At 41.7% G+C, this 144,179-nt stretch overlaps 1 protein-coding gene across 2 annotated transcripts; it reads right to left on the reverse strand.

The window, feature by feature from the left end:
- Nucleotides 1–40,671: 40,671 nt before the first annotated feature.
- Nucleotides 40,672–119,976, reverse strand: PDE5A (phosphodiesterase 5A). Of its 2 annotated transcripts, none has more exons than XM_056855884.1 (21): nucleotides 119,898–119,976; nucleotides 100,798–101,386; nucleotides 97,242–97,331; nucleotides 83,057–83,128; nucleotides 79,743–79,832; nucleotides 76,112–76,249; nucleotides 75,185–75,252; nucleotides 72,323–72,431; nucleotides 70,550–70,634; nucleotides 63,406–63,581; nucleotides 60,844–60,903; nucleotides 55,581–55,727; nucleotides 53,396–53,521; nucleotides 52,630–52,724; nucleotides 46,760–46,847; nucleotides 45,358–45,458; nucleotides 45,184–45,261; nucleotides 43,822–43,885; nucleotides 42,995–43,069; nucleotides 42,283–42,366; nucleotides 40,672–41,404 (listed from the first exon to the last, which is right to left on the reverse strand). In XM_056855884.1, exons 2-21 carry the CDS (start codon nucleotides 101,380–101,382, stop codon nucleotides 41,267–41,269), a joined length of 2,469 nt encoding a protein of 822 aa, XP_056711862.1. In that variant the 5' UTR covers nucleotides 101,383–101,386; nucleotides 119,898–119,976; the 3' UTR covers nucleotides 40,672–41,266. The 2 variants fall into 2 exon arrangements, with proteins under 2 accessions (XP_056711862.1, XP_056711861.1); XM_056855883.1 differs by lacking the exon at nucleotides 119,898–119,976 and adding an exon at nucleotides 117,048–117,109.
- Nucleotides 119,977–144,179: the final 24,203 nt, after the last annotated feature.

Genomic DNA, 144,179 nt, shown 5'->3' on the forward strand with positions numbered 1-144,179 from the left:
AGGCAGACTTTGTTTGCGGGATGGTTTGCCAGTGCCTTCCCCAGTCATCTACTTAATTTCCCAAAGGCGGACAAATGCTTCCATGCTTCTAAGTAAACAATGTCTTTATAAGCAATGTAATAAATCCATCCTGAATATATACAGCATTCAAAACATTCTCCTTATGTAGTAAACCAGTCTACTAACCTCATTCAAGAGACTCTATAAAATGGAAAAAAAATCATTAAAAAAATCTTTAAATATTTACTTTTCTTTCTGCCAATAGACAAAAATAACATAATCATGCCATACAGACTTACTCAGGTTTCTCTTGTATCTTTCTTTGCTTGGTTGTAGACAAAGCAAATTCTTTTTGTGATATTAGAGATACTGTCTTCAATAAACTTTAAGGGAAATGATGTATAAATAATACATTCATGTCAGTTTATTTGATAGTTTTGTCAAGCAGCTTGTCTGAACTCATTTTCTATGCATGTAATATGGATAAAATCAATTAGTAGCTTCCTGAATAACCAATGGTATGCCATGTTACAGATTTTTAAAAACCATATATCTAATTCTGAACAGTGCCCCAAGATATAGCTCAAAAAACCTGCCAAAGAAGGTCATATCCTGAAAGGCAAGATATTTCTGGGAACACCCCAGGAGTATAGAAAAATCTTTTGAAAAATCTTTTAAAAATCTAAGAATGAGGGGAGGGAAGCAATAGGGATTTCAAAATCCCAAAATCCCCAGTGTACCATTGCAAGATCTCAGCAGCTATGGGAGTTGACAAGCCACCTCCAAGATTTTTTGGGCTGGGGGGGAAGACTGCTGGAATGGAAAACACAAAGGTGGTCAAGAATTCAGGTACTGAGTGCTGGCAATGGTAGATCTGTCACAACAGCCCTGCCTTTCCTCTGCTCCTTTTCCTGCCAACATCACCACCTTTTCCTTGCACCTAGAAGGGATAGAAGGTGGCAGCCAGAGAAGGTGGTCATTCAGCACCAGCAATGTTTGGGCTGGCTGCTGCTGCTGTCCTCTTCTTCCTCCTTTTAGTGCCATGAGGGAAAGAATAAGATGACCAGAGATGGCAGGCACTAACCAGAAGTGGTGTTTGGCTGCAAAGGGCCTGCATTTTTGCTCCATTTTTGGGCTCATAAAATTGGACCCCTAACCCAATCTTCACCAAACTTGGGGATTCATGTAAGGAGAGTCATCAGAAGCTATGCAGCAAATTTGGTGCCTCTCTCTTGAACAACACCCCCCCACACACACACACACAGTCCCTCAAACATCCCCCATTGACATAACATTGAGCTATGTCAGAGCTGAGAATCACAGAGAAACACCCCCCACCCCAACATAAGGAAACTACTGGGAAATCTTTGCAGGGCTCTGGGAGGGGAAGGTTGAGGTAGAGGCACCAAATTTGCAGCATAGCTGTTGGTGACTCTCCTTGCAAGAACCCCCGTTTGGTGAAGATTGTGTCAGGGGGTCCAATTTATGGGGCCCTATTGGAAACAATGGAGAATGGATGGGGGCACCTTCTTTGGGGGCTCATAAAATTGGACCGCTGACCCAATCTTTACCAAACTTAGGGGTTATTCTAAGGAGAAGCTATGCTGGAAATTTGGTGGCTCTACCTTAAAAAAACCTCCCCCCCCCTCAAGCCCCACAAAGATTTCCCATAGGGTTTAATAGATCTGAAAATTTTCGGATATTCGAAAAAGCAGGGAAAACCCCATATCAGTATGGGAATTTGGCTTTTTTCAGATTTTCCAAAAAAATTCCAAAAATTAAACCCATATCTGAAACATACTGGAAAAAATTGCTGCACACCCCTAATCAGAAGCACTCTGATAAACTTTGATATCAAGCAGATAAAGTCAACTTTTTTCTATAGATAATAGGCATTTGTTTATAGTGGTGTCTTATGATCCTACTATACCAGCTGGAAAATCATAGGATGCTAAGGCAAGATAAGCATATCTTGAAAATAACCTTATGGTGAGGACTCTGGGACAACATAAGCTTGTTATGATGCTGCCACTATGGTGCAACTAGTACAGGACTCAATTGGCATAGAAGTAGAGATTGGTCAACATCAAGAGCATGTTTGCAAGGAGGGGCTTTGTCAGTGTTCTAAGCCTCCACAGACCTTGATCCTGCCTCAATAAGAGCTGAATGTTATCCCGTTAAAATCGATGGTGTAATTTAAGCTAATCACATTCAACTCAAAGAAGAGACAAAAATGACTGTTCCTGCTGCTCGGCAAACAACTTTTCTTTACACAGCTGGCACAGTACATAGAATCATAGAATTGGAAGGGACCACCAGGGTCATCTAGTCCAACCCCCTGCACAATGCAGCAAACTCACAACTACCTCTCCCCCCCACACCCCCAGTGACGAGAAGATGGCCAAGATGCCTTCCCTTCCCATATGCATATGCTTGTAACCTTCCCCCCAGACACCAGTGAAGGCAACAGGGAGCACAGCCACATCTGAGTGAGCATCAGGTGGTCCACTCTCATAGTTGCTACTGCTGACCAGAGACACATCACCACTTCGCCTTGCATGGTCACTGCCTGTTCCACCCAGAGAAGTACAAACAGAAACTACAGAGCAAGTTCTACTGTATCTCTTTACAGGACAAGGACGGAAACCTATCGATATGCCTGAGGAGGTTTATTAGCTAGATATAAGACAGCCAGTCGTGGGACCAGCAGGCCAATGAAGATTTTATAGCATTCAACTTTGAAGCTTTCTGGATGGAATCTTTTACAAGGTTCGAGAGCTTTGGTTGTATTTCTTATTTCCTCTACTTGCAGTGTCTTCTGTAGCTTCTGTGCTTGTGCCTCTGGCAGCTGAGAGAGTTAATCTAAATGCAGGAAACATCAGTTGCGTCTTGTGTTGATTCTCCCCCAGGATTGCATAATTTTGCAAACTCTTGGCCATTTTATTATAAATTTCATTCTTGTTGCTCCCCCCCTCCCAGTGAAAGTATATAATTTGAGACTTAATATGCCTTCATTTGCGATCTATTATTTTACCAGCCCAGTCTTCCTCTTCCCAGGGTGTTTCCAAGCCAAACTGGTGCACACATGGATTTATTTATTTTTACCCCACCTTTATTTAAGAAATGGGTTTATTTATTTTTTACCCATCTTTATACTCCACTTGTCCTTTGTGGCTCAGGGCCACCTTAAGACCCAAATATATTAGTCAAAATTATATTAGTCAAAATTAGTCAAAATCCCATTAATCCTTCCTTCACAAGAAAATGCTTGTAGCTTACATTCCTGCAGCCATTAAAAACCGTAGCAAATAAAACAGCTTTACAGGATCTCCTAAGATTTTCTAAGGATGGCACCCCCCCAATCCTTCAGGGGGCCCATTCCATAAGGCGAAGAGGCCTGGGTTCTGGTAAGCTGTGGGTTCTGGTTACCGTGTGGGTAACCTTAAGCAAGGGAACAACCAGAGGGTGGCAGCTACGGGAGCATGATTGGCACATGGGGAAATATAGAGGAAGACGGTTGGCAAGCCCCTGATAATAATTGGGCTTTCACACTCTGAACTAGTTGCAGTTTCTGGGTTATCTTTAAGGGCAGCTCCCTATCCAGAGCATTACAGTAATTCAACCATGAGTTCGTAGAAGCATGGATTAGCACCGCCAGAAAGGAAAGGCTAATTAGAATCTAAGAAAGGAAAGTCTTGGAGAACGAAATGTAGCTAATGGAAGATACTCTTGACCATGGCACTAATTCGCTTTTCAAACCACAATGCTGGGTTCATGAGCACCCCCCTCAAACTGTTAACCTGCTCTGCAAATGCCATCTAGTCCCTCCAGAACATCTGTCTTCCTGAACACATTATCTCCCTCTTGCTTGGATTTAGCTTTAGTTTCTTTTGCCCCCGCCACTGGTACCAAGTTTTTTAAATGGAATCTGACTTGTCACAAATTCAGTGCCAGCTTTTCAAAAGGTAGGGCAAAACAGGATTTCCAATGGGGCAGTGCCCCCTCACCCTGGCTATAACCATCTGTCTGATGCCTATCTTATGCCTATCACAATTTGTTATTCAGTGGGCTTTATTCACTGGAGAGCCAAACCAGACTAAACATGAAAGATCTGTTATAATTTTTTCTTAAAAACCTTTAGCAGGTCCAGGTGGCTGCATTGCTGAGTGAGGTGGTGTTGAGTCCTCTCCTCCTATGCTTCTATGTGTGTGTGTGTGTGTGTGTGTGTTAAGTGCCATCAAGTCGCTTCCAACTCATGGCGACCCTATGAATGAAAGTCCTCCAAAATGTCCTATCTTTGACAGCCTTGCTCAGGTCTTGCAAATTGAGGGCTGTGGCTTCCTTTATTGAGTCAATCCATCTCTTGTTGGGTCTTCCTCTTTTCCTGCTGCCTTCAACATTTTCTAGCATGATTGTCTTTTCCAGTGACTCTTGCCTTCTCATAATGTGACCAAAATACGATAGCCTCAGTTTAGTTATTTTAGCTTTTAGGGTCAGTTCAGGCTTGATTTGATCTATAACCCACTGATAGATAGATGCTTCTATAGTGATTTAAATTTCTAAGGGAGAAAATGTGTATTTTGTATCATGCAGTACAAATGTGTATTTTGTATCATGCAGTACAAATTACAGTTTTGGAAGGTTTAAAATTGCACCGGAGGCATGGGAGAACATCTGCACCCACAGCAACCTTTCCTGTATCTTTACAGCAGCCACCTGGATTTGCTAATTAGCTGATTAAAATATCCTGCATGCATCTTTCATGCTGGTCCCTAAAGTGATGAAAGGAACTCCTAGATACCACTGCATCTAAGCATCCATGTAGCCAAAGATCCAAAAATATCCTCCTCCCCCGCCAAAGCTACAAGAGCCCCGTGGCGCAGAATGGTAAGCTGCAGTGAAAGCTCTGCTCACAACCTAAATTTGACCCCGATGGAAGTCGGTTTCAGGTAGCCAGTTCAAGGTTGACTCAGCCTTCTGTCCTTTCGAGTTTGTTAAAATGAGTACCCAGGATTAAGCCACAGTCCAAAAGGCCTACTATAGAGCAACAGAGATCCAGACACGATGAGGCTGGAGTTTCTCACTGGGATTCTCCTATTATGGCTTCTGGGCCTGGAAGAGTCCAGAGGAATCCCATTACCTACAGAAGAGGAGACTGAAAATGTGGACAAAATGCGTGGAAACACTTGGAGAGAGTGAGGCAACCTCTGATGGTTGGAAAAGGCATGCATAATCAAAGCAAAGCCCCAAAGGAGCCAGGGGGGTGACCATGAGGGAAACAGCCATGCATAAAAGGCCAGTATCTCATGATGACTTCCCCACAGTGTACCATTATTCCCATGCCATTTCTGGCTATGGAACTGGTTTCCTGCCTTGTGCTATTTCTTTTGTCAAGCAAGTCCCTGATGAATAATCTTCTATTCTTTCTGTTGTGTAAATAGATCAAAATTCCATAAAAGGTTATATGATTGATATAGGATTGCCCCTTCTCAAATATATTGTATAACTGTTTGTGTCTGCCAAAAAAGATAAGAAAAATAAACAAGAAAGGGTGCAGATGAAGAGAACAAGGAAGAAAGGAGCATCAAGGGACAGATAATAGGCAGGGAAGAGACCGTCAGAGTATAAGAAGGAAGTATCTGGTGGCTTCTAAAGTTTTTATGGCTCTACCTCTGATATAAATAAGAGGTATCCAGTAATTCTGGATAACTCTCCAAAAGGCCTACTATAGAGCAACAGAGATCCGGACACGATGAGGCTGGAGTTTCTCACTGGGATTCTCCTATTATGGCTTCTGGGCCTGGAAGAGTCCAGAGGAATCCCATTACCTACAGAAGAGGAGACTGAACTGGTAAAAAAATTATATTGTAATAGGACAATCTACTTTGAAACACAGATTTATATACGACAAAAGTGAATGGTGATTTTAGATGGAAATTGTACGGTCGTAACTTCCGGAAAGAGCGCTGCTCCTGGTTCTGGCGGAAAGGTGATTGGGGATGGGCCTGCCATGTATAGGGTGAGAAAGCGCGTGACTTTTTTTCTTTTAGGTGAGTGTTAGGGCAGGGGCGGGAGAAGGGAAACGATTAGCAGTTGAAGAAAACGGCTAAACGTCTGCCATTTTGAAGTTTGATAAGAGCATCAGAATCCAGATATACAGATTTCTAAGAAACCATGCATTTGGTCCTCTGATTTATGCTACTCCTCATTTCGCTTTCATATGCAGGAGTTTAGAAGTAACCGTCTCTTTTCTTCTACAGGAAACTGGACTAGAAGGCAACAAGAATGAGGTAAATTTAAGTTTAAAAATGGTATTTCCCCCAAATGTTTCTCAAGTGAAGTGCAGGGTGTGTTTATTCTCTTTCTGTTTCATGAGGTAACATGGGAAGCTTTTGCCCATTACTGTGATCACCTGTGCAAATGTTACTCCAGCAGCATTGTCCCCACCACAACAAAATCATACATCTCTGACAGTTTGACATTTATGTGTTTCTCTCTTGTCATGCTACCAGATAAGATGTAGAGCAGAGTTAGTCTCCCTAACATGTACTGTACAATTTTTCATTTCTGCTTTTAAATAAATGGGAGCCTCATATTAAGTTTTCTTGTGGGCCTCCATCTTTCAGACCCGTAGATATTGTATCAACCTGTAGTCACAAAAGCTCAAAAAAAACAAAACCCTTCTTCCACTTTTCTCCCATCAATTACACACTTCAAATCAGTTATAATATGGAGATTATAGCCATTCTCTTCCTCCCAATGGGATTGATGAAAATCATCCCCCTTTGTGCTCATGGAAATCTAGGATGGATCCAAACCTGAGAAAGAAACTGGGCCACTAATGCCTTGATAGATACTCCTCTAAACATCATTAGGAGGGTAAAAAAACTTTGCAAAGCTGTATATGGCCTTTTTGGGGTGCATGCTGGGAATTAATGTAATAAATGAACAAACTTTCCTTTGCTCTTACAACTGTTAAAGCACTCAATTAAAAAAAATTCCCCTGGAATTCAGTGTGCATTTCTCTAACCAGCTGTTTGATATGATGTTCTTGTGCATTCCTTCTGCCCATTTTATTCTGAAAGAAAAATGCAGACTAAACATATCAGGGTCCCTGCAGCTCCTTTAAAGGGATGCTTAAATTGGGCAATAAAACATGGAAGTTAGTTTTACACAAGCCTCTTTTCATAAAGGTATAATCCAAATTCATAACATAAATGCTGGTAGTATTTAGAGGTAATGTTCAACCAGTACCCATAGCTTTGCCACCTATCCCTAGATCATTTTCTATACCAAAGAAAATACCTAATAAAAATGCCTACCAATAAGAATGATTGTAAGTTTTAAACAGCACTGCAAATGTGGTTGCCAACCTCCAGGTGAGGCCTGGAGATCTGGAATTACAACTGATCTCCATACTACACAGATCAGTTGCCCTGGAGAAAATGCCAGCTTTGGAGGGCAAACTCTGTGGCAATCACATCCCTCCCTCCCCAGGCTCTGCCCCAAATCTCCAGAAATTTCCCAATTCAGAGATGGCAACTCTAACTGCATTTGGTCTAGGAATTTGTAGTGCAGTATGGGTGTTCAGAATCAACAAGTTCTGATATTAGGCTGGTCATAATTGGCACTTGAAATAACAAGTTCGAATGATTAACTTACTTTGACCTGTTAGTGGATCCCTTTTTGAAAAATAACACAAAGGGAGACTGAAGGCATGACAATGGTGTACCTTGTGGAATCTTCCACCTGACACAGTTGCTTTACAAATGGCATATTGATGGCATGGACTGCCCTTGGGAGTTTCCTACTTCTTGGTTTAAAACAGGCCTTTGCCATTTGTGACCCACCAACCCAAAGGCAATCAGGGAGCCAATGAACGTTACTATGACCTTCCAGGGGCTTGATAATTTCCTTCTCTCTCTCTCTTTGCATTCCTAGGAAATCACAGAGAACCATGAGGTCCTTTCTGAGGTGAACTACGTTCATTCTGATGTATCACAAGCAACTATAGCTGTAGTTTTAGAAAGTGCTCCTGTTTCTCTCAATACTGTAATTTCTGGTATTTTTGTCTGTTTCTATGAGGACCTTAGAGCACAATATAGCTCTCCTCTTTTAATATATAAATGCAATGCCTCAGTGTCTGATATAATGCCTTTTTTATTGATAGGGATCCCAAGGCTACATTGGCAGTGGCAAAATTTATCTCAGTTCTTATATCCCTCAGATATTAGATTCAAAACTATGCTGCTCAAGATCAGTGGATCAAGGAGCTTCTAAGGGATAAAGGAAGTAAAGAAAGGTATTTTTGTCTTTCTAGTGAGGTGACCATTTGCCCTGACAGTTTCTTATGTATCCCACTCATACTCAGCACTGGTGGCAGGACAGATTGGTGGACTGATTTTCGTGCCATGTCATTTGCTTCAAGCCAGGATATCTTCATAGAACATTGTGCTGCGGTGAATCTGAGGCTCCTGTTAGCAGTGCTCAGCAGTCCAAACTGATTAAGGAGTGAAGAAAGCCTTTTTGAGGAAACAACATACCTGATAAAAAGGGAAAAGATAGAGATAGAGTCCTTGCTACATTGCTAGCAGAGAGAGAGAGAGAGAGAGAGAGAGAGAATTCTGCTCTGCGGCACTTCATGCTACTACATTTGATATGGTCAAGGCTGATCCAGGCTTATTACAAATGGAAGAGAAGGCACCATGGTAGGGTTGACAGTTGTGTGGCTTGAAAAAAGCCTAGATCAGCCTTGACCATATTAGATGAAGTAGTGCTACGGGGCCCTATCTTTAGGGTTGCCAACCTCCAGGTAGTTAGCAGGAGATCTCCTGCTATAACAACTGTTCTCCACCCAATAGAGATCAGTTCACCTGGAGAAAATGGCCACTTGGCCAACTGGACTCTATGGCATTGAAGTCCCTCCTCTCCCCAAACCCCACTCTCCTCAGCCTCCGCCCCAAAACCTCCCATCGGTGGTGAAGAGGGACCTGGCAAACCCATGCCATGGTAACCACTGCACTCATAGGCTAAGTTGCAATGAATAATTGACGTGGAGTGCCCTGGGAGTTCCCCTGCTTCTCAGACTAAAACAGAATTTGTAATTTGTGACAGACTAACCAAAATGCAGTCAGAGTGAAGAATTGGGACCTTCTGGATGCTTGACAATCTTCTTTCTTTCTTAATTTTCATTCCTAGGACAACAAAGATAACATTCTCTTCCATCGCCAGGTGAGATACATTCATTCTGGTGTATCACAAGCAACTATAGCTGTGATAATGTGGCAGGTTAATTTCTCCAGATCAGTTTGAGAAGGAATGGGGGTTGCTACTTTCACACCTGAAATAATACAACAGATATGCCAATTTAGAAGATCCTATTCATTTTTTTTAAAGGAATGTAGTGTCATTAGGAAGCAAAAGTGCTAACTATTGTGGGTTTTCCCTCCCCAGAAACGTAATTTGAAAATAGTAAGTATCACTGTCTTTCTCCTGTTTTCAGTTACTTTTTCCATATGTGCCTGTCATCTTTGAAAAGATTAAGATGTGGACTTCTTTCCCTGGAGCACCAAATTCAACACTGCAGATATTCCTGATATTATCTCCTTTTTCATTTCAGGTTTAAGAAAATAGCACAGAGTTTGTAATGCTTTTCCTAAGAAACTGTGGTTGCTTCCATTTGGAGCTCTTGATCCATGCCTCCCTGAAACAGGAGTGGTTTTTATTTGGGTTTTCACATGAGACTGGGTGGCGACGAGAGCAAAATGGGGAATTGCCACCTATGTAATTGGTGTATCTGTGCTCCTTTCACATCTCTTAGCTGACCATTAGATAGAACACTATGAATCCAATCAGACATCAGTCAAGCCACATTGTGATTGGAATTGCACACCTGAAACATGAAAACTCAACCTTTTCGAGGAAATTGGTGCTTTCTTCCAGCGAAGTTGGAATGCACGTTAGTGGAATAGAGATGCTTATTGGTGTGGACTGCACCGAGAGCTCCCCTACTTCTCAAACTAAAACAGGCATTAGCAATTTGTGACACACCAATCCACATGCAGTCGCGGAGTCAGTAATTGTGACTCTCCGGTTGCTTGGTAATCTTTCTTTCCGCCAAAAACTCATAGCTGAAACCAGTTAAAAGAAGAAGAAGGGAAGTAGACTAATTCTGGTATTTCTTTTTTCTAGCGTGCAAAACTAATACAGGTAAGGTCCTTATTGACAGATTATTTCTTTAATTCTGTGGTCAGGTGTTGTAAGAGAGCCAAGAATGAAGTAGAGCCGACAATTAGATAGAATGCTTTGAGTCCAGTCAGACACCATTCAAGCCACGTTGTGATTGGAACGGCACACCTGAAATATGAGGACTCAGTCTTGTCAAGGAAACTGGTGCTTTATTCCAGCTAATTTGGAATGAATGTTACTCAATTGAATGTAGATGCTTATTGACGTGGACTATTCTGGGATCTCCCCTGCTTCTCAGACTAAAACAGGATTTAGCAATTTGTGACACACCAATCCAAATGCAGCCGGGGAGTCAAGAATCATGTCCTTCCAGACACTGAAAACTCACAATTCAAAACAATTAGAAGAACAAGTGAAGTGGACTAATTCTGGTTTTATCTTTTTTCTAGGTTAGAAGAAAAAAATGGGTAAGGTCTTTATTCACCGATTATTTATTTCCTTCTGTAATCAGGTGTCCTTGTGAGAGAGCCAAGAATGAAGTAGCCCTCTAGAGATCATACTGGAATCTTGTTTCCATGGCAGAATAAGAGGGAAGCGTCAACAATCTTGCTCACCATTGCTGTAATATCAAACGCACCTCTCCTTGAAAGCACTTTTAAAAGTTTTTTTTTAACATTATTGAAATCACTGTGCCTTATGCAGAATTATAATTCCCATTATTCCCTGCCTGGGAGCCATGATCACCAAAAAGATTCAAAAGCTCTTCAGGTATGCTGTGTAAATAATATAGAAGTCGTTTTAACGGTAGTGTGGTTGCCAGTAACAGCACATGGTATGGGTCTACAAACCAGGTTTTTGCCAACGTGGCAGGTTAATTTATCCAGATCAATTGAGAAGGAAAGGGGGTTGCTATTGCCACACCTGAAATAATGCAGCAGATATGCTGTATGATCCTATTCTTTTTTTTTTAAGGAATGTAGTGTCATTAGGAAGCAAAAGTGTTAACCATTGTGGGTTTTGTTTCTTTAGAAACCTCATCAGAGAAGAGTAAATATCTCTGCATTTCTCCTGTTTTCAGTTACTTTATCCATGTGTGCCTGTCACAGTCAAAGTTATGTTTCAAAAGATTAAGATGTGGACTTTTTCTCTGGAGTTGAGTGCCAAACTCAACAACTCTTTCTAATACTTATAATTTTAATTGCTTTTTAATTTCAGGTGTAGGAAAATGGTGCATAGTTTGCAATAGATGCTTTTCTGAGGAAACTGTGTTTGCCTGCCTCCATTCGGAGCTCTGGCACCACACCTCCCTGAAACATGAGTGGTTTTTATTTGGGTTTGCACATGACATTGGGAGGTGATGAGAGCAAAATGGGGAATTGCCACCTATATAGTTGGTGTTTCTTTGCTCCTTTCACATCTCTTAGCCAATGCTTTGAGTCCAGTCAGACACCATTCAAGCCACGTTGTGATTGGAACGGCACACCTGAAATATGAGGACTCAGTCTTGTCAAGGAAATTGGTGCTTTATTCCAGCTAATTTGGAATGAACGTTACTCAATTGAATGAGGATGCTTATTGACTTGGACTATTCTGGGATCTCCCCTGCTTCTCAGACTAAAACAGGACTTAGCAATTCGTGACACACCAATCCAAAGGCAGCCGGGGAGTCAAGAATCATGTCCTTCCAGACACCGAAAACTCACAATTCAAAACAATTAGAAGAAGAAGGGAAGTGGACTAATTCTGGTTTTATCTTTTTTTCTAGGATAGAAGAAAAAAATGGGTAAGGTCTTTATTCACCGATTATTTATTTCCTTCTGTAATCAGGTGTCCTTGTGAGAGAGCCAAGAATGAAGTAGCCCTCTAGAGATCATACTGGAATCTTTTTTCCATGGCAGAATAAGAGGGAAGCGTCAACAGTCTTGCTCTCCATTGCTATAATGTCAAACACACATCTCCTTGAAACCATTTTTCCCCAAAGTTTTTAAAAAAACATTCACAGTTTCTCCAAACCATTCAATCAGGGAGTCAATAACTGTTACCTTCCAGATGCTTGACTTTCTTTCTTTCTTTCTTTCTTTCTTTCTTTCTTTCTTTCTTTCTTTCTTTCTTTCTTTCTTTCTTTCTTTCTTTCTTTCTTTCTTTCTCTCTCTCTCTCTCTCTCTCTCTCTCTTCTTTCCTTCCTTCCTTCCTTTCTTCCTTCCGTTCCTTCCGTTCCTTCCTTCCCTCCCTCCCTCCTTCCTTCCTTCCTTCCTTCCTTCCTTCCTTCCTTCCTTCCTTCCTTCCTTCCTTCCTTCCTTCCTTCCTTCCTTCCCTTCCCTTCCCTTCCCTTCCCTTCCCTTCCCTTCCTTCCTTCCTTCCTTCCTTCCTTCCTTCCTTCCTTCCTTCCTTCCTTCCTTCCTTCCTTCCTTCCTTTCAAAAACGCACAGCTAAAACCAGTTAAAAGACCAGTGCTTTCCTCCAGCTGCTGCAATACTATATCTCAGATTTACAATGAATTATATTTGTGAAGAATAGTGTATGGGATAAATCCATATTTCTTTTTGTCTTCCAGGGTGCCAAAAGAGAAAGGGTAAGTTTTATTTATTTTCCCTTGCTTTCAAATGTGTCCAACTAGTGGCATAATGCAGGTACTTAAAGAGCAGGTTGGAATATCTTTTTCTCCGTAATGGAATGAAGGGACAAGAATCTTGTTCTGCTGTGCAGTAATACAGAAGGCACATCACTACAAAATGAAACCAAAAGTTTTTTTAAAAACCCTCTCAAATTGAAGGTGAAGAGGAAGTTTTGGTAGGATCGCTGACCCCTGCACTGTTGGCAGGAACTGTTGGCAGGAAAGATTAATTTTTATGCCATTTCATTTTCTTTATGTTACACTGTCTTCTAGTAAAGATACGTACAGGTCTGGAAGAGAAGCAGGCTGATCATACACGCAGACCATTTGAGGGCTTTGCAGATAGGTAGGGTTGCCAGGTCCCTCTTCACCATCGGCGGGAGATTTTTTGGGTGGAGCTTGAGGAGGGTGGGGTTTGGGTAGGGGAGGGACTTCAATGCCATCGAGTCCAATTGCCAAAGTGGCGTTTTCCTCCAGGTGAACTGATCTCTATCTGCTGGAGATTAGTTGTAATAGCAGAAGATCTGGTACCTGGAGGTTGACAACCCTACAGATAGGGCCCCGTAGCACTACTTCATCTAATATGGTCAAGGCTGATCCAGGCATATCGCAAGCCACACAACTGGCACCTCACCCATTGGTTAAATTGGAATGAACACTGGCCAGTTCTGATCATTGCAAAGTGCATACTAAGAATGGAGAATGATTTCTGAAAAGAGTTGCTTACTATCACACCCCGGGAATTTCCTGCTCCTCAGATTAAATAGGTCTTTGCACTTTGTCACCCACCAACTAGGGTTGCCAAGTCCCTCTTTGCCATCGGCGGGAGGTTTTTAGGGTGGAGTCTGAGGAGGGTGGGGTTCGAGGAGGGGAGGGACTTCAATGCCATAGAGTCCAATTGCCAAAGCAGCCATTTTCTCCAGGTGAACTGATCTCTAACGGCTGGAGATCAGTTGTAATAGCAGGAGATCTTCTGCTATTATCTGGAGGTTGGCAACCCTACCACTGACCAAATTGTCAGAAGCCAAGGACCTTTCAGATGATTAATCTTTTTTCCCCGCATTCCTAGAGCAGAAAAACTGATCACCGCAGGAACCAAAACATATTACCGGTAAGCAACATTCATTCTAGGGCATTACAAACAACCAGAGCCCTAGTTCAGAATCTACTCTTGCTGATATTTTTGTCAAGTTATATTCCCCATTTTGCATTGAATTTGTAGTGAGAAAGGGAAGGATGTGTCAAAGACTATTTTTTTTTATTTCAACCAGTGTGGGAAATGAAAAGGGGGTTTATTCACCAATTATTTCTTTTCTCAAATGGCCCGATTTACACGTGACGCTGATGAAGCAAAAGAATCTGCTCATTTGTACTCATGCAGCATCATGTTTGAACTTGACTGTCCTTCATGAAAAGCAGCTACGAGTGCCTCATTAGAAGAGGATGAGGAGGAAGAGGAAGACGACAAAGAAGAAGAAGAGTTGGTTTTTAGACCCTGCTTCTTCTCTATCTTTAAGGAGTCTCAAAGCTGCTTACAATCACCTAGAATCATAGAATCATAGAGTTGGAAGGGGCCATACAGGCCATCTAGTCCAACCCCCTGCTTAATGAAGAATCATCCTAGAGCATCCCTGACAAGTGCTTGTCCAGGAAAAATATGGGAGAAAATGGGAAGGCAGCATAGGGAGAAAGGTAGTCCTGCAAATAAGAGGGGCCAAGGCCATGGACAGCTTTGTATGTGATAGCCAATACCTTAAACTGAGCCTGGTAACAGATGGGCAGCCAATGGAATGTCTGCAGAATGGGAGTATGCATGCTGGGGGGGTGGGGTGGAAAGTGCCATCAAGTCACTGTCATCTTATGGAGACCCCATAGGGTTTTCAAGGCAAGAGACTGTCAGAGGTGGTTTGCCACTGGCTGCCTCTACACAGTAACCTTGGCATCCTTAGTGGTCTCCCATCCAAGTACTAATCAGGGCCAACTCTGCTTAGTTTCTGAGATCTGACGAGATCAGGATTGCCTGGACTATCCTGGTCAAGGAATGCGCCATCAAGCTCTTGTTAATAGCCAAGCTGCAGCATTCTGCACCAGATGGATTTTCTGAGTGGATTTTGAGGGAGGACCAATATACAGTACATTTCAGTAATTTAGTCTCAGTGTTATTGTGGCATGGATCTAAGTGGCCAGGTCAGCAGTAACAAGGAAAGGGGCCGCCTTATGAGCTAGATTCCGTTGGTAGAAAGCTTTTTTTTGCAGCTGCATTAACTTGCCTCTCCAATAATAAAGCTGCTTCCATCATGACCCCAAGGCATTTAATTGAGTCAGCACTGAACTTCATCAAAAGTGGGAGAAAACTGCCCTCCAAGACCTCCTTCCTAACCAGCATTATCTCTGTCTTTTCAGGGTTCAGTTTCAATTTGTTCACTTTTAGCCAGTTAACCACCACAGCCTGACAGCAGTTCAGGACTTCTACCACATCACCAGGAATCCCTCTTTCTCAGCCATTCCCCAACCTACCTTTTATCCACCTTCCATCTTCAGCTATATTTATTATTTATTTATTTCATTTCTACCCCGCCTTTTTCCAAAGTCAGGATCAAAGCAGCTTACATTATTCTCTTCCTTTTTATCCTCACAACATCCCTGTGAGGTAGGTTAGGCAGAAAGTATGTGACTGGTCCATAATCACTCAGTGAGCTTCCACTGCAAGTTGGGAATTTGAACCTGGGTCTCCCAGAGTCCCTACTTTGAACCCCTAACTGCTACACCACACTAGATTTAATAGGGTGGTTACCGTTGAACAGTAGCAAGTAGCTGGGCCTAGTTGAGTCAAGTTGGGTAGTATCAAGTCACCCAGAGGTTGCTGCCAGGCCTAGTGTTGCCAGCCCCCAGGAGGAACCTAGAGATTTCCCAGAAATGCAGCTGAACTCCAGATGACAGAGATCTACCCCCCTGGAGAAAATGGCTGCTTTGGAAGTAACTAGGCTATGGGCATTGTAACCTTAATATTAAAAGAAGATGAAAAATGTATGAAGAAAACTTTTGAGTGCTGACATTATAGTGTCTTGGAGAATGGGGAGACTGAGAGCATTCAATAAGCTTCAAAGATGGCTAAACTGATTTCAGGAACAAAGAGGACTAAGGGATAGCAGAGTAATTCAGTGTTTCTTCCATAAGTAACAGCTAGTGAAGGAACAACGGTGAGTCTCTATCATTCAGGATGCTGTATGTTAAAAGAATATGGTTCTAGGTTTGACTGGATGAATATCAGTATCTCTGTGGGAACAGAATAGTTATCACAAGTGATTTGAGACTAATATAGAAAAAGCTAATTGCCAGTGAAGAAAGTTTGTGGAACCCTGCAGTGAGTCAGTTACCTTGTGTTGCTTTGCGATTCTCTTTGCAATGGAAACTGAAGACATCATTCACTGTTTTGTTCAAGAGGCACCAAAAAGCCAAGAACTTGGGGTGAGTCTCTGAGATTAGTTCAGCTGTATGGTATAAAAATGCCTCTGGGTTTTAAAATACCGTTATGCATATGTGTATCTTTGTAAAAACCTAATGAACCCAGGCTGTCACTAGAACGTAATGGTATCTCATGAAAATATTGCAAGACGTAACTAGGTCATGGGCATTGTTATCTTAGTATTAAGGGATGAATATATGAAGAAATGTTTGACCTGTACACGTTCTAACGCCTTGGTGAATGAGGAGGCCTTGAGCTTTCAAGAAGCTTCAAAGATGGCAAAAATATTGGGAAAACCCAAGCTGATTAAGGACTAGTGGATTAATGCCTTGTGTTTCTTCCATAGGTAACAGCTAGCAAAGGAACAAAGGTGAGTCTCTGTCATTCAGGTTGTTTTATGGTAAAAGAAAGTGGTTCTAGGTTTGACCGGATGAACATCAGTAACTTTGAGCAAACGAAATAATTACTGCAAGTGACCAGGATTTGATAGTCTAGTAGAAGACAACCCGAAGAAAGAAAAGGGGGTTGGTTGTGACGAATCAACAGATGGTGAAAGTTCTCATCTTAAGAGAAGGTCTGAGTAACTCAAATAAAGCTATCTATGAGGAGACTTTAGCACTATCCGTTGGGCATTTCACTGATTAAAGAAGGATCTGTGTGTTTTTTGTCATTCGAATAACTGAATGAGCAGCTCTACAGAATGACTGTGAAAGCATGCATTTAGTCTGATGCGTTCTGCTGTTGAAGCTACATCTGCAATAAGGTCTGACCACAGGGAATGCCTCAATAAATGAGGCAAGAGTTCTTATTTGAGACTCCTATTAAAAAAACCTAATTACCAGTGAAGAAAATCTGTGGAACCCTGCAGTGGATCAGTTATCTTGTGGAGCTTTGCAATTCTCTTTGCAATGGAAACTGAAGAAGTCATTCACTGTGTTTCTTCAACAGGCTCCAGAAAACGAACAACTGGGGGTGAGTCTCTGTGACTGGTGAAGACGTATGGTGTAAGAAAAGCACTCTGTGTTTGAAAGTATGCATATGCGTATTTTTGTCAAACCCAAATGAATCCAGGCTGCAATGTGATGAACTGTAAAAATATAGCAAGAAGTAACTAGGTGATTGGCATTGAAACCTTATTATTAAAAGGAGATGAAAAATGTATGAAATTTTTTTTTGGAGTGCTGACATTATGATGTCTTGGAGAATGGGGAGACTGTGAGCATTTAATAATCTTCAAAGATGCCTAAACTGATTTGGGGAAAGAAGAGGACCAAGGTGTTGTAGAGTAATTCACTCTGTTTCTTCCATAGGTAACAGATAGCGAAGGAACAGAGGTGAGTCTCTGTCATTCAGAATGCTGTATTGTAAAAGAAAACGGTTCTAGGTTTGACAGGATGAACAGCAGTATCTTTGTGCGAACAGAATCATTACGGCTAGTTACTTGGGTTTGATAGTCTAGCAGAAAAGTGCTATTCCTTGGTGGTATTCCTTGGTGGAGTATTCCTTGGTGGTCTCCTATCCAACTACTAACCAGGGCTGATCCTGCTTAGCTTCTGAGATCTGATGAGATCAGGTTACCCTGGGCTATCCAGGTCAGGGTGCTCTTTGATATACAAGAACTATTTTTTTCATTTTCATCTTTGTAGTGCTTTGTTGAATTTGCACTTGTCACAGAGATGGAAAGATAACATTTCTTTGACCAGTGCAGTGGTGGACTTTTCATGAAAATCACACTTGCTGTCTCTCTTTGTTACAGAATCAGTGTGAAAACTCAGAAATAGTAAGTATCCGTGGGCTTCTCTTGTTTTAGGTAGAAAATGTTTAGAGAGATAAATACCAATGAGAACATCCCCATAACTACAGTTGCCATCCTCTGGATGAAGCTAGAGATCTCATGGAATTACAACTGATCTTCAAACTACAGAGATCAATTCTCATAAAGAACATGGCAAGTTTGAAGGGTAAATGGGAGTGTAATGGAAGGCCTTCATATTAAATGAAGACCAAAATAGATTAGGAACATTTTTGACCTGCTGACATTAAGAAGAATCAGATAATAGGGTGATTTAGAAGACATCTGAAATAGCAGAATTATTGAGAACAACCAAGATTATTAAGCAGTTGGAAAGTAAATCACCGTGTTTCTTTCCAGGAAACAGATAGCGAAGGAACACAGGTATGTCTCTGTTATTTGGGATGTGGTATGAAAATATAAAATGGTTCCAGCTTTGAAAGGATGGACATTGTTATCTTTCTGGAAATGGAATCATGACCAAAACTGACTTGGAAGTGATAGTCTATCAAAAAACTTCCCCGAGAAAAAAATGGGGGGTTGGGTGCAACAAATTAATGAATGGTGAAAGTTCTCATCTTAAGAGAAGGTGTGAGAAATTGTCTAAAAGATAAACATGAGTAGAAGTGAGCACTGTCCATTGGGGCACTTTAAGGATTAAGGAAGTATTCATGTAGATGTTTCCATTCAAATAACTGAACAGACAGCTCTATAAAACAATTGTGGAAGCATGCATTTAGTCAGATACCTTGTGTTGGAGGCAACATCCGCAATGAGTTCTGACCACAGGGGATGCTTCAAGAAATGAGTCAAGAGTTCTCATTTGTGATTTCTATACAAAAACCTAATTGCCAGTGAAGAAAGTTTGTGAAACCCTGTAGTGAGTCAATTATCTTGTGGTGCTTTGTGACTCTTTGGAATAGAAACTAAAGAAGTCATTCACTGTTTTTGTTTGACAGGCACCAGAAAACCAAGAACCGTGGGTAAGTCTCTGTGATTGGTGAAGCTGTATGGTATACAGTGTACCTTGATAAAGTCCCCCATGATCTTTTTTTTCTTCCCAAGATATTTTATTAATTTTTTAACAAGAAAACAACAACACATATGTACATTTACAATCACACAGATTCTATTCCTTCACACAGATTCTATTTCTAAAATGTGGGCTGCTACTGTCAGGTGGATTGGTAATTGGTAATTGGCACAACGTCATCCTGGAGAGGAGTGACCAGTGGAGTGCCACCGGGTCTGTCCTGGGACCGGTGCTATTTAACATTTTTATAAATTACTTGGAGGATGGAATAGAGGACATGACAATTAAATTTGCAGATGACACCAAGTTGGGAGGGATTTTCAATACCTCAGAGGACAGGGTCAGAGTTCAAAATGACCTTGATAGACTGGAGAGCTGGGCCACAAACAATAAAATGGATTTCAATAGGGAGAAGTGTAAGGTACTTCACCTAGGCAGAAACAGCTTAAGGCACAGGTACAGGATGGGAGATAGTTAGCTTGACAACAGTACATGTGAAAGAGATCTGGGAGACTTAGTGGACCACAAACTGAATATGAGTCAACAGTGTGATATGGTGGCTAAGAAGGCCAATGCAATTCTGGGCTGCATCAAAAAAGGTATTGTGTCTAGATCAGGGGAAGTAATACTACCACTGTATTCTGCACTGGTCAGACCTCACTTGGAATTCTGTGTCCAGTTTTGGGCTCCACAATTTAAAAAAGATGTTGACAAGTTGGAGCGTGTCCAGAGGACAGCGACCAGAATGGTCAAAGTTCTGGAATCTATGCCCTATGAGGAGAGACTTAAGGAGTTGGGTTTGTTTAGAAGAGAAGAGAAGGTTAAGGGGTGACATGATAGCCATATTTTTGTAGAAACCAAAAGAATCTGGGCTGCAATGGTATGTGTTGGTCTCCCGTGAAATATTGTAAGAAGTAATTAGGCAATTGGCATTGTAACCTTATTATTAAAAGGAGATGAAAAATGTATGAAGAAAATTTTTGAGTGCTGACATTATAAAGTCTTAGAGAACAGGGAGACTGTGGGCATTTAATAAGCTTCAAAGATGCCTAAACTGATCTGGAGAACGACGAGGACCAAAGTGTTGTAGAGTAATTCACTATGTTTCTTCTGTAGGTAACAGATAGCGAAGGAACAAAGGTGAGTCTCTGTCATTCAGAATGCTGTATGGTAAAAGAAAATGGTTCTAGGTTTGATAGGATGAACATCAGTATCTTTGTGTGAACAGAATCATTACGGCTAGTTACTTGGGTTTGATAGTCTAGCAGAAAAGGACCCCAAGAAAGAAAAGGGGCTTGGTTGCTACGAATTAACGAGTGGTGTCCATTGAGCATTTCAGGGATTAGGGAAGGATTTGTGTATCATTCGAATAACCCAATAGGCTGCAGTATACAGCAATTGTGATATCTTGTGGTGCTAGGATGCACCATCCTCAATGGGTTTTACCATTGGGGATGCTTCAAGAAATGAGACAAGAGTTCTCCTTTGAGACACCTATGAAAAAGCCTAATTGCCAGTGAAGAAAGTTGTGGAACCCAGCAGTGGGGCAATTTTCTTGTGGTGCTTTTCAATTCTCTTTGCAATGGAAACTGAAGAAGTCATTTTCTATGTTTGTTCAATAGGCACCAGAAAGCCAAGAACCGAGCGTGAGTGTCATTGGTGAAGCTGTATGGTATAAGAAAATGACTCTGAGGATGAAAGTATGCATATGTATATCTTTGTAGAAACCTAACGAACCCAGGCTGTCACTGGAATGTGATGGACTCCCATGAAAATGTTGCAAGAATAGGCCATGGGTATTCTTACCTTAATATCAAGAGAGGATGATGTTTGTATGAAATTTTTGTTGAGCTGCTGAGACATTATAATGTCTTGGTGAATGGTGAGACTGTGAGCACTGAAGAAGCTTCAAAGATATAAAAACTGATTTTTTTGGGGGGGGGTCCAAGGTGCATATGTGTATCTTAGTCGAAACCAAATGAATCCAGGCTGCAATGGGATGCACTGGTCTCTTGAAAATATAGCAAGAAGTAACTAGGTGATTGGCGTTGTAACCTTATTAATAAAAGGAGATGAAAAATGTATGAAGAAAATTTTTGAGTGCTGACATTATGATGTCTTGCTGAATGGGGGGACTGTGAGCATTTAAGATGCCTAAACAGATTTGGGGAAAGAAGAGGACCAAGGTGTTGTAAGTAATTCACTCTGTTTCTTCCGTAGGTAACAGATAGCGAAGGAACAGAGGTGAGTCTCTGTCATTCAGAATGCTGTATGGTAAAACAAAATGGTTCTAGGTTTGACAGGATGATCATCATCAGTATCTTTGTGCGAACCGAATCATTACGGCTAGTTACTTGGGTTTGATAGTCTAGCAGAAAAGGACCCCAAGAAAGAAAAGAGGCTTGGTTGCTACGAATTAACGAGTGGTGTCCATTGAGCATTTCAGGGATTAGGGAAGGATTTGTGTATCATTCGAATAACCCAACAGGCTGCAGTATACAGCAATTGTGATATCTTGTGGTGCTAGGATGCACCATCCTCAATGGGTTTTACCATTGGGGATGCTTCAAGAAATGAGACAAGAGTTCTCATTTGAGACACCTATGAAAAAGCCTAATTGCCAGTGAAGAAAGTTGTGGAACCCAGCAGTGAGGCAATTTTCTTGTGGTGCTTTTCAATTCTCTTTGCAATGGAAACTGAAGAAGTCATTTTCTATGTTTGTTCAATAGGCACCAGAAAGCCAAGAACCGAGCGTGAGTGTCATTGGTGAAGCTGTATGGTATAAGAAAATGACTCTGAGGATGAAAGTATGCATATGTATATCTTTGTAGAAACCTAACGAACCCAGGCTGTGACTGGAATGTGATGGACTCCCATGAAAATGTTGCAAGAATAGGCCATGGGTATTCTTACCTTAATATCAAGAGAGGATGATGTTTGTATGAAATTTTTGTTGAGCTGCTGAGACATTATAATGTCTTGGTGAATGGTGAGACTGTGAGCACTGAAGAAGCTTCAAAGATATAAAAACTGATTTTTTTTGGGGGGGGGGTCCAAGGTGCATATGTGTATCTTTGTTGAAACCAAATGAATCCAGGCTGCAATGGGATGCACTGGTCTCTTGAAAATATAGCAAGAAGTAACTAGGTGATTGGCGTTGTAACCTTATTATTAAAAGGAGATGAAAAATGTATGAAGAAAATTTTTGAGTGCTGACATTATGATGTCTTGCTGAATGGGGGGACTGTGAGCATTTAAGATGCCTAAACAGATTTGGGGAAAGAAGAGGACCAAGGTGTTGTAAGTAATTCACTCTGTTTCTTCCGTAGGTAACAGATAGCGAAGGAACAGAGGTGAGTCTCTGTCATTCAGAATGCTGTATGGTAAAAGAAAATGGTTCTAGGTTTGACAGGATGAACATCAGTATCTTTGTGCGAACAGAATCATTACGGCTAGTTACTTGGGTTTGATAGTCTAGCAGAAAAGGACGCCAAGAAAGAAAAAGGAGTTGGTTGCAACAAATTAACGAATGGTGAAGTTTTCATCTTAAGAGGTCTGAGCAATTCAAACAAGCTATCCGTGAGGAGACTTGAGCACTGTCCGTTGGACATTTCAGGAATTAAGGAAGGATTTGTGTACATTTTGTCATTCGAATAACCCAACAGACTGCTGTATACAACCATTGTGATACCTTGTGGTGCTAGGATGCACCATCCTCAATGAGTTTTACCACTGGGGATGCTTCAAGAAATGAGACAAGCGTTCTCCTTTGAGACACCTATGAAAAAACCTAATTGCCAGTGAAGAAAGTTTGTGGAACCCTGCAGTGGGGCAATTTTCTTGTGTTGCTTTTCAATTCTCTTTGCAATGGAAACTGAAGAAGTCATTTTCTATGTTTGTTCAATAGGCACCAGAAAGCCAAGAACCGAGCGTGAGTGTCATTGGTGAAGCTGTATGGTATAAGAAAATGACTCTGGGGACGAAAGTATGCATATGTATATCTTTGTAGAAACCTAACGAACCCAGGCTGTCACTGGAATGTGATGGACTCCCATGAAAATGTTGCAAGAAGTAACTAGGCCATAGGTATTCTTACCTTAATATCAAGAGAGGATGATGTTTGTATGACATTTTTTTTTGAGCTGCTGACATTATAATGTCTTTGTGACTGGTAAGACTGTGAGCACTGAAGAAGCTTCAAAGACATAAAAACTGATTTGGGGGTGTGTCCAAGGTGCATATGTGTATCTTTGTCGGAACCAAATGAATCCAGGCTGCAATGGAATGCACTGGTCTCTCGTAAAAATATAGCAAGAAGTAACTAGGTGATTGGCGTTGTAACCTTATTATTAAAAGGAGATGAAAAATGTATGAAGAAAATTTTTGAGTGCTGACATTATAAAGTCTTAGAGAACAGGGAGACTGTGGGCATTTAATAAGCTTCAAAGATGCCTAAACTGATCTGGAGAACGACGAGGACCAAGGTGTTGTAGAGTAATTCACTATGTTTCTTCTGTAGGTAACTGATAGCGAAGGAACAAAGGTGAGTCTCTGTCATTCAGAATGCTGTATGGTAAAAGAAAATGGTTCTAGGTTTGATAGGATGAACATCAGTATCTTTGTGCGAACAGAATCATTACGGCTAGTTACTCGGGTTTGATAGTCTAGCAGAAAAGGACCCCAAGAAAGAAAAGGGGCTTGGTTGCTACGAATGAACGAATGGTGTCCATTGAGCATTTCAGGGATTAGGGAAGGATTTGTGTATCATTCGAATAACCCAACAGGCTGCTTTATACAGCAATTGTGATATCTTGTGGTGCTAGGATGCACCATCCTCAATGGGTTTTACCATTGGGGATGCTTCAAGAAATGAGACAAGAGTTCTCCTTTGAGACACCTATAAAAAAACCTAATTGCCAGTGAAGAAAGTTGTGGAACCCAGCAGTGGGGCAATTTTCTTGTGGTGCTTTTCAATTCTCTTTGCAATGGAAACTGAAGAAGTCATTTTCTATGTTTGTTCAATAGGCACCAGAAAGCCAAGAACCGAGCGTGAGTGTCATTGGTGAAGCTGTATGGTATAAGAAAATGACTCTGAGGATGAAAGTATGCATATGTATATATTTGTAGAAACTTAACGAACCCAGGCTGTCACTGGAATGTGATGGACTCCCATGAAAATGTTGCAAGAATAGGCCATGGGTATTCTTACCTTAATATCAAGAGAGGATGATGTTTGTATGAAATTTTTGTTGAGCTGCTGAGACATTATAATGTCTTGGTGAATGGTGAGACTGTGAGCACTGAAGAAGCTTCAAAGATATAAAAACTGATTTTTGGGGAGGGTGGGGTCCAAGGTGCATATGTGTATCTTAGTCGAAACCAAATGAATCCAGGCTGCAATGGGATGCACTGGTCTCTCGTGAAAATATAACAAGAAGTAACTAGGTGATTGGCGTTGTAACCTTATTATTAAAAGGAGATGAAAAATGTATGAAGAAAATGTTTGAGTGCTGACATTATGATGTCTTGGAGAATGGGGAAACGGTGAGCATTTAAGATGCCTAAACTGATTTGGGGAAAGAAGAGGACCAAGGTGTTGTAGAGTAATTCACTCTGTTTCTTCCGTAGGTTACAGATAGCGAAGGAACAGAGGTGAGTCTCTGTCATTCAGAATGCTGTATGGTAAAAGAAAATGGTTCTAGGTTTGACAGGATGAACAGCAGTATCTTTGTGCGAACAGAATCATTACGGCTAGTTACTTGGGTTTGATAGTCTAGCACAGTGGTCGGCAAACCGCGGCTCCCGAGCCGCAAGTGGCTCTTTGGCCCCTTGAGTGCAGCTCCCCGCCTCCCCACTCCCCGTCCATCAGCTGAGCGCCTCCTCTGCATCCCCGCGCCCAGCCAGGCAGAGGCGCCACGCTCCCGCCTGGCTCCAACGCGTCCCAGGCGGGAGGAGCCAGCAGGCGAGTGGGAGGTGGCGCTCCCTCCCCCGGCCTCCTCTCTCTCTCTCTCTTTCTGACGGGGAGGGATCAGAGGCGGCGGGGAGAGGCAGCGACCCGCTGCCCAGGCTGCTGCTGCAAGGGGGGGGGAGAGGCATGCTCCGCCTCGCACTGGGCCAGAGCGGGCTGCGCCCCCCGTGCGCTCCCACCACCGCCGCCTCACCTCGCCGGCCCGGAAAGGAGGGGAGGGCGGCGGCAGTGGGGCGCGGGGCGGCATCCTCCTGGAGTGCAGAGCAGGGCACCCATTGGGTGGGGTTAGGGGGAGATAGCAGTGGCAACAGGGCACGATTTGCACGAGATCACTCCGGAGGCATGGAGTCGGTGCCTGCTGTGTAGGGGCTGAATGGGAGATACAGCATTTGTTGAGGGCAGGCAGACACTGAGTCCTTCCACCCCCCTCCCATTGCTAACCTAGTAGCAAAATCTCAGTTGCTGGAGTTGGGCGACTCTAAAGGTGTTATTTATGTTGATTGATAGTCTAGCAGGGAAGGACTCCAAGAAAGAAAAAGGGGTTGGTTGCGACGAATTAACGAATGGTGAAAGTTCTCCTTAAGAGGTCTGAGCAATTCAAACAAGCTATCCGTGAGGAGACTTGAGCACTGTCCGTTGGACATTTCAGGGATTAAGGAAGGATTTGTGTACATTTTGTCATTCGAATAACCCAACAGACTGCTGTATACAACCATTGTGATACCTTGTGGTGCTAGGATGCACCATCCTCAATGGGTTTTACCACCGGGGATGCTTCCAGAAATGAGACAAGAGTTCTCCTTTGAGACACCTATGAAAAAACCTAGTTGCCAGTGAAGAAAGTTTGTGGAACCCTGCAGTGGGGCAATTTTCTTGTGGTGCTTTTCAATTCTCTTTGCAATGGAAACTGAAGAAGTCATTTTCTATGTTTGTTCAATAGGCACCAGAAAGCCAAAAACCGAGCGTGAGTGTCATTGGTGAAGCTGTATGGTATAAGAAAATGACTCTGGGGACAAAAGTATGAATATGTATATTTTTGTAGAAACCGAACGAACCCAGGCTGACACTGGAATGTGATGGACTCCCATGAAAATGTTGCAAGAAGTAACTAGGCCATGGGTATTCTTACCTTAATATCAAGAGAGGATGATGTTTGCATGAAATTTTTTTGAGCTGCTGAGACATTATAATGTCTTGGTGAAGGGTGAGACTGTGAGCACTGAAGAAGCTTCAAAGATATAAAAACTGATTTTGGGGGGGGGTTCAAGGTGCATATATGTATCTTTGTTGAAATCAAATGAATCCAGGCTGCAATGGGATGCACTGGTCTCTCGTGAAAATATAGCAAGAAGTAACTAGGTCTGTGTTGGCGAACCTATGGCACGCGTGCCGGACTTGGCACGCCGAACCCTCTCTGTGGGCACACGCAGCCGTCGCGTCTGCCTTCCCTGGAGCAGTTCAAAGCGCCCCCCCTTCCCTGGACTCCCTGGGCGCCCCCCCCTTCTCTGGACTGCCCACCGCTCCAAAGCGCCCCCCCTTCCCTGGACTTCCCACCGCCCAGCTGGGCGGCGGGGAGTCCAGGGAAGGGGGAGCGCTTTGCAGGCAGCGTGGAGCAGTTCAAAGCGCCCTCCCTTCTCTGGACTCCCTGCCGCCCAGCTGGGCGTAACCCGCCGCCCCCCTTCCTTGGACTCCCCGCTGCCCAGCTGGGAGAAAACCTCAGTATTCAGGTTAAATTGCTGTGTTGGCACTTTGCGATAAATAAGTGGGTTTTGGGTTGCAGTTTGGGCACTCGGTCTCTAAAAGGTTCACCATCACTGATAGGTGGTTGGCATTGTAACCTTATTATTAAAAGGAGATGAAAAATGTATGAAGAAAATTTTTGAGTGCTGACATTATGATGTCTTGCTGAATGGGGGACTGTGAGCATTTAATAATCTTCAAAGATGCCTAAACTGATTTTGGGAAAGAAGAGGACCAAGGTGTTGTAGAGTAATTCACTATGTTTCTTCCGTAGGTAACAGATAGCGAAGGAACAGAGGTGAGTCTCTGTCATTCAGAATGCTGTATGGTAAAAGAAAATGGTTCTAGGTTTGACAGGATGAACAGCAGTATCTTTGTGCGAAAGAATCATTACGGCTAGTTACTTGGGTTTGATAGTCTAGCAGGGAAGGACCCCAAGAAAGAAAAAGGGGTTGGTTGCGACGAATTAACGAATGATGAAAGTTCTCCTTAAGAGGTCTGAGCAATTCAAACAAGCTATCCGTGAGGAGACTTGAGCACTATCCGTTGGGCATTTCCGGGATTAAGCAAGGATTTGTGTACATTTTGTCATTTGAATAACCCAACAGACTGCTGTATACAGCAATTGTGATACCTTGTGGGGCTAGGATGCACCATCCTCAATGGGTTTTACCACCAGGGATGCTTCCAGAAATGAGACAAGAGTTCTTTGAGACACCTATGAAAAAACCTAGTTGCCAGTGAAGAAAGTTTGTGGAACCCTGCAGTGGGGCAATTTTCTTGTGGTGCTTTTCAATTCTCTTTGCAATGGAAACTGAAGAAGTCATTTTCTATGTTTGTTCAATAGGCACCAGAAAGCCAAGAATCGAGCGTGAGTGTCATTGGTGAAGCTATATGGTATAAGAAAATGGCTCTGGGGATGAAAGTATGCATATGTATATCTTTGTAGAAACCTAACGAACCCATGCTGTCACTGGAATGTGATGGACTCCCATGAAAATGTTGCAAGAAGTAACTAGGCCATGGGTATTCTTACCTTAATATCAAGATAGGATGATTTTTGTATGAAATTGGAGGGGGGGGGGTCCAAGGTGCATACATGTATCTTTGTCGAAACCAAATGAATCCAGGCTGCAATGGGATGCACTGGTCTCTCGTGAAAATATAGCAAGAAGTAACTAGACTATGGGCTTTGTAACCTTAATATTAAAAGAAGATGAAAAATGTATGAAGAAAACCTTTGAGTTCTGGCATTATAGTGCCTTGGAGAATGGGGAGACTGAGCGTTCTAGAAGCTTCAAAGATGGCTAATCTGATTTCAGGAACAAGGAGGACTAAGGGATAGAGGAGTAATGCAGTGTGTTTCTTCCATAGGTAACAGCTAGTGAAGGAACAATGGTGAGTCTCTATCATTCAGGATGCTGTATGTTAAAAGAAAATGGTTCTATGTTTGACTGGATGAATGTCAGTATCTCTGTGGAAACAGAATAGTTATCACAAGTGATTTGGGTATGATAGTCCAGCACAAAACAAGAAATGGGGTTGGGTGCGGCAAGTTAATGAATGGTGAAATTGATCATCTTAAGAGAAGGTCTGAGAAATTGTCTTAAAGATAGCCATCATCAAAAGTGAACACTGTCTGTTGGGGCACTTCTAGGATTAAGGAAGCGTTTGTATATGTGTTGTCATTTGAATAATTTAACAGGCAGCTCTGTAGGATGATTGTGAAAGCAGGCATTTAATTAGATACCGTCTGGTGTTGAAGGCAACATCTGCAATGAGTTCTGGCCACAGTGGATGACTCAATAAATGAGACAAGAGTTCTCATTTGAGACTGACAGAGAAAAAACAAATTGCCAGTGAATAAAGCTTGTGGAACCTTGCAGTTGGTCAGTTGTCTTGTGTTGCTTTAGTATTCTCTTTGCAATGGAAATTGAAGAAATCATTCTCTATGTTTGTTTGACAGGCACCAGAAAGCCAAGAACTGGGGGTGAGTCTCTGTGATTGGTGAAGCTTTATGGTTCAAGAGAATGGCTCTGGGTTTTAAGTATGCATATGTGTATCTGTGTAGAAACCTAAAGACCCTAGGCTGTCGCTGGGATGTGATGGTATCTCATGAAAATGTTGCAATAAGTAACTAGGCCATGGGCCTTGTTATCTTAGTATTAAGAAATGATGATGAAGGAAATTTCTGAGCTGTGGACATTCTAACTTCTTTGAGTATGAGGAGACTGTGTGAATTCAAGAAGCTTCAAAGATGGCAAAAATATTGGGAAAACCCAAGTTGAGTAAGGACTAGTGGAGTTATGCCTTGTATTTCTTCCGTAGGTAACAGCTAGCGAAGGAACAAAGGTGAGTCTGTCATTCAGGTTGTTTTATGGTAAAAGAAAGTGGTTCTAGATTTGACCGGATGAACATCTGTAACTTTGAGCAAACTAAATAATTACTGCAAGTGACTAGGGCTTGATAGTCTAGTAGAAACAACCCGAAGAAAGAAAAGGGGGTTGGTTGTGACGAATCAACAAATGGTGAAAGTTCTCATCTTAAGAGAAGGTCTGAGCAACTCAAATAAAGCTATCTATGAGGAGACTTTAGCACTATCTTTTGGGCATTTCACGGATTAAAGAAGGATCTATGTGTTTTTTGTCATTCGAATAACAATGAGCAGCTCTATAGAACGATTGTGAAAGCATGCATTTAGTCTGATACGTTCTGCTGTTGAAGGCTACATCCGCAATGAGTTCTGACCACAGGGAATGTCTCAATAAATGAGACAAGATTTCTCATTTGAGACTCCTATCAAAAAACCTAATTGCCAGTGAAGAAAATCTGTGGAATCCTGCAGTGGGTCAATTATCTTGTGGTGCTTTGTGATTCTCTGCAATGAAAACCAAAGAAGTCATTCACTGTGCTTGTTCAACAGGCTCCAGAAAACCAAGAATCGGGGGTGAGTCTCTCTGACTGGTGAAGCTGTATGGTGTAGGAAAAGCACTTTGTGTTTTAAAGTATGCATATGTATATCTTTGTGGAAACCTAATGAACCTAGGCTGTCACTGGGATGTGATGGTGTCTTATGACAAGTTTGCAAGAGGTAACTAGGCTATGGGCATTGTTACCTTAATATTAAAAGGTGATGAAAAATGTATGAAGAAAAGTTTTACCTCTAGGTTAAATGACTGGGATACTCTACATGGGGCTGCCTTTGAAAATTGTCCAGGAATTATAGCTTGTACAAAATGCAGCAAAATGCAGAAGCTAGGCTATTGTCAAGGGTGGGATTCAGGAATTATATCACCCAGATCTACACTGTCTGCCACTTTGTTTCCAGGCACACTTCCAGGCACACTAAATGGCTTGGGGCCAGGGTACTTGAAGGACCACCTCCTCCCATATTGTCCAGCCCCCCAGTTAAGATTTGCCCCACTAAACCTGCTGTTTGTGCCTGTGCCTTCAGAGGCAAGTGAGTGGCAGCCAGAGACAGGGCTTTTTCTGTAGTGGCACCTCATTTATGAAATCCCCTTCCCCTTGAGGCTTGCCTGATGCCTACTTTACTCTTTTTTAGATGCCCAGCCAAAAACATTTCAGTTCACCCAGGTTGTTAATTAAATCATGAAAATAATGGCTTCAGTAAATCTTTTTTCTTTCTTGTTCTAGGAACCATCTTGTAAAAAACAGTGAAGGGGCAAGTACCTGTGGCTTAGTCTTTCTTTCAGCTACTGTATCATATCCTATTGTTTTGGAAGTAATCTCTCATACAAAAGATAACATTTGGAAATGGTTTAGGAAGTTAAATTTCAATCAGAATATCCCGGTATCGTTGGCATTTACTTCCTTAGGCTATTGCTTCATAATAATATTTATTTGTTTGTTTGTTTAGACTTACTGGGGGGATAGTGGATTGTTTTGAGGATGAACTCTCTTTTGAGGATGAACTCTCTAATTCAATATATTAAAAAAATCTATACATTGATAAAAAAGGATGTTTGTGTCTGTAGGTCCATCTGTCTGTTGTAACAGGCATAATTCACCAGAAACTAAATATAGGCGTCTCACAATCAGCCACCAGCTTCAGAACAATTACGGGATTTGCAGTGCCAAAAATGAAGGGCATTGGAACATCCTAGCCCAGATCACCCCTTTGTTATATGTAATAATAAAAGAATACAGGTTGAGTATCTCTTATCCGGATACCCACTATCCAGACTGATCCGAAAACCAGACATTTTGAGCCGGCATGCAGGCATTACTCACAGGCCCTCAGCAGTTCCACTGATGGTTCAATGTACACAAAATTATTGTGTAAAATGTACACAAAAATATTGGTTGAAATTACATTCAGGCTATGTGTATAAAGTATTATGGATATATGGTATCCATAAAACTCTCCTCCAACACCACATTTGAAAGGAATCAACTTTCTTCCTGTCAGCTTTCTTCATTGTCCAACTTTCACACATACGTAGGAATGGGGGGGGGGGCATATGATTACATTAATATTCTTTTTGTGCGGTGTACAATTATATTAGGATAGCTTTTGCAGCGGAGGTTAACCACTGTGCATATGTACATCAGTGACATAAAGGGAGTAAAGAGGGAAGCTGAAAATTGCCACCAACTGTGCAAGCCTCAATTAATTTTAGAAGTTTTCCTAGTTAAACTGGAATGAATGTGGACAACAGAGAGCAGAGACAAACTGTGGAGCAAGAATGAAACAGAACTGGGGGAATGCATTCATTTCTATTTAATAATGCTTTTAACACTACCAAAAAAAAAAAAAAAAGGAATCTGGCTCTTACTTGTAGGAAGCTAATCTTTCCTATCTCTTGGTAAAGACCAGTGAGATAACATTAGCTAAGAGAAGTGAGTGTAACTGGAGATAAACAACGCAAGGGGAAAGACTGGCCAGTGGCTTCTCCTTCTTTGTCTTTGCCTTTCAGGGGCAAAGGTGCAAAAGAATCCTGAACAATCAAAGTATGGATGTTTTTCACAGAAGTGTAACATGGGATCTAGCCCAGCTCTCCCGTGATCTTTAAGGACACTCCAAACAATACACTGAAGATAGTATTCCAGAGATGCCCTCAGCCCCTTCTGTTTTTTCATACTTCTATGACTGGCCCTACCATAGTCCCAACAATCCTTGTGTACCTTTCCCCTTTATTTATGTCTTATTAGATAATGTACACAGCTGCTTCACAGCAGAATAAATTCTCTGAGCGAGATACCATTCTTCATAATACAGTGCTAAATGCGTAATACAACACATACTGGGTTGGATCCTACCTAAACCTTCAGCATGCGGAAGGATTTCTATGCACAGAAGTGCAGCTTCCCTGCTTCCTCCCCCTTGCTGCAACCTGAAATGCCACCCTCATGCTGCTCCATGAGGTTGGGGGAACCCCAAGAGCAGCATAAGGGGGATGTGAGAGGCTGTAATGGGAGAAGGGAAGTGGCAAAAAAGATCTCCTCCTGGCATGGACAGACCTGAGAATCGGTTCTTGTAGGCTATCCGGGCTGTGTGACCGTGGTCTTGGTATTTTCTTTCCTGACGTTTCGCCAACAGCTGTGGCAGGCATCTTCAGAGGAGTAACACTGAAGGAGTGTCAGTAACACTCTTCAGTAACTCTTCAGTAACTCTTCAGTGTCAGTAACTCTTCAGTAACACTGAAGAGACACTGTCCTTCAGTGTTACTCCTCTGAAGATGCCTGCCACAGCTGCTGGCAAAACGTCAGGAAATAAAATACCAAGACCACGGTCACATATCCCGGATAGCCTACAAGAACCGATGAACTCTGACCGTGAAAGCCTTCAACAAGACCTGAGAATGTTGTAGGTTCAGTCCCCAGGAACATCAGTGAAACGTTTTCAGGCAGAAAGAGTTAGGAAAGCTCCTTCTCTGATTAAGGCAATGGAAATTTGTTGTCAATCAGCGTTGATAATTCTGTAACTACAGGGACTGATGAATATATTAATGTGCACTCAAACAACATTCATTGTATCCTGCCACTCCACTCAGTAAAGTTTGGAGCCTTCCTTCAACTTAAGGGGCTCTTCCTCTGGCAGAAGAGACATAAGTTTGAAGAAGGATCAACAGGAGAAAACTGGAAAAACACGCACGTCCTTGATCTCACAAACCAGAACAAAAAGCTGGTTCCATAATCTAGGAGCCACAGCTCCTTTGCACTTTGTCTTACAAATAACAGAAATTATGAGCATGTTAACTAATCACTTTTTTCCAGGGTTGAGGGTCAAAGAAAGGATAAGAGAGCATAAGAATTTTGAAAACAGGTCTTTTGGAAAAGTCATCATTATTTCTCAGCCCTCCCATTATATCATTGCTCTTTGCTAAACTGGAGTGGGTTTTATGCAAGGCAGTGACCTCACTGGATGCAACTCTATTAATGTAAGAGGAGGCCTGCTGTATCAGATGAAGGTTCAATCTAGTTCTTCATCTTACAGTGGCCAGTCAGACACTTCTTGGAAGAGCACAAGCAGGACATATACTTAGCAGCCCTTCCCTGTTTCCAGAATTGGTCTGGATCAAATAGTTGAAATCCAGTTCCAGTCCAAAATGAGCACCTGTAAGCGAACGAGCAATTAGGTGTATGGTTGAAATCACTGGGAAGCTATTTCTTACACCAACTTACTATATGGGATTGTGACCGTGTGGCCGCAATTCAAGCATTGATGTCCCCTTACAAAACGATAATTCCCAACTTTTTTTGGAGTAAATGTTGATGGATGAACAGGTATAAAACTAATGTCTGTACTATAGATATACTGTCTGTGTCCAGTATATTAATAGGTATGTTCCTTCTGCTCATTTCTAGGAGAAAAGAAGATGGCAATCACTGAAGAATGACAATGCTAGGAAACTTGGGTTTGATTATGAGGAAAAAAACTATATATGATATTCTCTACTGGTGGTTCAAAAATCAAGGGCATATTTTGGCTACTCTGTGAATTGATTTTTGCAGTGTGATTTTAGCACATAAAGGATCTTCTCACTGTTGTGCTTTTAGCATGTAAGGGATATTCTTGTCCAGTGACTCAAGAACTGTGAATTTTCATACTTCTAAATACTTTTCATAATTCTAAATAAACCTGAAAGCACAAAATGTTTTATTAAGGCTTTTCTGTGAAAACTGAATACATAATCAGTTGAGCAAGACACAGGATGGTATGATTCATTCTGAATAACATGGAATCCCAACTCTATCTGAGGTTGTATTTGCTGGCCTCAGCCTGATGAGAGAGCTGTTCATGCCACACAGCGTTCCAATTAATTCAACAAAGATTTCAATAAGTAACTAGTTTCATGTCCTAACCTAACCGGTGGACCCTAAACTAGTGTAATGTAGTGCTATGGGTCTTTATTTTTTAAATTTTATTTTAAAAAGATGAATTCCAGCAATTACAACTATAGGCTCATTATCTTTACCTAACTAAAGTATACCTAAACACACATTACAATGCAAAACACAATCACATGCCCTCTACCTAACTCCGATAACCCTATTACCAAACTCTTGACCTAATCTTATATTTTGAACTGCCATACCTTCCCAGTCTCTAAATAAATTTCAATAAGCCTCTCTTGTGCCTTATATTGTACTGTGCCATCTTGATACAGCTCTGTTTGGAGTACAGAAGGATTTTCAGTATTTTTGTGGGGATTATATTATAGTTCTATTCTTTGGCATGAGTTTTATTCTGCAAAAGGATTTCTATGTTGGGCCTAGGTGGCAGAAGTTCCCTAAATTAAACTTTCAGCTCAGTTCAAGCAGCTGTGTCGCTAAGCAGCCCAGATTGTATACTGTACGAAAGAGGAACTCAAGTGTACAGAAGAGTCCCATCCTGTGTATTTTTAGATGCTCACACACACACACCACTTTCGTAATTTCAGATGTTTTTATTGCCACTAATTTTCTTTGATACAAGTCCTTGAGAGTGTTCTTGCAAGGACATACATTAGTAGAGATTACACCATCTTTCCCCTAACTTTTCAAAGTATTTGCTACTTGCCAGTTAGTCAAGAAATAGTAGCCTGATTCAACAGGCTGTTCCCTCCCCTGCTTCAGATGGACTATCGCTTCATATAAGCCCGTTCTGAATACTTGTGTGATGCAATTTTCTCTCCTTGACCTTATGTCCTCGTGAACCTTGAGCACGCCCACTGCCTTCCAGGATGCACACAATGTTGAGGGGAAATGAGTATCTGGTAAATGGGAGGAAGGAAAACAGGGAAGACAGAATATTGCCTTACTTGGACCCCTATTGGCATCCTGGAGATCTCTTTTGAGTTTCTAAGCACTTCTAGGATTCTACAACACACGTCCCCTTAGAGCTAGACCACAGATGGATCAATGTGATACAGTCTGATAGTTAGATTCAAGTCCAGCAGCACCTTAGAGACTAGCAAGATTTTCAGGGTATGAGCTTTTGAGAGTCAAAGCTCCCTTCATCAGTCTGAAAGTTGTACCTTTATTGCCCTCTAGTGGTCATTCATTGGAAACATTGGAAATACACATTCAGCTGCAACTTATTTAGTACTTAAATATATATATATATTCAGTGATACTTATCTACGTGTGAGCCAGCCCCTCATTTTGAGACATACCATTTGCATCTGGAAGCTTGGGAATCAACACATTGTTCTGAATGTGTACCTTTGTTCTGAACATCAAGTGCTTTTTTGAAACCCACATACATCTTTGGAAAGCATCTGTGGGAACATCTCACTGCATATTTCAGTACATCCAATGCTGATGCTGAGATCACTGTCTGTCCAGAGAACACACAGTAACAGAACTAAAACAAACTAGTCAAGTTTTGCATTTGGGATCAGTCCTTTAGGAATGATACTTTTTCTTATTTATGAGCATAATCCGATATTCATATGAGATAACTAAGGCTGTAATCCGATGCACCTATATGGATGTAAGCCAAGGTACTTGGGCATACAACAGACTAATTTCTGAACAAACGTGTAAGACTGGCTACTTTTTACTTTGGCTCCCTCTTGGTGCCTGAACTAGAATATCGGGACGAAAGTCTTCCTGAAGTTTTCACAGCATTTCTCACCCTGAATTAATTTAAGACCTGGAATATAGCAATTAATATACATGTCCCAATACCAAGCCATGACCTGGATGGCCCACGCTAGCCCAATCTCATCATAACTTGGAAGCTAAGCAGGGACAACTCTGGTCAGTAATTGGATGAGACACCATCAAGGAAGGCAATGGCAACCAGCTCCGTTTGTCTCTTGCCTTATAAACCCTCTGGGGTCATCATAAACCAGCTGCGACTATACAGCCCTTTTCCTCCACCACACATTACTAAGCATCCATCAAACTAGACAGGATTCACTTCCAGATGAACACACTTAAGGAAATGGACCTTTATTAAAAGTTAGAAGATTCAATTTGCATAACTCTATGGTTAAACACAAAGTATACTTAACTGTCTTCCATAATTCTTATGAACAGTTGGGTTAGATCATATCAGTATCATATGGGTTAGATTTGAGTCCAGTAGCACCTTAGAGACCAAAAAGATTTTTTGGGTATAAGCTTTCAAGAGTTAAAGGTATCTGATGAAGGGAGCTTTGACTCTTGAAAGCCTATACCCAAAAAATCGTGTTGATCTGCAAGATGCTACTGGACTCAAATCTAGCTGTTCTACGGCAGACCAACACAGCTACCTTCTGAAACTGCCATATGGGTTACTCTTCAAAAATTTGAATTATGGTTTTGCTCTTACCATTACAGAATGTACACTAAATACATATATATCCAGTTCTCAACATGGCCCCATCTATGGATACTTTGACCCATACATTGGGGTCATGAACAGGCAAGACAGAGCTTTCTACAAATTTGAGAAAAGTCCCAGAAAAATCTGAAATCTAAATAAAAATGCACTGCAAGTTTAAAAAACCCCTCAAAATAATAGAAGCAGTGCCTGTAACTTTACAAAAGAAATGCCCTCAGTTGCTGTTGCTAGGCAACCATAACAGTATTGACAACCTTCCAGCCTTGGTTTCTGTCAGTAAAAGGCAGGGGGAGTGGGAGGGCTATTTTTGCCTTTGAAGGAGGACAGGCCTTCCAGCCACCACTGGGTGACATGATACCACAATACTTCCATGATCAACCCAGGCCCAATTGCTTAATATTGTTCAACAGCCACCCCACGAAAGCCATTGTGGTAAAGTGGTTACAGTTTCAGACTAGGATCTGAGAGCCCCAGGTTTTAATCCCTATTTTGCTATGGAAGTTCACCGAGTGACTTTGAGCCAGTCACCCACTCTCAATCTAAACTATCTCACAAGGTAGCTGTGAGGATAAGATGGAGGAGAGCTGAATGATGCAATCTGCTCTGGATGCCCAATGGGGAAACGGTGGTGTATAAATAAATAATCTTGCTAAAGATTGGGGGGCAATTAAAAGTTAGCTTGGTTGGTGGGTGGGAAGGAAAGAAAGAAGCAAGGAACTCTGAAGATGTGGAGGCTGCCAGGAGGAGATAAATAATGTGGGGACATGGTTACAGGGAAAGTGAAGTGTTCCCCTCAAGTCCTCACAGTTTCCCCACTGTGCAACTCATCCCAGCCCAGTGACTGGGCTGGCACCACACAATTGAACCAGATGTTTCCAGAGGAGAAGCTGTCAGGGGGAGGGAAGGAGAGAAAGCTGAAAATGGAGGGCAGATAAAGGTAGGTTGGAAGGGATCCAAAAAAAGAGATGTTTGGGGGTCTTTCAAGAAAAGGAAAGAGCACATAGTGGGGGAGAGGATAATGAAATGCCCCCCCAGTAGTCCTTGTGGATCCCCTCACTTGTATATATATAACCACTGCATGAATGTTTTCCCAAACCATTGTAGATGTGATAATCCACCCATGTTTTAACAACCATAATTATGAATACAAAATGTTTAAGTACGTAAGGATTACCCACTTAAGTTTTTAGAACATACCCTAATATATGGAGTGCCAATTCTATGCTAATTGGTTTTAGAGAGCTCCATCTTATAAGATGGTATGTAGCCCCAGACTAACTAGCCTCAGAAGGGTATGACTTCACAAAGGTCCCTTTCTACACAGTTCATGTAAAATACAGGCATTATCAAAACGCTTTGCAGCCATTTGATCTGCTAGCAGCATGGGGTGACCTACTTAGCTTCACAGTGTTGGAGGGCATCAGAGCCTGACTCATGGATGAAGTGGTATCAATTCATCATTAGTAGCACAAAAAAGCATTTGGTTTCCTGTGATCCTTTTTATTGCATTCATCTTTGTACACGGAACAGGTTTTAGACCATTCTGCTACTGACTTCCCCTGGTGAGATAATGACTTACATTGGTCTCTACTGTGTTGGTTGCTGTACTCATGGCTTCTGCATCCTTCCATAGAGCTACCAAATGTGTTTTTCTTGCCTGGGACATCTGGAACTATCAAACATAATTGTGCGATTCAGCAGATGAAGGAAGTGCTATTTTATTGGTTGATAGGGTCTGTTCATATCACTGTTGGCTTACATCCTTGTGATATTTTAATATAATTGCCCTGTGTGATTCCCATATCCATTTTAAAAGGCATTAATTACACTAGTGCACATGCAGATGTGCTGACTGAGACCTTTGCTGTGCTGGTGATTTCTCCATTTTGTTGACATCCCTCCATAGAGCTCTCAAGTATATTTTGCTTGCCTGAGTCATATGGAGTTATCAGTTCTTCAGACACTTTAAAACAGAGAACCTTGCTTGCTTATGCCCTTCGCATGAGATATCTTTGTGCCTGAATTAATCTATGGAGGATGATGTAAGAGGGATCTCACCACAGGGACAAGGAGTTGAGCAGGGCCTTTATTTCTTCCTCACCCTGCCTGGTACATATATAGTGGTTAAAATATTTCAGATTATTAACCTATAGGGACAATAGTTGAAATATTGAAAATGTAATGTCCTGCAGGTTTATGAAATTACAAAGATGTTTTCTATAACAGCTTGGCAAAATATTTGAGTCTGTCCTGCAGCCAATCCAAACGAACAGAAGTAGCATGGAGTTGCCTACCTTTAAGTGTGCCACTTCAAATTTCAGTTAATGGACTGCATTTTTGAAAGCACAGCCCTGTGCTTGGAAAATAATAGTATTTGGAGAAAATTGTAACCTATAATTTTACCTGAATTATACATTTCTACACATAGGCTGTAGTTTTGTTTTAATGGAGGGGAACCGTCACACGTGCAGTCATCCAGCCATCCCAAGAATATGGTGCAGAATTCTGACAGGACTGGACCAAATAATATTTTTTCCTAAACAAGCAGAATATCTTTGCATATCAAAACAGATGAGGTTGGTCTGCTTGTACTTGTACCGAGCCTTGGTATATTCAAACCCATATATATGCACAAGTATACACACATGTCCCAAGTCAAAACATTACTGTGGATACCATAGCATTAAACAGCATGTCCCTGTTATAAAAAGGGAAAGGGACAGATATATTAAAAGGAGAAATGTTTGCTACTGTCAACAACTTCACCTCAAAGTATTTGGAGTACACAGCTGAAAATTGGTTTTGACCAGGCTGATGAAAGTGGTTTTGAGGCTGCTTTTTCGACTGCAGCCAAATGTTACACAGGTATATGACATATATGACTAAAACTGAGGTAAAATCAGATGGCAGAACATTTGAGAATGTTCAAGATCAAGAGAGAGAAAATAACCCATTCCTTCTTCTTAGAATCACAAAGAGAACACCCACACCCACAACAATTATCCAAATTCCTGGTCTTGCAAACTGAATTTCCCCTCATGGGATTGTGTGCACACACACAAAAAAGTGCCAAGAGGAACTAGCAAGGAGGAGCTTGGTACCTAATCAATTATCATACCTTCTGAGGAAAGAAACCCTGCCTCTTACTTTGAGGATCACAGAGGTAGTCTAAAAATATAACAGGGCAAACTTTAGATACTGAACAAAAATCTAAGAAGAAAAAAATTAGATATATGTGCTAGCTTGCCCTGAAAAGTCTAACATGTGAAAACAATCTTTATAAACATCTGGATGTAGCCAAAATTGCATCCACTCTACAATTATCGTACCAACCAAAACTTTGTTTTTTGAAGTGGCTGCAGGCAGTAAATCAAAAGGGTATTTTAAAATTTGTCGTCCATGTCCTTTCTTGAACTAATATTCTTTTTCTTTTACTTGTTCAAAACAACATTTGTAAGTCATAACTTCCTGAAGTGTTCTCAGCTGTTTTCACTTGCACTTGCTGCTTTAAGACTTTGCGGTTATGATTGTTCCAAGCTGAATGGTCTTTTGAAAAATTAAAAAGAAAAAAACATTCTTCTTTCCAAAGTTAACTCATAAACAAATTTTTGCAATTACAAACCATTGTTTTTAAGTAGTCTTGGCTATTTCTTAGCTCTGATCTCTATAATTTGATTCAGCTTTACGACATCCAGAGCAATTCTCAAGTTCAGGAACAGGCCTGGCCTTTTCCACTGGTTTATGCAAGTCTTGTGTGCTTCTCCACTGACATTCAGCTGGCCTGAAGGACAATCCCTCCACCACAAAAGGAGCCCCAGTTCATACGGTAACCTCTTTCCCCTTATTTCTTTTCCTTCCATCTCTACATTTCTTTCAGTTTTGCATCAGAGATGTTCTTTCCTCAGTCAACAGTGGTTTTAAGCTATGGCACTGCATCACAGTCTTTACACGCTTTTCATCATTCTTGTAAATCTCTTAAAAGGTCCATCTGTAGAGCTGCCTCCCCAGGTCTTGACTGCCTAGTAACTCATAGGTCAGATTCATTTAGCTGAAGCATCCCCATAACAGCAAAAAAAAAAAAAAAAAAAGGCACAGATGCAGCATAATCCTCCAAGCCGCTGAGCTTCATCCCTCTGGATCTCAGTATGCTTTCTCCCAGTTCTCTTCAACATGCTTTCTTTGAAGCAGGTTATATCAGATTCAGCGGCAGATTCAACCATTCAAGCTTCCAAAGCCAATGTTGCTCTTTCATTATTTACACTTACCAAAAAAACACAGACAACACAAGAATGAAAAAGGTGCCAAATATGGTAATTTTTAAAGTACTGGCCATTCACGGGAACTAAACAACTATGTACAACTCAACACCAAAGCAGTCCTAGGAGCTCTCATTGTTCCATACCATCATATAAAGCAGAGCAGAGCGAACTGGAGCTGCTAAAGGCAGATCTGGTTCTCCTCCCCATAAAAATGAAATATTGGAAATATACAACTATTATATATCATACACATAAAAAGGTCACGTTGCGCTTCTGAATGCTGTGCAAAAATATATGTCTCTCGTTAATTAAAATACAGCAGTGGCAAATTATACACGTATTTCATACAGTGTCTAGCAAAACATTAAGTATTTCCAAATGACTGTGTATAAATAACTTTGTAAACCAGCGCTCCTTAACCAAGGGCTATCTCAGTTCCTCTTGGGCTGATTGCTTTCGCCGTTGATCAGGTTACTTTCTTGCTGCTCAGCTAAAGCTTGCCATTTCTGCCTGTTCCTTCTGCAGCCATCCAGCAAAGGGGAGCAGGCCTCTGAAATGTGTACCAGTGCCTGCAAAGGGAAAAGCAAATCAGACCAATACAGAATAGCAGGGAGAGAGCCCAACCCAAAGACGTGCTTTCACCCTAGCAAGACTAAATGCATTTCCCACACAGGTTTTAAACGGCCGCTTTCTAAAAATCCCATCTTCCCTTTTCCTTGCTGCCTGTTCCAGCTCACTAACCATCCCTCATGTCTGCCTCCTAGTGGCAGTTGCTGCCACTTGCTTGCTATCCAAAATACCAAGCAAACCACAAGGTTGGTTCCCCGCCCCGCCCCACCCCCGCAATATCTGTGTATGAGCAGATGTTGGTGTAAATTTGGGGGAAGGGTTGAGTCCCAAAATTAGTTTTTTAAATAAGATTTTTCTGTACCCTTGCAGTTTCCCCTTGGTTTTTAGAACCCTAAATCATAGCTGTGGAAATTGTGCATATTCGCCTGACTAGACAAGGCTAACCTCTTGGATATCAGATATGTAGACAGAATGCAAATGGAGTCGCTGAATAATTTGGCTTTGTTGGATAGAGTAGCAACATCAATACTGGCATCTAAGACAACATACTGAGCTTCATACACATTTTAGATACTGTTCTTATTTTTTCTTTAAAAGGCTGCTGCATACATCCCTTCCTTTTGTATGTTTTCTCAGCATGCAGTCTTCAAACAATGATCTCTAGAGTATTCCCTTTGAAATTAATGGGATTTCTTTGCAATGCTAGGTCTGGAACTTGCAAGCTCTAAACTCACATGTACTCCCACATCTCCCTGATGGGATTCTACACCCTGATACCTCGAAATGGCAAATACAGTTTCATACTCTGTGTTTTTGTTAATGATACAGATGTATAGATTACAAGCCTTCCCCATTTTGTACATTTCGCATAGGATACCTCATACAGCTGTAAACAGATGGCATCAATGAATCCAACCTGCATGCTGGGGATTTTGTTTTTCTTCTCTCGGTTCATTAGATCCTGAAAATTCACACAAAGCCCATTACCTACTTGCCAAAACGTAGTCTAATTCAGCAACATGTATCAGAGAACTTGCTAACACAGCATTATAGCGATAATCCTCCTCAGTCAGTGCAGCTTCGTAGATGCTAAAGGGTTCAAATCCCACCTCAGTATCCCCAAGAAGCTCTAAGCAAGTCGTGTTATGTAAATTCTCAATGAGAATGTCAATGAACTACTTAACAGATTTGTTGTGAGGATGCAACTACTCTTTTTAGAATAATACTGCAAGTAGAATCTGAACGTCATATGAGCAAACCTCTGGAAAAGCCCTGCTCAGCAGAACTATTCAAAGGCTGTGAAATATGCCTTTCCTCATGGTATGCTTCTCATACCGTTTTGCAAAAAATGTTTCTTTGTGAGAAAAACATTTAAAACATCTCAACAAAGCAGTACAACTGATGAAATGTCATTCTAAAGAGTTGGAGGAGGAAATGAACAAACAGTGCAGTCCTATGCAGAGTTATTCTGTTAAAATGAATGGGCTTAGACTGGTGTAACTCTCTTTAGGATTGCACTGTAAAGTTGTCTTCTATACAAGGACTAAAAAAATCTAAAACAACTTTAGCAGGCAGTTACTTCAACTTACTGTTGGCTCTATGTTGAGTTCGTTTCTTTCCTTATCACCTTGGTCAAAGAATTCTGCAGCTACGAGCTCAGCTATCTGTTAACAAAACCAGAAATATCTAAGTTTTGCTTTGATAGTTTGTAAAGATTTGATACAAAAATAGTCAAACTAGACCACTAGAAGAAGAATATTCCATTTTGTTCCTAATGACAGTGGGGTGGATCTAGCCAGATTTTCTGTCAATCTTGCCCAGTTCCCCTTCTTACTACAGCCCCGACCCCACATACGTTTTTGTGCATTCAGATCCCATGATCTCCAGCATAACCTTTCCATATTCACCAAAAGAAAAGCTGGTTGGAACCAACCCACTGTATAAAGACAATGGATAGCAGAATTGACTATCCACTGACTACTACTGTCTCTCTTTGAGATGACTGGAAAGCTGCACCAGCAGCTCCATTTAAATGTTTTGGCACAGAACAACTTTTCCTCTGGCACCATATCCACTTCTCCAAATACCACTCAGATTATCTCCAGTCAGGGGAGGCTCTTAAAGGCCAAAACTGAATTGTTTTGACCAAATGATAATGAAGTCAGGCTGGGATTTTCCCTCTCTGATCATTCTTTGCAGGTTCGATTAGTGTTTGAAACTCCAAATGATTCCTGCAGACTAAGATATGGAACACAAGCACTTCTTTTAGCACTTTATAGAGAACATGTCCCTTGCCTACAATAACTAACATATTTCAATGGTGGCTGTGACACACTAGATGGGACAGGATGCTCGGGAAACCTGCAAGGCTACCGTTTTGTCAGAAGAGACTGGTCAAGCCCCTGCAAATACATACCCTTTGCTGAACTGGCCATGGCTTTGTTATTGCTGACAAATCACACGCAGTCATCAACATTGCTCTACAGAAAACCAGGAAACAATGGTTTTATACATCATAAAAATTCATGCAGTCCTAGCAACAAAATAGAATAGGCTATGGAATTCCAAATTTTTATATATAACTGGAAAATATGACAAAGGCATCACACCATCAACTGTTTCTGATGATTAAGTAATACAATATTATGCCGCCACCCCCACCAACATGGGAAACATCATCCGGCCCGGACACGGAAAGGATTGATAGCTCTTTCTCAATTCTGTGGGTGGTGGTGCATGGCCATTCTTAGTTGGTGGAGCGATTTGTCTGGTTAATTCCGATAACGAGCGAGACCCTGGCATGCTAACTAGTTATGTGACTCCCAAGCACTGAAGTACACTTTTCATAGATAACTGAGCCGTGGTTTTTCTGTGGTTTTCTCTTGAACACCCCCGTTTGGCTTAGGTTTGATCAAAAACTCTAATTTAAAAAATGTTTTATAAAGAAAACTGATTCTCCATTTATTTCCAATATCGTTGACAACAATGGGCTCTTTCGATCGTGATCTGGTCAGTAATCTGATTACCTTAAAAAATGGAGTTACATGGCTTTGAAATGAGATCTATGCTCTGTTCTTAAAGTTCGTGCATGTGGCCAGATGCAGGCTAGGTGGATTATTATTCAACATGGTCAAATTAGAGAGTTGCCCTGCAATGGCTGTGTCATTCTCGTAATTTACACATCAGAAAGTAACCAGAAGGGTTGAAAAGTTTGCAAAGCTGATGTGGATGAGCTGAAATGAGTGGCAAAGGCCTCTCATGATCAAATCTGTACCAAGGTCCGCAAAACTCACTTCTACCTACCTGTAGGTTGTCATACTAATTGCCCCTTGCTTTTAGATGAAATGCCATCAAAGCAATGTTGCAATACACTAGTGGCAAACCCATTCTTGTTGCTTCAGCAATAACTCTTTGCAAAAACAGAACTATTGTCCCTAAACCATAGCCTCACCTCTTAGACACAAAGTAAATGGCCTCCTGAATACTCAAAGCACACCAATTTCAACAGTTCAGTGCTTCAGGACAATGCACCTACAGCACAGGAACAACATGGCATTCAGTCAAGCTTTCTACACTTGTTTGCATAACTGCATGGCCGGCTGGTCACCAACGTTCATCACAGGAGTTCTCTCTGTTCTCTCATAGCCCAACCCAACCACTTAATCAAACCAAAGTCTTTGGAATGCTGGCACAGGCTAACTCTACAAAATATAAACTAAACTGACAAAATTACCAGATAGCGTATAATAAAGGTATGTCTTTTTTTTTTTTAACTTACAGAAACAGCTCCTTTTGATAGGGATCTTCCAGGCTAAGCTGCTTCTTTCTCAGAAGGTCGAAGAATTCCCCTCTCCTCCTTAAAACAAGGGGGAGAAAAAGACAGAAGTTCCTCAGCTGAATTGTGCCTTTTCCAAGAACAGCAGCTGCTGGCCAGAACGTAGCTGCAACTTACTTGATGTACAGCGCCAGATCAGTGGCAAGAATAGCGTGTTTTATCATTTTCAGGGTAGCTTTGTATTCTTCAATAGAAAGGCCGCTGAGAATCTGGTTTCCCTTCACAGATACACAAAAGTTTGTGATTACACATTAAATATTTCACAGTTTCTTTTTAGATTCAACACAGTTCCTTGTAAGAAAGTGGGCCAAAGCAAAGATCCTGAGTTTCTAGTCAAGTAGAGCAGGAGAAAAATTCCTTCCCACTCTTAAAGATAAACCTCTGGCAAGCTCCACTGACATCTGCCTGTTTTGGTTGTTTTGAAAAGAACAAGTGTGTGAAATCTATGGTGAGAACCCCACTAGACCTATGATGTGACATAAAAAAACAGGTAGCTTAACCATTTAGGAGCATGCAAAAGGGTGCTACAAGCCACTTGATATCCAGGGATGCTTCACTGGACATTCTGGTCTTATTGTACGATAGCAATAATTCACAGTGGGATTGTCCATTTGCCAATGATTGCTATAGTGCCATAACACGAGAAGACAATATTCAGTGATGTGTGGATGAAGCCCAGAAGTCTGTTTGGGCTGCTGGACATTGACTCATGTTTTATTGCACATGGGACAATCCGTGATCCTGCATTGTTCCCCATCACCATTCAGTCTTTCCACACTCTCATGCGATTGCATCTAACTCATACGTGAGCTTTGCACACTGCAGCAGCACCAGCGTAGCTGCAATGCCTCAACTGGTAATTGGTGTCACACCCATGTCACTTTGCTGCACCAATGCAGTGCTGCAGTTCGTAATACCACAGGGGCACGAGAAACCTTGCTCTTGATCCTATCCACTTTGCCAAAACTATAAATGGGGTCATGTATACGTCTTCATTTCAGATTTACTGTCACCACCGCTAGCAATATGTGCAGAAACAGTGACATGTATAGCAATTTATTTGCAAAGATATTATTGTTTGGTAACACTTGGATCTTGTTCTAACTGGATACCTTAAGGGATCTTTCAGTTTGCATCGCATGGTTGAAGACCATATGAGGAAGTAATACCCCTTACAGCAAGTACATTCTTCTGTAATGACGCTGCATGTCTCTCAACAAGACTTGATCCTGAAATACTAACAGTGCTGCTGGCTCCAGAGAAAGATAAAGACCAGGAATCTTAAGTGGAAAAGATCCCTAAGCTCTTTGGTCCAAAGCAGTGGGCATTAGCATGGTCCCCTGAGCTTATCAGGCAGCATTTGGAAAAGGTTTGGTAGAATGGCTGTCTTTGCCTTCTTTTCCCAAAAAGGAATAAAAAATAGTTGAGAATGCATAATTCTGGGAATCCATCCAAACCTAAAAATAAAAGGGAATCAATCAAGGATTTTCTGTAGTGCACAGCACAAAGAGACATTTACCGGGGTGTTGAGGATCATCAAGCACTGATCAAAATGGTGATGTTCCATGATTGAATGACAGTACAGCTGGGCAAGGGGATGTTCACTTCTGAAAAGCAACATCAGAGAGAGCACTTCAAATGCAACAGTTGCATAGTTGCTGGAGTCAGACAGTTTCAAAGAGTAGGTGTGTTGGTCTGCAGTAGAAGAGCTAAATTCAAGCCCAGTATTACCTTAGAGACCAACAAGATTTTTGGGGTATGAGCTTTCAATGCTCAAAGGGAGCTTCTGAGGAAGGGAGCTTTGACTCTCGGAAGTGCATACCCTGAAAATCTGGTTGGTCTCTAAGATGCTACTGGACTCGAATCTAGTTCTTGGAGACAGGCAGCTCTTTTGAGAGAGACAGAGACAGAGACAGAGACAGAGACAGAGACAGAGACAGAGGAAGGAAGGAAGGAAGGAAGGAAGGAAGGAAGGAAGGAAGGAAGGAAGGAAGGAAGGAAGGAAGGAAGGAAGGAAGGAAGGAAGGAAGGAAGGAAGGAAGGAAGAAAGAAAGAAAGAAAGAAAGAAAGAAAGAAAGAAAGAAAGAAAGAAAGAAAGAAAGAAAGAAAGAAAGAAAGAAAGAAAGAGAACTTCTCTTACACTTTTCTTTTCCCTGCTAGCTGCTCTGGTCAAACTGGTTTTATAAGTTTTTGAAAAACAAAATACAGAGGGAAATGAATGTACATTCTGAACATCAATACCACAGTCATCTCTTTAAAAAGCTATCACCTCTCTTCCACCTATACACAAAAGAACCCTTATGCCAAAGAAGTTTCGCATATTGTCGAAGGCTTTCACGGTCAGAGTTCATTGGTTCTTGTAGGTTATCCGGGCTGTGTAACCGTGGTCTTGGAATTTTCTTTCCTGACGTTTCGCCAGCAACTGTGGCAGGCATCTTCAGAGTAGTAACACTGAAGGACAGTGTCCTTCAGTGTTACTACTCTGAAGATGCCTGCCACAGTTGCTGGCGAAACGTCAGGAAAGAAAATTCCAAGACCACGGTTACACAGCCCGGATAACCTACAAGAACCAAAGTTTCGCATAGTTTGATTCTTAATTTGTATTATTGTCTCTGTTGTTTTTCTCCTCCTCCTTTTACTCTTTCTTCTTCTATCCCTCCACCTTTCTTCCCAAATGTGTGTGTGTGTGTGTGTGTGTGTGTGTGTGTGTGTGTATAAATGAGACAGAGACATAGAGAAACTTCAAGGTCTGAGCAATAACCAGCCAAAATTATGCAACTGCTTTAATGCAGTTGTTGACAGTTCTAGTGCTGTGATACAATTTAAGGTGGTGCCGCAGAGACCACCAACTTATAAGAAGTGAGGCAAAAACACAAATGCAGGCTGAATAGAAATGTAATAATTTATTTGACAATGCATGTTCCACCTTTCCCATGCTCAGGATGGCTAACAACTGGCTCACATAAGAAACAATTATTCAGAATACAATCTAACTTCATAAGAAGATATCAAAAAGTAAACTCAGCCATCAACTTTCCAAAACCAAGTTACTATTACATTTCAGTAAAGAATACAAGTAAAGATTCCCAAAGAAAAATGATTTAACCGCTGACTTTTTGTCTGACAATGAAGATATCAGTAAAATGGAATGTCCACTAAGGTAGAGTTCTGCACCAAAAAAATAATAAGCTTCCAAATTCTGCAGCCAGAAATCCAAGTACTCTGTCTACCAGCTCAAAAGCATGTGAAGTGCCAAACACCCCAACAGGATCCAACCTAGTGCTTTCACCAATCCTATCTCCTTAGAAAGGCCCATCTCACACTTAACAGACTTGCAGTCCAATCCTAATGTGGGTGGTGGTTAAGGAGTGCTCAGGGACGGCGCAGTCACACAATTCTGAAGAAAACCCAGTGGAACTCTCAAGACAGGTCCACAGGGCTACGCCTGCCTTTTTGCAGGCGTAACTCAACCCCTGCAGAAAGGGGCATGCCTGGCCCAAAAGGGGTTAGGGAACACCCCGAGAATGCCCCCTTTGAGCTGGCATGAGCCTCTTCATTGGGAAAATGCTGCCAATGAGAATACGCTGGCGCCCGAGACTCGCACTGCCATGCAGCTTCCTCAGAACCAGTATGTGCCCCAGCGCTGGCTTTAGTGCCACTTCAGTCAGCGCAAGTGGCACTCATGCTGGCACTGGGGTCACACCGGCTCCTTAAGTGGTCCCCCCCATTAAGATTGGGCTTCCCAGATCAAAACCTTCTTCTCATAGAAAAGTTTAATTCACAGTCTCAAAGTTTATAGAAGCATCCTAGAATAGCTACTTAACAGTAATCCTAGATTATGCTTAATGTATCAGTGCACAAAGCTTACACCTAACTTTTACCGGACACATAAGAAACGAGTCTGTTCTGAAAGTAAATCCTGTGCACTCTCTCACACAGGTAATTTTGAACAATACCCAGACCTATTTGTTGATTCCCAAGTGATGGTGGTACATTGGATAGAATGCAGAGTTTAAGTCCCCTCAAGCTCAAATTCTCATTCAGTCACACTTTTCATAGAGTTCAGTAGCATCTTAGAGACCAAAACAACCCATGGGGTGTGAGCTTCTGAGAGTCAATGCTCCCTTTGTCAGATCTCATGAACAGAGCTTTGACTCTTGAAAGCTCATACACCAAAAATTGTGTTGGTCTCTAAGGTGCTACTGGACTTGAATCTAGCTGTTCTACTGCAGACCAACACGGCTATCCTCTGAAACTAAATTCTCACTGGGTGACCTAGGGCAAACCACCGCAGGTCAGCCTAACCTAAATTGGAGGGTTGTGTTTACTGTATTCGGTCTGGAGACAATAAAGTAAAGAGAACCAAAATAACCCCAACAGGATTCAACAAGAAGGATAACGGGCAGGCCTCAAAACAAACTGGGATTTGTAATGCTGCAATCCTCGCAAAAATGTGTTCACAAACTGAGCATTTCTATTTACACGTCTTTCTCTTGAATTAAGTATCCCCATACACTCATACTAATGAAGTGTTTGCAATTTAACGCAAGCAGTATTTTGAGTGTATTTGTATTTGGCAGCATTCATTGCTGCAAAGGCAACTGAGGAGAACGCTGTTGGCAAATACTCAAAACTTACTAGACTGCTGAGGGTTGATGGTCGTTTCTAGTTTTCTTAGCCTTAGAACTGAATTCAGGAGACCATGAAAACCACATGTCCAATTAACACCATCAGGAAGTCATGCTGGAGAAAACCATGAAGATTAATTTTCTGTGGCATGTTATTTTCCCCTCCCAGTCAGAAAGGTAAGGCTTACGGGGATAAGTAGGTGGTGGAGAGTAAAGCACCCATATGTGTTTATGTGCATGCATGTCTCTTGCAAGCACCCATGCTAATGCCAGCCATTTTGGGGTATCCACCCTCAGTCTTGACAAGATAGAAAAGCCAGTATAAATAATAATTTTTTTAAAAATATATATCTGGCAACGCTGCTAGCACAAATTTGAGCAGCTGCAGATTCAACACAGTGTGTTCAGTCATCACTAACTGGGAGTTAACCTATTCCCTCTCTGCCTTGGTTTGGGAGGAAAGTATGACCTGTGCCCCTGCTTCAAAACTGTCCAGCAAAGAAGAATGCTGCTTCCGTCAACAGTAGCAGGTATCCTAAAGCCACTTTGCTATACTTAACTTACAATAACATAATGTGTGCAATTTATTGTCACAAAATATGAAAGTGGCTGCTAGTATTTTTTAAAAAAACAGACATTTTTATTCTTATTTGTTACAACAATGGAACCTTCATGTTCACAGCCTATTTATCTATGAGTTAGATGTTGAGAGCAAACCACAGAGCATGGCAATATCATGCTATGCTTGTGAGATTCCCAGGGGCTGGTGCCTGTTGTATTCAGAGTGCTGGAACAGATAGACTTGTGATCCAATGCAGCAGCACAATTCTTATCTTTTTATGTTTTATTTACATACTTCTGATGGGTGAGAAGAGGGGAAACTTTATGCCTACCAAGAAGTTGTAAAAACCCACTCCATGTAATACAGTTTTTTCTGATCATGCTTAAAGCTCACTGATTCTTTTTAAAACTCCAGTACTCAAGAAAATGTGTCTAGAGCCAAGTGTTGTAAGCCTCTCTGCTCCCACACCCCCCAAAAGCAAACAAACAAAACCCCACTAATCCTCATTTTAATCTATTCTTCACTAGCCTGGAGAGATTTTAAAAAAAACATTAATGGAACAATTTTTAGTCTACAGACAAAATGTTATAAAAAAGGAATAGTCTAATTTGTGGTATGCATAAATATTGGGCTTCACTGTCGACATTTTCCCAGGACATTTTTGGAAGGGTGATGATGCATCCCCAGATGTTTTCCTGGAAATAATGTATCCTTAAATAAATAAAGTTTTTTTAAAAAGCTAACTGATTCCAGCTACAGAAGATCTGCAGGTTGCTGAATTCTGGTGAAAGAAGCATAGGGATGAGAGGAAGGGAAAGAATGAACGACTTTCTAAAAAATTTCAAAAAAGGTTATCCTGTTGTAACTTGCAATCTTAACATGGAGTTGGTGAGCAGAGAGCACGTTAACAAAATGCCTTCATCATTTTCAGTTTTCTGAGAAGTTTCATGTCATCTCACCTCTGAAGCTGTCCTGCGTAACACTCTTTGTTAACGGTTCTAAGAGAAAGGAAAGTTTCTACAGGGTTTTTTCATGGGTGATATTTGTCCTACATGAATCAACAAACCTCTAAAGGGATTCCATTGAGTAATTCAGCAGTCTTAACACAACACTCTTCATTTAAAATATTACTGATAAATCCTTTTTCAGATGTTCCCCCAAGGAGAAGATCCCACAATCTTCTTAGCTAGCTCAGTCTCAATAGGGCCAACTTATAAGCAATTACAATTCCTCTTAGAGGAGTTGCCACGGGCAAATGTCACAGACGTGTGGGTGTCCCTGCTGTACTCCTTATACTTGTTTATATGTTACATTTTAATACTGACTTTCTTCCAAGGAAATGGAGCACATTCCTGCTGCATTTTACCTAGACAAGTAAGTTAGGCTGAATGTAAATGGCTTGGTGTCTCCTAGCAAACTTTGTGGCTGAATAGGAGGTCTGACCCAGAGTCTCCAAGATTTTAGTGTTACAACTCTACATTGTCACTCAATTTATTAGAATTGTTTTCTTTCTGTATTAATGGAATTAATGTAACTTTTATAAATCATTTATATATGCTATCTAGACCTGGTTTTTGAGGGAGATCTAGTCTAAACAGCAGAGATCTAGTCTAAACACTCCAAGGCCATTTTATGCAGGGACATTTCCCTGCGGTCAACCTCACTGACTGCTTCGAGGCTTCCTTTGGATTATGCATGCCTTTTCTGCCTGTCAGAGGTCACCTCGTTCTCCCCGCATCTGGAAAACACAGGCAAAACATGTGGGGAGAGCAAGGTGACCTCTGACAGGTGGAAAAGGCATGCATAATCAAAAGGAAGCCCCAAAGAAGTCGTCGGGGGTCATTGCGGGGAAACCTCCCTGCATAAAAGGCTCAACTCTCACCAAAGAAATGAGCAGCATCGAATGAACTTTCCCCAACAATACAGGCCGTTTAAATCAACATGCCAGTGCAAGACACATTCTGAGTCTTATAATAGGCTTCCAGGCTTCTTTGCTAGTCTGAGCAACTGGATGATCTTGCACTTCTTACTGGATCCCCATTTACTTTGATTGCCTTCTCCTTGCCTTCTCCCACTTTTAACATAACAGGAGATGTGTCCCATGCATAAATATATATGCTTCTTGGCACAATATGAATGAGAGAACAGAAGCCTTTCTTAAATCCCTAACCACGCTCTGTACTGTTCCCGTTCACTTACCTCTGTATGTAAGAATTATTCACCCCTCTGTGATCTAAATCATGGCTCAGCGCTGCAATCAGCAAAGCAAGGACCTCGACATCAGTAAGTTTGTTCTGAATGTGACAAGAAATGTAGGGGGGGAGGGGGAGATTATTATACTTACTATGAAGATGTGCATTTGCCACTAATGGCTTTATTGTTTTCTTTCTTTACTGCAGGTATTTTGAACCAAAATAAGGGTCAACACATTTATTTACACAACAAAAAAGCCCTGAATTTATACATAAGATATATGATGGTTCATTAAAAATGGTTCATTTAAGAAAAGATTAGCCCTTTTGCTTTCAATCCCATTCTTAGTAACCCATTTACCCTTCCCATTGCTGCTGAACATGGTTGTTCATTGAATATCAACCATGAGTTCAGATACTATTTATATATTTGCCACTTCTGTTGCCCATTCACCATTTGAAGACAGCCTGTATAATTCTATAATTCCTGTATAATTCATTGTATAATTCACTGTTTCCTGTTCTTTTACTAGATCTCGGATCCCTTGATTGCCTCTGGTAAAGGACAGTGGTGGACACTTTTGGAAGTACATATTGTTTGTATATATTGTACAGATTCGGAACTACACATTGTCTGTGAGTCACACATAACACACTCCATGAAACTGGGCTTCCAGGGATGCAATTCATACAGCTATAGGATGTGTGTCAGTGTCACATTGTACAGCTAGTTTTAAAAGGCTCTTAACGCAAATAATCAAATCCAAGCATACCTGAATTTTCCCTGACTTTAAAGCAGCAAACATGCATTGGGCTGTGTTAAAGGCATGTCTCCAATTGTGATAGGCGACGTTTTTCCGATAATTTTTCCTCACACTTAAAATCCATCTGCAAAGGACCTTAAGAGAACACCACTGTTCAGTAAAAAGTACATTATATTCCATTTTCACAGACACGAACACAGAATTCTATTTTCAGTTTCCTGTAACGGAAAGATTTCCCATGTGGTTTTCTTCACTGGTTTCACAGAGCATAGTTGGAAACATATAACTTTACTCAAAAAGAACCACATCAAGAAAAACCTGCTATGCTTTGTCTGGTATCTCAGCAACTCCATTTCTTGATTTGTACTGTAACCTGAACAGCAAGCTGCAAAATGAAACCAAGATTTTTTTCCACATCTGTTATTATCTAAAGGGGAAATGGTGAGGATGGGGGCAGGTCTAGACCCACTACAGAGTCAGAGTCTACAAATGGCTCATGTGTTTTTGGATCACCACCAGGGATGCTCCTAAGCAACACTCATATAACAATCTGCTTTCACTCAGTTTGGGAGAGGTTTTAGAAGGAGAAGAAGAGTTGGTTTTTATATGCCGACTTTCTCTACCACTTAAGGAATAATCAAACCGGCTCACAATACCTTCCCTTCCCCTCCCCACAACAGAAACCCTGTGAGGTAGGAAGGGCTGAGAGAGTGTGACTAGCCCAAGGTCACCCAGCGGGCTTCATGTGTAGGAGTGGGGAAACCAACCTGATTCACCAGATTAGTGTCCACCGCTCATGTGGAGGAGTGGGAAATCAACTCTGGTTGTCCAGGTCAGAGTCCACCGCTCCAAACCACTGCTCTTAACCACTACACCATTCTGGCTCTAGTAGTTGATCATTTTATAAGCCTTGGAAATGAGACGTTGCACTTTTCCACACCAGGTTTTTGGTGCAGCTTGGCTTCTTGTGTGTGAAAGAAAGGACAAACCAATGCAATTAAGAAACCAAGCTGCACAAAAACCCAGTGGGGAAAATTTTGCTCCACTGTAATAAAGAACAAGTATTCAGAACAACTCCCACATTTATATATGCAATCTGGTAAAAGATGGCAGATATGTGACTTCCATAATCCATCAATAGCAAGAAATTTGCAACAGCTAGATAAGAGCTGTTGAAAGCTCTAAACTTTCCAATTAATTTCAGTTACAATTCCGGTGAAATCAATTTTAAGAACTAAGACTGCAATATTTTTCTTTACTAATTCTTGATATCATGAATGAAATTCCAAGATGGATAGCACATGTGCAGCATTTCATTATCGGATAGACTAGCCCATCTACCAGCAATTTAACTACCGTATTTTTCGCTCCATAGCACGTACCTGACCATAACACGCACCTAGTTTTTAGAGGAGGAAAACAAGAAAAAATCTTGTTTTCCTCCTCTAAAAACTTGTGTTATGGAGGACGGCGCAAGCCGGAGTTCCCAGCCCCAGCAGCTGGCTCTGTGTGCCCCGTCTGCCTCCCAGCTGGAGTTTAAAGACACCCCCCCCCCGCGCGCGCGCGCTTCCTGGGACCGGCTGCTGCAGATAGAGAAGCAGATAGGAGGGATGGAGAGACAGAAAGAGAGAAAAGGATAGGAGAAAGGGAGAGCCAGAAAGAAAGAAAGAGATAGGAGGGAGGGAGAGACAGGAGGAGAGAAACAGATAGGAGAGAGGGGGAGAAAGGAAGACAGAAACAGAAGAGAGGGAGAGACAGGAAGAGAGAAACAGATAGAAGAGAGGGAGAGCCTGCTTTAAAGCCGCCAGCCAGCCGGGCTGCGGGAGGTCCCTCCCAGCCGCCCAGCGCAGCGGCAGCAGGGCGCAGAGCAGGGCTGCCCCGGGAGCTGGGGTGGCGACTTTAAAGCCGGCTCCCAGGGCGGCCCGGCTCCGCGCCCCGCTGCGCGGCTGGGAGGGACATTCGCTCCATAACATGCACCGACATTTCCCCTCACTTTTCAGGAGGAAAAAAGTGCGTGTTATGGAGCGAAAAATACGGTAGAATGATTTTGCTTATTATGATGTTTAGTTATTCTGTGGTCCATGAATACTTAACCATTTATGCCCTGCCTCTTCAAGATATTTAGCATAAATGCTTCATATTTTCATAATTAAAATCTCCATATGGCCAACTCCATACAACAGAGGATTCTTACCTCATGTTTCATTTGGAAATTTTGCACAAGGTTAAGATCAATAAACATCCGAATTGTGCACAGAGAGGTTTCCATATCTGACAGTTCAAAGTCACTAAAGTAGAAGTCTGTGAGTTTCAGAGATTGCGCAGATGGTACAACAGCAGCCTTAAAAACAAACAAACCAGAAAGAGAATAATGCACTTGGAATATCTTCTCTGAAATGTAAATGAAAAACAACAGTTGAACATGCTGTAATTCTACAGATGCAATATTTGCAGGGTGGCTGCTGCTGTGTTTTGCCAGAACAATTAGATCTGCAGGTGACCCCTGGTACCAACATGAGCAAAACAGAGTTTTTGACTATAATCCAGTAATCAGTATTTACATTTCGTACTGTAACAGCTGAATTTTTCCTGGCATGACCTTAGTGAGGGAGAAGCTATAGTTCAGTGTCAAAGCACATGGTACGTGTTTAAAAGGTTTCAGCTTCGATCCCTGTCACTTTTCGTTAAAAGGTCATAGGAGGCAAGTCTAAAAGCAATTCAGATTGACGCACTGGAGAGGAAGTGCTGTCAGAATAGATAACAATGGAACAGAAAGATAGCCTGAAGTTGAGCAGCATTCTACAACATGTCTCAGATATGCATATTGCTACCCCTCCCTCCTACCCATCAAAAGAGACAATCCTCTTTCATAGTCCAACTTATCTTAGTTTTTCACACAAACAGATCTCATGTTTGTGGCTTTAAAGTACAATCATGCATCTTCTGCTAAAGAAAATGGTCAAGTGGACAAAGAATTGTCACTGCATTGTCTTTATCCAGGCTCCTCTAATGGGGATGTTTTTCTGTGCCATACATGTTGCATGCCCCAGATAAAAGGTGATACTTGTAATTTCTTTAACATAATGAAACATCTACAGACTGAAACTGCAGCTTTATGTGACCTGTTTTCACATTAGGCGTTATCGCTTCAAAGACACCTGCACGTGACATCTTCCCTTCCTCCTGGTTCTGTACTGCAGCATACAAGGGGAAGCAGAAACAATATCCCGGGAAAAGACAAGTACTTCACCCTGGAACTACCCTACAGTGGGTCAGCCACACTAATTACAAAGCCCCGCAGGCGGTCCATGTTTGATGTATGATTGTGCAGTCATCCATTTGCCAATTAAGATCTGACCCAAGCCATCCTTAACGGCAAGAATGCCTCAAACGAGAACATAAAGCAAATCCTGGGCACAGGGAAGTTAAGCACTACTCTTTATCAGGCTGTTTTGATGCTTTCAGAACTATTCTGTCAGACAGGATCTGATACTAGAAATTAGCAAGATAGAAGAAAGCAACACCGGAGCTCAGGATTTAGCCCTCTGCACTTGCAGTTCCATTTTTGTACAGTCCCCACCCTCACCCACTATTTCTATATCCCAGGGCACCACACCGGTGTTGTCATTCCTTCTTGTGCTGTCCCTGCAAGAGACAAAATGGCCTCCGAAACAAAGGGTGCTATCACACATGCCAAATAATGCACTTTCAATCCACTTTCAAAGCACTTAGCAGCTGGATTTTACTGTGTGAACTGGCAAAATCCACTTGCAAATGATTGTTAAAGTGCATAGAAAGTGGATTGAAAGTGCATTATTCAGCATGTGTGAAAGGCCCCAAACATGTCCCCTCTACCTGTTTCCTCTATCTGTAATTTAGCAGGGGCGATCAGTTGTGACAGGTTTACGAGTCTCAAGAATTTCATCTCATTGGGGAAGCTGAGGCTATACCTGTAAATGTGTTTCTCATTCTAAGCAACAGATCTGACAACAAGGTTTTTCAGCTGACAGTCAAACCAGAACCATTCATGCCAACTGCAGAACTGAAAACGGCTGTAACAAAGTAAATTTTACTGTTTTGTAGCCTAGTTTGATCCTAGCTAGAAGATTGTGCGGGCACACTCAAAACATGTTTAACTGAAACTGTGATCATTTCAGAAAGGGGAGTGGGACACTACCCTATTTATGTGCCCGGAGGCCTTGGTTAAAAAAAAAAAAAAGCAAACATACAGCTCTTCTTTTTATATCCTAGATGACTAATACCAGTTACTAAATATGTTCTTGAACTATACATTTGAAACTCCCCAGTTGAAAACGAGAGTCCTTGCACAAAGTTTTCATGTGCTTAAAAGGTAAATATTTGTTACCAGATTTAATGAAGTACTGGCGTGTGTGTTGTGGGGGAGGAAAGGGGAACAAGTCCTAGGATCTCTTGTTTTCAGCCAAGTGAATGACTTGCTTGATTTTTAAAGTTTTGTCATTTGCAAGCAGCTTCCGGAAACATCACATAATTTTACTAAACATGTAAGAGGTTAGCAGTTTGGGTACTGATAATGAAATCCACATTAGAAATCTTGCACTACTAATTATTAGAAGGATTGTGTTGCCTTTTAATAAACAGAGGAGAAAGTTGGATACCCGTTCTGATCCTCTGAACATGTTTAAACCTGATCCTGTATATGCAATTTTGAATTTATCTTCTGACCCTGAAGTCCTCTCTCAGCCTCTGGAGACATATTATTCAAAAACAAGTGGGAGAGAAAGGTGACTATATAGCCAACAGTATGAAGTAATGAAATGGCCAACAGATCCAGTACAGCATATGAATGCATGCAACCCAACACTACAATATGGTGCAGTCAATGGGTTCGCAAAGATATGGAAATCACTGCGAGGTGACAGTAAGATGCACTGACTGGTCTTTGGAATGTGCTAGCATGTATCCAGGACTCTGACTAAACGCCTCAAAAATGTTCAGATAATAAGCTGAACCAGAAGGTTCACGAAGCTCAGCACTCACAAAACCATTCCTCAAACAAAATGGCAGCATACATTTTGCAACATTGCTATTTTGCTAAACTGTTGTATAAGCCTTTCCTCTGCTTGCAGCACATTCTTGAGATGCTCACTGAAACTGGGAATTCTAGAAACTAAGTTGCTATGAAATGGCTTGTTAACTAGAACAATCAAGCATCAGAGTCCTGTACACCACCATCTTTGTAACAGCTTTATCTTCTGTTTGCTGTTGCTCATCAAAGAATAAGTACATAATTCTAAATCCAGATTAAGAGTTACTTCTAAAGAAATCTGAGACAGGTCCAGGAGATGGTTCCATCATGAACAAGCAGCAGAGTGGGAATAGGAAGATTTGGCTTGCATTTGAGGCTCTGCTATTGGTTTATGCTGTCCCTTAGGGCATATTACATTTCTGCAGAAAAACATTTATTCTATCGATGTTAAAGATAATTTTACAGAGCAGCAGGAATGAGTAAGATGCTCTAATATGGAAATAAAACTCTCAGCCTTTTTATATCTGTTAAAGAAGCAGCACGTTATAAAGACTTTGTAGTGAAGGTTCGAGGCTCAGCCAGTGCTGCAGAAGAACTCAGTCACCCCTACAAATGGTGAAAGAGGAAAATTAGCTGTGATTTAGCTAGACTTCACAAGCAGAATTTAAGTTTAGTCCCACGTTTCTGTGTAACTAACTTAGACCTTGGGCCGGAGATGTGAGTCCTTCGCTCTTAGTCTAAAGCCTGTGGCCCATGTTGGTGGAACCAGTACCAGCCCAGGACATCCTTGTAGCTCATTACCTGCTCTAAATTTGTACTGGGAGCTCGTTGAATTGTATATTTTTGTTTTACATTGGTACAATTGTTATGTATGTTACTTTGTAAGCTGCTTTCAGTCTCCGTTGTGAATTAAAAGACAAATGTTACTGACAAAGATGCCCCTGCTCGAGAGCCTTGGTTCTAAACCCTTCCAATGACTTTTCAGACCTTACACCACCTGAGATGGCAGGAGATACTTTGTATCTGATATTAAATCTGAGAAATTAAGATCAGGGTACAGATGATGAAGATACTAACTCATAAAGAAACAGTCTGGTTCAGGAGAGGGGGCAGACACTCCCTGACAATGGGTCTGTTTTTTGGCTTCCTGAGGATTTATCAAAATTCCAGCCATGATTAACTATCAACCTTCTAAGACACTCCAGGAATTTGCCCTACAATTCAGAACTCTTTGGAAATCTAATCTTCAGTGAAGCTGGGGCCACCAGCCAGGGCCATATCATTCTCTTCTGCCTTGTTTTCCACATCCCTTAGTACCTTACATCGTATTCATCATTCTCTTTCACAAGACCAGATCTGGTCACCCTCCTTCTGCTTACCCAGACCCTCTCCCTTGCTACTTTGGAACTTTTCAAACTCTATCAGACTGCAAGATTAAGAAACATATGAAACCGTCTCTCTGCTTCTTTAACCACCCCCCCTTTACCAAGTCTCATCCCTTTGTCCAGAGAAAACACAACACTTTTGCTCTTATCCTTCCATCCTCTCTGTCTCTCTCTCTGGGGACACTTGTACCCTCATACCAAACTTCAAGAGTGGGTTATTACTTTTGGACAAGCCCGAGAGAGTAATATCTAGTGTGATCAGGATGGCTTTCAGTAGGAATCATCCAATTTGCTTGTTGCTGCTCGTTTCACAAACAGCAGTGTTATTCTTATGTGCCATCTAGTTATTTGCAGTTCAGTAATTCCCAAAATTTCGCACTTTATACTGGTTTTTTAATTTACCTGCATTTTCTCACTTTTCCTTCTGTTAATTTTATCCACTCAATAAAGATTTTAAAACTTCCACGTTGCTCCCCTCATTGTCTGTTATTCCAAATCTCTCCCCAAAGAGTAGCCCAAGATTTTTTCTTGTTTCAAGCACTGACAAAACGATCCCTTGACATGAGAGATCTGAGAGCATGTGTGAACAGCAAATTTCATGTGTACTCTGGGCATTTTAAGTAACCAAAGGTAAAAAATAGTCAAATAAATAAATACATTTCATTTTCTCCTCCTCCGCAACACTGGCGAAAGAGAAGGCAAAATGAGCATTTAGATGTAAACCTGTTGTATTCCATGTCAAGACAGCAATTTCCCCATCAAGGTCATTCTGTCCATTAAAGTATGAAAGCTTTTTTGGCATCTGCTTTAAAGAGTAATTTGGGTACTCTGGAAGCTGGGAAACAAACATACAGAAATTATTTAACAAAAGCTACATTTTTTGTTGCACTTCTCATTCTCCAGGTCGTTAGGGCAGAAACTAATCACTGCGAAGATAACAAATGACATCTTTCCCCTGCTAAATACACACCATATCCAATTTCCTGCAAAGATGAAAGACCACCATCTTGGAATACTCCCAGACTCCCGTAACAAGAAAAAAATAGTTTTAAAAAATGTATTACCGCTGTTACCTGAAGTTCCCTCGTTTCTTCTTCAGCAGCGGAAGCATGATAAGAAAGAACCTATAAGGGAACAAGAATATAAATTGCAATTCTTAATTTGAACACAGAGACTGAAGGTGTTTGGTTGAATCCTGAGAGCAACTGTTTCCACTGGGATCATAGAAGCTCTGCTAAATCTAATCTATGCTGAAATATACCTAATAGGTTGTGGCCCTGCAATCCTGAAGGTGCTTTGGCAGAAGTACTTCAAGCAGAAAACCAGAAGTAAGTGGCCGACGTGAATGTGTTGATAGGAACTACAGATGTAATTAATTATGTGCCTATTGGTGCTGTCTTACACTGAATAATCAATGGGCTAAGACTGGAGAATTTCACACCTGGAGCAGACATAATGCTGGCTCTCTTCAGACCATGAACCCAGAGTCCCTTCCCTTCTGCAACATAGATTCTGTCCTCCTTCTCTTGCTTGCCTCAACTGTGATTTAGCATTAAGTGGGGTTGTGCAAATCCAAGCTAACATTAGTAACAGTGCAGATGTAAACGAGGCTAAACAAGGGATGGAAGGAGGATTTGGGGACAGGAAAGGACTATATTCCTGAGGACAACTTTCAGTTTATAAAATATGGATCAAGAGAGCCAATAGTACATCTCTACTAGACCTCAGATTTAGATGCTGCATTGGTGATAATTTGAAAATATATGTTATTCTTGTATATTTAGTATCCTTGAACTGTAAACCATCCAAATTAGTCCTAAATTTCTTGTCTATCATTCCAAAATATCTACACAGCTCTATTACTTTTAACAAGGATGATGATGTGCATAGTTTCTTGGCATATTGGTGCCAGGGAGAGTGACAAGTTTACCAGGCCTTCCCAGCATCTAGGACTCCTGAGGATAGCAAGCTATTGGGGCGGGGGAAATAACACCATTCCCTTAAATGAGCAAAGAACTCTTTTTCTTCATGGAAAAAAAAACTGAAAAGATTCCATGTCCCTATATGAAAGACAAATAGCTTACAACACAGCTATAATTATAACCTTAACAAGGTTGTCATAATAAATTAACTTTTTCCAAAGGTTTATAGCACAGGCATAAAAGAAATTCTGTCCTGGAAAGGTTTTGGCAGACATTTGGCAGTTTAAGAAAAAATGTTTTTCATTTAAGGAACAAATACAAAATTATTATTTAAAAATGTAAGCAAAGAAAAACTGTTTCAGTCAGGTTCATGTTTAACTCAATGTCATCAAGATTTCAACTGGCATGGCAGACAAACTGGGAACTGGAACCCAATTGATTCGACATATTGATTTTCTTTAAGACTCTAACAGTGCATTCCTAAGATCTCAAAATCCTACTGAAGTCTATTCAGTGGGGCTTGCTTCCAGGGAAATGTCCTTAGGATTGCACTGTCAACAGCCTGCAACGGGAAGTCTTACGGTGTGCTTGCTTTCCAGAGGCCTATGTGCCCACTCTTAGAAGTGATGAAGATGACCATGGTAGAGACGGTCTTTTCTGTGCTGGCACCCAGAACTTCCTTCCTAGTTCTATCCTCCTGGTCCATATATTATTGTGCTCTTGCAGCTATTTCAAATTCTTATTCATCTAGGCATTGAGTTTCTGGGGTTCTCTAAACACTGCTAATTCCACTTGCTTTTCTGTTGTGGTTTTTTATTGTAATTGGTTATTTGTAAATGATTATGTGAATTGCCCTGGCAATAAGTTTTGATAGAAAGGCAGGTCATATTTGTTTAAAGACTAACTAAAATTACAGTCACAGTCTATAGTATTTTGCCTCTGAGGATTTGTTATTTCCTTGGGTTATGGCACCTCAGTAACTTGCAACACATACAATCGGCCAAAGTTATTTTCACAAAACGCCGTAATTACCATGCACATATGGAGCACTAAATGAGAACTTTCCCCTCAGAACCAAAATGACAGTATGACTGATCAGTTTAGAAATGCCACAGGCACTCTGTTTACTCACTGGATGCAAATGGATCCAAAGTCTACAACATCTGACTTCCTAGGTTACTTTGGAAGATGATAACTGTCAACCTGGATCTGCTGCCAGAGTCCCTTTTCATACCACGGACATTAAAACTAACAGTAACCAATTCAAGAGACCATAACCAGATGACATTCATGCTTGATATGGTTTGATGAAGTCCGAGGAAGCCTGCACTAATCTGGCTGTTGGTCCAACAGCTGGTTTGTTTGAAGGACTGAGCCAAAATCATCACAGTAAACCGCAGTCCCAAAGCCTGCAACCATGTTGTTTTTCTATGCAACAGGACAAGCCAGCCAGCTACATCGGTCTTTCTGACCCATGCACACGCACTTAGGGAAGGCAGCATTCATGTTCACTGCTGAATCACAGGAAAGCAGTCGTTGACAATAACCATCTGAATGCCATGCAACCACATGGGAAGGCAGAAGCCAGCAGCAAACAAAAGAAGAGATCCTGAGCTCATCATGAAGCCACATTTGCCTCAGCAAGGGAGTTCCATCAAATACACAGCTGTGAGTTACACAAAGACTGCCTTGATTAAACCTCACCTCTAATGTCACCATCTGTTTTGCCATGGCTCTTTCCACTACTTCATACATCTGCGTATTCTGGATCCCCAAGCCACAGAAGATGACAAAAGCTTCCAGGAACTGTTCGTCATTTCGGTTGAACGCTTTTATTTTTCCTGAATTGTCTTCCATCTTGTTTACCAGCTGACAAACTCCTATATTCACAAAATTAATTTTTTTAATAATAGAGCTTAAATTTAACTAAACTTGGGCTTTTAAAAATGAAATATATTATTTCTTTATAGAATCATTATGGTCTGAAGGAAAACACTTCAAATTTTCTACTCCAAGTGATATTGTTTTTTGGCTAAGATCAAGTGTAGTGTGTGTAGTACTCCAAGCGATGCTCCTGTACATTATTAATCTATATCATCGTGGATCACAAACAGAGAGCCTGAGTGGGGTCCCAGAGAGCCAGTTCAATCCTATTACTTTACTTGGTGTTTTCCACAGGCACCAGATTGGTGCTAACACAGTACAGCTGCTTTGGGGCTTCCACAAGACAGGTTTCCCCAGTAGATTTCTTTTAAATTAGCAATTTTTAAAAATCTTGTCAATATGCTGTTATATCAACATATGTGTCAGTTTCTCTGAATTCTAAGCTTTCACTTTAAGAAGAAATCTGTAACCATTTTCCTTACATTATCTCTCCAAATCTCATCTAGTTTTACCCTAAATCTAGATTAGAACAAGTGGGACACGAAAAAGGATTCACAAAGGGCATATAATTTCCCCTCACCCATTATTTCCTCTTTCCCTTCCCTGAGAGTCTCCACAACCTGCCCCCTTTTCTTGCTTCCTTCTCTCCTTCCCAACCACCAGCCAACTTATCTTTATCTGCTCCCAGTCTTCATCTGCCCGCTTTCCCTTCTTCCCCCCTGGCAGCCTCTATCCAGGAAAACTATGGCTCAGTTGCATGGTGCCAGCTGCTGGCTGGGCCCAGTTCCGAAGTGCCAGCCACCAGACCCATTTATGTGGTGGCAGGGCTACCAAGCCCTCAGTTAAGGTGTGGGATTCCCCACACCAAACTCCCATTGCCTGCCACCACTCCAAATGGTGGTGGTGGGAATTTTTTTTAAAAAAACTGGCAGTGTCATCAGTGTGATGTCACTTCTGGGGAAAACCCAGAAGTGATGGAGGGTAGTTCTAGGAATTACTATGGTAAATGACATCATCACATCAGCACCACCTCCTACCATGTCCCCACCCGACCTTCCTGCTGGTTGCCAGGCTCAGCCTGGAAACCCTAGCAAGTAGGGAACTTGCAAGAACTTAAGTGGGGCACATCACTTTCTCCTGCATCCACTTCCCCACACTATTTTCTACTTCACTCCTCCTGGCAACCTCTATATCTTCACCTTTCTCTGTTTCCTTGTCTCCTTCCCACCCCACAACCAAACTACCTTGTGTCTGTCCTCCACCTTCCACCATATATATTTATTTACTTCATTTATAGCCTGCCTTTCTCTACAATGGGAATCCAAAGAAGCTTACATTATTCTTCTCGCCTCCATTTTATCCTTACAATAATCCTGTGAGGTAGGTTAGGGTGAGAATGCATTACTGCCCAAGATCACCTAGTGAGATTCCAAGGCAGAGTGGTGACTTGAACCTGGGCCTCATAGATCCTAGTTTGTAACTCTAACCAGTACACAACGCAGGTTTTCACGGGGTGGTTGCTGTTGAAAGCAGCCAGTCCAAAGTAAGTCATACAAGACACACAGTATCAAGTCACCTGGAGGTTGCTGCTGGGCTTGGTCCCAATGAGTCCTTCCTCAGAGGCCAAAACAGCCCTGGAATGGGCCCTGCCTCCTCCCCTTGCCTTTATTTTTAATCAAAACTAAATCTTGAAGTCTGGAAGTCCTCTTGTGAATACCTAGCAACCTTCACAACAACCACTGAGAGGGCATTCATTTTTTAAAGCCACATGTAAAAAAAATTTAAATTTTTTTTGTAGATCTCAGATGTGTATAGCTCAGATTTTGTAGCTTTCAGATTTGTCTGCAACTCTGAGCTTTTTTCAAGTTTTTAGAAAGAGTTACTGTCTGTTCCTGGCTCCAGCCTCCAGATGTCAATATCCACAGATTTGGCCACTTTGAGTTTTATTGATGTATAACAAGAGCAAAATATTAATTTAGTCAGAGTTAAACCATGGCAACATGAAGAATCTTAAACATTTCTGCCTTTGGGAATAATATAATCCAAATGAATGACATCGATACATATACACAAGGGTTTTTGTTTTGGTCTTTTATTATGAAGTAATGAAGTCAAACAGTGGGACTTGGATTACAATGGAAAGGAGCCCTTGTATTTTCAAAGGTTAGCAGGGATGGTTCTCAGAGTCAAGCAGAGGTCTTTCCTCCCACTCTGGTGTATGTAAAAGCTTTACTGGAGAAACCCTGGATGGTGACCGAAGCCTCAAACAAGCAACATAGGTGCTCTGCTCTTGCCTTTACTCAAAGTACACTTAGAAAACCAACATATAATTTTAGTATAGCAAAGGTTCAAGAAGCCTGACAGCTCTAAAGAAGCCTGACAAACAAACCAGTCATCAATCTGAAGTCAGGCTGTATTTCACTAACTTTTTGCACACAGGTTCATTTGATATATAAATTTTAAAAAACGTATTTGCTACTACCTCCACAGCTAAAAAGTGAGCCCGGTCCCTCTTCGCTACCTCTTTCTTCAGTCTTCATCTCAATTTTCTTCTTCACTTGTACTTTTAATAGTACTTTACTTTGATATGCTCCCTAAAGGCAAGTTGTCCTTTGCAAGCTAATTAGATTTTTGTAAGTATGCCAACAAAACAGTTATGAATGTCAGGTTAGTGGTACAGAGAACTTGCACTTCCTGATTTTGTGGGGTGGGGGAGAAGGACCAGATGGCTTTGTAAACAAATTAGACAGCAAAAAATATTGCCATGTCTGGAGCCCTGAAACCATTTACTTGTGTTCAAGTAAGTCTCCAGGTATCACTTCCACTTTATGCCTGAAGAGAGCCAGCGCGGTGTAGTGGTTAAGAGCGGCAACTCTAATCTGGAGAACCAGGTTTGATTCTCCACTCCTCCACATGAAGCCAGCTGGGTGACCTTGGGCCAGTCACAGTTCTCTCAGAACTTTCTCAGCCCCACCTACCTCACAAGGTGCCTGTTGTGGGGAGAGGAAGGGATTGTGATTTTAAGGCACTTTGAGACTCCTTAAGGTAGAGAAAAGTGGGGTCTAAAATAACTCCTTCTCCTCCTTCTTCTCAGCCCTTCATCTAAGGCATTGAGAAACTCTACAAGACCATGGTGAGAGCTGGTGCCTTAACACGTGGATTCATCCTCGCAGATTTCACCCACTGAAGCTGCTAGCATCACACTCCAATCTTCGGAAGCCACTGCCTTTTTGTCACTGACAATTCCCTTTTCCTCCCTTTTCCTGAAGTGGAAAGAGTCTAGTGTGATTGCAATAACACAGATCAATCAGTGGACAAACTGTAGCTATAAAAAACACAAGGATCAAAAGACTCAACAATTGTTTCCTGCATGTAACAGTTTTATATAGTGTTACACAATTGTACACATGGTTTAGCCATAGTTGCTGTTTCTTTTGCTCAATAGTTTAAAGCATCACAGGGAAGCAATACTAAAAGATTACAGAGGCTGGGTTTGGGATCTGGAGTTAATTACCCATAAATAGAGACAGTTGGCTAAAGACGTTTTTTTTTTTTTTTTTGGACAAATGCAGCTTTAAAAATATGTACTCGTATTTAGTACAAGAGCCATATCTCTCTCATTAGAGGGGATAAACCAGAATTCAAAGGATTGTTAATCTCAACGGTATGGAACAAACACTGCTCTCCATGCACTACAATTTTAGAAGAAGTTGGGTTGGTTTCTATACCCCAATTTTCTCTACATTTAAGTCTCAAACCGGCTTACAATCGCCTTCCCTTCCTCTCCCACAACAGATACCTTGTGAGGTAGGTTAGGCTGAGAGAGTTTGGAGAGAACTGTGACTGGCCCAAGGTCACCCAGCAGGCTTCATGCATAGAAGTGGGGAAACCAACCCGGTTCACCAGATTAGATTCCGCCACATGTGGAGGTGTGGGGAATCAAACCCGGTTCTCCAGATTAGAGTCCACCACTCTTAACCACTACACCATGCTGGCTTATTGATTTTACTGGGTTTAGACTGGAACAACTCTGCATAGGACTGTGTTGCAAGGATAGTAGCCAAAGCTCAGTGTATGCAGCGTCAGAAATGACAACAGTGAAATAAACAATGCTGCAGTTACTTTTGAACTATAAGCCTGAGTTTCACATTCATTGCCTGTTTGTGACACTCAATCCTCTTGTCATTACAACTGCATGACTTTGGGAATGGGTTCTTAGGTACGTGAGCAATCCTCTTGTACATTTTAGTTTTCTGCTCTATTCCCTGCTTGTGATGCAGTATTCTTAGGATTGCACTGTGAGTGATTTTGGGTCAGTCACTCTGAGAACTTTGGGAGGATAAAATGGAGAACAGGAGGATCTTAACTTGTCTCACAGAGAAAGAGAATTGTTTACTTTCTGCTCTATCTCAGAAAGGAAGTCTTAGTTCTGGAAAATAATTCACAGTGGGTAGCCGTGTTAGTCTGTTTGCAGTAGTCAAAAAGGGCAAGAGTCCAGTAGCACCTTAAAGACTAACAAAAATATTTTCTGGTAGGGTATGAGCTTTCGTGAGCCACAGCAACCCTGGACGCCCCATTGTTTCGAGCATTGGAACCATCACCGTAGGAGTATCAGGATATATGGACTCCCTTCTGAGACCATATGTCATTAATACCCCCAGCTATGTCCAAGACACCATAGACTTCCTAAGGAAACTGCAGTCCATCAACTGTCTCCCAGAAAACAGCATTCTAGTCACCATGGATGTGGAGTCTCTATACACCAACATCCCCCATGACGACGGGCTAGAAGCCATTAGAAATACCATCCCTGACAACAACACTGCAGATCTGGCTACACAACTCTGCAGATTTGTTCTCACTCACAACTACCTCCGGTTTGGTAAGGACTTATATCTTCAAATCAATGGAACTGCCATGGGCACTCGCATGGCTCCACAATATGCCAACATTTTCATGGCAGATCTAGAACAACGTTTTCTGAACTCATACCCACTGGCACCTCTCCTTTACTTGAGGTTCATTGATGACATTTTCTTTGTCTGGACTCATGGCAAAGAAGCCCTTGAAAGATTTCACCAGGCTTTCAACGACTTCCACCCCACCATCAATCTAACTATGAATTATTCTGAACAAGAAATTAACTTCCTAGACACCACAGTACGGATCCATGGGGGACACACAAGCACCACATTGTACCGGAAACCGACAGATCGGCAAACGTATCTACATGCGTCCAGCCACCACCCCAACCATATCAGACAATCCATTGTCTATAGCCAAGCCCTACGCTATAGTCGCATCTGCACCAATCCTTCAGAGAGATACACACTTGAGAGACCTACAGCAAACATTTTTGCAACTACAATATCCTGCAGATATGGTGCGAAAGATGATTGAGAAGGCCAGAATGATACCCAGGCACAACTTACTACAAGATAAGCCCAGAGAGAATGACAACAGAACACCTCTGGTTGTCACTTATAGCTCCCAACTAAAACCAGTCCAACATATTATTAAGGACCTACAACCAATGCTGGATTGTGACACTTCCCTCGCTGAAGCACTGGGGGGATGTCCCTTTCTTGCTTACAGACAGCCGGCTAACCTAAAACAACTTCTCACCCATGATGATAAACTACTTAACAAGAACATGGACTCTGGCACCAAGGCCTGCAACAAACCAAGGTGCCAACTTTGCCCTCATATAGATTCTAGGAACACCATCTCTGGACCCACCAATGTCAGCCATACTATCTCAGGTTCATATTCCTGCTCATCTTCTAATGTGATTTATGCCATCACATGCCAGCAATGCCCTTCCACAATCTACATTGGACAAACAGGTCAGTCTCTTAGACAAAGATTAAATGGACATAAGTCTGACATCAGAAACCACAATATTCAAAAACCAGTGGGTGAACATTTTAACCTTCCAGGACATTCTGTTGCAGATTTAAGAGTAGCAGTTCTCTTACAAAGGAATTTTAAAGGGAGATTGGAAAGAGAAACTGCTGAATTACAGTTGATATTCAAACTAAAGTCAATGCATTTACCTGGGCTGAATAAAGACCTTGCATTCATGGCCCATTACCAATGCTGATTTCTCCACACCCATCTCTCCCCTGGACATCACAGACTCTTATGCATATCACACCTAATCCAATCAAGCCTGCTATTCACATTTACATACTGTTCCTCTACTTAAAGACCGATGGATTCACATTCTAGCTGTATCTGAAGAAGTGAGCTGTGGCTCACGAAAGCTCATACCCTACCAGAAAATATTTTTGTTGGTCTTTAAGGTGCTACTGGACTCTTGCCCTTTTTGATTAGTTCTGGAAAAGGTAGTGAATGTTTAATAACATTTACAGAAATAAATTGTGTGTGTGTGTATGTGTGAAAAATCATCCAAGAGAACACAGGTTTATGGTGATGACAGTAGATACGATGAAGAAAGGGAAGAGACAAATAGGTCATTCAATGATATTTGTTGCAATTACAGCCAGGACAAACCAAGGGAAGCAGTTCTTCATATACTGGATGATTAATTTATAAATTAAAGCATGTAATTCATTATGACAAAACACAACAATTTATTTATTAAGAAAAAATTAAGAAAAAAATAACTGCAAACAGATCAACAACAACTATAATGGAAGGTCCAGATGTTTGCTTATGAATTTGGTTGGAATTTACCACTGAGCCTGCTATCACTGGCCCGGATGACAGACATTGAAGACAAAGACAAAACTAATTTTTAAGAAACCAGATATTGGGATTTGTGGTGATCACACACACACATAATGATTACGACTTTTGGTTTGCTTTGATACAGAATATTGAAACTCTTGAATAGTCACAAGCCCCAGGATCCAAAGTGCACTTAACTTGGAAGTAATATATCATGCAAAACATCATGCAAACTGCAAAATGAAACATTATAAAAATGCAAAGATAGTACCTATCACTTTATTCTTCTTGCCATTTTTAATTGGTGTACATAGCAAACTTTCTATATTCTGGTTTGTACTGTCTGCATTTTCATTCTGTTAAGGAAAAAAACCACAATTCTTATGAATTAATCAATTAGTACTTATGCGTACTATAGGTAAAAATGCAAGGTATAAAATTGTACAAAGTGTTATATTTATAAAATGTGGAGACTTGTTTTCTTATGCATGTTTATTTAGTTTTAACTGGCACATTATATGAAGGCAAGGAAACAAATGGTGCAGAGGGAAACCCATTCTTTAATAATGTTTGCAACCCTTACGTGTTTCCTGTGTACCTTTGTCAGGAGGAATCTTTCAGATTCTTTTTAGTAACACCCCAATGCATGCATTAAAGCAAAACACATGGGGGTTGCAAAAATTATTACAGAATTCATTTTCCTCTGCACCATTTGTTTCCTTACCCTTGTTTTGCCCTGACGTAGTCCCCTTCTTTTCTTCACTTTCTAGCACATTCATATGCCATATTACTAATATTGCTAACCGAATTCACTTTCAAGACATTTTCATTGCCCTCATTCCAGTTTAACATCCAGCTATCTTGCACTCTGGGCAGACTTCCTGTTCTCACACAGCAGTCTTGTAATGTATTAATGTCACACAGCATTCATAACATCACAATTGTCAAAAGAACTGCATTGGAACTATTTGGATGCAACTGTGGATGCTATTCCTCAAGTGAGTGACTGCTCGAGGGAGAGACTGTTTCTACCTGCTTGCTCCACTCCAGCTCCTGCAACTATAAACCTTCTACAAGGAGTGAAAGAAGTGAGTGACTGCCTGTCTGCCTGCGGGAAGATCGGTTCATCAAGGGCAGAGCTGTTTCCACCTGCTCTGCCTTATAAACTAGTTTAAACTAGTTTGTGGGAGTTTGCAGCTATTAGTTATTCTCTCACCAGAGAGAATTTTTAAAGATAATAATAATAAGAGTTGGTTTTTATATGCCGACTTTCTCTACCACTTAAGGAAGAATCAAACTGACTTACAATCACCTTCACTTCCCCACAACAGATGCCTTGTGCTGTAGGTGGGGCTGAGAGAGCTCTAAGAGCTGTGACTGGCCCAAGGTCACCCTGCTGGCTTCATGTGTAGGAGTGGGGAAACAAATCCAGTTCACCAGATTAGCATCTGTTGCTCATGTGGAGGAGTAGGGAATCAAACCTGGTTCTCCATATCAAGAGTCCACCGCTCCAAACCACCCCTCTTAACCACTACACCACACTGATAGTTCACATGAACAGGTTTGAGGCACAATGCTATCTATTTAAAAGATAAACTTGTTACGGCAGGGGATGTCTCAGTGTTTGGATACCGCTAAAAAGGGGTGAAAGCAATAGTGAAAAGAAGATTTGTAGGGCCCAATAAAAAGGAGAGGGGGATTGCCAAGAGGACAACTAGAGTTGGTCAATGCTTGTTAATGATGTTCTTATGGTAGAGAAAGGTGACAAGGAAGGAACATCAAGCAGAACTACATGAGCCCTGCATGACCAACTGGCAGGTAGAATGGGAAACAATGAATTACCCCAGGCCAACATAGCTAGATAAGATGTCATGAAACAAGAAAACACCTAGGGACAATCACCTAAAGAAGATGCTAGGAGTGCCTCTTGCCTTTATTGAAGGCATCTTATGCACAAGAATGACAATAAACACAAGATTTCCCACAACTGAAATGCCTACGCATTTCCATTGCCATCTTCCAAATCAATGTTTACATTACTTACTGTCCACAGAAACCTTTTGTCTTGGCGAACATCTGGAATGTTGAGAGGCTCCATGGTATTCTTGACATACTGGGCATACATGTAATTAATTTGGTTTGTATCACAGTCTCTGTTAAAGTAAGAACAAACAGACTTATTTCTTGGAATTCTTATTCAAAACTGGAGATGTCTCTTGGTACTTGCCAGACAACAAAAGTCAAATAGAGGAGGAAATGGAAGCAGTAAGGTAATTTACTGTGCTAGAATTTGGATTTGGGGCACACCGTGCCTCGGTCAAATGTGCAAATGATTAATTTGAACTTTGGCTGAAGAACAGCTGTGATTTTTTTTTTTTAATAAACTGATGATGAAATAGAAATCTAAGTACAGGAATGAAGAATGTGTAAAATGAGAAATGGTACAGTGAGCTTGTCCAAAATCAGAAAAATAGTAATACTTGATATTTTGGCATGCTTGCAAATAATGCAGTTCAGATGAAACACTAGTGTTCTCAGCACTTAATAAACTTCATGTAATAGACGCTTTCAGAACTGAATGTATGCTTATTGCACTGGAATCACTGTATAGTGATTCAACATTCACCTCTTCCAATCAGGACCTAAAATAAATCTCTTCTGAGTAACTGTGATACACCGTGTACTGTATTTAGGGCACATACTGCTTCCTTTCCTCTTATTGGCACCATTTACTGTGCATAAGTAGATCTTCTACTAGGGCACCAGCAAAACTATTCTTCATGTTTTTGAGTTTGGATAGCATCTCCAGTTTTAAATGTATACATCTGAATTACTCAAGCACAATGCTGTACACTGGTGTGTTCCATAGTCCCTAGACTCTAGAAATGAAATTTCTGAGGCCCTTGCCATTATGCTTACAGAGGTACATTCAAAATGCAATTACAAACTTTTGAAAAATGTCCCTGAATAGACCAACAACAAAGATAATCCAATGCCCTGGCTAATTTTCCTAAGTCTGGTACTTTGAGATGTTTTCTGCTTGGACTACCCTGTCCTATTGTTTTACATAGCATCTACTGAGCACTATTTTTCTCTAAAGATGTTATCTGTAAACCTCCCTGCAATGAGAACTTCTGGATTCCCTTTCTGCAACAGTATACTAAGGTCAGTTTACAAACCCTGAACCAAGCTGTCACTGCATCTCAATCTTAAATATGTTAAATTGAAAGCTAATCAACTTATTTCAGTGGAAGTCACCAAATATGCTTGCTTGGACCAGACCTTTAGTCCTATTAACACGAACAGAATTAAGACATTGCTAAATGAAAATACTTTGGCTTCAGCAGAGAAACAGGTACAAAGATTAAAATGGATATTTTGAATTTGTAAAGATATTTATTGCATTGTGTCTTAAGCATCTTCAAGAAAGAGATTTCTTGAAGGTCAAGATCGCCCATCTGGCAGACCTTGACTTGGGAACAAATAGCCATTAATGTGAACAGCAGACAAAGCATGAACAGGGTAAGCATGAGTGACAAACTCTAAAAAAATATGTTTGAGAGACAGTTTCCGAGGGTAGCCATGTTGGTCTGCTGCAGGACAGCTAAATTCAAATCCAGTAGCACCTTAGAGATCAGTAAGATTTTCAGGGTATAAGCTTTTGAGAGTCAAAGCTCCCTTTGTCAAATACCCCGAAAATCTTGTGGGTCTGTAAGGTTCTACTGGACTCAAATTTAGCTGTTTGGAGAGGCAGTTAAAGAAAACTCCACATAATCATTTCCCTACCATTTTGCCTCTCCACGTTCAGATTAGCATGCAGGCAACAGCAAGGGAAGCTACCATCTATAGACTTGTCCTTATGCCTAGTATCTGTAAATGCCCTCCAGCACCAAAGGAAGAAGATACACAGGCAAGATGGGAGAAAACAGGGTTGCACTTATCTGTAACTGTTGTTCATCAACTGGTCACCTTTGCAGTCACACATGGGTACTGTGCATGCGCAGACCTGTTACGGAGAGTTTTTTGAAGCTCCTCTCTCCAGAGCAGCACAGAGAGAACTTAGAGAAGGGTGCTCTGCCCCCTTTATATCATGCTGGAAAAGGTGAGAAATAGTGTGGGGGAGGGGGACAGAACACCAGTAGGCACTTTTGATCTTCAAAAAACTCTCCTCAGCAAGCCTGTGCATGTGCAGTCCCCATGTGGGACTGCACAGTTACCACAACAATGAACAGTGATCCTTCTACCGCTTATGCATGACAGCGTGAAAGCCAAGCAGTCTCTAATTGTATCTTCCCATCAATTTAATTGTGGGGCTGGGGTTGTCAAAACCCCACCCTTGCACAAACAACACCTTGTTCCTCCTCCTCTTGCAGGCCTCTCCCTCAGTCACAGTGGAGATACTCCCAGACTAGCCTGCATCCTGGTCCTTTTTGAAGCAGTCATGCCAAGTCACACATGCCTCTTGTAGAGAGGTCAGGAATTATGCTGACTGACTCTTTCTGGTACCCCATCAGTCTGACCACACAGGGGCACCAACAGCTGTTTGCCAAGGTGTCACCATGGCCTTAAAAGGCTTGCACCTTATCACAGTCGCCCAGATGAGGAGTGGAGTATATTCCTGGTTCCAGTCAGTCAGAACTGGAAAAAGACCAGTTCTAATCAGTGGACACCAATTGTCAACCCCTTTGGTAAAGAAATTATTTTTCAAAAAGAAATGCCTATTTGTATTTCTCAATATTTGAGCATGTCTAATTTTCACATGCATGATATGACCCTGCCTTTGGGCCACTGGTGGCTTCAGGTCTGTACATGGGACAGAACCCCAGGGCCCCACCTGAAAGTTTCGTCAAGTTGTCCCCCAATCCATTCGTTTTAATGGCTAACAGCTCTAAGCCATTAGTTTTACCTTTTGTGGGCATCACTGGAGTCTTCTAATTCCTCAGACTCCATGTGAAAGACACTGGAAAATGAATCCTAAGCATGAAAAACAAGCTCCTGGTTAGTTAATATGGACAAATGGAATCATATGTATTTCACAACAAATGTTTAACTAATTTCTCTCCTGTCTAGCTACAGATGGGAACAACACATCTGTTGTGACCAGCGAGTTTTTTCCATCTCAAGGTATAGTCTTACAGGACATAAGGAGAAGCTAGGCCTAAATAGTTATCACCATGTTTTCCTACCAACGTTTGTTCGGTTTAATTCTCTTAACGGATGATAGCCTTAACTTTAATGTGATTGCCACTAGAAAAGACCTAGTCAAAAAATGATTGTGTGAATTAGACATAAAATGACACTGTGCTAAACTGAGAAACATGTTTCGCAGTGGGACTTAATGCTGAAATAGATACGAGATGGAAAGAATTCCTTTTTTATTTTCTCCTTGGAATATTTTGCAAAAGGTGACTTTTCAGTGCAGTTCAGTGAATGAGAAGTGAAGCATTGATCCTAGTGCACTGATACTGATACCATGGCTCAGGTACCACAAGTGGGCCTCTGACATGCCACCTGTGGCTCTTCTGAGCACTGTTTCCTCATATGGCATCTGAAACATGGGGCAAGTAAGTAGGCGTGGCCTGGGTCAATGAGGCTAGTGGTTCACAGGTGATTCCCATTGTGAAATAGCCACCGTCAGAAGAACAGGTAAGCTGCAAGCCTCCATGAGTTATAGGCCTCATGTCAGGATTGGAAGTAAATGTAGCTCTTTTGCTTAATGGCAACTGTGAATGTGGCTCTGCACAAGCTACGAAGTGAGTACCACTGCTCTAATGTTTCTAAGGAAAGAACTAGCACCTTATTGTCGAGCAAACAAATCAGGCTCTGAACTTACAGAACTGTCTTCATCCACTATGAAAATTGTGCACTTCTGCACCTGCATGAAGGAGATTATGGTGGCAGCTATCTTCTTCAAAATGACTTCCAGAGACTGCTGCTCTTCAAATATTAAACTGGCAAGATCAAGCAGCACCTGCAGAAAAAAATTAATACAGTTGAATTTTGGACAAGTAATGTTACTCTGCAAGTTAACTGATTATGAAACACAGAGATGAAAGTTATAAAAGTTAAGATTAGAAGCATGGTATATTTATAAAGTTTGTACCCCATCTTTCAGGGTCACCAAAGTAGCTTATAGATTAAAAACATAAATAACAAATGCTTGTCTTAAAACTATTAAAACCAAACAAAGACATATCATTAAAAATAATAAAATCAAGCTAAAGTACACACACAAACATAAAAACAACAATTAAAACATAACGCAAGAAGAATCATTGAGGGAATGCTTGATGAAACAAAAAAACAGTGTACGCCCACTGGTGGAAGATAGCAACAAAAGGGAACAGGAGAGACTCTTTGGGGAAAGAGTTCCAAAGTTTTGGTGCCACAACTGAGAAGACCATCTCCCAGGTTGCCACCCCTCTACTCTCAAAAGGCAAGGGTACCCAAAGCAGAGCCTCAGAAGATGACTGGAGTAGCCAGGTAGATTCGTAAGAGAGTAGGTGATCCTTTGGGTATGCTGGTTCGAAGTCAAGGTATATGGCATCTTGAATTGTGCCATATACAATATGGGGTGCAACAGCCTAACAATGTTTTTTTTCTTCAAATGGTGGCCATTTGATTAATCTTGGATGTACTATGGCATCATGTATATTTCACTTATGATCGTTAATATTTTCTCTATAGTTCATTAATATGGCCTGGAGTTAATTTTTTACCTTTATTTTACTGGGTATTTTTGTGATTGACCTTCGGTTAAAAACAAATAAATGCACTATTTAACAACAGAGATTTAAAATTCTACTATTTGGTTACTACTCCTTACATTTATTGTTTACTGAAGACACAGTTAATCTTTCATCCATTCTTCTGCAACAGAAATTCTGCCATTTTGTGCCAAGCACTTGCTTAACCACATGGGAACTCATATGGATATTTTCGCTCATTGTCTTAACATAAACCTTTTTTTGGTCCCACAATGCTTAACTCCAGCCTGACAGGATGAAAAATGTCTGCTTGGAGAATTCTCAATTTGGCAAGCTATGGGCTTGTTTAAATACAAAAATTTATTGCATTATTATGGAACCAAGCTGGGATGCTAGCCTAAAACATTTACGTCCCTTGAAAGCTTCTGCAAGCAACTTTGAAATCCTGTCTGGATGGAAAGCTTCAGGACAGTGTTTGCCCATTTAAGCATACCAATGTTTTTCTTTTTCACATTGGCAGGAGTGGACATAGATACTTCCCTCCGTAAACAGTAGTGGAATATAAATAACCTTGCAACAAAGCATATGGCTACATGACACACCCGTAGAAACCTACTGAAAGAGACCAGCTCTGCTTCACCAGATACAGTAAACACCTATTAATACATGTGGAGGAGTCTCAGAGTCTGAGTGAATTTTCAGAAAAGGCAGGATCAGGGCTTGTTCAAACTCACCCCAGTGTCAGGAGTGGAGGAAGGGAAGGGAAGATGTGAATTGACCTTCACTTCTCTTTCCCTCCAAGCATTTGGACTATCCCAAGGATAATTATGCACCAAGAAATGGGTGTGAAATCACTCCAGTTCTTATTTCTTTCCGCTTGAATTGTCTTCCATCCAGTTTCAGTCTTGTTTACTGTTCTTTTCATGTCATTCAAAATGATGTGAATGTGCTAAGGCAGAGATTATAGATGTAGATTATAGCAAGAGACAGAGTCATCAACCAGGAGCAGCTTGAGGGGCTTTGGGTACAAGGAGGTCCAAAGCTCCAATGCCATAATATCAGAAGCCACAGCTATACCATATTTTAAGCTGAAGTCACAAGTTGTTAAGGTTAGAGGTCAAGAATGAACACTTTGCCAGCGTTAGCTGTAAAGACTACTGACTAGACAGGCAACGCCATCCTTCCTTGGCCCATTTATAGGGTTTCCTGCTGCATGGAGCCAATGGTAACTGTGCACAGTTGGAATCTCTCTGAGGCTTGGGAACTCCTTACAGTCCCTGCAGCTGGATCACCCTTACTGCCTCTGTAGCTTGTCACAAGGAATAGCAAAGCTCTCAATCCGAAGATCACCTGTTCAAATCCCAGCAGCCCTGAAGCCCTTTTGCAATTTAGTTGTAGTGACATGGAAGCTATTTCTCCATAATAAAATCCCATATGGCTTTATGTGGATGATGCAACCTTTGTAGGATTAGGATAATTCCAATTGGCAAGAAGATTCCTGGAAGATTCTACTACAGGCAAAATCAAGGAATACAAAAATAAGCCATTCTCACAAGGATGTTGTTCAAACTAGCAAAGAAATAAACTTTCCTAATGTAGCTACTCCCAAATGACAGATTGACTCTGTGTATTTAGAAACCATGTGAGTGAGAAAAGAATAATGGAAAACACATTGGGAGCCCATGAATAGCAAAGAATAGAGGTGAAGGTTCATACTTCAAGCCAAAGCTCACCCTCTCTAAAATGAAAATTCTCTTTTGAAGGTTCCATTGGTATAATACAAACTATGCATTTAATGGCCATCTAACTTACAAGAAAAGTTCTGGCAAGATGCTACCCTGGAATTTTTGTTCCTGTATCTTTAAAAACAACCCCCCCCCCAAAGTTTCCCCATAGGGAATAATAAACCTGAAAAATTTGGATTCCCGGAAAAAATCAGAATCAGAATACCATATTGATAATGGAATTTGGGAATACCAATATTTTTCGGATCCAATGGACCGAATCCAAAAAATGCTGATTTTTTTTTTTTTTGCACACCCCTAGAGCCAACCTCCAGCAGCTTTGCCAGCCCTGTAGTGCCCCCTTGGCTTAAACCCTTCATCAGCAGCTAGAGACATTTTAGGGAGCACTGAAAAAGTAACTCCTGTGAACTATTTTCTCTTTTGGAATGACCAAAATGTTAACTTAAAGTTATCAATGATTCATTGAATAGTGTGAAATCCCTATGTTTAGGTTTGACACAGAATTAAGTACAGCATATATTTCAATTTCCCCCCAAAATTCTGGGTTTTAATCTGAAATAAAAATGGAGGGCGAAACATTTCCCTCCCCACATTGCTTTATTCACAAATTTTATGTCTCTAGTGGTGGCAACGAGTGTGTCAGCCACTGGTTGCCTCTTCCTGCATGGCTATTGGTTGGTGATAGTGTGGGAGAATGGGATAGTTTATGTGCCCACCATTTGCACTGCCGTTGGGCCTCAGCTGCTGTGCTGGCTTCTAGTGCCAAAGGAGCTGTTCAGCTTGATATATTCCTGGGCTAATCTGCCCTTGTTCCCTTCCCTCAAATCCCCACTTCTTCTCCTCAGCTGCTTCCTAGGGCCAGAGCTGAGCACACAACCCCAGCGCATCTCCCACCCTTCTGGTAACCTTTCACTGCTTCCAGCTGAACCCTCGGCACCACAAACCAGATATTAAGTACAATCAGCAAAAAAAAAAGTCAGGAAAAACTTCATTGATAAATTATCAGTCTCACCTGGTTTCGCCTGTTTTCGAGCAGGGATGTCTCATATAGCTGAGCGTTGTGAAGAACAATTCCACAAAATGCCAAATAAGCAGCAAAATCCTGAAAACCAGATATTATCAGTTAACTGAATGGGCAGCTTGAATCTAACACCAACTTCCTGTAATACAGATAAGACCCAGAAGGTACTGTGCCAAATGTTAATAATGTAGGAACAGGTGAGCTTTGAATTACACAAAAATGGTCCTATAAAATGTTACTTGGCTTGCTTTAGATCACTTATTTGCTGGACTCACATGTCAACAACAGTTTACAGTGACTTTGCAATCCCATCCAATGTACGGTTATTTTTTGTGCTGTTTTGCCATTTATTTTCAGTATTTGTCCGTAACCCCCACAGAAAAGGACAAAATGTTCAGTCCTACACATACTTAGCAGGGTATCAGTTCATGTGGTTATTTACACCTAAAAATGCATTTTCTTGTTTTTAATAACACTCCAATTATTTGGATAAGCTTGAAGACCTACAAGGAATGTGTTGTTCTTTGTTCCCAAGCATCCTGCTTTAGTAGAAACTGGGTGTTCTTAAAATATCTAAGTCTACCTATGACCAGATCTTAAGTGGTACAGATTTGTGAGCCATTCTTGAAAATTTAAGAACAGAATAAGACAATGGCCTACACAGTGTAGAAGATTCAGGACTCAAACAAATGTGACACTGTAAGGAGCTAACACTAATTATTTTTCTGTAAAAATAATGCACAGGAGTTTCATTTCAGATCAAGACAATGGCACTAGTGGCTGAACTTTAAGACTTCCCATTTATACCACGTTCTTGAGCTGAAATGGCTGTGGGGAGCTGCTATTTGCCCTGTTGGGATGGATACAAATTGGAAGGAGAAATGGCGCCGGAAAAGGCCCCTCCTTGGCTCCACCCCCCCAAAGGAGGGAGGGAACACCTGCCTGGCTAGCCCTGGACAGCAGTTGTTTGGCCAAGCTGGGAAGCCAGGCAAGCACATGCTGTCCCTCACTGTGCAAGGTTATGCTGGGCAGGTATGTTCCATCCCTTGCCATGGCAAGGCCAGGCAAGAGCCTCCCTAGCTGTAGCGAGGCTGGGCCTGGCAAGGGTGAGCAACAAGGGTGTGTCCCTAGCCATGGCTGGCCCTCCTTCAATGTGCCTCTGGCTAGTGTTCACTCCTCTCTTTGTACTGGGGTGGCCATGGGGGGTGGACCCAGGATTCAGGTGGCAACAGTGGGGGGCAGCCCCCCAGGCCTCTTCCTACTGGCCTTAATGGCCAATCCATATCGTATATGTTCCAGTACCTTTAAAAGAAATGCTGGGAGCTCCGTACTCAGAACTCTCAGCATCACATCTCTTTGAGCTCAAAGTCTAAAATGTTTTACACAGATCTTCAACTAGCTGGCCCAAAGCAAATAAAATGAAAAGAGCCTGCTTCCTTCACAGATAATAACAAATACAAAATAGAGATGCTATCAAAGACTGTTGTTAAATTATATCTGACAATCGTGCATAAAACCGTTTCATTTAGCAGTTGTCAGGGTTCTTGTATCAGTTTTGGAAAAAATGTCCCCATTTCTAACCACAACTTACTTAGAAAAAAGTATCACTAACATCAAGTCTGTGTTCATGAATAAATGCATTCTTGAGCACTGACTATGTAATATCTATCTCTGCTTTGTCATAATAAAAATATTCCCTGGTAAGTATCTTTGGGGATCTCTACCCACACACATTAAATGCCTTGTCATCCTTATGCTATAGGCATCTGTTGTAGAAGGAATTAACAATGGTATCCTAAGCAGAGTTCTACCCTTCTACATCCATTGAATGTAATTCTGCTTTGGATGGCACTGCAAATCTTTTAAAACTAGGAACTGAATTTTTCTTAAGCAGGGAAGTAATGAGCCGTTTTCCTTCAGGAAATGTACTGATTACAGTGTTCTGCAGCTGTTCATCATACAATCCATATGGAAGGAAGAAATTTTGACTTTGTCATTGCCAACATTTGTTAGCTCCTCCAGTCTGAGTTAAACTCTGTTTTGTGCACCACAAATGGCTCATGATGTAATGCAGCTTCAAAAAAACAGCTACAACATGGCACTGTAAATCACTCTGCTGTAGGCACTTCTAAATTAATCTCACGTTCTGACACTGCGATTTTATTCAGTTCAGTTATTCAATTTATTCATACTGTCCAAAACTGGGGTACCAGGCAGTTATATTCTGAGACATTCGTGTAATAGTAATTGGATACTGCATTAGATACTCATACTCTAAACCACTTGACAGGGTTATTTGCTGACTATATTACTTTAACAGCCCTTTTGCAAACAGAAATCGTGATTATAAAGACCAAGAAAATGGTAGATTCAGTCAATCTTTTCAACAGATGAACAATGTCCTGATTCTGCCACCTGCAGCATGAACAACCATCACCATCTCATAGCTTCAGACAGAGGCCACTAGGTAGGGCTGGCTGCAGGTTTTTAATGGGCCCCTCTATCGTGGCTCCCTTCTCTTCCCACAAATGTAGCCACTCCATATCAAATGTAGCCCCCCCCCATATCAATTACGATGGAGGAGCAGGACTGTAACTCTTTCATACTTTTCACTTCTTCTGCCCTGACAGGTCTAAAACAAACATTAAAAACCAGGGGCTCCTGTCTCCCCTGCACACTTCCTGGCAGGAAATGGGAAAGTGTCCTAGGGGTTCCTGCAATGTCACAGGGGGGCTTTGGGGTGACTTGCCATTTCCAGACAGGAGAGGGATTTGGAGGAGAAAACAGCGCTTCACTCTGTCGTCAGACACGGTGCTTCCTTTGGTCACCAGACACTTCTCCTGTTGGGAAAAGGGGAACTGATCCAGTGTTCCTACCTAGCCCTGCAATTGTGATCATTACTGGAGAACAAGACTGAGAAGAGGCAAAAAGGTGCAAAAGAATATGAACACTGCAGGGTGGGGGAGCAAACAATCTGAAAAAGCTCATAAAGGACTCTGTGTTCAAGCAGACAAATCTGAGACACATACACACTGCATGAACACCCCATTAAGGTGAATTCAACATACACTTACAGAAGTGATCTCTGTTATTCTAGTTGGATAAACCGTTGAATTACTCCCAAAGATTTTTGTACCTAGATAATGACATTTTAATACATTTGTATGCTCCCAAGAAGCAGTTTACTCCCCCATTGTCTTCAGTAGTGTCTTCATTTTTGTACTGTTCAGTCAATCACTTTAAGAGCGATTGGCCAGTTGCTGTCTCTGGTTTTCTGTCAATAAAGTTAAGCTAATAATTTGTACCTTCTCATCCTGCTCAGTGAATATTCCTCCAATTCCAGATTTCTTATTGATTGCTTGGGCCACACCAACCACCTGAGTATGATACCAAAACATTAGTTAATATTGTAAGGTTTCAACAGATGGATATATAGCAATTAACAGTCACATTGGTTATTTATTTTATTTATTTTGATTTGATTTGATTTCTATTCCACCCTTTCCTGACAATGTCAAGCTCAGGGCGACTAACAGCAATAAAATCACATACAATGATCCAAGTATGGTTATAAAATCTTTTAATACTTCATTCAGAATACCAAAATGCAAAACAAAATCAGGATCGCTGTTTTTAAAACTTTAGCTCATTTATGCTGCAATCCTATTGAACCCAGGAAGGTTGATTTTCAAGTAAATGAATGTAGAATCAGGCTGTTACTTTCCAAAACTGGCTTTGTGCATTCTCTTCTTATTGCACCAAAGGCTTTGAGGGGTTCTATATGAATGCGAGCTACAAAAAAAAAAAAAAATTATCTATACATATGTTTTTTTGCTTTGGAGCACTCTGGAAGAGTACACTATGATAGAAAGAATCCATCATGAAAGCCTGCCATTTACACCTTTCTCATATATACTGTATTTTACCATATACACTATTTACCAGTGATACATGTTCATTGGAACTGAAGGAGAAATCTACTGGAGTTCAACTTGCCTAATCTGCACTGATGGAGGCAGGCAATGGCAAACCACCTCTGTTAGTCTCTTGCCTTGAAAACCCTACAGGGTCGCCATAAATCAGCGGCCCCTTGCCGGCACTTTCCACCACCCATCTGCACTGAACGCTGGGGTCAATATATTGCCTTATAGGCGAGTTGTCTGGTGGAGGCAGGGGCTCCAGCTGAACACAATGTGGCTTTCAGCGTTAAAACCATCTGTTCCAGTCATAGTAAGCTTCTAAATGTTCTCCCTGTACCCAGAAATTGCTATTGCTGATTTTGTATGCCGAAACTCAAAGTAAAATCATTAATACTCTCAAGGAGAGAAGTAGGCCATTTAAATATTAGCTGTCGTTTTTCTGAGGCTGCATCATGGTAATAACTTTACTCCAACACTGCAGAAGCATCTACATAAAATACCACCATTTTGATATAGCTTTGTTGATGTTCAACATTATGGGATGGAGGCTGCACGCATAAGGATCTTTTAAAATGTTACCCTCTGTGGAGTTACCACAAGCAAGGGCTTTCCTACAGCTTGCATGCGTGACATCAAAGACAGCTCTCCTTTCTAATTTAAATCGCAAAAGCAGTTCATCATGTTCAAAACTGCTTTCAGTTCTTTTAAACCAGACAAAAACATGCTTTTAGTCTGGGTTGTTTCTAAAAGGGACTGTTTAATTTCAAGTTATTTGAAAGGCCTAACTGATTCTTTGGGTACATATAATAGCTCTGTGGGATTTCAAGTTTCCTGTCATAATGGTCTCCACTCTGAGCATTAATGGCAGAAGTCTTAGGAGTGCTCCATTAATGTATGTATAACTGATATTCTTGGAGCCTGCTAATGAGAGGTAACTGAGCCAGATGAGTGACTTGCAGTCCTGAGGAAATTAAATTAAAATAGCAATAGGACAGTTTTAAGGGCTTGTCTGGACATGCCCTTTGAAGCCTTTTCAACTTGCCTTTTTTTTTTCCAAAGTGACATATAGCACTGCAAATTTTAACCCAACCAGATAAGAGTTTTGCAAACACAGGGCAACAGGTACTTGATAAAGAAGGCTGTTAATTCAGTTTAGTGGGTTTAGCACATTAGCAGCAAGGCTGTTGCCCAGAATGCACCAGAAATAGACTTATTTGTGACCACGGCAGTTTGGAAGGGATATGAAACAGGAAATGATGCCTCCTGCTATTAATGTAGACATCAACAGACGATCTTTTGCGAGGCACACATATGGAAAACTGCAGTCAGACATTAAAGACCAAGTTCTAATAGCCAGGTTGTAAAACTGGGTGGAAAAACGCTTTCAGTATCTCAGAGGGTTAGATTATGATTTATAGTCTTCCCTCTCACATCAGCCTCCCCCATAAGCTACTGGCAACACAAATAAGATCATTGTTCTGTGTAGTTAGCCATTAGCAAGCAGAGTCTCCAAATGTCCATTTTAAATAAAGGTTTTATTGTCAAGTTCCTTTTCACGAAAGCAAATTCTGCTCTTTTAAGTTAATGGCAAACTCCTCCTGTCTTCAAACAAGCCACGCAGTTTAAAGAAATGTTTTTAAAACACCTGAACATCGACACTGCTTCAAAACATGAAATATGTGAGAGCTCCCATAATTCCAGATATCCTATACATCACACAGGCCTCCCAAAAAAACAAGATACAGCTACCAGGCTCTCTTTAATTTAGGAGAAGCTTTCCTATTTTAGATCACGCCGCAAGAACAGATTGTTTGCATCTCCATATGTGAAGTACTTTTTAATCTCTATAGAACAGGCACCACAAAGAACAGGCAACGCAGCCGTTTCATTGAAGTAAATACCCATGGACTCCCACAAAATTCCTGTTATAATTTACAACCAAGCTTTCCTACACTGCACAGTTTCCTCCAGACCACAGCACTGCTAACCAAATCCTCTCCTGTCGCCAACAACTGACAGAAATTAAGCATTTATGAACAGGCCAGCTATGTTGGTTCTTTAGGAAAGAAAATACCAAAACCACGGTTACACAGCCCGGATAACCTACAAGAACCAATGAACTCAGGCCAGCTATGAATTCCCTAACATAACCAATTCACTCACTAATCATCTCACTATAAAATGGCTCCTTCTAGTGGAGACATGTACAGTGATGGAACCGATTCTCGTGAACAAGTTCAACATGCAAGGGTCTGCCCACCACCCCCCTCCAAAAACAGGACCACCATTTGCCTGAGAGGCTGTATGCCTTTAACAGCTGGAAAAGGGATGAAATACAACCACTAGTTGCACCTGGTCAATTTATGCCACCCATGTGACTATTAAAGGCACAAGAGCCTTATTGGAAAAAACTTACGAATCCTAGATATCGCCCTTTTGCTCGTCTTGCTCTTACTCACCTATACCACTTTTAACATCAAAATAATCCTAAATTAGGCTGAGATGTCTTTCCCATGGCCATCCAGCAAACCCAGGGGGCTGAATCTGGGTCTCCATTCCAAACCTAACAGCTGAACACTTGTACCACAATGGCTAACTTGTGTGTGTATAAAACGCCAAAGTCACAACTGACTTATGGCGACCCCAGCAAGGGGCTTTCAAGGCAAGTGAGAAGCAGAGGTTGTTTGCCATTGCCTTCTTCTGCATAGTCTTCCTTGGAGGTCTTCCTTCCAAGTATTCATCCTGCTTAGCTTCCAAGATCTGACGAGATTGGGCTATACCATGCTGCCTTCCCTCCAATGATGAACTTACCAGTTTTATATATACTGCACTTGTAGAACTGTTTAGGAACAACACTATATAATTCACTGCTTGGTACATGGGTTATTGTTAAGGACAGTCATGGTTTCTTATTTTGCATTTCCAAAACTAAGAGTTAGGGCTGGAGAGTCAGTGTTAAGAACCACAGCTAACTTGGAAGAAGTAAGCACATTTTCCTGTTTCCCACTGTGTGCTCCCAGCAGTCCACAGGTGCACAGCTGACATGCAGGTGTTACCTTACAACACTGGCCTTTTTATTTTTATTAGCTTTGAACCACAGAAAGCTGAACCCATTTCAATAGGATCATAGGCCTTCTGAAGCATCCAAAAGAAGAACACTTTCACCCTGTGTAAACACTTTCCTGCCATGAAAGGGAAGTTTGTGGTTCTTAAAGAGCTGTGAGGAAACAGTAAAAAAGGCTGTGTTAATATAGCCTTAAAAAGACCATTCAGCTGCTCCGTATTAGCTCTGCAGGTTTCTTTTTGACTGCGAGTAGCGTGCAAGCCATATGTAGACTCATTTATGTTTTTGAATTCTAATACCACCCCCCTGAACTTGTTAATATCTGTGGAAAAAAGACCGAGAAATGAAACAGACACAGAGGACTCTGCAACATTCAAGGGAATTCTAGCATCCTTCAACAACTGAATAATGAAAATGTATTATTTAAAGTAACCAACTCGCCCAGATTCCAAACTCATTTGAACTGGTACAGCTCACTGGTCTTGAGTAGAGATTCAGAGTGTGGGTGGGGGGATGGGAAATTGGTTTTAAATTTATGGAAAAAATTAAATGTGGGGGAGCATAGAAAAAACCCTCCTATAAAGGTTTTTTTTTTTTTAAGTACCAGTTCTGGCAAAAATAAATACAAAGTAGAAAAAAGTTTTCATTAGGACTGGCACGGCTGGCAACAACCTCTTTCCACTTTTACGATACCTGAAGCCAGCTGATAAGAAAAAAAACATGACACCAAGAGCCTGTGCCTGGCAGAATGCAGCATTTATTTATTTGTTTGCTGGTTGGTTTATTTGTACCCTGCCATTCCCCCTAATGGGGACCCAAAGCAGCGTACATCATTTTCCTTGCCTCCATTTTATCCTCACAACAACCCTGTGATGTAGGTTAAGCTGAGACTTTGTGACTTGGCCCACGGTCACCCAGCAAGCTTCTACGGCATATGATACATGAGCTAATAAAATGGACTCAACTGATTTTTATACTACATGCAACATCTTACAACTTCTTAAATTCATCCCCTAACTTAATACAATGACTGTGACTAGCAAGAGACTTTGTGAGATTTCAACATGAGGTAAAACTAAATTATTTAGACTTAATTGACATCATACCTCATGCAACATCTTAAACTTATTTCCAAAGTGAATGCAATGACTTCCAAGTGTTTTCTTTACTGTTTCTTGAAAACAGAATTCAGTTCTCACTATGGCAGAGAGTCACAAGAGCAATTTGCCATTTCTGTTTTCTGTGGAATATAACTATTTTATGGCCTCATAAAAAAGCTGGGGGTGTCTGGACACCAGCATCAACTCTGCATCTTACATCTTTAGCACAATGCAGATTACATTAGGCTTTTATTCATTTACTGAAGCTTCATTTACTGAAGACTTTACTTCATTTACTGAAGCTTCTTCCTTTTTATATTTTTCTAACCTCCCATGTAGGGCTGCCAGTCAGTGGATTGCAGCCAGCATGAGTTTGCAGGGTACAGTGACTTGTTAATGGGGCACCAACATTGTGAAATCACTTCCAGGATAACTCAGAAGTAACAGTATCAAGCCAGGGTGAATGCTACCCTCTACAATGATGTCACTTCTTGGTCACACCAGAAGTGACATCATGGCACCGGTGCAACGCCAAGCCTCCCAACTGAGTGGCAGCTGACGCAATGCCAATCCCCCCAGCTGAGTGGCAGCAGGAAGAGTTGGCTGGGGGTTGGGGAGGGCAGGAGGCCTCCCACCAAAGGGAAAGACCAGGTCTCCCTAATCCAGCTTGAAAAAGAGTTGTGAAGAACTAGAAAACTTTCACACTGTTATGTGTCATTTGGCTGGTCCTCATAAAAAGTATTATGTGGACTATGTTCTCAGTTTCTGGATATTTCACAGTTTTTGGAAATTTTACATCTCCAGTTTTGAGGCAGTAATGGCAAAACCCCCTGAGATGAGGACTGCTGATCAGCTGTGCCGGAAGCAAGTGTCCTAGAACCAGCTAATTGGGAAATGACATAGACAGCTCTGCAGGATTTCTTTTAGCCTGGTGAGCCAGTTACATCATTAGCACAAACACAATTTGTGTACAAGTCAGGAAGGTCATGGGGCCTATATATTAGAGCAAGAGTATAAGAATCAGTTTAAACATCCTTAAGAAAGTTTAATTGCAAGCAAATTTAAACTCCAAACATGCTAGACCCCAAGATGGAAACATCCAGGATCTGGCAACGTGAGACCCACCGGCTATAAATGGGCCATAACGCTCTTTAGGTAGAAATCTCACCTTGGTTGGACTGCATTTGACATTATATGCCTTGTGGAAGGGCTACTGGCAAGGCTGCACTTTTGGATCCTTAACGGTATTTCGTCCCTATGCTTTTCTACTGCTCTGTCCCTCCAGTACTAACCCCTTATGCTTAAACAGCTGTGTCTATTTCTATTAAATACTTGATTACTTCAGTGTTGTTGTTCTTACTCCTTCTGCACGCAAGTGCCCATTGCTGGTCCATCCTGGAGGCTCCATTTGCTTTACAAAGATAAGCTTCAACTGTCATATGATCCACCACAGAGTTTTCACTAATTATTTTGTTTGCCTAAAATAGTCAGGCTGACTTTTAGCCTTAAGAATGACATTGCCCTTCCTAGCTCCCTGCAGGCTTTCTCAACAGGCCACAGATATTTATTTAGTAGAGCTAGCTGCATTCAGAGTTTTATTTTATCTGGATGCCTCTTGTTGCATTCTTGTACATTCAGATCTCAGATTTAATTCTGTGAAAGCTACATCAAACCCCAAAGGGAGCCTGTGCCCTTTCTTCATTGTTATTTCTAAGTTAAACACTTTTTTTTCTTGGCTTCCTGAGAAGATTTTAATATTCAGTAAAGACAACACAGAAGAAAAACGATCCACCGTATCAAAGAATGCTCAAAGAAGCAGGAAATGGATCTTCATTTCTTTCAGAGAAAGGGGATGGGCGTTTTTGTTAAACTGTAGGATGAATGGGGTTTTTTTTTCAGATTCTCTACCATCACTTCTGTACCCCTATGGAGATTAAATTTCTTTCATGTCCAAAAATCTAAGCAATCCAAGACAGTAAGCTATTTTTCAAGGCTGCTCTTTAAAGAATACCCTCATTCTTCATCACCAGGCCAGACAGCTACACATTCTAAAGTAGTTAAGGGGCCTGTTTTCCTTTTGGTCTTACAGATTATGAAAAAGAGTACATGAAGATTTTATTATGTGTGATGAGTTTCTTCTGCCCTTCACCCTGATCAAGCATGCTCTATGCTACTTTTCTCACAGTCCCCGCCTGTACTAGTTATCTCCTCCTTTGCCATTAAATTCATAAATCTCCTTCCTAGTTGTTCCATTTTCATTCCCATTTCTGTATCTCATGCTCAGCTCTCCCCTCCTATTTGTCCAGACCTTGTATCTGCAGCCTTCTCTTCTGCCCTCTGTGTCTTCTACCAGCACCCTTCATTCTATCACTGTGGCTTCTGTATATTTCTTGTCCCCATCCAAACCTTAATGTGCTCCTGACAGTTTATCCTATAAAAGACATAGGGGTGATTTGCTGCTGCTTTAACCCAAAAGAAGCATCTTCTTTCCTATTTGTCCAGTGCTATCAAACTGAAAATGGTGCCTTGGAGAAAATCCAGACTTTGTTTGGTAACATTAACTGGAATCCTAAAGAGTATTCCGAAGGGGAGTTACAGCACCTTTCTAAACCTGTTGGCTTCAATGGACTTAGAAAGGTTTAGGTTGGATGGGAATTGGACTTAGACTCCTGAAAAAATGTTTTTTTATTTTAAATAGCTGTATGTTGGAGAACAGAATAAGATGATGTATGTTGGAGAACATTTTCAGAAACAGGTTACAATGTCTGGAGATGTTGGAACTCATTTCACAGTCTTTCAAAATGTATATGACATACAACCAGATTGCCTTTGCAGTTGTCTATAGGGCACATTAAAATAGTTGAAGAGAGTGCTGATAGCAATTTTTCAGTCCAAGCTCTAAATTTAATAAATGGATTTCACTCTTTCTTTAGGATGTGTCATTAGGTGGCTTTGTCTTTTTTTCCCCTTCATGGGCCCATATCTTTCAGGTATTTTGCAACTCATCTGACTTTCCTCCTTCAACAAGAATTATTAATTTTAAAAAGATACCACATGCATTCCCTTTTCATGGCAAAGTGTACTTTTACTTCTAAATACTGCCATATTATGATTCTTCAGTGAAATAGAACAGTTGCATTGACACTCATGACTTTCCACAAAATCAGTTTCTCATACAATAAGCAGGCCCTTGTTACCATAAATGGAACAAGAAATACCTGACTTTCAAGCTGGATTCAGTAAAGGAAGAGGCACTAAAGATCATATTGAAAATTTGTTGGTTATTGGAGAAAATCAGATTGCGTATCATAGATTACAGCAAAGCTTTTGACTGTGTGGATCATAAAAAGCTATGGCTGGTTTTACAGGAAATGAGTGTGCCAAAGCATCTGATTGTTTTGATAGGCAACCTGTACTCTGGACAAGAGGCTACTGTTAGGACAGAATATGAAGAAGCAGAATGGTTTCCAGTTGGCAAAGGTATCAGACAAGGGTGTATTTTATCTCCCTATGTCTTCAATCTATATGCAGAACATATCATAAGGAAAGCTGGATTAATTTAGATGAAGGTGGAGTGAAAACTGAGGGGAGGAACATTAACAATTTGAGATATGCTGATGATACATTACTGGCAGAAAATAGTGAAGACTTGAAACGACTTCTGGTGAAAGTTAAAGTAGAAAGTACCGAAGCAGGACTACAGCTGAACATCAAGAAGACAAAAGTAATGACTACTGGGGAATTACTCAATTTTAAATTTGACAATGAGGAAACTGAAATTGTTCAAGACTTTCTATTCCTTGACACAATCACCAACCAAAAGGGAGACACAACCAGGAAATCAGAAGGAGATTGAGACTGGGAAGGGCAGCCATGAAGGAGCTAGAAAAGATTCTGAAGTTTAAGGATGAGTCACTGGCAACCAAGATCAAGTTAATTTATGCCACAGTATTCCCTATTACTATGTATGGGTGTAAAAGTTGGACAATGAAGAAAGCTGATAAGAAGAAAGTTGATACGTTTGAAATGTGGTGTTGGAGGAGAGTTTTACAGATATCGTGGACTGCCAAAAAAAGACAAATGGGTTCCAGTTCAAATCAAGCCAGAACTGTCCATAGAAGCTAAAATGACTAATTGAGGCTATCGTACTTTGGTCACTTTATGAAAAGACAAGAGTCACTGGAAAACACAATCGTGCTAGGAAAAGTTGAACGCAGCAGGAAAAGAGGAAGACCCAACATGAGATGGATTGAAGGAAGCCACGGTCCTCAGTTTGCAAGCTTTGAGCAAGGCTGTTAATGATAGGATATTCTGGGGGACACTGATTCATATGGTCTCCATAGGTCGGAAACAACTTGACAGCACTTAACACACACACATTCAGACCTCAGGCTGTTCCTCACTGCAGTGCTGTTAATTGTGGGTGTACATTTTCATAGCATTCAAGAAGCAATATTTTGTATTTCGTAAAACACTTCTAACAACTGTGATCACTGAGCTAAATAAAGTTCAAAAGGGACACATGATCACTTGGTACAAAACACATTGGTTTTGTACCAAGTGATCAAAACATCTGCATGCAGGAGATGGAGTGGATCATGCCCAAAATATTAATAAATTGCTAATTTGCTGGGGGGATCACTTATACATTAGTTAAAATATGCTTTTGACTGGTTTTCAGTGATCATCAGAAAGGCCTTATATCTTTGGGCTATTACCAATAACTTTCAGAACTGAAGCAGCTTCCTTTAGCTGCTAGACAGATCTTTATGATAATAATAATGTCTGTTTTCTAAATTGGGAGGGGCATGTTGGGAAAGAGAACCAAAATGTTTTTGTGTTGCTAATGTTTAAAAGAAACCCTAGGAAAAGCAGCTAAAAGCAGATGATAATTTAGGGGTTGATTCAGTAGATCAAAGTTGTGCTAATATCTTGTGTTCATCTATTCATTTGTTTGGGAGGGAAGGAGGCATCATATAGCCTGCTCTTATCAGATCTTGAAAGCTAAGCAGGGTTGGTACTTGGAAGGGAAGCCACCAAGGAAGGCTCTGCAGAGGAAGGCAGTCGCAAACCACCTCTGCTTTTCATTTGCCTCAAAAACCCCTTGCTGGGATCATCATAAGTCGGATGCAACTTGACAGCAAATAGACAATAAAAGGATAGCTGAGATTCAATCTAAGTTTGAAGATATGCATACTGGGGGAAAATGCTCTCCTAGACAAGGACTACAAACATGATCAAGAGCTTAGAGAATGCTGTTTAAAGTCAAAGGTTAAAAATATTGGGGTTCCGAGAAAAAGGATGATTGAAGGGGGTCAGAGCCACTTAACAATCATGGGATAAGAGGATGGGTTCTCTTATGGATTAAAAATGGGTTAAATGACAGGCAGCAAAGAGTAGGAATAAACAGACAATTATCCCTATGGAGGGATGTAAGCAATGGGGTCCCACAAGGATCAGTATTGAGACCAGTACTATTTAATTTCTTCATAAATGATATGGAACTAAGGATGAGTAGTGTAGTGGAAAAGTCTGCAGATGACACAAAATTATTCAGGATGGTAAAAATCAAGGATGAATGTGAAGAACTCCAGGAGGATTTCCACAAATTGGGTGAGTGGGCGACAATGTAGCAAATGAAGTTCAATGTTGGTAAGTGACTGTGTAAGGCAATGCACATTGGGACAAAAATCCTTCAAGTAGAGGCTAATCTGAACTTGCTGAGACTGAGAGGGGGAAAGATCTTGGGGTTGTAGTAGATACCTCAATGAAAATGTCAACCTAGTATGCTGCAGCAGTGAAAAAGGCAAACTCTATAGATCTATGGTGAGGCCTCATTTGGAATACTGTGTACAATTCTGGTTACTGTATCTTAAAAAAGGCCATTGCAGAGCTGGAAAAAGTACAGAAGAGGGCAACCAAAGTGATTAGGGGATTGGAGTACCCTCCCTATGACAAAAGGCTGAAGAGTCTGGGACTTTTCAGTTTAGAAAAGAGATGACTAAGGTAGGACATGATAAAGGTTTATACAATTATGCATGAGATTGAGGGAGTTCACAAAGGTCATTTATGCATGGTTGCTTTAACCTCCTTTATTCCCTGTTTCAGCCAGGATCAAGTTTTTCAGTATGCACACTATCTCATTCCTTGGAAGCGCAATGCTGTTTCGATGGAAAATGAACCTGGCTTTTCCCATTCCTCTTCTGGCCCGAATTAAACCGCTGATCCTGGCTTATTCCAGAGTCACAGAGCATGCATACTGCATTAGGGGAAAACACAGAAGATTGACTTCTCTCACAGCCAATCATGAAGCAGTGTGTGAAGAGGTGGGGATTCAAGTGCTTCCTGCCACATTGGAGCTCTTTCTGAGCAAAAGAAAGCCTTTTTTAAAACAAGGCCTGGATTTCTCCCCCCCACACACACACACCTTTCAGATTGCTTTGTTTTTGTTTTGTTTTTTTCATGCGGCAGTTGGGTTTGGGGGGAAGGAAATCTTATTTCACAGTAAACATAAATAAATCCCTACACAAAGAATCATGTGTAGCTGTCAATCAATATGATTAAATGCCCTTTTAAACAAGTTTTTATTCATAAAAGTACTAAAAATATGAATGTATTTGAAATGCTGCTAAAAAAAGGAGAATTGGAAAAGTGCAAATACAAAACCTCTCCTTGACTGAAAATCGTACGTCAATAGAAATGTCCACACAGTCAAAACAAGCCTTGGAGCACTCCATCAGAAGGCCAACTTGAAGCCAGATTTTTGACATGTGTGTTCTGCCAATCAGGTGAAGGGCAGATGGAGCAATAATTTTACATTAATCTGCAAATATACAGCAAGATTTTACTCATGGGGATTAAGTAATCTTTACTTTAGCAAGACTTTAGCCCTAGTGGCATCTATTGTACTATAAGTCTGCACTGCTTATGTTTGTACACTACTTGGTAGTTTATGAGCACTTTAAAAAAATGGCAGATAAAGTAAGAGAACCCTAGTGTCTTTAAAAAAAGAAGTCACATGTGATGAGATCTGCCCACGAAAGAACACAGTCTGCAAGCAGCTCTATAGGTCAAAATACAATTCAGCTTTTTTATTCTGTTCCTTGCAGGGGACTGACTGCAGGACCACAACACAAACCATTCTGAAGTTGTGTGTAAACCACACAACTATGTGTGTGTGGGGGGGAGGGATTCCACTTAAAATTTCTAGCGCCAATGTCTTTGAGTTCAGGTAACCAAAGAGGGTGAAAAACCTCTTTGGTTACCTGGTTTGTTTGGAATTGAAATTTTTCTCCCTCCCTTTTGTTCGTTTTTGCTGTGAGTTCACACATGAATGTTTATCAGCTGCTAACTGCGATGCTGTAATAACTTCCATCAGCTACCACAGATTAAATACTGTAAACATGTTGTTTCAGGCACATGTTTTTCATACATTCAGCTGGGAGTATATCAAGTTAAGTGTTACTGAGTGTCGTACACATATATGTGAAGCTGTTCTAATTTCTCATAATAATTATTGCAATCATTTGGAGTTAACTTGTTTATCATCCTTCCTTCTAGCAGGATGCTGTAGCAATGGCATAAGACTATGGTAATGAAACATTCCATTCACCTCAGTTGTGCCACATAAGTATATTGTGACAATTTGTTCAGTAACAGGGATAATAAAACCATCAGGTACTTAGGAGTTAATCAAACCTTGAAAAAAAAAGGAAATTAATATAGTAGACCAAGCACCTAACTAACAGAGCTAGAACTAAGAATGGTACTGTTATCCTCAAAAGTTTAGAATCATTTAGTTTGAGAGCCACATAATCAAGAATTTATCAGTGTGTGACTATCATAAAATACCAAGTTTGAGCCTGGAAGCACACTTTTATAATGCTCATGTGCCATTTGTGGCATCCTGAGTTCTGTACAGATAGGCTTTTCTCATGAAATCAAAACCATATGTGTGCCGAGCTCAGCTTGCACCAGCAGCAGTCACAGGGCATATGGCTTGAACGCAGCACAGGTTGGGTATTTTGGGGTAGGGAAGACAACAGATATGCTCCTGGAAACCTGACTGGGGAAATTAAGTGAAAAGGATAAGCTAGTGCCTCATATCTGGTTGGGGCTCCAATTGCCTCCTGTGGAAAGATTCACAAGTGCTGGTCACAGGGAAGCTTTTCTGTATATGTGGATTATCTCTACTGGATTAGAGCCTATAAGGATTGAGGTGGATATGCATCAATTCCCCACCAGTGATATGAAAGCTACGTCTCTCAGATTTCTTTTCCACATCTTAAGTAACATTTGAGGAATGGACAAAGTGCATGCTGCCCTTTCCCCCCATAAACATACTTTGAATGTTTAGGAGCGCAATCCTAAAGAAGAGTAGTTGAGAAGCACCAGGGGAGGTGCAGCTGCGCCACCTCCTGAGCAGCTTATTGCCAAGTGCAGCAAGCCGAAAATACCTTTCTCAAGAAAACCCCATGAAACTCTCCACTGAGTTCTACCAGGCTATGCCTGCCTTCTTTGCAGGTGTAACTTAGTGCCTGCAAAAAGGGGCATTCCAAAGTCGAAAGAGCTTAGGGAGCTGACTAAAGTCATCTTCACCCCCCACCCGGGCACACCTCAGGAATGCCACACGGCTCAGCCACCTCAGCTGCCACACGGCTCCCCAAAGCCAGCGTATGTGGCCCAGCACCAGCGTGCCAGTTTAGGTGGCACAAGCGGCACTATCGCCGATGCTGGGGGCACGCCGGCACCTATCCCCTTTCAGCCTCAACCCCGGTTAGGATTGGGCTACCCATTTGCTAGTTGGTCTTATCATCACATCTGAAATCATAATACATACAAGACTGCTAATGTTTGTTTTCTAATAAATATCAAAGGAAGAGATTAAAACAGATCTCCTGCTTTTCAATTTTATGGCTTTTCTCCTCTGCCACTTTTTGATTTATTTCTGTTTTTTTTCTATTGGGTTTCCTTCAGTCTCTCCTTATAATTCTTTATTTAAAAGAGTAAGCTTGGTTTTTCATGGTAAGTGGGATCTTTTTTTTAAAAAAAACTACATTTCATACATATGGAAAACTTTCTTTCAGTACAAATTCAGTTGAACAAACTGTGTGAATACATACATTAAATGAAATTAGAGTTTTATGTCTGAAAAGATGGCAGATGCATTTACATTGCCAAAAATGGCTCACGCTATTTAGAAAATTACAAAACTGAAAACAAAACTGGCTATAAACCAACGCTGCATAGTTAACTGCACATGTCAAAATTGTTCTCAGTGGAAACATAAGCAGACAGAGTTTTCCTTTCTTTTTTTAAACTGCTTTGGGACAGAGCCTTAAAGCTGAAAACAGTTTAGGGAATTAGCAGGGCTGGAAGTTCTACAATAAAAAAAGGGTGAGCTTACCTCTTCCCTATGGTTCTTTATTGGCAAACAAAGAATGCTCTGTGTCTTGTAACCTGTGATCTGGTCCACTTCTGCATTGAATCTGGGGTCCTGTCAAAGAAGAAAATACACATTCTTTTGAAAAATTATGCATTACTTCCCCCATTTATAGTATAGGAATGGAGATGTTCCATCTATCTGTTCCTCTTCAGTAACAATGTTTCCACTATGAGACAATGGATAAGAAAATGAAAACAACTTTTTCTGGCATTTATATTCCATAAAGCAGAGGCTGAAACAAATTGTTTATGTGGAACATCAGCATGTGTAGACAAAGAACTTCATAACTTTCTACACAGAGTGTAACGAGCTTAAAAAAAACCCTGTGCTATTCTCCCCCCCCAGTATGAATATATGCCATATTATCCTTACCAAAAGCATAACCATTCTTAGAACATTTTTCTATTCTCAAAGAAAACGAATAAAGCACACTGAATGCAGTGCAGTCATGGCTAAATAAGCATTGCTGATTAAAAGGATCAGGATCTTCCATTTTTGGAAATAAAGTTTAAAAGCTCAGCTTTGCCATTCTTATGCAGAGAAAGCTGAATTCTAGAAACACTATGGTGCACTCAGATGTGACAGAACTATCTGTGTTAACGTCCACAAAAGTGGTGTAACCCCAAAAAATTAAACTATTACCCCATCCAAAATACCCTGAGTAGGTATCACAATACATTCACACACATTCACACACTGTGGGACTGGCAGGGGGAATTCCATTACTCCACCCCACACACACTTGCTTGCTCAGCCACTTGCCAACCATCCCACCCACTGTGCCACTGCCTCTGACTGCTTGGTGCATACAGCCAATGTGGGGGTAGCTCCCATTCTCCCACCCACCTGCTTGCAGCACTCCTACCTCAGCTTACGCAGTGGCGGATTGGTGATGGCACCTCCCACTCCTCCCCCCCACCCTCCTCCTCTTCACCCACTTGCAGTGCTGGAAGTGCAGGAGGCACAACAGAACTCCTACTCTGGGTCTCAGTGGTAGAGCATCTGCTTGGCATGCATAAGGTCCCAGGTTCAATCCCCAGCACCTCCAGTTAAAGGGACTAGGCAGGTAGGTGATGTGAAAGACCCCTGCCTGAGACCCTGGAGAGCTGCTGCCGGTCAGAGTAGACAATGGGGATTAACGCATGGGCAGAATGTTCTTGGTTCGCTCCTCCCTTATCTCACAATATTTTAATCCAAGACTGGATAGTCAAACGCATGACGCTAGTCCATCCCACTATAAGTCCGAAGCAAGTAGCTGCTGGAGGCTCCCCGTGCGTTTGAGCCAGCCATATAATGTGGGATAGTAGGGGAGTGACCGCCGTGTCATTGGCCAAGGATTGGCTGAGGGGTTATGCAATCAAAGGCTGATTCTCCCCTTTTTCTTGGGACACCAGAGTTCTGGTATACTATCGTGACGGTGTTAAGTACCCCCCCTACAGGGCTGGTCCGGGGGGGGTGTCTGTCTGGCCTGGAGAGGGTCGGGGCTTGAGGCGCCTCTTCAGCCTCAGACCAGTCCGAGAGAGAGTCTGAGCTTTCCTCTCCCTCGGAGGCTACCCGGGTGGCTCTATGCTTAGCCAGCCTGGGTCACAGCCTACTTCCTACCTGGCTACAGCTCTCCTCTGGCCTTTTATACTCTTCAGGTCAGAGAAGCTCTGCCCCTTCCACCCTCTGCCCTCCCCCCGGAAGTCCATAAAAGGAGCTCTCCTTCCCCGTCACGTCACTTCCCTTCCTAGCCAGCAGCGCGGCTCGCATCTGCCCCGCCCTTGCTCACCCGCAGCTCAGCTGTTTGTCGGGGCTGGGAGCTTGAACGAAAGGAGGTTAGTAGCGGGCTAGTCATGTGATTACACGCACGCCGGCGTTCTGGTAATGTAGCAAAATTTTAAAAAGTAGTTGTTTAGCACTGAAAAGATCACTAGAAAACAGGGATTGCTTAACCCGTTTTTTTGTGCTTAATTCGCGCCTAAGGTGGGTCCGATGCGCAGCCCTTGGACGGTCATGCGTTTAGACCACGGGAATTCGCTACTTTTAAGGCACAAAGGCGAGACAAATTGGCCATGCGTTAAACCCCATTGCTGACTTTGATGGACCAAGGGTCTGATTCAGTATAAGGCAGCTTCATGTGTTCATGTGTTCACACACCCTCTTCCTCCTTGTCCACCTGCTGTGGCACCAAGGACAGTTCCTCCTCTACCCGACCAGCTCATGTGGGTGTGGTTCCCACTTCTCCTCCTCCCTCCCTTGCCTAACTCATTGGGAAATCAAACAGCAGAACTAGTGCCAAAGATAGGAAGTGATATAAAACAACGGCACTTATGGCAAAAAAGCATAGAGCTACTAAAGGCTTAACTATGAATTTTCAATATAATATGAATACATAAGTATAAGCACAAAACCGAAAACAATGTCCATATCAAGACATCATAGAATTGGTAAAGTCCAAGAATGCCAAGAATAAAGATAGGTATCCGGTATTGAGTCCTATTTCGCGTTAGCTTTTTCAATTCTGGCAATCCCGTGACGATCTGTCATAGTTCAACAGAACATATGTTCCAGAACCAAGGCTTGTAGCCACCTAATACAAGCGGATGGAGAGTCATGGGGCAGGCAACTGTTAGTGGGGAGGGGGATCCTCCAGTTAAATTTTAAAGGGGCATTATTTTCTGTGGGGGTAGACCTGATCTCTCATAGAAATCAATGGTGAATTAAAGGGAGGGAGATACCCCTCAAACAAGTGTTGGCCTGGCCCTGATGAGTCCTCCCTCAAAGACCAAAATAACCCTGGAAAGGGCCCTGCCCCCTCCACCTGCCTTTTACTGACAGAAACCAAGGCTTGAAGGCTGGCAATACTGTTAGGGCATTAGTTTTTTAAAGCCAAAGGTACTGCTTCTGTTATTTGGGGTGTGTGTGTTAATACTTCAATATTGGGTTTTTGTTGTTTTTTTAGATGTCAGATGTGTCTGGAAACCTGAAGTTTTTCTCAGGTTTGTAGAAATATGTCTTGTCTGTTCATGGCCCTAATTTCCAGATTTCAATATTCACAGATGGGGTCATGTTGAGAATTAGATGTATAGATAGATAAATGCTTTATATCCCTTTGTCAGCTCCAAATCCCTGCTAAGGATCCCAAATAGCAGGTGTTGGGAAAGATCTTTCTTTGCCCAAATCACTAGAGAACTGCTGCTAAATGAATAAATGGTGTGACTCATTTAGAAGAGAACTAAGTAGAGAACTAAGTGGAGGATAGTGTGGTGTTTATAGAGTGTTGGACCAGGATCTCAGGAACAATCTCAACACTGCTATGGGAGCTTGTGACCTTGGGCCAATCATTATCTCTCAGCTGACCTACCTAACAGGGTTATTGTGAGGATAAAATGAATGAGGGGAGAACAATGCTATAAGCCACTTTGGGTCCCAACTGGAGAGAAAAGCGGAGTATAAATATCCAAATAAATAAATAAAAATAAACTTTATATCTCTATGGATAAAAAAACTACACATACACATGTTCTTTATTTACCTCATATGCATTCTTAATATTCAAAGGTTGACCCAAAGCTGCTACGTGGCCCACAATCCCTTTGTTCCATTCCAGGCGGATACAGTTGTTCGATGCTTCTTCCAAGGTAGAACCTTCAGCGACATCAAAAAGCCTGCTGACAAGAAATTTCTCATTGGAACTGTCTTCACAGACCAGGAAGAGGGAGTAGCGATCAGCAGCTATCAGTTCATGGATGTGCAAGAAAATTTTGTGACAAAGAGCAGTGACATCTAAGTGACTGGAAATATCCTTCACTAGTTCTAAGAGCCTTGAACACTGATCCCCTGCATCCGTTCCAAGCCTCTGAGACTGTAGAGGCATCTGCTCCTTCTTTTCAGAACCCAACAAAAAACTCACTGTTCCAACAGAATCTTTGACAACAATGGGCCTAAGAGGCCGGTCAAATTCAGAAGCAGATATCTTCCTGGCTGGTGGTGTGGGAGTACTGCTCTCAGCCCGTGCTGTTTGGTGACTGGGACAAGAACAAGCTTCACTGTGGTGTTTGGTCCCTTCTTTGCACACTGGAATGGTATGAACTCTCTCAGAAAACCATGCATTGACCATCTCTCTGAAACAGAAGAGGAATGCAATCAATATTGGAGGTTAGCGGTCTCCCACAAAAAGGAAATAAATTTAAGGAGGGTATTCCCATAGGCGTAGTATCTATGCCTTCTACACATGGCAGATAAAAGAAGCACATTTGTGCAGCCACATGCTTCTTCTTAACACATTCTACTTTTCAACACAGAGACTGACTTGAGCACTAACATCTTGGTCTCATAAAACATTTTTACCTCTCATCAGAAGAAATTACAGGGGACTTTTTTCAAAGACAATCTTAAGCACATCAACATACTCATTCTTGGTTACGGATCCTGAAAAAAAACGATAAACAGACAAGCAGACACACAGACAGATGTGCTTAAAAATGATCAGCTATAAGGTAGGCTGAAATTCTGTGCCATAAAAATCTAAATTATGCAGTCTGCATAAATTACTCAAACTAAATGTGTGTGTGTGTGTGTATACACACACACACAATTTGTCTTGCGTCCACAAGCTGTGAGAAGCAAAGGTCTATGTATGACAATGAAATCCATATAAAAAGTAATCTTCAGGCAGGTCTTGGGATCACACAGATGCACGTTCCATGCAGTGTTCTTTACTGTACGTGAAACAGAAATTGTGGGAGTATGGCCTCCATGCTGAAGATATCATCATGGAGCACCTGGCTCACATTCTTTGAGGTGTGTGGTAGAAGAGAAGGGAGCTCACATGTTTTTCACTACATGAAGGCTGCTACTAGTTACAATTTATGTACCATAAGTTTCCATAATATTACATCACAACACACCTTAGTTACGCTGGGCACACTGATCATAACATTTTGGTAATTTGGTAATGTCTTGGCAGTTTCAGCCCGTTCCTGAGCTTGGGGCTGAAAGTGGTGTGGAGGTGGCGTGACCCCTGTGCCAGTGTAAGTGCCCTCTTATCACGGAATAAGGGGCACTTACACTGGCATGGGGGGGGGCATTTCCATCAGTGCCAGGGTGCTGTGGAGCTGCATGGAGCTCTGCTGCTGCCACAGCCTCTTTGTGACCTAAATCCCAGAAGAGGACTGTGGAGCTGGTGGGGGGGCATTCTTGGGGCATTCCCAGGGGCGGAGCTGACTTGAGTCATCTTCCTCACCCTTCCAGCCCGGAAATGCGCCCTGCAGAAACAGCAGTGCTGCATCAGCTTTTTGTTGGCGCAGCATCGCTGTTTTCAATGGCGCTATTTTCCTCTTTTGCTATTTTTTTAAAGGCCTTTTTTCATCTTCCAATGACCAGGAAACCTCTTTAGAGGCGCGCGGTGATGCCTCGGCCATGCCGTCCCCAGCTGCTGCAAGGCTCAGGAATGAGCTATTTGTGTCCAAAATGCACTATATCATCAAAGAACCAGAGTGAATATTAACCTTTGTTTCAATGTGTTTAGGCGTTCTGACATAATCTGAATTTACACAGAATTTTTAAAAATATAGTTACCTACTGTTTGAGAAGAAATATAAAAAAAGGTTTTTATATTTGCAAGAGTAATTATGTCATCAGGTGACCATCTATTCTCATTTTTACCATAACTGTTCTTCTCAATCTTTTTCAAAAATGCCAAGATCTGGCATTTACCAAGTCCCAGAATCATATTATATTATCAGTGGAATTCTTAATATCCAATATATGAAGGATCATCATGTGAAAGAAAACATACCTTGTGGAGGCTATCTTGTAACAAAAATTATCACAATAACTGGATTTCAGTTCAACAGAGAGAGAGAAATGCCATGGGTATAAAACCCATATGCTTTCACTTAGGTTTTGAATACTGGGTATTCAGTTATTAAAGCTAATTCTTTCCTTTGCTGTACCCTTAAAACAAACCGCAACTGATTGTTGCCGCTTTATTCTCATTTCTCTGCTTCCGGAAGTATGGCTCTGGGAAGTCAGTAACATTACAAGGCCTAATTAGTCCAAACCTTATTCTTTACAGATGGTGGTGTAATTTTAGACATAAGCTTCCATGGAAACGGAAAGGCTGATAGAAATAAAAAATACTAAATGATACTCAGACTTTTAAAGACTGTCCATTCATTCCTATGTGCCTGTGTTTGGTGATCAATGTGTTCCGGGGGGGGGGGAGATGTTCACAAGAGCGGCTTTATTCCCCTGTCAAAGAAACTCTAGCCCTCCCACAGTACATACCACTTCCCATCAGAAACTGCTGGAAGGGGTCAAGATTTCTTCATCCCATAATTAAACACATTTCTTGGGCCTACTAGAAGAGAAAGCTGTAACAAAGTTCTGGATATATTTAAACTAAATGATCACGATACCAGAAATGGTAGCTGGATATTATAACTTCCCCCTCTTTTAATATATCCTGGATAGAGCTTGCTTTGTTCAGCAAGGCTTCCTCTTTTAGATTAGGGCTGCTATCCTATATCTGCATATGTCAATAAGTTCCATTAACAGTGGGAGACAAATTATTTATTTAATTATCTGCATTATTTGTAGCCCACCTTTCTCACTAAGACTCAAGAGTGATTACACAGTGTCAGCCAGTGCAGTCAATATGACGAGACATCCAATAAGCACTGTAATAGGATTAGAATCTAGGAATTAAAATCAAGAACAAAACCTGGAACAATGCTGAAACAAAGCACAAGTATTAACATGGCACATTAAATGAATCAGAAATTACATCTTATATTCTAATACCAAAATCGGCCAAATCTTTGGATACTTAAATCCAATGACTGGAGCGGTGAACAGGCAAGACGGATCTTTCTACAAACTTGGAAAGGGCCCCAAGTTTGCAGAAAAAACACACACACATACACACACACACACACACACACATACATTGGTGGTTTTAAAAACCCAAAAATGATAAAAGGAAGACCTGTAGCTGTAAGCAATGGATTCCCTCAGTGGCTGTTGCTAGGCAACCACAGCATTCTAGGCTAGGTTTCTTTAAGTAAAAAGTCAGAGGGAGAGGGCAGCGACCTTTCCAGATTTATTTTGTCCTTTGAGGGAGGACTCACTGGGGCCAGGCCTAGAGTTGCCAGCTTCAGGTTGGGAAATTCCTGGAGATTTTGTGGTAAGTCTGAGGAGGGAAGGGTTTGGGGAGGGAAGAGGCCTCAGCAAGGTATAATGCCACAGAGTCCAATCTCCAAAGCAGCCATTTTCTCCAGGGGGACAGATCTCTGTTGTTCAGCTGCAATCCTGGGCGATCTCCAGGTCCCGCCTGAAAGTTGGCAACTAGCAGCAACCTCTGAATGACTTGATATCACCTGACTTCCATGACTTCCATTAGGTCTGGCTGCTTGCTACTCTTCAACAGCAGACACCCTATGAAATCCAGTGTGGTGTAGTGGTTAGAGCTTCAGAGCAGAGTCTGGGAGACCTAGGTTTGAATCCCAGTCTTGCTGTGGAAGCTCACAGGGTGATTTTTGACCAGTCACATACTTTCAGCCTAGCCACACTCCATATTAGCAGTACCTTGACAACTGCAGAGTTGCAGAGGAAACATGTTGTTCTGCTTGTGTATCCATAAAAAAGTACTGGTATTTCACCATTCAAGCAAATATTGCCTATTTGGTGGTAACAAGGCGGCAGAATGCTGAGGTGCAAGAATGGACTGTACTACTTCAAGACTCTGTGTGCGTGCGTAAAGTGGCGTTTAGTCCCAGCCGACTTATAGCGACCCCAGCAATGGGGCTTTCAAGGCAAGCGGTGGCTTACCACTTCCTTCCTCTGCAGAGTCTTCCTTGGTGATCTCTCTTCCAAGTACTGACCCTGCTTAGCTTCCGAGATATGACAAGATCGGGCTATACAGTGCTGCTTGCACTCTCACTTCAGACTATGAGGGAGGAAGTTTTTCAAAGCCCCCCATTATTAATATGTTGTGAGCAGAGAATAGCACAGGTTGAAAAGACTATTTCTTACAGAGATGCGAAGGCTTCACAGGGAACTAAATTCAAGGTAGTTGAGTGTAAAGTGATATACACTGGACTAAAAAAATCTTAAACTTAAAGTATATGCTGAGACCAAGAAGGAAGGAGACCTTGGGGTCATAGTATACCACTCAATGAAAATATCAACCCAGTGGGCTGCAGCAGTGGAAAAGGCAAAATCTATGCTGGGGATTATTAGGAAAGAAATTGAAAATAGAACAGCCGATATTATAATGTATCTCTGATGCAGCCTCATTTGCAATATTATGTACAGTGCTCAAATATTATGTACAGTATCTCAAAAAGAACATTGCAGAACTGGAAAAAGTACAGAGGGCCACAAAGATGATCCGGGCACTGGGACACTTCCTATGAGGAAAGGCTGAAGGGTCTGGAACTTTTCAGTTTACATAAGGGATGACTAAGGAGAGACATGATAGAGGTTTATCAAATTATGCACAAGGTAAACTCTTTTTCACAAGGTAAACCTAGAACCTTTGCTGGGTTTCCTTGTCTTTTGTCGGACATAATTATTTCTGTCTGAGTGGACAGAAAGAATTTTTTCTCCATCTCCCAAAATGTAGAAGTCAGGGGCATCCAATGAAGTTGATAGGAAGTAAATTCAAGACAGATAAAAGGAAATACTTCTTTACTTAAACAGTGATTTAAATGTCCACATTTGCTGCCAGAGGATGTAGTGATGGCGGTGAAAACGGGCACAACCCCTTCTACAACCTCCTTTTGCCAAGTGTGAAGACCTAGCCTTAGTGTTAGAATCAGGGATGAAGAGTTGGGTTTTTATACCCCGCTTTCCTCTACCTTTAAGGAGTCTCAAAGCGACTTACAATATCTTCCCTTCCTCTCCTCACAACAGACACCTTGTGAGGTGAGTGGGGCTGAGAGAGTTCAGAGAGAACTGTAACTAGCCCAAGGTCCCCCAGAAGGCTTCATGTGTAGGACTGGAGAAACCAACCCAGTTTACCAGATTAGAGTCCACCATTGATCACAACATCACACTATGTAATCTATTAGTGTCTGGCAACCACAACCACTCTCAAAAAAGTAAACAAAAAAACTTTTTAATTTAAAATAACCTTAAGAACAGGGATGCAAGCATGGAGACAGTCTTCACCAGATCCAAGCTGCAGTCAGCATTACTTAGAGATAAAATGCTTCCTTCTACAGCATTGTCAAACAATGTAATTCTCTCCTCTTGCTAGCGTTATTTTTAAATAGAGCAAACAGTGCACACTGTTTGTTAAAGCAAGAATACCAAAAAAGTACCCTAATGCTAATTTGTTATTCTTGGCTACTTCACAAGCTAACTTGTCCAGCTTAACTTTCAACTATCTAGAGTACAAGAACAGTCTAGCCCTATAAGGGATTTCTCATTGTTAATATGGAAAAGGGAACAGTAAAACCACAGGGATATGAAGGTCAAGGTTGTAAAGAAAATATACAGAATTACCCTGCTATTTTTTGTTGCCTTCTGATCTCAGGCTTAAAATATATAAAAAAGCAAACTGGACAACTGGACTTGGTTTGTTGCTAATGGGGAAAAAATCGCACATAATAACCCCTGACTCTTTCATATTTATTTGACAATACTTTTTCTCTCTTTGAGCAGGACTCCATATGTTGCCTTCGTTCCTCAGCTGATTCAGTTCTCTTTATCCCTGTCCTGTGTTCCATTTTCCTCCTTCCCCCTTCCGAGGTTACAGCCACTATATCAGTTTCTTACTTGAGTAACCTAGAACCTTTGCTGTGTTTCTTTGTCTTTTGTGGGACAGATTTTGTACATAATCAATGGAGTCTACAAAAAAGAATTTACAGGCTTATTATCTAGGTTCAACACAGACACACACATAAACACAGAGACGTAAGTAAGCAAACTTGTATGTAACAAGTTCGTAGTTTTCATGCATTGAATTCACCCCAAGATGCTAACCTTATTTGGCAGAAATAAGACTCTGCTGATTATAACTAATCAGAGATCACAACACATCTTCCCATTAGCCAAAGAAAGAGCAGAAACTTGCTGTAAAACCTACCAGGGTGATCACACCACAACCAACTATGACGGAAGGGTTTATTTCGAATAATAAGATGGTCAGAAATATTTGGCACTCTAGAGGCTTTTAAAACACAACTTTAAAATAGTTTTATTTGTCTCTTTTTATAAGATTTAAAAGTCAGGTTAGCCATTCTTCATAACAGGAAATGAAGATGGTCACAGAATAACAAAACTGAGAAGTTTGAGATGGTTAAGTTCAAGTGATATACTGTACTTCCAAATATTTCAAGGTGGTTCACATACAAGTGTTTAAATCTTTATTTTCTACTCAGAGGGTTTTTCTCTTTGCCGTCCCTGGTTTGTTTCTTAAACTTAAGCTACTTTTACACTTTCTTAAACGTAAGTTTCTTTCTTTTACACAGCGGTTCTTTACTTGTAGGAGTTAGGAAACATGAACATACTCCCCCAGTTTCTCTCTCTCAAACTGGCCTAGGATCACTCTATTCACCAGAGATATTTGCCATTAAACTCTTAGGAATCACTCTATAAACCTTAGAGCTATTTTTCTTATATAACTGGTTATGGATCCTGTGATCCAAAAAACCAAAATGTGTTCCTTTTCACTCCTGAGGACAAACTTCCGCCAGACTGCTTACAGCTCCCACAGCAGTTTCCAAGCCCTGTCTATCTGCCATTTTCAGAATACTATTTGAGCTCCCTGTCCATCACGGGTTTTTTTTGACCAGGACAACTCTTTGGAATGCAGCTGTCTATCACACCAGCCTTACAAACTACAAGAAAGCTGTTTAGCCCTGGTTTTACATCTTCTGATAATCAAAAATATGCATCACTTATCACATGTATGTCTTCCAGATCCAGTGTTTACAACTGGAAGAGGCACGTTGTTGTATTACACACAGAGCAGTTCTGCTGTCATAGTAGGGTCATGAAATCCAGTGCTCAGACTGATTAATGCTTGGGGAAAATAAGCAAGAAAAATAAAACATTATTTTAACGCCTCTTACATATTTCAAGGAAATGATCACTTCTATGAAAAAAAAACACCTTCTTTCTTATTTTATGTACATGCATAAATTGCAAGGGACTGAGCTTAAGATTCAAATCTCTGTTGAGGTGCAGCTTACCTTGGGTAGCCTAACCTATTTTATAGAGTTGTTGTAAACACTAACCCGACTCATCTTTTAGCTTCTAGGTGCTAGGAAATGATACAGATGTAGTAAGTTAACATATAGCCCACTGTCAAAGAATTTTAAAGGCTGCTTGACACAAAGTTAAATTTTCCATATGGAAAGCTATTCAGTGTAAGAATCGCATGTGCAGTTATCACACACAACAAATGCACATGCACGCACAACAGGAAGGCATTGTCAATTACATGTATCTGTTAGGCAAAGATATATAGCAAAACAGACACAAAACCGGTATTTGTCACCTATGAATACACAAGATTCATTCAATTCCTTTAAAATAAGTCACTTCTGTGTAGGGAATTTCTCTCATTTCACTTGGTTTTTCTTTTTTCTGAAAACTTAAAATTGCATTTTCCATTGTAGATAGATAGATAGATAGATAGATAGATAGATAGATAGATAGATAGATAGATAGATAGAGAGAGAGAGAGAGAGAGAGAGAGAGAGAGAGAGAGAGAGAGAGAGAGAAGAGAGAAAGAGAGAAAGAGAGAAAGAGAGAGATTTGCCATCAAGTCACAGCTGACTTCTGGAGACGCCATAGGGTTTTCAAGGCATGAGACATTCAGGGGTAGATTGCCATTGCCTATTGGTCTCCTATCCAAATACTTGCCAGGGTCGAGGCTCAGAGTGTGTGACTGGCCCAAGGTCCCCCAGCAAGTTTCCATGGCAGAGTGGGGATTTGAACCTGAGTTTCCCAGACCCTAGTCTGGCACCTTAACACTACACCATGCTGACTCAACAAAAACAGGAGATGGCAAAAGAAGGCCTGCAGATAACAGCTAGGAAAGGCCTGTGAGACTTTAGGGAAGAGGCCTGCAACGTACAGCTCCAGAGCCAAATGTGGCTCAATATGGAACCAAGTTTGGCTCTTTTAAAAAGAAAATTATATCTTTAATTGAAGGTACATTGGAGGGGCAGATGGCAGGCTAGAATAACCAGTAAATGAAGGGAATGGCATGCAAAGGTTTTCATGGGACTAAAGCGCTTCTTTGAGATACTTCACAGAAAGAGAAATGCTAGAGGTGAACAGCTGCCATTAATCCAAGCATGAACCATGCACAGATTTATGCTAGTGCCTGATCTCATTAGATCTCAGAAGCAAAGCAGGGTCAGTTCTGGTTAGTACTTGGATGGGAGACCACCAAGGAATACCAGGGTTGCTATGCAAAGGAAGGCAATGGCAAACCACCTCTGTAGTCTCTTGCCTTGAAAACCCTACGGGGTTGCCATAAATCAGCTGTGACGGCACTTTACACACACACTAAAGCAATCACGCAGGGTGTTCCTGTGTATATTTATTACCTATTGTGTGACCTCATGTGTGCCACTTCCTAATAACAGACTTGGGCTTCAGAAACATTATGGCTTATTAATCAACATGTCAGTTATCGGAAATGTTAAGTTGTGTATTTTCAGTTATGCAAATGCATACAGTCTCTGTTGATCTCTTGCTCTGAATGTTGATGCAGTTTTGCTCTTTTATTATAAAAGGCTGCTGATCCCTGCTGTAGGGAATCCTATGATCCTGAATTATTAAGCTGCTAGTCCTCATGTTTAAAGAGAAAAGCTTGAAAACATTACAACAATGTGTTAAAGGGCTCAAACCTAAAACAAACTTTAAATGTTACCTGTTGTTTCCCATATCACAGCCCTCATGGAATATCTTATGGCAGTGTATGCCATACTTTCAAATCTCATGCTTGTAATACTACTCCTTTAAACCTTTGAAATGTGGTGTTGGAGGAGAGTGTTACAGATTCCGTGGACTGCCAAAAAAACAAATCAGTGGGTTATAGATCAAATCAAGCCTGAACTGACCCTAGAAGCTAAAATGACTAAACTGAGGCTGTCGTATTTTGGTCACGTCATGAGACGACAAGAGTAACTGGAGAACACAGTCATGCTAGGAAAAGTTGAGGGCAGCAGGAAAAGAGGAAGACCCAACAAGAGATGGATTGACTCAATTAAGCCACAGCCTTCAATTTGCAAGATCTGAGCAAGGCTGTCAAAGATAGGACATTTTGGAGGACTTTCATTCATAGGGTCGCCATGAGTCGGAAGCGACTTGATGGCACTTAACACACACACACACTTCATTTTTTGTTGACATTTTCTTGTTTCTTCTGATCAGGAAGAAATGAAATGTCTAGATATTTCTGAGTAGCTCCAAATCATATATCTGTGAATATGGCATGTCACTTATAATGGGACAAGGAATCAATACAATCTAGAAAATTCTTAAACAGAGGGGGATACCTGCCTTCTGCTACATACTAGGGCTGCCAATGCCAGATTGTGAAATTCCTCGAGATTGGGGGGTGGAGCCTGGGGAGGGCAAGTGGGGTATAATGCCATAGAGTCCAACCTCCAAAGCAGTCTTTTTCTACAGGGGAAGTGATCTCTGTAATCTAGAGATCAGTTGTAATGCTGGGAGATCCCCGACCCCTAGCTGGAGGATGGAAACTCTACTACCGACCCTGTCAGAATAATCTTCAGTAGAGGGTAAGTATGTACTTACTTTCTCATCAAAAAAAGTTCAGACTGTACCTAGATCTCATCATAAGTGAATACCAATCCTGGATGAAGGCAGAAAAACTATTCCCAGCATTTCTGAGTCACCTGTCCACTAAAGTCCATTTGTTCACTTAAGCAGTGAATATCAGTGATATCCCTTGATGCCGTGCTTTCACTACAGCAAAGGGATGTCCGCTGATATTCACGGCATCTCTATACTCCCACACAGTGCTGAGCATCTATTTTAGGAGCTAAGGTGAGAAATACTTAACTGTTGAACGAACTCTTCATCAAACAGGTTTTCAGTACAGAATCATTTGGCTTGCCCTCATCTGACCAAGTATTCCTATTTGCATAATAGGGGTAGAAGTGGAGCAAGTCACCGACCAAAGATCCACATTGAACAAGGCTAAAGAGGGTCCAGCCACTATTACATCCTGTTTCACAATGACTGACAAGGGGCATAATTCACCCAAAAGTTCATTACAATGAATTGACAAAAGCAATATGTATTGGCATATTTAAATCAGGAATCTGTAGTAGGACTTCCTCAACAGACTGTTCCCCCTGCCCCAAGATATACAGGCCATTTCCATATTGTGCACTCAGTTGAAATGTGAAACCGTTAAAAAAAATAGCTCTGATGACTAAAGAAAAATGTATGCACGCTGTAACTTTCAAAAGTACCTTTATCACTTATAAAAAAGTAGGATTCAAACAACATTTAAACACTCCTAAGAATTTTGTTACGCAATGTCCTTTTCCAGAACCTCAGAGGGTATTTTTAAAGCATTAAGTATGGCCCTGCCCAGGCTTTATGTGCATGGATAAAGTCAAGAATTCCGCTAATCAGCTGATTGTCAAAGAAAAAGAAACAACGGATGACACAATCTGCCCCACCCGTTCTTCCAAACGTTTCTTCAGTATAGTTCAGCATAGAGGAGGGTGCCGAGTGGTTTTCTGTTGCCCCAGAAGGTCGGGCCAGAACCAGCGGGTTGAAATTAAATCAAAAGAGTTTCCATCTAGACATTAGGAGGAACTTTCTAACAGTCAGAGCGGTTCCTCAGTGGAACTGGCTTCCTTGGGAGGTGGTAAGTGCTCCTTCCCTGGAGGTTTTTAAGCAGAGACTAGATGGCCGTCACCATGCTGATTCTATGACCTTAGGCAGTTCATGAGAGGCAGTTTATGAGAGGGAGGGCATTTTGCCCATCTTCTGGGCATGGAGTAGGGGTCACTGGGTGTGTGTGGGGGAAGTAGTTGTGAAATTCCTGCATTGGGCAGGGGGTTGAACTAGATGACCCTGGTGGTCCCTTCCACCTCTATGATTCTATGCTGCAGTGACACAACAATTTGTACACATATCTAAAGCCTGGGAGAATCACATTGAGAATGTTTCTATAGTCTGAACTTCAGTACAGCTCCATCATAAATAAAATGCAGTTCTCCTTTCAGAGAAACAAATCAAATGCATTGGAACATAAAATTATGTGACAACATGAAAGAAAAGCGACAATACAACATCTCGGTTCAGAAATTAAGACGTTTTCTGCAATAATGAATCTGTAATTTAAAGACCCTGGCATAAAAATACTTAATGTTGTAAATTAAGGGTGCCATCCTTTTTATATTTACTCAAGAGAAACCCCCGCTGAATGCTTCCAGGTAAACTTATATAGAACCTGGCTTCATGACAGTTCAACTAAATCATTTCAAGCCATCATGTAGACATATACATTGTGCCAACTTTTCTGTATAAGTACCGATTATTATGGGGTGTATTCTCAGACACTCTTAGCAAGGACTTTTTTTAACCCATCAACAGTGTGATTCAAAGGATGAATCCTCCCCATATTTATTTCTTCATTTAAGAGATTTCAGCGCATGCTGTTGCATGATGGGGGGGATTCCAATCCAGATAAAAGTTATTCTGAATTTGCAGCCTGTGCAGATGGCAGGTACCAAAATATTACTGTAAATATAAAATAATAACCAGGATGAATGCTCTTTTCAGACACTTTAAGCCTGTGCTAGCCCTTTGGTATGCAATGTGAATTAACAGGAAACCAGTGAAGCTCTCTATAGCTGAGTACAAGGGTCAGGAAATGATCCGCTATGAGCTCTGAATGTCAAGGAAAGCATTGCAGAAGTCACCCACTTGACTTTCCATTCCCATACTAGACCTGCTTAGCTTAGTGCTCCGCACCTGCAAGCCCTTATGTATATTTGCAGTATAAGGAACTATTTGCATAAGTAAACAGACCAACATAATGAAGCCCTTACCACGCTGGGCTGGAGTGTTACAAAATTAACCTTCCTAGCAACTCATCCACGGGAGACAACTGAACCAAGCCTCATCATTTGACTTTTATACGTATGCTGCCAGCAGAATGTGGGGCAGAATGATTCACGGAAGCCGTCAGTGCAGCTAATCAACATGGAACTCAGAAATCAATGCTGCCTGATTATGCAAGTTGCTGAGCATTCTTGGAAAATTTTCAGTAGTGCAGTCCAGGCTAGCCTGATCTCGTCAGATCTCAGAAGCCAAGCAGGGTCAGCCCTGGTGAGTATTTGGATGAGAGACCACCAAGGAATACCAGGGTTGCTGTGCAGAGGAAGGCACTGGCAAACCACCTCTGTTAGTCTCTTGCCATGAAAACCCCGAAAGGGGTCGCCTTAAATTGGCTGCAACTTGACGGCACTTTACACACACACACAGTTCTAAGCAGGCTTACACATTTAAGTGGGCTCAGATGGGTGTAGCTCTGCTTAGGGTTGCACTATGGGTATATCTTACAGTGAATCCTAACAACACTTTTCTGGGAGCAAGCACCACTGAATAACATGAGACTTGCTTCTGAGTAGACCTGCTTAGGATTATTTCCTGATGTACTCAGAATTGTATTGTTAGTACACAACATACACAACATAAACTACATTTATTCCCATTCACATATCGCTTGTGCTCTTTCCAGGATTAGTATTTATAATTGTTACCATCATCAATCACCTTACTTGTTATACATTAATGTTTAATATTTCTAAAATCCTATTAATCGATATAGTGATTAGCTTTTCTGTTATAGACTATGATTTCTTAACATAATATTTAATCTCTTTACAATTCCAGCTTTCACAATCTTACTTTCCAAAATAATTATATCTAATCACTGCTATTGCATACTGATGTCTAACTTTAAAACTTCAGATTTGCATATTGGAGGGCTTTAAGAGGGGAGTGGACATATTCATGGAGGAGAGGGGTATTCATGGGTGTTAGTTAGAATGGATACTAGTCATGCTGCATACCTATTCTCTCTAGTATCAGAGGAGCATGCCTATTATTTTGGGTGCGGTGGAACACAGGCAGGATGGTGCTGCTGCAGTCATCTTGTTTGGGGGCTTCCTAGAGACACCTGGTTGGCCACTGTGTGAACAGACTGCTGGACTTGATGGGCCTTGGTCTGATCCAGCAGGGCCTTTCTTATGTTCTTATGTTCTTATGCTCTGATCCTATGCAAAATGACATGTGTTGACTCAAACTCTCAAACTAGAATCTCTAGGACTACAGAGTTCAGTATGAATGTGCTGACTGTTACAGCTTTAGATTACATATCTCTTTTAATTTACGAGCAGATATATAAAAGTACTAAAAAAAATAATGTTCTATGGCATTACAAGGCTGTTTCCAAACAAGCTTTAAAATTACCAGCAGGAAACATCAGTTATGTCAGGAATATGATATAGCACTTTGTCAAAATCTCACCCCATTACAAATCTTGGGAATTTCTGTGGGATATATGATAACCAACTGTGTGTTGCCAACTATTAACACTAAAGCCTTTCTGTATTTATTCTGCACTACGTTCCGTTTCTGTGACTGCAGTCCTACGAACAAGTTCCACGGAAAGCGTTTTGCATAAACATGCACGGGATCAGAATGTAAGGGAGGAATGTTTTCCAGATAAACTGCTATTTCTTGAAACTAGTTCAAGTAGCGCAGCCCTGTCTGTCAAAAGAGATTATTATGCATTTGGGTGGTGAAAGAGTAAATAATGCGTAATACTTTGCTGATTGAAGTGTCAGACGACGAATCAATTAAGTAGCTAATTAATTTAATTTACATCAGATTGCCAGAGCCTTAATATAAGAGGTACTGAAGAAAGATAGTTCGCACTTCAACAGAAGCTGCCCTGTTGTTAGGAGGAAAAGTAATCTTTAACATTCCGTTATAGTAATATACACAAATCAAGGCAGACTAAAAAAAAAAAAAGATGTGCACCCTTAACTCTCAGCCTCATTCATTAAAAATTATTCTTGCCAATTAAAACTGCCCCCCGGGTTCAAATAACTAAACTTTCCTTAATATACAGTTTAGAGCTCACTGACCCAATTATTATGCACACACTGCCTAGTACATAAGACACACATGAACAACATGGTGTATATTCACCACATATTACATACTCATGGTACCTTTGGGTGCATTCCTTATTGGACTGATAGATCGCTCCTGAATTTTGATGACTACCAACGTTCGTCTTAATATCATCTAGTAATTACACATGAAACATATAAAACATATAGTCAAAAAGGGCAAGAGTCCAGTAGCACCTTAAAGACTAACAAAAATATTTTCTGGTAGGGTATATATAAAACATATAGACTTTGCTACCAGTATTCTGTCGAGGTATTATGCTGTAATTCTACAGATGTGTTATAACTACAACTGTACAAAATATACACAAAGATTGTGAAACCCTCATCCCGAGCCTCACAGCTATTAAGATCCCAACAGCAGAGCTTTGTTTTCGCACGTCAGTTGCTTTGACCCAAAGTTCTTTTTTAAAAAAGCATCGGAGTTGTTCAAGATAGATTGCGTGTCTTTTCCATCCCTGGCAGGAGGCCAGGCGGCCCAGGCCCCCATTACAGGGAAATAAGTTTCCACTGAAGCCAGTAGTTCTTCTGCTGCATAAATTAGGCTGCATTTTAAAATTTGATTTATAATCAAATCTCTACCTTGGTATAACTCCCAAACTTCAGAGGATGGGCTTTAGATAACAGGAATAGGAAGCACATCTGCTTCACCACCTAGGCAATATGGCACAATGAAAATTTCCCATCGTTTTCTGTTACAGAATACAAGCATAATATATAACACAGAATACAAGGTCCTCTCTTACACGCCCAGGGAAATGCTGATTGCCACTTTGGGGGCGGGAAGCAATTTTCCTCCAGGCCAGTTTGGCCGGAGATCCTGAGGGATTTTGGGGTCATCTTTTGGGCATGGAGTTGGGGGTCACTGGGTGTGAGGAGAGGAAGCAGTCGTGAATCTCCTGCATTGTGCAGGGGGTAGGACTAGATGGCTCTGGTGGTCCCTTCTAACCCTTTCACACAGCCCAAACAATCCACTTGCGATCCACTTTCAGTGCACCTTAACGTTCGTTTGCAAGGGGGTTTTGCCAGTTCGCACAGTAAAACCCACCTTCAAAGTGCACTGAAAGTGGATTGAAAGGGCGTTCTTGGGGCGGTGTGAAAGCGCCCATTCTGGGATTCTAACTGCCGTGCACTTACTTAACAGGCTCGAAGGAGGCTGGCTGCAGGGCAGCGCTGCAGGCCTTCCAGGTTTCCTTCAAGTTGTCCCTGGCCAGCCCAGCAGCCCCAGCCCCAGCCCCGGTGAGAAGGGAACAGCCGGCGGAGGCGGGAAGGGCGCTGGCCAGCCCCAGATGGCCCCGGGGAAGGCGGTGACCCGCGCAACCTGCGAGTCAATCATTAATAGGGCACCTCTCGTCTTACCGCGCCCGGCTCATTCAAAGCCCAGCACTCCCGAGAAGTAACCCCCCAGAGCAGATGGCCGAGCCCCGGAGAGCGCGCGGAAGAGGCGATCCGGGGAGACGCTCCGGCAAGCCCCGGGGCTGCCGTCCCAAATGGAAACCCGACCCCGCTCCAAAAAGGAGCGGCCGTCCCGCGGGTCCCCGACGCGAAAGCAGGAGGAGAACAGTACCTCGTTTTGTCTCCGAAAGGCAGCATGTCCAACCAGCGGGGAGGCAGTCCAGCCGCGCCGCTTTGATCCCGGCATTGACCCTTCGCGGACCACTTTTTCCTCTCCCCCCCCCCGCAAGACCCCACCCTCGGATGATAAATCCCCGGGAAAAACTTCTTGCCCTGGCCGCCCCGGCTTCCAGTCCCGTGTGGCTCAGTGCTGCCTCCTGGCGGAGGACGGCGCCGGCCGGGCGGGGTGCCTCGTCAGAGAAGCGGCTTTCCGGACGCGCGGCGTCACGGGCCAGCTGCCGACGGCTCGCCCCGCGGCCGGATCGCCCTCCCACGAGCCCCCCTCCGCAGATATGTGGCCAAACCGGGGAGAAGCGCCATCGCCCCCGGGCAGTGGGTCTAAAAATAGTGGTTGCCAAAAGACAAAGGGGGCCCACCCACAACTATAAGGCTACCATTTAAGTTGTGTTAATTTTTTATTTTTACACGTATTGCCTAATGTTTAAGGGGCCCCACTTCATCACTTGCCATCGGGCAAGCTAACACAATGGCCAGTCCGCCACTGCCCCTAAACCATCCACAGCAACACCTTGGCCGCTCCTTCCCCAGTTTTCTGCCTCTACCGCGTCCACAAGGCAACCTTGCAGTGGCAAACCTCCACTCGCTAATCCTTGCTGTATTCTTGAGTCACGGAACTGTGGAGGTGGGTTACCTGGAGGTAATCTAGTCCAACCCCAACTCCCCCCCTCTGCATTCAGATCCCAGAAAGCTCCACAGGAGAGGCCGTGGCTCAGTGGTAGAGCATCTGTTTGGCGTGCAGAAGGTCCCAGGTTCAATCCCCAGCATCTCCAGTTAAAGGGACTAGGCAGGTAGGTGATGTGAAAGACCTCTGCCTGGGACCCTGGAGAACCGTTGCCAGTCTGAGTTGACAATACTGACTTGGATGGACCAAGGGTCTGATTCAGTGTAAGGCAGCTTCGTGTATTCACATCGCCCTGCAACTTTTTCTACCCCGGAAATTTCTTGTGTGTTCTCCCACAGCATTAGAATCAGGTCCCCACTCCTCATGGCAGTTTGTGGTCAGTGAACTCCCCGTTCACTTTGGAGCAGTGAAAGGGCAAGAAACGTAGGGATTTTCCATAGAACTGGGATGTCCCAGAAAGAATATATTATGTATGGGAGTATGGGTAAGAAGCAAGAAAGGACTACTTGTGCTTATTTCAGTGATCTGAAGGAATCCTTGCAAAAAGCAGATGTGCCCCCTGGTTTTATGCCTAGTTACTGGCAAATTCAACAGGACTCACTTCCAAGCCAGCTTGGATTGGATTTACAGCCATTTACGCCCAGGCCCTGCTCTCAAATAATTACGCAAAAGCCCTATCCGCGTTCACTAAAAATAGGGATGCCAGCCTGCAGGTGGGACCTGAGGACTCCCTGGAATTACAGCTCATCTCCAGACTACAGAGATTAGTTCCCCTGGAGAAAATTGATGCTTTGGAGGGTGGACTCCGTGGCATTGTGCCCCACTGAGGTCCCTGTCCTCCTCAGACTTCATCCCCAAATCTCTAGAAGTTTCTAAATCCGAATCTGGCAACCCTAACTAAAAACCTCACCAAGTTTTGATGACAGGCAGATGCAACAAGTCCCATCACATCCAAGAAATCCGGCGCACAATCCTCAGAAAGGGCCATTTATGCATGGGACGTTTTGCCTTGGATTTGCCACTCTCTAGATGCACATCCCCCCCCCATCCTAATTCTCAAAACTCTGAGCCCATTTATGCGTGGGAGGTTTTGTCCTGGATTTGCCGCTCTCTAGATGCACATTTTCCCCATCCGAATCCTCAAAACTTTGCACGGGGGCTTATTTTTTAGTTCTGGGGATCCGGATTGGGGGGGGGGAGTGCGTCTAGAGAGCAGCCAATCCAAGGCAAAACCTCCCACGGATAAACGACCTGAGAAGTTGGATGGGGGAAGTGTGCATCTAGAGAGCGGCAAATCTCAAGGCGAAGCGTCCCATGCATAAATGGCCCGAATAACGCAAGGCGGATGCGCGTTAAATTGGATCCGGCTTTTTTTTCCTTTCTTTTTTTTTAATCAGGAGGGTATTAACAAGCGCCATAAACGCAAGCTGTAAAGTTCTCTCGGGCGCGTGCGAGTTGAGCTGCCCCGCTTCCAAGTGGGAACCGATCCCCTTGGGATGCATTCCCGGGCAATGCCCTCTCCTCTCCCCAGGCGCTGCAGAGCAAGGTCGCGGCTCAGCCCCGGCCGCCAACGGCGCGGCAAAGGCTGCCAGCCCGACCGCGCGCTTCGCACCGCAGAGAAGCCCCAGAGGGGTTGGCCCGCGAGGTGGGGGCAGCCACACTGAGCCGCCGTTTGTTCGCTGCTTTCCATCTCGCAGGGGGCGAAAGCCAGGCGGGCGTTTCCCTTTGGGTCGTGCCCCTCCCAGGGCCGGGGCCGGTCCTCTTTGCGCCCGAGGCAAGGCTAACTGCTTGTGCACCCCCGCCCCCCCCCTTGCTAACCAAGATTTAAAAACAGATGTCTGGTAGGGGAAAAAAAAAAGCGCAAAACTTTTAATAAGGTGTTATAATTAATTATATTCCGTTGTGGTACTTATCTTAAAGTAAAAATATATATAAATTGCCAGTTGCGTTTTTCCCCCCCAGTCTGTTTCAAACTGTGCCCCTCGGGCCAGTTCTGCACCCCTCTGAGGTCTGCGCCCTAGGCGACCGCCGAGTTCGCCTAACGGGAGCACCGGCCCTGCCCCCCCCCCCTTTTCAGGGAAAAGGGGGGAAATGCACCACCCCACTGCAGGGGAAAGGGGGGAAATACCTCCCCACTCCGCCCCTCCCCGCTGCTCTGACCTGGTCGCTTTCTTCACAAAGTACGAGCGGGCGAAGTCCCCGTGGTCGTCCAGCCACGCTTCCACCGCCTCCTCCCGCGACTGCTGGGGGCGGCCGCCGCCTTCCATGGCCGGCTCTCCCCGCCGCTGTCTGCTCGCCCCCAGTGACACCGGCGGCGGCAGCAGCAGCGCCTCCCCGCCTGGCCGCCGCCGCCCCTCCCCTCCCCTCCCCTCGGGGCTGTTGGTTGCTGCTTTCACCTCCTGACCCCGCGCCCTCCTCGAAGCCTGGGCGGGAGGGACCTCGGCCCGGGGCCGCCGAGGCTGCCTCCTGGCGCCGGACCAGCTCCCCCCCGCCGCTCTGCTTCTTCTGCGGGGGGTCCGCCCGGAGCGGCTGGCCAAGCGCCAGCTCCACGCCTCCTCCTCCTCCTCGGTAAGCCTCCCCGGCTGGGATGCAGCCCCCCGGCGGGCCACCCGGCTCCCCCTCTCGCTCGCCCCGCCGCCGCCGCCCGCCAAGAGTCCACGCGGCGCTGCGAGGCCAGCCGCGCCCCGACCCTCCTTTGGGGCCGCCTCGCCTCCCCCCGCGGCCGGTCTCCTTTCGTTTATGCCCGGCAGGTTTGGCCTTGGATTGGCCGCGCGTTGTTGTTAAGGGTATTGATTTCGAATTGTAATTAGATTGCTATAAGGAGTATTGTCGTGAATTAGGATTTAAATGCAAAGGGAATATAAAGTTATCAAAGAGAGAGCGGAGGAGAGAGGGGAAGTCAATGAAATGTCAGAATTAATTAATCATGTTGATAAGAAAAATAACGTTTATGCCATATGACAATGTTATTGAATGATGCAAATTATTGTGATATAAAAAAAACTATATAGATATATAGATATAGATAGGCATAGATAGATAGATAGATAGATAGATAGATAGATAGATAGATAGATAGATAGATAGATAGATAGATAGATAGATAGGATTTGCCGCTCTCTAGATGCACGTTTTCCCCATCCAGGTTCTCAGAACTCAACCATAAGCCCCCTGGCAGAAGTGTGAGCATTCGGATGGGGGCCGTGCATGAGTGGCCAAATCATTCAAGTGGATTGAAAGTGCATTATTCAGTGTGTGTGAAAGCGCCCAGTGTCAACATTTGCGGAGTGACTGTCATCGAGGCTCAGTGAGTTTTTAGTTAGGGTTGCCCGATCCAGATTGGGAAACCCCTGGAGATTTGGGGGTGAAGTCTGAGGAGGACAGGGGCCTCAGTGGGGAGAGGGCTTTCGGGGAGAGTGGTTTCCGGGTCTCTGGGAGGCACCTGCGGACATTGTACTCCGCGACCATTTTCACTTTCAGGCAGGTTGTTCTCAAAGCACCTTTGAACCTCTCTAATTGTCTCTGTGTGTGAGAGAGAGGGGGTGTCTGTATGCACTGGCTAGGAAATGGGAGTGTGCATTTGCAAAGGGCTTTACGCAGGCGGACTGGCCAGGGTATCAGCTTGCCCAATGGCAAGTGGGCCCCTGATGAAGCAGAGCCCTGTCAACATTAGACAATATGTTAAAAATGTTCATGACCTTTTAGTAGCTTGAAAATATAATCGAAGTTCCAATACTATTACTGTATGCAACTAAAATTTTAATTGCACCTTTTTTGCATGTACGTATTTTTTGAACATTTTGTTTATTTCTTATAAAAAATTAAATGATAGCCTTATAGTTGTGGATGGGCCCCATATGATGATTTTACTGTAAACTTCACTGTACGGTTTCCTTTTAATGCCAATAAAGGCTTTCATATTAATTCGTGGGTGGGCCTCCTTTGTCCCCTGGCAGCCAGTATTTTTAGACCCAGTCCGCCACAGGCTTTACATTTTGGTGCTGTGAATTGAAACGCAGACAAACAGATGAAACTTTGCAATGCCCAACCCTAACGTGCATTTGAGCATTTCTGATGTTTATTTGCGGACAAACGTGGATGGTTTGTAAAGAGAAAGCCAGTTCTTCAATCAAAACTATGATCTGGCCAATGCACAACAGACACTTGAACCACAGAAAGGGGAAATGCAAAACCTGGTTTAAAATTTGTCCATTGCAAACTACTGGGATTCAGTGAAATCCAAGGCCACATTCTGTGCCATTTTTGGAATATGTTTACAATAACAGCTTTGCTCTCTACAATATGGGATGTAAGAAAAAAAGACTGCTGAAAATCCGTAGAGTTTCCTTTCCTCACTGCCAAACAATCAAAGCACAAGTTTCTTCAGGAGCAGGCTTGCTCCTCTGCTGCTTCTCTTTGTAGGGATGAAGGGTTGCTTCCTCACAGAGATTTCGCTTCATTTAGGCATCCAAACTGAAGCAGGGCTTGTCTGTGTGTGTCCAGTGTCCACATGAAAGCCTTTTTTACACAATCCCTCCATGTGGTGACTGAACATGCAGAGAGGGAGAGTGGGCGCAAGCACAGCGGCCCTATCCCTGCCTCCGTAGGGTTGCCAACCTCCAGGCAGGACTTGCAGTGGTTTTGGAATTACAACTGGTCTCCAGATGATGGAGAAAATGGCTGCTTTGGAGGGTGGACTCTATGGCATTATACCCTGCTGAGATCCCTCTTCTCCCCAACCCTCCCCTCCCCAGGATTCATCCCCTTAAGTCTTCACAAATTTCCCAAGCCAGTGCTGGCAACCCTACTGGACCTCCATGGGATCTCTGGCTCATGAGCATAGTGCCTATGCGCGGAGGCAGTGCCCATGCGTATGATCCCTCCCCATGATTGACAGTGTTTGTAAAACAGCATCCCTGATCACAGGGAGGGAGTGTATATGTGGATGCTGGCCCTGCACATAGCTGCTGTGCTCATGAGCCAGTGAACATGAGGAGGTGGGGAGGGCACAGCCAATGCATTTCTGCCTGCTCTCTCTCTCTGCAGAGTGAGTCAGTGTGCAGAGAGGTTGTCTGAACAGAGCTAACATCACCCCATGATTTGGGTTTTCTGCTGTGCTTCGATTGTTCCCAAAGCTAGCTTGACATGATGTTTTTAGAAAGATGACTGTCAAAATGTGTTTGCACACCATGTGGGTAGGAAGGCTGCCTTTTTGAAGGTCACACCCATGTTGGCACCATTTTCCTTGCCTCACCCCCCACGGCCACCCTTCCCACCCCCACACCACTGGAGGAGTTAGGCTTACAAAGAAGTAACTCCTGGCTTGCTGCAGCGTTATAATGAGCTACTGCCATGATCTACTAGTTGCTCTGAATTCCTAGCTTTCGCTTTTTAAATGGTCTCTATCCCTTTTCATTGCAGAGATAGATAACTTTATTTTGTGTACCTATGAAATTATTTCTGATATGACTGTCTGACAACATGCTGACGGTCAGCTCATATTTCGAGTGAATGAACATAGTTTGCCTTGCTAGACATGTTCAGCCAGTCATCCCTATTATCTTGTCAAGGGGTGAAGAGATCACCTATCTGTAACTTATCAGAAATCCAGGAAATCAGGAGAGTGATAAGCTTGTCCTAACTGGCTGGCAAGATTACAGAGACCAACAATTGAACAAAGGGTTACATGAAGGCAGGTAAATAACTACTTAATAAATAGTCACCACCAGTCTGTTATTGCTTCTAACTGGCCTCTCTTTGTAACATTTCCCCACTCCAACCTTTCTGTTCCTTGTAACTATGTATACTGCATATCCTAGTTTATATCGCAAATACAGTATAAATACATTTCCTGTTGATTAATGTATTTATTTTATTTACTTCATTTATACCCTGCTTTTCTCCCCAATGGGGACCCAAAGTGACTTACAACACCCCCTATTCTCCATTTTATTCTCACAGCAATGACGTGGGATAAGTTAGGCTGAAAGTGTTTGACTGGCCCAAGGTAACCCAGCAAATTTCCATGGCAGAGTGAAGATTTCAACCTGTGTCTTCCAGATCCTAGTCCAACTCTTTGATGTATACTCCATTCATCTGATGATCTGAGCTCTGACCCAAAGAAGCTTTGGCTGAAACCAATGTTGTTAATAAGACGTCATTGAACTGATGTCTGATTTTGCTGCAATATAGCTTCCCCCACCAGAACACTTCCTGTCGGGTTGTTTTAGATGTGAGAATCAGTTTTTCTATTACATACCACTATTTCGGAGATGCCCTTGGCCATCCTGCAGCTAACGCTTACCTGAATATGCATTAAAAATGAATAGATATGTAACTCAGCTCTGATGATATCCCACTGATTTATCTCATTTATGCATATGATCCTTATTTATTCATATCATCCTTATGTGCATATAATAATCTGATCATATTTGCATATATGCATATACTTATTTATGCATATGATCCCTCAGTGATCAACAGTAACTGTGTTGTCTAGCTGAATGGGGTAAGCTACTTGGATGATGTATGGATATCCCAGTCACTCTTGTGAGAGAAAAGGTTAAAGGAGTTATTTTGAATTAACTTTGGGGAAATGTAGTGGGGCTAACCCTGCAGATGATGGCACAAGGACTAGCTCAGCAAGTTCTTGGAGCGCACACACAAGGAAATGTGCAAAAGAGAAGAGAAAAAGGAAGATGGGCCTGATGCTGTAACACCACAGAAATGAATACCTAGACATAACACTGGCATCGACAGACCTGAAGGAATGATTGACTAACCAGTTTTGAAATCAAACAGTCCGTATTTTGAAAAAGCAGAGGACACACGTTGTAGTGGATGGCCTGCCTTGTCTAACCCTAGGATTGCTCACTTCATGGCTGCTTAGGGTTGCCAGCTCCGGGTTGGGAAATACCTGGAGATTTTTGGGCCGGATCCTGAGGAGGGCGGGGTTTGGAGAGGGGAGGGACTTCAACGCCATAGAATCCAATTGCCAAAGTGGCCATTTTCTCCAGGTGAACTGATCGCTATTGGCTGGAGATCATTTATAATAGCAGGAGATCTCCAGCTATACCTGGAGGTTGGCAACTCTATGGCTGCTGGTTGCACAAATGCTGACAGAAAAGTTGCCAGTAGTTTCAAGGTGAATTTTTGGGAGCGCACTGCAAGCCCCTCTCCTTTGTCCAATGTCAGAGTGACCTAGCAGTTTTAGGGAATCCTTTCATATTCCCCTTCTGGTATCATCACACCACATTGCTAAAGACCTGGCTTTGTTGACCTAGCCAAGGAAGCCTGAATGGCTGTATTCAGCAGCCACAGAGTGATGAGTGGTTTCCTCCCCAGTGGCTCTACGTTCTGCTTCGATCACTTCTGGCTGGTAGGAGGAATGAGAAGCGACGTCCAGAAAGAGCTTGGGTAGGAGGAACCAATGGCACATTTACACAGCCCACGGTGTGTGTTGTAATTAGGTAAAGTAGTTTTTCTAAGAATAATGGCTATATTCAGCAGCCACGGAATGATGAGTGGTTTTCCCCCACAGTGGCTCTATAAGAGCAGCTAAGCCTGAGCCCCAGAGCCTACTCTCAAAACTAAGTCTTTGCATTGGACATATGAGTAAAAAACAAATCTAGGAAAGCCCTTAAGTACGTACTAAGTGCCTTTCTTTCAACATTTAATTACTATGGCACACTCCATGGTTCATGAGTTTTGGTACATCTCCTTTAAGAACTTGGTAATCAGACACATCCCATCTAATTTTAGAAGAAAAGCTGTAAAGCAGCAATGCAAACAAATATACAAATTACCAAGCTGTCCAGTTACTGCCTGGTTCTCTTCTTTCTTTTTTTAAGGCCAGTTATGAAAATATTAGTAATAAATATTTACTAGGGCTGAATTTTGCGTTCTAAGTGCTAGGTTATATTTTAATACAGTGTACAAATGAACAACAAAGGTTTGACTAGAAAGGAAATGCAGGCAATGAAGAAGCCCTATTGGTTTTGCAGAGTATAAACCCACAGGGGACCCTTCTGCTGCACCAGTTAAAGGATATTAACTCCACTGTAGCTAACAAAGGTCACTGTTGAAGAATAATGCTTCAGAGAAGATCACATGGTAAGGCCTGGCCCCCAAAAGAGCTTCAGGGTCAGGTTTATGCTTTGATCTGAGCAATAAGCCGCCTAAGTTTAAGCCACCTCATATAGGACTCTGGAGAGGTGGCATAGAAATATTTTAAACAAACAATCAAACAAAGTCTCTTTGCCTGGGACCTAACAGACCCACCGGGCAGTCCTAAGCAGAGGGGCACATTTCTAAACCCATTGACTTCAATAGGCCTGGTGGTGGAAAGAGCCATCAAGTCACAGGTGACTTATAGTGGACCCATAGGGTTTTCAAGGCAAGTGACATTGGGAGGCAGTTTGCTTATTGCTTGCCTCTGTGTTGGCTGAGCGACTTCTGCGAGAACCCAAGGTCAGCACTGCAGGCTTCATGTGGAGGATGAAGGAATTGAACCTGGTCTGCCGCTCCTAACCACTATACCACACTGTAATTCAGTTTCTATTGGCTACTGAACATTGAGAAAAGCTACACGATCTTTGCTATCACACAGCATCTCTCACGAATTTCAGTGTGGCTTCTGATGGACAAGTTCTGAGCAGCATGTTGCTGCTGTGTCCCGTAAAATAATTTAGCTGAGAAGTCTTACAAACTGTATGAAATGTGGCCCGAACAGTTCTTGTTGGAAATGTGAAGAAGACTGTGAAGAAGGTTGTCAGGATGATTGGACTGAACATGGGATAGATTAATAGGCTAGATTCAAAACAGGAAGTGAGAGAAAGTAATATTTATCACAGCAGAAGGCACGCACACACAATAGAAAGGGACAGAGTCCATGGAGGAATAAAGCCAAAGGTAAGTTGCTTAGCAGCTATGTTGGTAGAGATACAAACCATCAATGGCTTACAGCACGTTTGGGCACAGCAACTGACTCTTATTTTCATTTGGTTGATGGCGTCTTGAGAATACTGAGAGCTTTTAATGCATGCTGAAGCAATGACAGTTAAAATATTTCCGAACTGGCAGCACTTAAATAGGTTTTATCTTCGATTCAGATTGCTGGTGATGCTGTGATCAGATTGGGAAGAATATTCTCTATGCAATCGCAAACATATATCATGTGTTTCCTGAATGTTCTACTACAGACTCCATGTCTATGTTTGAGGCAGTTTCCTTGATCCTGACTGGTCAGCATTTCCTACTTTGTTAGGTACTGGATGCAGAAAAGCCACTCTTCTTGAGAGAAAATCAGTTAAAAGAGAAAGTTAAAATGATCCTTAAAATGAACATCTAAAGAACTCAGAGTAAAAAAAAAAAGTATGAAAGACCACATAGGAGAGAAAGTGTAAATGACCTTTACAATAACATAGTTATCAGTACCGTATGAACTCATTTGGAAAAATATAAGATTTAATGTAGATGCCAGAAGATTGGGATGTCACTAAATTGATCTCTGCAGTCTCTGTTGTAATTCCAGAAGATCTCCAGGCCCCACCCGTAGGTTGGCAACCCTAAGTTGCTGGGTTGCCAGGCTCACAGTGGGGAATCATCAGATGAAAGCATAAGCACACACACAGACTATGTCTTTGAGTATCTCAAGGCTCTTTGAAGAGTTGGATTGTGAATGCATTAAAAATAACAAGCTCCTGCAGACTCAGGCTCCTAAGGGTGTGAATATATGTTGGGGCAAAACCTGGAGAGATTTATGAGGTTTTGATCTGAGCTTCTAAGAACACATACACATCTGAATGTTTCTTAAAACATAGAAATTGGGTATATTATAATCCAGTAAGATGAAAATTAGAATAATATTTTATTCTTTTTTGAGTTGCTCTTCCCTTGAGTGACCCAAGGGGAACAGGAACTGCAACTGGGAACAAAAAGGTTATTTGGTGACAGGTTTACATTTTCCCATGACAATTATTGTGTGTGTGTGTGTGTGTACAGTGCTGTGTGCAGCTGACTTCTGACAACCCAGCAACAGGCTTTCAAGGCAAGTGAGAAGCAGAGGTGGTTTGCCATTGCCTTCCTCTGCAGAGTTTTCCTTGGAAGTCTCCCTTCCAAGTACTGACCTGCTTAGCTTCTGTGATCTGGTGAGATTGGGCTATACCATGCCACCTTCTTTCCCAACAATTATCTTACCAGACTGAAAATACCCACTCACTTGCTTTCTTTAAAAAAAAAAAAAAAACCTGATTCAGAAGACATTACAAGATAATTAGCTTCTTTGACAGAGTTTGAGTGAATTTAAGAATTTTGATATCAATATTTCTGGGACAAAATGGTATTACAGTGAGAAAATATAAAGCTATATATAGAGAGTTAAAAGTTTTATATATATAGAACAAATAGCAGTTTTTTTTCCAAAACATGTGATTAATAGATCAAATGCTGGGGATTTGGGCCAAACTGTAATCACTTTTACATTGTTGTAAAATTCAATACACACTCCACTAGGGCTGTCTCATAAAAATCTCTTAAAACAGTAGTCACCCTTCAACACATATTAATCAACTTTGTTATATGCACACTAGATGACGCAAGTGTAATAAAACAGGTAGCCTTTTCCTATTCATTCAGTGAGGAGTCTTTGATGAAACAGGGATCCTGATGTACTTTAGGGATCGAGATGGTTGGCAGGTTCCCTCTTGCTTAAAAAATAGAGCTTCCAAAAACTTGTGTGTATTGCTAGCTAGCCTGCCATGTCATTCTCAGCCAACACCTCAAGCAAACTTCCTGTTCTGAAACTTGACGTAAGGAAGCATCCAGCAAATGGCTGTCAATTGGTATCTTTACAACGCCGGGTAAAAAGAATCAGATGTGAATGATAGGCTGGTCCTTAGTTCACATTTTGTTCAAAGCGATCTTAATTATGCAACTGCTTCCTATAATTTCAGATTGGGTAGCACTTTTTATTTATGCAGTTATTTTATGAGATTGGTATTTATTGTTTCCATTTCACAGATAAAAAAACTGAAGCTGAAACACTGGTTTAATTCAGACACAGCACCAAACCAGACACAGGATATAAATGAGTCTCGGGTTCATGTACTCCCATTTCCCTTAATGAGCTGCTGTTCCCTTTCTCCATTTCTGTTGAACATAGCTACAATCTTAAGAATGCTTTCCTGGGAGCAAGTCCCTTTGAATAAAATAGGACTTACTTCTGAGTAGACCTGCTTAGAATTGCTTCCATAATTGGCTGTTTCATCTGAACTGGGGTTTGCGCAAACCATGGTTTATCTGGAAACCATTAACAAATGATGGCTTCCATTTATGACTAATATGTTGTCCTGACCTGGATGGCTCAGGCAAGCCTAATCATGTCAAACCTTGGGAGCTAAGCAGGGTTCACCCTGGTTAGTATTTGGATGGGAAACCACCAAGCAAGTCTAGGGTTGCTATGCAGAGGCAGGCAATGGCAAATCACCTCTGAACATCTCTTGCCTTGAAAACCCTATGGGTTCACCATAAGTCATCTGTGACTTGATGTCACTTTTCACAACCACCATACACTTCAGTGTCATTTCATCTGCTCCATTAATTCTCTCCATTATTTCAAACTTTCCACTCAAAGCACATGGAGTTGGATAAACCAGATTTTCCACTCATGAGAAAGGGTGGAAGAAGTCCCCTTTGACAGTCCAAAATGTTGTCCTAGGAGTCATGAGAACTACATGGACAGAAACCATATGGGATGTGGTTGGTAAAAAGCAAGTAGGATTGCCAGGTTCCCCTGGCTACTGGGGGACATAGGATTTTCAGATGTAGGTTGGGAAACTCCTGGAGATTTGTGGGTGGAGCCTGTGGAGGAGAGCGACCTCAGTGGGGTGCAAAGCCACAGAATCTACCTTCCAAAGCATCTAATTTTTCCAGGGAAACTGATCTCTGCTGTCTGAAGATTTGTAATTCTGGGGGATCCTCAGCTCCCACCTGGAGGCTGGCACCCCTAGGAATTGGCCAAGACTGAATGAAAAGAAGAAGGGAGAGAAGAAGAAGAGTTGGTTTTTATATGCCAACTTTCTCTACCTTTTAAGGAGAATCAAATCAGTTTATGATCTCCTTCCCTTCTCCCCACAACAGACACCTTGTGAGGTAGGCAGGACTGAGAGAGTTCTGAGATAACTGTGACTAGCTTAAGGTCACCCAGCCGGCTTCATGTGTAGGAGTGGGGAATCAAATCCGGTTCTCCAGATTAGAGTCCGCTGCTCTTAACCACTACACCACTCTGGCTCTTAGTTGGATGAATTAAACCCGTGGTTCCACTGTATTCTTACAGAGATGCTTGATAGGAGCTGTGTTCAACAATATGATTTAATTCTGAAGCAATTTTTTTAAAAACTGCAAATTGTTTTGACAGTTGCTTCTCTGCTTTCAAATTTGCATTCAAGCCTCATTCATTTTGACCTGTGACCAAGTTCTTATGAATTCCAGATGTACAAGGAAACATACTGGTGTTGATTCACTCCAGCCATTAGCCAATATTAATGCTGTCTCTACAATGTTCTTTTAGCTACTTTAGCCAGTGTAGCGTAGTGGTTAGAGTGTCAGAATAGGATCTGGGAGACCCAGGTTCAAATCCCCATTCGGCCATGGATAGGGCTGCCAACCTCCAGGTACTAGCTGGAGATCTCCTGCTATTACAACTGATCTCCAGCCGATAGAGATCAGTTCACCTGGAGAAAATGGCCGCTTTGGCAATTGGATTCTATGCCATTGAAGTCCCTCCCCAAACCCTGCCCTCCTCAGGCTCCAACCAAAAAAACCTCCCGCCGGTGGCAAAGAGGGATCTGGCAACCCTAGCCATGGAAGCTTTCTGAGTGACATTGGGCCAGTCATACACTCTCCACCTAATCTACCTCACAGGGTTGTTATGAAGATAATTTGGAAAACAAGAAAATGAAATAAACCACTTTAGGTCCCCAGTGGGGTGAAAGACAGGGTGTAAATGAAGTAAAGTAAAACAGAAAGGCTTGTCTACTCACAAAGGAAATTCTCACATGTTGAGTTCTGTCTAACTTTGAAAAGACTTGGTTTTGTGATCACAATTTTCTATGGCCTCTGCTCAAAGCCACAAATATTACCAAACTTTTAACTTGAGTGTGATTTTGGACAGTTATCTTTCCTATGAAAAACTTTATTTGAGAAAGAATATTGTCCTTATAAAACTGCCACTTTCCATCATCTTTACCATCAAGTTTTTTTTTGTCAGCTCTTTAGCAACGGTGACTTCACATACAAGATAAAATAGTGTAAACATTGTTTGTTGTCAATTAGGTCCAGTCTACATAAAAAATCAGCTGCTGTTCCTTGGCATTTTGAACACATGATTAACACTGGGGTTATGAATAGCTCGTTTTGTGTAAAATAAATAAAGTAGCCCATATCACTGAATTTTTTTGAGTATAAGAAAAGTGCCTTTCATCATAGTGAATGATCTGCTCTAGAAAGAAATTCACAAAAGTCCGGACACTCCTAGCAATCGGTAGCGCATTCTTCACTAAATCAACCATGATTGATGTGAGTTTCAGACTAGATTTTTAGAGTTTTAGATTAGAAGATTAACAAAATATGTCAGTCGTTAAAGTGCCACCAGCCCTCTGTTTATTTTTGCTGCAACAGATGAACAGGGAATTATGCCTCAGGAATTATAATCTTGATTGATTGCTCACTCAACTTTTGCCTGACTCATTTATATGACAAGCAACATTTGCTTTTTATGTATTTGTACTGTTGTGTCCTGTTTGGAGACACAGCTACGTTATATATCTTGCCAGAAGGAGAGACAATATGTATACCAGCTGCAACCCGTCCTGGATAGCAAGAGGGTTGTAGTCGCTGCAATTATTCCTTCTCTTGTAGCATGCAGGCTAGTTTATTCTAACGTATTGAACTTGGACCTGTACCTTCAGTGTTTGAAAGCTTCACCATTAGGAATGGATTACTAATTGGATCATACCGATATGAGTACAGACTGTACTGAAAGATTGAACTGGTTACCAATATTTCCAGGCCCTATTTGAAGTGCTACTTTGGATGCTTAAAGCCCTAAATGAGACCATTTCAAGGACCACCTTTTCCCAAACAAAACAGACCAACATGACCTGCATCAAGAAGGTCTTTTATGAGGGTTCCAAACTTCAGAGGATAGATGCATGGCAAACAGAGAGAGGAAAGTTTTAGTGGCGGTGGCACATTTATGAAATGCCGACTCCAAAACTGAAACAAGACAGATATGTGTAGTTCCTACATTATTTTCATTTTTGAACTCCACGGCTTTTCAGAACAGATTGATATTACTGCAGTTCTAGTGGATGTTATCGAAGCATTATCTGCCTCTGTTGCTGCTGAACCCATCAACACAACCCTTGTAGCACCCATAGGCCTATTAAGGCCAGTATTCTAGTATGGTCTAATGTGACTGGCAGTGCCTCACAGGCAAAAAGACCAGATTGATGTCACCAACTAAGACAGAGCCATCTTTTACATCAGTTTTAAGAATATTTGCAGAATGTATTAAATCCTCCGCCATATGCTAGCCACAAATCTTTAGGATTCTAGGATCCCAGAAAACACATTTCTCTTTCAAAACTGTTGTAATGTCTTAGCTTTCACTAGTTTCTACCATTTGTCTTTTTCTCTCATTAGGTGTTCAGAATGTGCCTTTCAGATCAGATTTGCAACCTCTTGAAAGATCTCACTGCAACTGTCTCCTGAATGCTGTATTTTAAAAGGATTGTTCAAATTGTTTTGATTAGCTTCCCCCATGTATGTTGAGGCTGGGGACAAGGGATTTCCAAAGCCCCCCCCCCCAATTTATTACTCTAGAAATGAAACATGTTCTACCATCCATTTCATCTAGTGACAGGAGGAAAAGCATTACATTGTTCCTCTTGTGGCTCTCAATTAAATAAACAGACAAAACTGAAGTGTTAGAAAATTACATTCGTGATTCTATAGAGCTGCAAAATACTTGACTCAACTATTATTCAATATATGAGATGATTATATGACTAATAAAAAAACAATGCTCAACTGCCCAGAGTTAACTGCCGTTTGGTAGGTTCTGATTATTTTATTGGATTTTCAGGGAGAGGGCGAGAATAAAACAACGTATAGATCACACCCATTTGGAAGGAAAGAAAGTTTTTAGGAAGTGAAAAGAATATACAGACCAAATAGTAAAAATTGCACAGAAATGGCTGCTGATGTTATGGGCAGACTAGAAATTCTATATATCTCTGATCTAGACCTCAGTGTGTGCTCTGAAGTCACGGAGGTCCGGCACACATGGGCTTACCTCATCCCCTGGATGTTGGCACCATCGCATTCCCCCTCACAGAAAGCCCCTGCTAGTAGGTGGACCCTGTGCTTTCATTGGAAAGGTCCCATGACCAATAAGAATTACTGGATCACAGCAGATTAAGAATGTGGGTGTCCTATATTTTGGGGCCGTAGTTGCTCTCTGTGGGACTGTTTCTCTGAAAAAAGGAAGCCTTCAGTACCTGGAATAAATACCGTTTTCATAGAAATCAGACAGAGTGTAAATAAATGGAACAGTTTTTTTCTTGGCTGTACTGAGAGCTCAGAGGAGAAGTATGTCAGAAGCAGCTTTCTGATGTCATTGGACTCTTGTGCATTGATTTTGCCTGTCACTTACTGCCTTCACTTGCTGTTTTTGCATTTTTAAAATAAAAAAATGCCCTCTCTTCCACAGGAAACTGCCCTTAGTGAGACTGTCCTCAACTTTCTTACGGTCAGGTAACAGAAATACCACTTGTAAAGAAACTAAAAAGAATAGATGTACACCGCTGAGGGAAAATGAAGGGAACAGGCAGCACAACGTTATTGTTCACCTAAACAAGGAACTTGTTACCTTGTTAACAACACAGAGTGGCCACATCTCCTGCTGTGATGGTCCCCCACCAGAACCCTGCTAATCCAGCTGCCACTCTTTTGGGTAGAGGGGAAAAAACCATTTTTTAAATTGATGGCATCACATGCAACATGACATCACTTCCAGGGAAAACCCAGAAGTGACATCACATCACAGTAGGAATTGCCAGAAACGCTATGGGTTAACCAGTATGGGTTTATGTGATGCCAGCTCTCCCTCAATGTCCCCACCCCCTTCCAGCAGCCCCATAACGATGAAAAGGGGGACTGGGTTTTTTTTTTTTATGATGTAAGTATTTCTTTTTAAGAAAAAGAGGGAATAGATGTTTGTGTTAAGTGCCATAAAGTCACTTCCAACTTACGGCGACCCTATGACATGTGAGCCAGCATGATGTAGTGGCTAAGGTGTCAGACTAGGACCTGGGAAACCCAGGTTAAAATCCCCAGTTGCTCCATAGAAGCTTGCTGGGTGACCTTGGGCCAGTCACACACTCTCAGCCTCAACCCTTGCAAGTATTTGGATGGGGTACCTCCAAGGAATACCAGGGTGTGACAGGCAGGAAATGGCAAACCACCTCTGAATGTCTCTTGCCTTAAGCCAGCTGTGACTTGACAGGAAAAAAAAAGACTTAATGAACTCCAAAATGTCCTATCATTAGCAGCCTTGCTCAGGTCTTGCAAACTGAGGGCCGTGGCTTCCTTGATTGAGTCAATCTGTGTCATGTTGGGTCTTTCTCTTTTCCTGCTGCCTTCAACCTTTCCTAGCATTATTGTGTTTTCCAGTGACTCTTGTCTTCTCATAATGTGACCAATAGCCCTAGTTGAGCCATGTTAGCTTCTAGGGACAATCCAGGCTTGATTTGATCTAGAACCCACTTATTTATCTTTTTGGCAGTCCACAGTGTTTGTAAAACTCTCTTCCAACACCACATTTCAAATGAATGAACTTTCTTCCTGTCAGCTTTCCTCGTTGCCCAACTTTCACATAGTAATGGGGAATACTATGGTATGAATTATCTTGATCTTGGTTGCCAGTGTCACATCTTTACACTTAAGAATCTTTTCTAGTTCCTTTATGCCTTGCCTTCCCAGTCCCCAATTCAACTTTATTTTAAAAATAAGTCTCTAGCTTCTTTTGTTATGCCCTTGGAAACCTCACACAGATCATCCTTTTTCAGACCTTAGAGCAGAAATTGCCTGCCTACATGAGTTACTTTTTTCTGTACAGAACTACATCTAGAAACATGGATTTTAAAATAAAAACTATGCCATACATATGTACATAAAAGTTCCATGCTACAAGCACTTGTCTTTCAGATTTGTAGACAACTGAGATGTGTAAGATGAATTTCCATTATCCAAAGAAAAAATCAGAAATTGAAGCAATTTTCATTACCTTTGTTTTGTATTTAAAGCCAGAAAATATACTTGCTCAGAATATATAAAAATTACTCATGCATGTTGCAATTTCTACATTTAAAAAAAACCCCAAAACACTTGCTCTTCATTTGCGAGTAGGCAAATAATGGCACAGAAGCATATGGTCTTTCCTGCAGATATTCATTACATAGATGTAGAGCAGCATCATGCGTTTCCAGTCAGATTCAGAAAGAGAATCATTCCTGACATTCCCAGTATCAATATATCTAATTCTCAACATGACCAAATCTGTGGACACTTAAATCCAGAATCTGGAGCCATGAGCAAACAAGACAGGATTTCTACAAACCAGAAAAAAGCCCTAGGTTTGTAGAAAAAATTGAAATCTAAAAAAAAAAAAAAACCACTTGGGGGGCTAAAAGGTAAAGGTAAAGGTCCCCTGTGCAAGCACCGGGTCATTCCTGACCCAGGGGGTGACGTCACATCCCGACGTTTCCAAGGCAGACTTTGTTTGCGGGGTGGTTTGCCAGTGCCTTCCCCAGTCATCTTCCCTTTACCCCCAGCAAGCTGGGTACTCATTTGACCGACCTCGGAAGGATGGAAGGCTGAGTCAACCTTGAGCCGGCTACCTGAAACCAACTTCCGTTGGGATCGAACTCAGGTCGTGAGCAGAGCTTTTGACTGCAGTACTGCAGCTTAACACTCTGCGCCACGGGGCTCCTTACTTGGGGGGCTACAGGGTCTTTATTGCTATATTTGTACAAGAAAAGGCCACCGTTTGCAAAGCAATTCATGCTTTATTGCTGTTTATCCCCCACTCTGTTTTTATCATGCAAACTCTTGAACCTCATGAAAGTGGTTCAAGCTTTAGCACAAACAAAAGGGGTCTTGTGGCACATGAAAGATGAGTAATGTGGAATAGACAGAGTCTCACGCTGAGCCTGTTCCAAAGTTTGTTCTTTCTCACTTCATCAAAAAGCACTCTTCATCTTTAAACAAACCTCCAAAGAAATGGTTTTACCGAACTCTTTCAACCTGCAGCCTTTCCCATGCTGCTCAGACTCAGCTGAAGAGAAGCAGAAGGTGGTTGTTGCCCTTTATGATTCCTCCCAAGAAGCATAACCCAACCACTCTACCCTTTGTAAGTCTTTCCAAATTGCTACCATTCTTCTGCCTATAGTTGAACTCTTGCTTGTTTAAGTACTGAGGGGCCACATTGGAATCATATTTTAAACAGATGCAACTAAGGGTGACCGCATGCAAAAGAAAACGTGACATTTGCATCTTAAAAGAGGAAAACTGTGGATGCTCCAGATTTCTCACCCCTACATGACAAGTTGAATCTGCCAAAATCCCTACTAATATGCAACTACTAAAGGGAAGGGAGCTGTGTTCTGTTTGGCACCTGGCGTTCCTGGTTTGCTTTTCAGAGTCTTTGCCAGCGCAGAACTCTCACGCACAGTGAGATACTTTTGCTTCAGCACAGAGGAAGTTTTGTACTAGCATTTTGGGAGCTGGCATTATTCAATGCATTCTCTGGAAAGCAAGTTCCTACAGCACCTGAACAGTAGCAAAACAGAGAACCTTTCCAATATCAAAACAACTTACACTGGGTTATAGCGGTGGTGAACCAATCAGAATTAAAACAGTTTCTTCACCTCTCTGTCTTCTACCCTTCTAATTCACAGCCTGGCATTGGACAGAGAATGGCTAGTACTGGTTGCTGGCTGTGAATGGACCAACATTATGTTCACTGAATAAATCAGTGCAGAGATACCAGTCAGTTTCAGTGGTTGTATTAAGGCTTCTTTTGTTCAGCTGTTCATTATTTTTAATTACTAATGTTTCTTGCTTGGTTGAAAGTGGTAGATTTCATGCTACAGCTGGTGATAGCTGGTGAGCTTATTCTGTGGGATCAGACAAGCATCTCCACCCAACACTTTGTAGACTCCATGTACACAGAATAAAATGAAGCTACGTTTTCTAAAGCATTCCGACACATCACAGTCTATATATCCAATGCTTATTGGATGAATTAGATTTTCCAACTACTATGGTCTTATGTATTGCTTATTGGATGTCTTATGTAATGCTTATTGGATGAATTAGATTTTCCAACTACTATGGTCTTATGTATTGTTCTACTTGATTCCCACCACAAAGTGAATATATATATATATATATATATATATATATATATATATATATATATATATATATATATATATATATATATATATATATATATATAATCAACACACCAGTTACCAGATCACCTTATGACACTCTGCTTCTAGAAATATTAAATGAAGATATTGCCTTCTTAAAAGTCTTAAAATGTTGATTGATAAACCATTAGATTTTTACACTTTCCTGCATTTTTTCTTCCTTCTTGAGCCTTGAGAACCATCACATGTTCAAGCTTATAACAATTTCTTTCTATAACAATGTAGTCTAGAAGCTTATTTTTTAAATGAAAGCTATCACTTTCACAGTAGTCCCTCAGAATGGAGGCTAGTAATGGACTTGAAATTCTGTCTATAGAATAACAAAACCAGGAAAGATCCCAGATAAACTGTGATTAACCATTTCTATTAATAGTCCAGTGTAGGCTTACAATATGTACGTGACATGGCTTTGGACTTCCCAGAAGCTTCTTTTGGATATTGGTCCATTTGTCTATGATATCAAGATATCTAGCATCTAGAGTGGATTCCAGAACAGTTGAGCATACCTTCAACAGATGTCCAGATGGGAAAAAAGTGAGTTCACCAAATAATTTTTCAAAAGGAATTAGGTAGTTCACTGTTATCCATGTGGTACATAAATGATTTCTAATTTCAAAGGGATGGAGATAGTGTGAAACATCATTGTCCTTTCTGTGCTAAAACTTTTAGAGCTTGGATAACTGTCCAGCTGTGAGGTCCTTATAACAACAAGTCCCTGAGTTCATTCATCCCTACTGTGGAATGACTGTAGACTCTGAGGCCAGTTTGTACTGTACCTAAACAAAATTAAAACTAAAGCACAAATTCTTTTGTTTTACAGCTGAAGACAAAAAGGCTCCTCAGTTTTGACATTTACTGTTATGACCAGAACATGTTGCCATAAAAAGTAAATCCTAGACCCAGAGATTTATAAATTCCACTGTAGATTAGAAATATTTTGATGTATTTATTGCTGTGAATTATTCTAACAGAGCAAAGTAACTGATTCTGGTATTTTTTAAAAATCCTCTGCCATTGATCTGCTTTTTGTTACATTGGGATAAGCCTAATGTATTGTTATGGGATAGGTTATTCCTTACCACGTACTACAGGAAATCATATCTTTATGAAGCTTTTAACTATTGAGGGCAAATACCACTGATTACTGAGATTAATTCAAGTTAATTAAACAGCTGACTTTGTGAGACTGTTTGCGCTCCAAACCTGTTTGATTAGTGAACCACAATGCTTGTAAAAGGAGCATCGTAGAAAGGAAATGGAGCAGCTACAGGAGTAGACCTTCACTTTAAGAGATTTTGGACCTACCTTGCTAGTCGGTTTCCAATAGGAATACATAGCACATAGCTAGTCTGCCTAGGGTTGCCAACCTCCAGGTACTAGTTGGAGATCTCCAGCTATTACAGTTGATCTCCAGCCAACAGAGATCAATTCACCTGGAGAAAATGGCCAGTTTGGCAATTGGACTCTATGGCATTGAAGTCCCTCCCCAAACCCCGCCCTCTTCAGGCACCACCCCTAAAACTTCCCACTGGTGGCGAAGAGGGACCCGGCAAACGGAGCCTGAGGTGGGTGGGGTTTGGGATAGAGTCCAATGGCCAATGTGGCCATTTCTCCAGGTGAACTGATGTCTTTCGGCTGGAGATCAGTTGTAATAGCAGGAGATCTCCAGCTGGTACCTGGAGGTTGGCAACCCTATTAACAAAGGACAATGATCCAGTAGCCACTATACAATGTTCCTTGAAAAATCAGTAGAGGACAAGGACTACATTGCACTGAAGACTGTTCCTATGATTTTAAACACTTTTTAAAACAATAATATTCTTGCGATGTTTACTCCATTGGCTTCTATATTCCTTGCTGTTGGCCTGCAGTGTTGCAAATCAGTTGCCATAAATATTTTTATTTATTTGGCTGTCATGGCTCAGAATAATCCTCAGGGTAGCCAAATATCCATGTGGGAGAACAGAATCAATGCTACTGGTAACAAACTGGGATGGCCCTCTTACAGTGTAATCATTAAATCAATGGATCTGGAAGGGTGTACTTCTGCTTAGGATGTCACCATTAGTTACTTGAGTCCCTTTTTATAGGTAGATAACATATTTATATTGAATGATCAAAGTCCTTTTACATTTGTGTGTGTGTGTAAAGTGCTGTCAAGTTGCAGCCGACTTACGGCGACCCCTTTTGGGGGTTTTCATGGCAAGAGACTAACTGAGGTGGTCTGCCAGTGCCTTCCTCCGCACAGCAACCCTGATATTCCTTGGTGGTCTCTCATCCAAATACTCACCAGGGCTGACCCTGCTTAGCTTCTGAGATCTGACGAGATCAGGCTAGCCTGGGCCATCCAGGTCAGGGCCCTTTTACATTTAGAGCTATATAAATAGATGGCTTTTAAAAACAATTCCATCCTATCTGCCAGCATGAGGAACGCAGCCATCTGGTAAAGGCAGCAAAACTACACTACCGACTTGTTTACTCAATCTGTCATAATTTGTTATTAACTGATTGATTGTTTTGTTCACATTTTTTAGTAACAGATTCAGAATGCTGGCTAGCATGTTTAAAAGCTAGAGTCTATCATAGTTCTGTTTTATTGTGAATAAATATTCAAACAATGTGTGCTTGTTTCAATATTTTATATTATATTATATTTGCTTATTTTAATATATTTTATAATGGTCTTTTATGTAACATTCCTGGTAGCGTGTTTGCTTTTGTGCTGGTCTTTGACCATAATAAATAATTCATTCATTTTGTTAAAGGTTTCATAAATAATATCCTTTTTGATAACAGCTGATAAGAGGTAGATTCATCATTTCGTTTTTTAAAAGATCCCTTGCTAGCATCTCAAAGACAGATTTAGTATGTGGAATGCACAGAGAGAAATGTATTAAGAGTTTTGCGTTGTGTTTTTTCTCTCCAGAATATTTCCCCTACATAGTCGGCTTTTATGTGCTGTATTCTGGTTGGAAACCTTGGAAGAATTTACAATATAGGCCTGCCAACATTAGGGCTGCCAACCTCCAGGTGGTGGCTGGAGATCTCCCACTATTAAAACTGATCCCCAGGTGATAGAAATCAGTTCCCCTGGAGAAAATGGCCGCTTTGACAATTGGACTCTATGGCATTGAAGTCCCCCCTCCAAACCCCGCTCTCCTCCACCCCCAAAATCTCCAGGTATTTCCCAACCCAGCGCTGGTAACTCTAGCCATCATGAAGATACAACCAGTGAACTTCTAAACAGAGTTATACCCTTGTAATCCCACTGACTTCAATGAATTTAGAGGGGTTTAACTCTATTTAGGATTGCACTATAAATCGCATCGGATTATGTTTGTGCTTGACCTTCAAAATAAAATTTGATTTAGTTATATAAATTCCACTGATTTCAGGAGGATCTTGAAAACACTGGGTAGCATAGGTGTTGCCTTTTTGCCCAGCTTGGTAGTCATTCAACAAAACCATATGAAGAAAGAGCTAAACCCATCTCGCATCTGTCATGTTTCTGGCCCCTTGCAACTGCTACTCTTTAAAAATTCTGCTGGGGAAATCTGTTCACAGAGTTTCCAATGTCTTGTCTAATTTTGCCCTAAGAATATTGATCAGTCATGTCAGTTAATCTTTCTTTCATCACAGTGTACATCAGTAAGTGTTTGCCAGTTCACAGAGGTCTATTAAGCACCATGACCTTGTGCAATTAATTATCAAAAGGCAGCGGAAATAATGCAAAGGCATGACAGATTAAAATTATCTTTCTAGCCCAACATTATCCTTTATGGCCTAAACATCAAAGTGACTTATAACAACTAAAAACCATATAAAATACAAAACAAATCAATTATCAACAGATATAAGCAGCAGGTAATCAACACATCTAAAAAAGATTGTCAGCTCCATTTACCCTCTAACATGGAAAAAAAGCCCTCCTGAAGAGACATTTGGGGTTCTCCAAACCGTCCTTCTCAGGTAGTCTGCTACCATCACTCATGATGTTTCATAGTGGCTTGAGGATCAGGTCTACTCTAAATATTTTCTTTCATTATAAACGTCTCTCTTCATTTTACCTACATAGATGCCCCTACAAGGGATTGGTATCACCTGTGGAGAGCATGTTGATATGAAGTGACCATTGCTAAATAATTTGGGTAAGATTAAAAGTTTTCAGTGAGCACAGGGTATTCTTCAGCAGATAATCTTTCTGGTTTGTTCATTAGCAATGTTTTTTTTTTAAAGTTATTAACTGACGATGGCGGCACTAGTCATTTTTACCTCTGTGCTAATGTCCCCCATCATTTATTAGCTGCAGCCTGCAGCCACTGTCTGGATAACAAACACAAGTGATTTAAAGCACAAGAAGAACGCATGGAGTAGGGCATGGAGTAAGGGGTCACTGGGGATGTGGGGGGGGGAGTTAGTTGTGAATTTCCTGAATTGTGCAGGGGGTTGGACTAGATGACCCTGCTGATCCCTTCCAACTCTATGATTCTATGATTCTAAGAATGAAACCCATGTTCAAAAGTTTCAGGGAATCTAGTAAGAAGTACATCCACAAGAATTTTATCTCATTGCCATACTTATCCCATTTCAATGGGATATTGTAAGACTATCAAACATATGAATCATGAGCAAAATGTCAGCACTTTCTTGGGTCTTGAATTCCAATAATGCTGGTTATTCAGAAGTAAGTTAATAAAGCAAAGTGTTTTGTTTGTGTTGCATACCTTTCCAATGGTTGTGGGTAGAGTTCTGCTCAGAACCTTTATCCTGAAGACAATTTTCTTGCCATCTGTGAAACTGCTGTTACGCAGAACATTTTTTAATGCTTTACAACTGCTGTAAAAATAATATCTCCAATCTAAATGGAGCTATTTTGCTCTTGTTTATAACCTACCAACAAAATACCTTCTTGTGTGCTTTCAAAGAAACAGTGACATTAAACAAGGGAAAATTAACAACCTTGTGTTTTACAGTCTTCTACGTTAATGCTTTCCTAGCAGAGGAAGATTTGTTTTGTTTATGTCAAACTGAGCTGGAGTCTTTTAAATCATAAAAATCCAGGACCAATACAAAAATATTCTTCTGTTAGTATGGAGTAATCTACATAAAGTGGACAGAACTCAGTTCTTTACCCCACAACTGATTCTGCTCATATAGGGATACGTCTCACCTTATGACACATTTTTAGGGTTGCCAACCTCCAGGTACTAATATTCAAAACAAACCTCGTGCTAAAGTAGGAAGTTAAATAAATAACAACAAGCACTGATGGCACACAACTTATATAATGAATAGGTAAAATCCCATACAATATATTACAATTTACAGAATATTTTGTAATGCTCAAGAGGCTGTAGAGTATACAGAAAGCATGGTGATACGCTAAATGGCGAGGCGGCTCCAGTTGAGATGGAGGCGAAGCGGCGCTCTGAGAAGAAAATTGGAAAACCCAGACAAAAAGTCCCGTGGCACTGGAGACTTATATGGTGGCTTTCAACGATATATTTCATATGAAAAAGCCGTAGTATGATGTATTTACTTCATCCCGAGATGGGAGACCAGTAAAACCCATTTCACCGTGGCTTTAACCATCGGGGAAGTATAGTGCAGCGAGAGATGACTATCTCAGACGCTGAGAAGCATGTAGCTTACAGATCATAGGATGGTTAGCGATCCTATGATCTGTAAGCTACATGCTTCTCAGCGTCTGAGATAGTCATCTCTCGCTGCACTATACTTCCCCGATGGATAAAGCCACGGCGAAATGGGTTTTACCGGACTCCCATCTCGGGATGAAGTAAATACATCATACTACGGCTCTTTCATATGAAATACATCATTGAAAGCCCCCATATGCATCTCCAGTGCTATGGGACATTTTGTCCGGGTTTTCCAATTTTCTTCTCGGAGCGCCGCTTCACCTCCGTCTCAACTGGAGCCGCCTCGCCATTTAGCGTAACACCACGCTTTCTGTATACTCTACAGCCTCCTGGGCATTACAAAATATTCTGTAAATTGTAATATATTGTATGGGATTTTACCTATTCATTATATAAGTTGTGTGCCATCAGTGCTTGTTGTTATTTATTTAACCTCCAGGTACTAGCTAGAGATCTCCTGCTATTACAACTGATCTCTAGCTGACAGAGTTCAGTTCACCTGGAGAAAATGGCCGCTTTGGCCATTGGACTCTGGCATTGAAGTCCCTCTCCTCTCCAAACCTCGCCATCCTCAGGCTCCACCCAAAAAACCTCCCGCTGGTGGCAAAGAGGGACCTGGCAACCCTATACATTTTGTAGGTTTGCATCTAAAAATGAGTTTAGTGTAGTGGTTGGACTAGGTTAGGACCAATGCAGGTTCAAATCCTCAGTCATCCATGAAGCCCACTTGATGCTGACCTTGAACTAGTCATTCTCATTCAGCATAGGCTATCTCACTGGATTGTTGTGAAGATAAAATGGAAAGGGGAAGAACCAAGTATGACATCCTGAGCTCTTTGGCAGGAAGATGGGATACAAAATGAAATATGTGAAAAACATATGTTCAGAAAAATAGGTATCACAGAGGTACACTCACAGGTTAGCTGAAGTTACATATTGTTACCTGAGGACAACCCCAGATATGCCTTAGCCTAATGTATGCAAAGGCTCCAAGACTGGAACAAATGTGGGTAAATTCACCCAATTTTTAATTGTGTGGTAATTCAAGTTATCATTTGTTAATAACCCAAGGGTGTGAAACTGAAACTTTCAGAGCAATTTCACAATTTTGGGGGAGCTATTTCAGTTATTTTGCAATGCCTGGTGTAGAAAAAATATGCTATGATTATTCTAGTTACAACTGACTAAATTGTTGTATCTATTTTAGTTAAAATCTCAAT

This window comes from Euleptes europaea, chromosome 9 (genome assembly GCF_029931775.1).
Source record: "Euleptes europaea isolate rEulEur1 chromosome 9, rEulEur1.hap1, whole genome shotgun sequence".
Lineage (NCBI taxonomy): Eukaryota > Metazoa > Chordata > Lepidosauria > Squamata > Sphaerodactylidae > Euleptes > Euleptes europaea.

Excerpts from the sequence above, each read along its gene's own strand:
- PDE5A (XM_056855883.1), bottom strand. The coding sequence starts at position 117,073 with ATGCTGCCTTTCGGAGACAAAACGAG. Across the intron at positions 97,332-100,797 it reads ATATTAAGAATGCATATGAG|GACCCCAGATTCAATGCAGA; the intron begins GTAAATAAAGAA and ends CTTCTTTGACAG. Across the intron at positions 63,582-70,549 it reads CAAGAAGAATAAAGTGATAG|GAGTTTGTCAGCTGGTAAAC; the intron begins GTACTATCTTTG and ends TTGTGAATATAG.